Here is a 136,113-nt window from a genome sequence, read left to right on the forward strand (position 1 = left end):
CGAGCAAAGTGAAGTCGATGTGAACTTGAGTGAGCTGCACAGACCTGAACTGGAGCTGTGAGCTCTTTGCAGCAGCATCCAGTCTGCGATAATAATCGCTGGTATTCAGCAGCAGCCCGATGCACAAAAGGCCGATCGACCCCCCGGGAGGCCTCGGCCATGAAAGAGCCAAAGAAAGAAGAAAAAAAAAGACAGTCCCACTCTCTCTCCCTTTCAGAAAAACTCAACATGGATTTAATGCTTCAACATGGAGCCTGCAATTACTGAAGCAATCCATCAGGCAGGCAGAGAGACAGGAGTGAGTGCAGTTATGATTCAGAGCTTTCAACACAAGGAGCTGCAGAGAAGAAAGAAAAACTCAACATCCAGTATAAATATAACATTAATTATTTCTACCCCTCAAGATTCACATTCTCTATGCTTCATGAACTGTAACTCACCAACACAGGCGATAGAAAGTTGATATTGTCAATGAAATGAGTTAAATCTTGGTATGCAAATACAAATAGCCAAGTTAATAAGTTATCTACTAGTGACCCCTCGTGTTACCTTCTCATGTTGAGGTAGCACTTGTCAGTACTTCTATATATGAACCTGCTATTAAAAAGGTGAAATGCAGATAATACACATTGAACCTTTAACCTTTGATCATAAAATGTTTTAAATAGGACCATTCTTATAGTGTTTTAATATAGGAGAGTTTCGTAGCATTTGCTCTTTATTAGCGGTTTTATAAAAAAAAATCCAGATTTTCTGACTGTATAAGTAACATTTCGTTGTGTGCTTTTATTCAGAATGTCTGTCTTAGGAGGGCTTTAATGTGTGTTATTAATAAAAGATAAATAACTAGATCTTGTGATGGGATCACACCAGCCACGACACCAGACTGGGCCAGGGGCGTAATGTGGGCGATCAATGGCCCCTTCCTCACTTTGTAACCCCCGTTACTTTCGGCAACCTTACTCGGACTATCTTCAAACTCAACATTCATTTGGATCTCAACTACACACCTGTGAAGTCTGATGACTGCACCTTACACGGTTCTGATGCTATCGCAGTGACAAAATCTGTCCACAGACAGAAAGAGACGGACTTTTAAACTCCTGTCAAGGAACTCAAAACCTCCTCTGTGTTACAGTAACTGACATCAGCATCACATTTTGACACGCAATAGCAGAATTGTGTTTTTAAAAATTGCTGATCGAGGACTTGATGTCTTTTCATTCTCCTGTCACTGTCACTGTAAGTCAGCCTGGATCACAGCGTTGGCGAAGTGACTAAAATGCAAATGTAATTACCTCAGTCGTCTGCAGATTTTTCCCCATCAGCTCCAGTTTGTGGGAGGAGAAGCAGGAGCAGCCGCAGTGCAGCAGACAAACTGAAGTCAGAACTTTTGTTTGTGTTTCAATGATTACAGTTGGAAATCATTAAAACATGCAGCTGTTTTCATTTAACCAGCTCTTCGTTCCCTTCTGATTTTAGCGGTTTACACATATTAGCTACAAAGGAGAGATGAGGATGACAAAAGGAAGTCTAAAGAAGTCTCCGTCACTTATTTCTGATTTCTTTCCTCCTGTTTTTAAATGTTTTACACTGTAGGCACCAACAAAAGAGATAAATGTCATCCATAATCACGGGTTTTACAATAAATCATAATGCCTACAATCCAGATGTGTTGATCACAATAGGTTATTTTGTGGCTTACAAATGGTTAACAAAGGAAAAACTGTTTAATCGTAAATATAGAGAGATAACATCCAAACATGTGAATCATACTCTTTGTATCTCTGGAACATGTGTTCTCAGGTGGAACCGTGAAGTCTGTCCATAACACATCTTTTCAGAGTCTTTAAAGACTGTGGACCCTTACTGGGTCCAGAAACGTATCAAAATCAATGCAGCAGAACCACAAACATCATCTTTGTAATTCCACACATTCTTCTTTCTTGTTAAAAACTGGTGCCAACAATACCCACAATGCAACTGCTGATAGTTGGGTGGCAGATTGTGGTGTGAAATTCTAGTAGAAAGTGAGCTGCGGGGTACAGAGGTCTGGTAAACTCAACTTCAGATACATTTTACTTTTCAAACTTGTAGTCTTCAGACACACCTGACGCTGATTCATCAGACGTCACACTGCTCCCTCACTAAAGGCTTTATAGTTCATTTAAAACATGTAGAACTCCCCAACTCTTGGAAACTGTCACTTTTTTTGTGATAAAAGCACCAACTTCTCTCGATCAAAGTGCCAGAGCAGCCCTGGACTACTTCTAGCGAGTCATGGACTGTGATTATCAAAACTAGAACAATACACTGAACTTTTGTCAAGCTTGAAACTAGAAACCAGAACTCGCCTCCATCCATTCGGAGTGTAATGGTTTCCACTGTAACAGCACCGGCTGTGGTGCCAGTAGTGATGAAAAGGCCAATGCATCAGACTGGACCAGGGACACAGTGACATTTCCTGCAGCCAGCAAACCCTGCTCTCTGTGTCTGTTCATGCTCTACGTCTTAATTACTGAAGAGCAGACACACGTCTGAAAGACGGCACAGAGGAGAGTCTAAGACACAACACGACGGCTTCATGTTGTGAACACTGTGTTCAAGGAAGGTTTATTTTTACTGTCTCTAACACTCCCTGATTAACATGTACAGCTTCTGTTTGATGTGTACAAGAGGTGGAATGTAACCAGGTACAAGTACTCAAGTATTGTACTAAAGTACAAATCTGAGGTACCTGTACTTGTACTTAAGTATTTTCTTTTCATGACACTTTTTACTTTTACGTCACTACATTTATCCGACAGCTTTAGTTACATTAAGAATATAAGAAGATTTTATAAAATATAAAACTATATTTTGTTATAAATTAAACTTTGTTTAGACAGTTTGTACAAGTACAGCTGAAACGATCAGTCCATCAATCAATTACTTAATTGATCATTATGTAAACACATTTCATGGTTCCAGATTTGCTCCTACTTCTTTTAATAATGATTATAATTATAATATATTAGTCAAAATTTTGGTTTTATCAATATTCTCACTACTTTTACAAACCGAACAATCAATTGATTAATTGAGAAAATAATCAGCAGATGAATCTATAATGAAAATAATGATTTGTTAAGAATTAAAAATGAGCTCAACCTAAACCCAACAGTAAGATCTAACATTAATGTATGAGTAAAATAATCTAATGATATAATATATTATATTATAACAGTGATTATACTTACATGCTTTTACTGAAGGAACATTTTCAATGCAGTGTGGTATTAGTACTTTTTCTGAAGTAGAAGATCCGAATACTTCCTTCACCATTGTTGTGTACTCATACAGAAATGTAAAAGTAAGAATGTGTGATTATAGGAGACGTTCATCTTCGGTACGTTTGTAGTGTTTAGTGATTTCATGGTGTCGATGACGTGAAACACAAAAGATACTGAAAACACTGATCTGCAGATAAAAACCTTTTCCTGTAGAGAGTGTTTGATACTAAAAATATGTCTTTACAGTCATCACAGTTTGAATTCCTCTTTATAACAGGAACTTGTGCAGAAATGTTTTAAATGATGTCAAAACGGTTGCAGGGACATGGAGGCGACTCACCATGCAGCACACGCCACTGTAGTAACGGCTGTGAGCCTGCAGTCAGCCGTGAGCTGTGATCATTTGGCACAATCACAAATCTAACACTCCTGTCAGAGAGCATGGCCCGGCTGAGGCTGCATCCAGCTTTTCAATTAGTGTGACACACACACACACACACACACACACACACACACACACAGAGAGACACAGTACCACAGGCAGCAGCAGACTGGCCTTCTGAATAAACTGTCCAAACACGCCTGCTGCTCTGATGACTCATAGGCTGTTTAGTGTCGATGAATACACCAGGTGTTTGTGTGTGTGTGTGTGTGTGTGTGTTGGGATGAATGAGCGACCTCGCTGATTCATCTTCCTCCTTCACTTGCTTTAATTTGCTCTCATCAACAGAGAAAATTCCTTCTGCTGCTTCTCCTTAATCGTCAGCTCAACGTGTGAAGGCAAACATTCCACGTCCAGAAATGCTGCAGATATCAAAACACAACCAACGACCCCGTCTCCTAAAAATGATGTTCACTTACAACTGATTTGCAACAGTGAGCACGCTGTGGAAGAATCGTAATGAAAGTCCTCTTTACAAATAGATGTTTTTTTGTATGAAGGGTTTGTTTTGTATATGGAGAATTAAAAAAACGCTGTATAACGCTGACAAATCACAGTTTGACTCCAGACAAAATGTTTGTGTAAAGTGGGTTTACTACCTGAACGACAAAGGTAATCTGATGCAAAACCAAAACTAGCAACTAAAAGAGGATAAAAGGCTCCATAGAGCTGCAGAGATGGAGATTATTCTTCTTTATGTGTTCAACAGATAGACTGTATTAAAGATGGACGACATGAAAGCTACCCAAAAGTGATCTTTTGGCACCTTTTTAGCCAAACAGCTATTGTGGTGCTAACGTAGCAGCTAGGTGGCTAACAAGCTGTGGCCATGCTTGGTTCAGGCAGTTGGTCAAAATCAAAAAACCTCAACATGGCCACTCCTGTATCCAGTATATTTTGATTTGAAAGTGGGAGGAAGTTGAGACGCTTCGTTCATCTTCTATATAATATAATCTGTTCAACATTATGAGAGACACCTGTCACAGTCCGTCCTGACCGTGAAAACAGACTCTCCATTAAATAATTGGCAGATAATCCCAGATTAAAGGTTTTGGGTGTTTGTGAACAAATGTTCAATTGGCTCATTCAGATCCACAAACTGTGTTCTGGCCTTTAAAGGGGTTCTCCGGGACGTTTGGATACGTGGTTCCTCTTTGTAATGTTTTCTTCTCCGTGTGAAGTTTTGTGAAGTTTGCGATCATATCTTTACAGAAAACTATAATATCTATAATCATATCACTGTGGGGAGATATTGCACAGACTTGCACCAAATGTGTAATTACATTTTGTCTTCTGAACTTTACTTTGTTCTTTTCCTCCTGCTCGGTTTGTTCATTTAAGACGAGAACGACAGCGTTCATCACCTGAAACTGCATCTGGTTCCTCTAACAGGTTCACAGCTGTGAAGCTCGTTAGGAGTTCATCTCAGGTCTCATTGTTTTATTAGATTCAGAAACATCATGAAATGAATCAGCAGTTATCATTTCACATGTTGTTATACACGGACTGGGGTGTGTCATAAGTAGAAATAAGAAATATCTGTGTTGTGTTTACTGTGTTGCCTTCAAGTCACGTGGGGCCTCTCAGAACTACGAGTGGAAAATGCACGGATGAAGAAACAAAGAGGGACAAATAAAAGATTCAGATTTAAGATGTGTCTTCACTTGTAGCTCATATGTTTCTATTTTTATGACTTAATGTGAAAGTTGCGTAAATAATTGGGTAATTATTTGTTTTTTTCTGAAGTAGCAGTGTGTATTTCTATGTAGGCTATTAAAACCAATTCATATCATATATAAACATGAACTTTTCCAAGTGAAATGTTGGGAAATAATCAATTTCACATGTACAATACATCACATGTGTTAAATTAATCTAACTATAATAATGTACCAAGTTTTTTTTACATTTCACATGTGAATGATTTTACATGTGACATTTTTGAAAGCGTTTTGAACTGAGTTAGCCTAATAATAAGAGTAGATTTTAGTTTTACTTTACTTTTACCTCGTAAGCATTCTGATATGTGTAGAGAGTGAGTCTGCAGTGCGACTCCATTTCAATCAATTCTCCAAAGTGAACAACTAAATATGCAACTAAACGTGCCTCTAAAAAATACCCATTTGAGCATTTTGTAATTTGTCAGTGACTTAAAAAAAATCACAAATCCCTGCAACAAAAAATATAAATTGTTTTTTGATTTGACACCATTATAATTAAGTTTTGCTAGGGTTGAGGCAATTAAGATTAGGTTAAGCTTGCTGCAACTCACAAAAGTAATCAATTGTACAAGCACAAGACGTGCTTTTTTTCAGAAAAATGCAAATGTAAGTAGTTTTGTGTGTTTGAACAAACGTTTAACGCTGTAAAGTCTCTGGTGTAGAGTGGCTGGCTGATACTCTGCAGAGGACTCACTAATGTAAGCGTCTTACATGTTGTACGACAGACGAGGCTCGTGGAGAACAAGGCAACCATCATCTGCTCCTGAGCTCTTTCTGCATCGCTAATAGATGAACTGAAACAAGCACTGCCAGCTGGTCTGAATGGAAACATCTTAAATATCAATATTTCCTTCGTTACATAAATCCACTTACTTCTACCAGTCATCTCAATACCTTAAAAAACCCACAAGTTAAACCTCAAACCTTAAAAAGCTGTTTTCTGGCACAGTAAAGACCAGTTTCTGTTTAGATTTTAGCTTCTGTCAAACAGAACTGTGTGGGAGGAATAAACCCCCGCCAGGATTTCTAAGAAACATCTCCACACAAAAGAGCAAAACGTCCTGATGAGTAAGAGAAGTTGAAGAGTCGCCGTGAGACAAAATCAGTTTTATCAGAGTAGGAAGGTGAAACAGTCATGACTGAAGATTTCATTCAGCAGAGTTTGTCCCTCCAGTCAAGTCCACCATGTTGCTGTATAAAACATTTAGGCATTTTCTGACAACCAACTATAACATTATTTAGATGAGCTTCACATGAAAATGTAATACGAAGAGGGATTTTTGTACTAAAATTACAAAGTTTGGAAGATACTCGCTTCATTTTTTCAAACACACTCTGTTGAAGGGTCATGTAAAATACAAAAAAATACAAACAACTGTAGTCATGTGGTGCAAAGAGGAAAAATAAGTTTCCGGGGGACCCTTAAACCCGATGAATGTGCTGGTAAATACTAGTTTCTCAAATGATACCGCAATCAAAATGTTAAAACTAGACCAGAATCAAATTTATTGCCAAGTTGTATTTGGTGTATAACGATGACAATAATAGTTTAGAAAAGAGAAAAACAAACGCGGCAAAAGTCAATAATCATAAATATAAAACAGAAATTATAATTAAAAAAAATGTCAAACATAGCTGAAGTGAAAAGCGCTGCACAGCGTTTTAATACGAGGATGAAGGTGTATTCAGTATTGACCTAATGAACGACTGTTGGCTCATTTTACAACATCAATGACAAGCGGTTGTTGATTTCATCAGTTTCAGAGTCCCCTGAAAGATGTTATTGTTTGAATGGACTTGTTTTCTGTGATTGCACTGCAGCTCAATGCACCACATTCAGACATCTGAACAACTAGAAGCCAAATTCTATGATATTGGAACTTGACATATTCCTGCTCCTCAGAGGATGAACAGATACAGATACAAGAGTCCAAAAACGGCCGAAAACGTAGTAGATCCTTGATGAATAGTAGTAAATAGTAGCAGCAAAATTAAACTACACAAAAATAAAACATTAGATTACAAACTCTCTCCCAGCTCGTGCAGCACAATTACGTTTTGGGTATCCAGTCATCACTACTTCCCAAACACGAGCATCTTTGTTAAACCTTACCGTCTAAATCACTTACGGTATTACCTCTCACGCTTGCGCATGCGCGGTGTAAGTCCGCCCATGTTTATATATAGGCCTACATGTATATATCCCGTGTTATAAACTGACTTTCACAGATCCAGGTGTGGCAGCAGCAGTCTTACCTGATGATGTCATCGTTGTGTCCCAGGTAAAACCTCTGGCTGTGCTCTCTGGTGTTGTAAACCACGCCCACCCCGGCCACGAAGTACACCAGCTCCTTCCCGGCGGTGTAGTACAGGTTATTCCGGCACTGGTGGCCCCGGTACCCGTAGACCCAGTCCAGTCTGAGCCGGCATCCCGGGGCGCTCCGGTCCGACATCCTCGCTCATCTGACGGGACACCGCTGCTGCTGCTGCTGCTGGTGGTGGTGGTGGTTCACTCCGACTTCTTCCTCCGGTTTAAGATCCTTCAGACCAAATCATGTGCACACATTATCAATAAATCTGAGATCGGATCTTAATTAAACAGATCGAGGAACAAGGAGGCTGAATAGCTGATATAAAGTTCCTCCATGCAGGTCAATTGTCCATCTGATGCTTAATAATCAATTTACAATCACACATTAATGTTATTAATGTAACTCTGTATTAGGCTATACAATCTTCTGTATGGTGAAATAAAACAACTTTTACAGTTGTGGCTCCTCACACAATATTCGTAAATAGTAAGTTCACACTTGTCATATACAGAAACATAGTTCTTGTGTGTATCTGGTGGTATTTTAGAGTTAATTCAGTACTCACGGGTCATTTTCCACCTCTGATCAGATCTCTGTGTCCATAATTCTGCATCCGGCAGCAGGTGAATGAAATAGCTCAGAAAAACAGGCAGCTCAGAGCTCTTTACTCTCAATCAGCCATCATCATCTTCTTCATCATCTTCATCCTCAGGTGTGCTGAATGAATAGTCCTGTAGAGAGTTTCTGATGCACTTAATAGTATTTTTTTTATTTCCTGTGGTTTGAGTGCAATTGCCATTAATATTTCCAAAGGGACTAACAGTGTTGTTATTGCACTATAAATTATAGACCGTGACGTTATAACGACCCCATCGTGATTTATGGTATTTAATAACTACAGTTGAGTAATGAGGCGAACTTTGTTGTGATTAATACTGTAGTTTTTACTCTCATGTCGGCTTAAGGAACGCAGTCTGAGCAGAGGATTTTCTTTTACTTTTCAAGAAGGAAATAAAAGAAGAGAAGAGACGGAAATAGAGAACATATCTTAACGGGTTTGGGAAGTTCTGTCCGAGAAAAGAAAAGAAAAAGACAAAAAAAACAGCACAACTGATGGAGGATTCTGCTCCTGGAAAATATAATCCCTCCTCACACTAATCCTCGACCTCAGTACCAGCCATGGTTACTACAGCACGGGTTTGTTTTTTTATTATTACTCCTGTATCCCCCGGTTGTTCACATCATCCCTCCGCGGATTTACGCGCAGCGCGCAAAGGTGGAGGAGGTTTCGCTGGAGGAGAAAACGTGCGGAGGCTCACAAACCCATTCACAAATCTGTGCGCGAGTTAAAAAAAATCCACCAGAGTCAGGAGGAGGACAGGGCGTGTAGCCTGATAATCTCAGAAAATTAAAAGAAACGGATTATTTCCACTGTGAAATGATCGGGCCGTTCCGGAGAGAGACGAAGAGAAGAGAGGATGAAATAAGGGGTTGAATCACCGCAAGTGAGACAACTTCAGCGGGCAGAGGAGGGGAGAAGCCCCGGGTTCACACCGCAGCATCCCGGCCGGATGACGGGAGAGGAAAGTCCTGATTCCCTGCAGGAGCAGAGCATCCTCCCGCTGCAAACTGAGTCCCTCCACCCACAGACAGACAGAGAGACAGACAGAGAGACAGACAGACAGCCAGGTGAACAGACAGACAGACTCAGCTGATCAGTGAACCGGACTCCAGACGCCTGATGGAGACCCTACCAGACCGCCGAGTCTCATCTCAGTAATGTTTTCTCGCTCGTTTTTCGGACTGACGAGCAGAAGCATCAGGTTAACACAGAGCAGGATATTACAGCGCATTTCCGGTCTCTAAACATACAAAATAAAAGGTATTTGAATCAGGGGCATTTAGTGCTGCACAAGAAAATAGACTATATGCACATTTTAAGTGTCGTTGTACACTTATCCACTAAATAATATGACAGATAAAAATAAAAAAGAATGCAGGACTTTTTGATTTTACATTGTTGTCCGTTGGTACTTTTACTTTGGTAAATGTTTTGAGTACTTCCGCCACTGAGAGCGTGTGTTAGTTTCTCAACACACTGCAACATTGTTAAATTCGTTTGGAGCTCATTATTATTATTGTAACACGTAGCCTACTAGCCTGCTGTAAAAAAATCAAGATTTTATTTTGAAGGTTAAATCTCTACACTTCCGGTCTTATTGTGGGGGAATTGTCACGCGCTTGTCGCAGCTCGGACTCGGGAGGTAACCATGACGCACGGGGAGAAAACACCCGGCTCCGCTGGAGAAGACGCACGGCCGCAAAGGATGCTGGTACTTTGCGTTTGTTCAGCTCATCGTCCTTTCTTATCAGTGAGGATTAAAAAACTACAAATACCAGCAGCAGTGATGGAGGCGCTGTCTGTGGTGCTGAACGGGGGAGAAACCGTAGGAGAGAAAGTTAATTTTAGTCATATAAAACATTTAACTACAAGTAAATGTTTTATTACATTAAAAACGCAAACAGCAACATGACAATATACAGAAAACAATATAATAATAATAAATAAAATACAATACAAATTTAAGAAAAGAATCAAAAGAGCAAACAAACCAAAGGAAAAATAACAAAACTATTATTCAATAAAGCAGAAAACAATTAAAGCAATAAAAAATAGCTTTTTTTTATGTTACATGTTGTTATAGTTATAAATGTAGCTGGGCCTCAAAAACATTTGTAACGGGCTTCTACTCTGACTGAAGTGGAAAATAATTACAAGAAAATCAGATGAGTTTCATTACAATAGACCACCTGGGATCGACTGTGTGGGCTGAGTCAGGCTCATTTGTTTTTATGTTTACCTCAGATGTAATAATTGTACCCAACAGAGCAACCAACCTGTAAGACTCACTGAGGGGATTCAATAACAGCCACTCTGAGCAACGCAATAAGATCAGCTCCATATAGCAAAACGTTAACATAAAATGATTAGTGTGTCGTTTAGATTTGAACTCTTCTCATCAAACCAGCGTAGATGTGTTCTCTGTCTAGAGACGGGTGGAAGCATTTCAATAAGCTGAAAACAAGCAATTATGTTGATGATATATTGATGATGCATTAATAAGAAGAACAGTCTAAATGAGAAGAGATAAAAGCATCTCCAAATCTGTGAAAAGTGAAAGTTTGTTTGTCTTAGCTTCTCAGTTAGACAAAAGCCAGACAGAACTATTCTAATAAGTTGATTTTTTAAATCAAAGACTGGAATGAAACGTTCTTTATTTGAAATGTTACATGACTCAGTTGTGAATGGACAGGAATGCTGTGAGATGGTGCGTCTGGGACCAGTAGTACATTTGGATTGGTTGAGTAGTTTCTGTGCCAGAAGCTAAAAACATCTGGGGGATAATATTGTGATGTACTAGAGAAGAGTCGTGTGACATTTCTATGGATTTGTATGAACGGCAGAGTGTAAATAAAGTTTGACTCACACTTTGTCGATTTTTGTGGAGCTCAAATGATTTACTGAACCTCATCTGAGATCCTCTGGTCCTGTTGCACCATCTTGAGGCCAAAGCATCAAAACACACTGAACTGTAACCAGATCTGAGTTATTTAATTAAGGTGAGGTGCGGCCCCACTGTGGGTAGTTATGGGTTTACTGTGGGCCCTTGCGGGTTAGCCCTGCAGGGCCCCCTGGGTGGATTATCTGTCGGCAGCCCACATGGATGTATGAAGATGAAAATCCCCGGATCTGCTGCATTATGGGGCCCACAGAGCATGCACAGTACCGGTTCCTTTGGCCCCGGTCCAACATCGTTCTCATTAACGGAGGAAGGAAAATAACTCCTCAGCTATTTGTGCATTTTGTAACTTTTAGGAACTCGTGGTTTAAATAAGGACTATTCATGTGTTCATACTGGGAGGTTAATTTTACCTTGAAACTAAATATCCTCAGGGAAGTCTTTTTGGGCCCCATGGAATCAGGGGACGGACCTGGAAATTGTGATTCCAGTTAGTTTGGCCACAATGTAAATTCCTCTTCATGGGGACGTGGCAGCACACAGTTGTACTAAGCATCAGTCAAAATACATTATATCGTCATAAAAAGTTTTAAAAGTCAGAATATGTCAAACAAATGGCACGAGATAGTGAGTCAAAAATGTCATGAAAGTAAAAAAAAGTGATAGTATTGTCTTAAAAAAAATAGAATAGTACATATTGAAACCAGCATGGTATGTCAGAAAAAGTCCTAATACAGTAGTTATAAAAGGTGCGCCAATACAATTGGCCGGTCACACTCACGTCCTTTTAGAAGTAACATCATCAGCATCATATGATTGTGTGTCAGCTTTCAGGATGTTAGTGTCCACTGATACACGGATACTTTTTACTTGTTTTTAGCACTTATCATATTGCTGGTTTCTTGTGCCTTTGTAATAAATGTAAAAACTAATTAAAGGAGTTGTGTGAACAAGAACATAATGAAACATTTCAACTTGTTATAAAGTGTTCTGTGGCTCCTGGTTGGGAGGAGGTGAGATGCTGCCCTCATTTGGTTTGAACATGTGGCCAGACATTATATATTACATACGACACCTTTAATGTTCATATCACAATACAAGTATATTGAAGGGTTTAACCTTTTAAACTCACATTAACACACTGGCTCTTACTAAATTATATTTTGTCAGTGATAATCTCTTCATCCGTCTTATATTCAGCACTGTCCTCAGTGTCTATGCAGTCTTTCCATTCCTATATTTGTACTATTTGACATTGAATATAGTAGATAGATATAATAAATATACAAGTCTTAGTTATGAGGTAGTGATTGTTTTTCATCAGCTTAACTGAGAAGTATTACAAATGTAAATAAAAAATATCTAACAAAAGGATTTTTGGGACATTGTTCTACTGGCAAACAATACAAATCCTACAAATGTTAAGAGATCTATTTACTTTTAATAAGTATATAATCTAGGCTGCCTACTTCGTGTGCTTCATACATAATGCAGTCTCTCTCTAACATTTCTTTCATTCATCTATTTGTTCTGTTCTCTTCTCCTGGTGGAAATGGGCTGAAGCTAACAGGAGCTAACTGGAGTTAGCCGAGTCGACGGACAGATGAGGAGGCGGGTCTTTCTTCGTCTAGAAGCTTTATTGATAATTGTTTACATCTCACAATGCATTCCACAAACACGGCTCCCGGCTGGAAGCTTTTTATCGTCACAATTGAAGTATGAAGTTTATCATTCACAATTATACTTGCATAACAAAGAAATGCTCGAAGGTTTCCCAAAGTCACATCAAGTTGCAACTTCATTAAGATATTTGTTCCACAGACAGAATGGTTATTTTTTTTCACTTTTTTTAAATCCCATTTCATTTTTTTTTCACTTTTTAAATATTTTAACTGATGTGGATGAATGTAAACGTGTTTCTTCCAGAGATTTTCATTACTAGACAGCTGCAAATGACACGGAAATAACGACTTGTATGTAATTCATGTGTTGTATTCGTCTGGCAAAGGTTTTCTAGCTAGAGTTACTCAGAAGCGATGACGTTTTTTAAAATGGTAGTACCCCCCCAAACCCCGCCCCCCCCAAAAAAGACGTTCACAAATTCGTCACATCGAGGCAAAACCACGCAGCAGGTCACCGAGGAAACGAGCTCCAAGCTTCAGGGACACTCTGGTGTTTCAGTTCAACGGCTAAATCACAAAATACGTCTAACTCAGTAATCATAGCAAAAACAACACAGATACAAATGAGGTGCTGCTCGCTCTCTCAAACGGCAGACGGAGGGAAACGGAAACATCTCCTCGCTTTGAAAAGTGATGGAAGTAAAACACCCAAACCCACAATGCACTGGGCGAGGAGAGGGAAAGTTAACTCAAGATTAAAATGTGTTTCTGTAAGTTTCAGCAAACTCACAGAAACAGTTAAAACTCGACATAAAAGGTGAATCAACGAGCCGCCCTCGGTGACATGAACCTCAAACCTGCTTCAACTTCTCCAGAAAACACACAAACAAAAACAATAAAAAGGAATTCTGAACTGGAAAAAAAGTGTTTTTATTATTTTGACAAATAAAGTTAGAAGGGCTGCATCCACGCCAGACCCGTCCTTCAGCCTTTTCTTCATATCTCCCCCCCTCCCCCACCTACACACCCCCCTCCTCCCCTCCAACCAGCTTCCCTCTCAGGACTTCCTGAATCCAAACTGCGACTTATCGTTAACTTCACTCTGCTTTGCGTTTCATCCCGGGGACCTTCGCCTGAACCCTGGAGGACGAAAGGAAGTTAAAGACAGAAATCAATGAAAACGAACGAGTGAAATCTTTACAATTAATTTTGCGGTTCCATTTTTAAAATGACAATATAAAGACAGATTAATAAAATTGCATTATTACTCATATGTAATAATTAGTTCTTGATCAGTAGTAAAGTGGTGCTGAAATAATAGAGTTGAGCCTCTTGTAATTTGTAGTTTTGAATATTTCATAATTTTGACAAACTGACATTATGTTCTCGTACTTCCATACGACAGATCAAACTGTCCACATTCTCTGTTGGTTCATTAGAGCCGCTCTCTGGTAGGCTCGCTGATCTCAGGAGGAGGATTAAGGAAAGGAAAGAAGGAAACACTACTTACTTTCCAACGATGTCTTTGACCTGGTTGTTGACCAGAGCCAGGTAGTGGTCGATCTGAGCCTGAAAACACACAGACAAGAGTTAAAGTACGTGTTTCACCAATGTTACAGCAGCAAACGTTTAAATGACACGATGTAATACGTTGAGGAGAAATGTCTCTTTGGTGGAACTGACAACAGACACTGATGTTTTTGTAAGAGGTTGTTATGTTTTATTATCTTATGATCTGTATTTTATGTAAAATCCTAATTTGTAAAGTAACTAAAGCTGTCTAAAAAACGCATAAGTGTAAAGTAGATCATTATTGACTCAATCGCCAGTTTTTGTAACCATACACATGTAAAGCAGGCGCATATTTATATAACTGTAAAATAAAGTTTAGTGTAAATGAATCTGGGTCCACCTGGTCCCTTTAGACTGGTTCTGATCCACATTGAATCATTGGTGAAGACTCACCTGGTGTTTCTCATAGACGATCGGGCAGCTGAACAGTCCGATCAGAGCTGAAGAAGAAGAAGAAGAAGTTATGTGACAGCTGCTTCTCGTTAGTCTGATTTAAAACTCCAACAGACACTGAATCTCTCAGTGAAACTAAAGACGGATGTGATGTGAATCAGTGTAATACTTCATTTCACCACCAGAAGGAGCCAAAGTGAGAATAGTTTTAACGTGTGAATCATTAAAGCGATAAAGCGATATGTCGACATGCGACTTGTTCCTCACCCAGAATAAGAATAGTGAGCCCGTTGAACAAGGAGCCCACGTAGGTCAGGATCCACATCAACCCAGCAAACTGCAGAGAGGAAACAAAACACTGATTATTATTAAAAGATCACAAACTTCTGTACTTCATTTAAGTACCTCAAAATGTGTACTTGAGTATTTTTAACTTCATGCTACTCAATACTTTTACTCCTCTACACCTCAGAGGAAAATATTTTACTTTGTACAACATTTTGCAGCTTAAGTTGATTCACAAATTCTGATACAAAATATAATAAACTAATACATTATTATGTATTATTATAGATAAAACTACTGTTACTATAATCCAGGTATAGAATATATATTATTCTAAAATAACTCAGCACGAGTACTTTTACTTTTTGGTACTATAAATATGTTTAGATGCCAATACTTTTGTACTTTTACTTAAGTAGGAGCTCTAATGCAGGACTTTAACTTGTATTTCTACTGTGTATTAATGTGTGTAGTGTTTTTATTGAAGTAATAGATGTGATTACTTCTTCTACCCCAGCTCACTCTTACAACAATCGTTTAATGAAAGAGAGGGAAATAAAGAGCTCCGAGTCAATACCAGTTAGAGAGTCTCCTCTCAGGAATTAACTCAGTTCATTCTTCTCATTAATTATTCATATAAACACTCAGAGCAAAGATAAGAATTGTTGAGTGAATCAATCTGTCTGAGACGAGTCGTCTGTTTCTCTTTTTAAAGAATCAAAAATATTTGACACTGAACAGAAATATCTCAGCGGCCATGTTGTTTTCCGTAATGAACTGTTTAAAAATAAGACGATAAGTTTTTCTGTTGTCTGTCTGTGTCTGTGGGTTAAAACAGGACCAGGACGCAGAAACACGTCTGGTCTTTGTTTTGTAAACCCTGAAGCCGAGTTCGTAGAAATGCTTCCAGTGCTGTAATGTAACGTGACAGATTCTCTGCTTGTGTTAATGATGAACGTGGAGCATCGAGAGCCAACATGGCCGCCAGCGTAAAGACCCAACACGGTTTAGATTTGTGACATTTCAATGACCTGCTGGTGTAAACTGGTAACAGGACATTAATCAGAGGCAGAAGAATAACCGCAATATCCCAGAATGCATCCAGACACACGTTAGCGATCTGTTCCTGAGGCTCAAACTTCCTCCTGATGGGATTAAAAGAATCAGACTTTTTTTTACCCTTTAAGGGAAGTTCCTCTGCACAGCGCTGCTCTCAGATCTGTATTTGGACTGCAGGGTAGAGGGTGCAGCGAGGCGACGACAGGCCTCTGACAGCTGCAGAGCTCTGAAAGCTCATCTGTTACCAACACTGGTCTACAGACTCAATCTACTGTAGGTGCTACCGATTAACATGGCTGAGCCTTCATAAAACTCTCTGAGTGGCAGGACAGAAGGTTTATGTCATGTAGAGAAGGGCAAATGAAGCTCACCATTTAAGGTAAAGCTGTTTATTTACAGGTACGTCTCCCTTGTTAGTGGTTCTCTACATTTCTAAACAAAGGACTCATTCTTCTAAACGATATTTCCTCATTTAGTGTCTCGATAGCGGTGGTCACTCCTAAATCTCATGTAGGTATTAAACACATAAACATCTTAGTTCAGTGATTACTGAGTACTAGTGCAGCGCCTGTTGCTGCTCGCAGCTTTCTCGAGAACACCTCATGAGCAACCTCACACTTGACACGGCGCTTCATGGGGTCCAGAGCAAAACACTTGTTACGTGTGAAGTCGATCAGAAGAAGTGTCGTCAAAGACACGCGGACAGACGCTCCCTGTGAAGCTGAACCTCACCTTGATGGAGTCGACCAGGTCCTCGACCAGAAACAGGTGCCTCAGTTCACAGATGGTCTTGTTGAGTTTGGCCAGAGCCAAGTCGCTGTACTTGTGGACCACGTCCTCGGACAGCGCCACATCCTGGTCCAGGTACTGCCTGAGAGGGGCAGCAGGAGAGCAGGTTAAAGACAGAGCAGAGACGGCGATGATGATGAGACTTTAAACCCTCAGTGAGAGGAAGGAGAGCTGCATAAAAACTGTGGAATGTAGAGAAATCATCTTGAAATGTGACCTCCTACGATTATGCTAATCTGAGCTAATGTGCTCTAATGTCAAACGCAGTAAGAAGGTTTTGACGAGGAGCCAGGGGGGAGGATGAAGGACGTAGAACCAGCCGGCTCATTAAAGAGTCCACTCTGTGGACAGTGATCCTGTGAAGTATTGTACGGTGGTAGTCTGTGTGCTTTTATGTAATGTAGTGGTAAATATAAAATAAAAGGACATGTGGTCCAGACACACGTGACCTCCGCAGACAGACCAGAGCGCCTGCAGCACCGACTGATAATCAGGATGAATCAGGTCAATGATCTCTGTGAAGAGCAGAGTTTGATTCCCAATGAAATCAGAGTTTAATGCTTCAGTTTACAGCCTATGCGTCTCTTTGTTCTGTATTTCTACATTATCTTGATACTTATTTAATTAGGTATGTTAAGTGTCTGACTATCTTAAAAAGCAGCATTAAAATGTGTATGTGTATTACTATTATTCTGCATTATTATGACTTTAGAGCTGGCTTCTTGCTGTCGCTAACAATATTAGCTGCTCTGCTGTCAGCAATGTTGAAAAAAAAAAAACATGCATTTGGGCTGAAATTTCACGCTGGTGGTGTAGTGCAGTGACTTAAACCAAGATCGTAGAATATTAACCGAACATAGTATGAAACCCTCTTCAATCTAACCACCGAGTGTCTCACACACTCTCTCTCTGGTACTCACTTGAATGGGTGCCCATCATCTGACTTCTGGATGGCCTGCAGGATGCCTTTGTATATCCTGAAGCAGATGGTGACGGAGAGCAGAGCGAGGCCGATGTAGGAGCTGACGCTCACGATGCTGCACAGCGTCAGGGAGAGGAGGAGCAGCAGGGCGGCGCCGAACACCACACCGGTGGTCTTCACATCACGCCAGTAGAGGAGATCCACCACTGCAGGGGGAGGAAGAGGAGGAGGAGGAGGAGGAAGAGGGATGGTTAGTGACAAACATCCAGAGAGAAGTGACAGTTTATGTCCTCAAAGGAGGTCTGGAGGTTGTGCTGCATGTACGCTTCATTTAATATTGATCTGCAACAAAAAGGAGTCAAAGCACCACATTATTTATTTTCGTATCATGAATTGACTTCTATTGTGCTGTGATTATGGGTTTAAAATATGCTCTTCATTGTTCATCATTTATAAGAATAAATGGACGTCTGATCGTTGACATGCCCAATAACTAACAGATACACAGTGGTTTTCAGTGTAAATCACTACATTTCACACCTGTGTCTAATACGCACAATGAGATCAGAAACCATGAAGTTGTCGTATGAAGTGACAGAGAAAGAATGTTTGCGATCAATTTGTTTTGGGTCCACAACAAACACAAGACTTACAAAATGAATTTGCATCAAGTTTAAGTTCCAAACATTGTTTCTTCCACTCAACAGTTAAAACTAGAATCACGTTCTCTTGGTGGGTGGATGTGATGGAGCAGCTCTTAGGTTGATGTCAGAGGTCACACCGTCATCCCTCCCTGTAGCTTCTGACTCGCACACTTCCTCACTTCTGTGCCTTCTGGACTTTTACACTGTTCACCCTAATGACTACTTCCCTCTGACGCAACACCAGCTCCGCCGGACACATCGGAGCACATCCGCTTTGACTTGCATGAGCATGGTTTTATTGTAATAAAATTGGTTATGAAAGATTTCTGTGGATAAACATTGAAACTCTACAAACACGCTTCCCTTCTTTTTGCCAGGTTTTTGATGAAGAACAAAATGGCTGCTAACAAAAGAGAGCTATGAATAACAATAGATCTATGGACAAAAATAAAACATGAAATGTGATCATAACATTTGAAAGAACTACAAGTTCTGAGACTTTTTCCTGCAGGACGACATAATTCAAGTTTGGCAGCATGAAGACCATTTAAAAAGGTGCTCTTGTTTTAGCAGTGGTGGAAAGTAGCCACGTACATTTACTCAAGTACTCTACTTTAGTACAATTTTGAGGTACTTGTAGCCTACTTTAGTTGAGTATTTCTATTGTATGTTACTTCTAACATACTTCTGTATTTTCAGGAGTTTATCAACTTGAATTATTAACAAAATAAGGGTCATAAATACAAACCGCGGTAGCAGTTTTTAAACATGAGGGTCTTTCTGATGGATGGGTGCTGCAGGGAGCTCCTTCACTCTCTACGGACCCCAAAGACGGGGTGGTGGTGGTGGTGGGGGGGATCGAACTGTCCTGGGAGACAGCTGGGCTCATGACTCGGGTCCTGCACTGAGCACGCTTATATTTCACCAGGGAATTCCAGGCAGGTCAGTGGACAAGTTTAGCAGTGAAGGAGTCCTGGGTTTCCTGCAGGCTCCGACACATGCTGTACTTTGTGACTCTGAATGACAAGAGCGGGTCGAACGGCACGCTGGAATCTGCCAGTGCAATGTTTCTGCCTTGCCTATTGGAAAATACAGCTGAAGAGTATTTAAATGTGAGGTTTCACTTTGAAAATCAAGTACACGATTCACATCATGAAACACAACGGTGCTGTGACTTTAGGGACCCGGGGCCACGTACATCCAGAGATAAAGAGGGATTGCCGATAAGCAAAGCGGCATTAAAATGCAAACTGAGGCTGCAGGTGAGCTGATGTTCAGAGAGACAGAAGCAGGTGCTCAGCACCACAGACCGACTCACCGGACACAATGAGTTTGGCAGCCGACCAAAATATTCAGAAGCCAACAAAACGGGCTTAACAGGCTGAGTGGACAAAAACAAGTGACCGCTCCGCCTGCAGGACATGACAAACACTCGTTCATCTTACATCAGCCGGATATTAAACATGTTTATTCTACCTATTCTTATTTGGACTGCTGGTCGCATAAGGAAAGTTTTGACGGCTATTTATCCCATTTCCTAACATTTTAAAGGTTCTATTGATAACATTAAGCCTCTAGATGTTGCATTCTCTCACTCGTTCCACTGTATTCACTTCACAACAAGTAGTTGCCAGTTCCGTTAAGGGCGCATGTAGAAGTATGCGTCTTTACTTTCAGTATAAAAGTACAGTTTAACAGGATTAGAGGAGAAAAGAAAACAAATGAGTACAAATATTGTATGTTAGCTCACCCTTTGGTCTTTCTGCACAGTTACCTAATAAATGAGATAAACCAAGAATGGCTCATTACTTGACAGGTTCGAAACAAACACCACAGGTAGAACATTTATCAACACAGAGAAAAAAAAACACGTCCGACGTTTCTTTTTGGTGCGAGAGCTGAAATGATCATTTGATTTGTCAGTCCAGCAAAATGACATTTTGAGTTTCTTTGTCACATGTGACAGCAAATTCAATCTCTTTGGTTTTTGGGGATTTTTCTGACAAAACAAGACATTTGAAGAGGTCACCTTAGCGTCTGGTGAATTTACGAAGGGCATCGTTATAACAATTTTTCAGTTAAAAGGTCAGCAGATTAAAACCATAATGAAAATGACCGTTAGTTGCTCCCCTACTTGATACAATTCTTTGATAAATCATCAATTTTTTTGTTTATGAATTACAATAACTTGCAGTAAAACCTACTTTAATGAAACATTCACATCTGCTCCATATTTTAGTATAACCAGCTCCTCTACTTGGCAAACATTCTGCATTTTCTACAGTTACTTAAAAAGTGGACGTTTTTTTAAATGTATCTCAGTGCTGCTGCTGTTTTAGAAAGACACCAACTTCAGAACTGAAGCGCTTTCAACTGAGAGACAGAGACAGACAGACAGCGAGAGAGAGAGAGAGAGACAGAGAGAGCCAGACACTTTATTATTCCCGCAAGGTGACATTTTTCTATCTCTATCTAGATCAGAGGGATTTCCAATAAAGACGACGCCTCTGGCCTCCTGACACCGCAAAACGTGGTGTCAGTCGTCTCACTCACGGTTATTTAGACACTATAATCACTAGAAACAGAGGCTGTATTTTCGGGAAGCTTCTTGCTTATTATGCAAAGCGGGGTGTACGTGTGGGCGTTGACAGCTAGCACGTTAGCTGGCAGCTAGCTCTCCCCCTAATTATCTAACTGGTCAGGGTGCTAACTGTTAGCTACGCAGCAGCAGCACGGTGGCCGGTAGGTTTTGACAAGAGAGACGTTTGTCTGGATGTGAAGACAAGGACAGAGTAGCGAGCACGAGGAGGTGGGTGAGGAGCACGAGGAGGGGGAGGTTCCGCGGTCCAAATGTGGCCACCTGGCTACATATGGTAGCAGTAGCGTGCTAGCGCCGCCGGAGCCAGGCTAAAAATAGTCCGGTATGACCTCCGCAGACGGCCCGATATCCGCCTCTCTCTCTCCGGGCTGATCCAGACACGGTGCTCATGCAAATTCTAAACCACCGACATAACCGTACGCAAACGCGGCATGTAAAAGAGGAGCGAGAGCGGGTCGGTAAACAAAAGATTATGTCAGACTAACCCTGTTTGGCGTCCATCTTGAACCTCAGTTAAGCGTGCAGCGGCTCCGCCTGAGCTAGAGGGGTGAGAGCGAGGCGAGAGACCGAGAGGAAGAGGAGGAAGAGGAGGGAGGCAGACATGCGCAGCTCGGCCTCTTTGGATGGACGGCTGATTACTACACAATTAGGGGTTTTAAATATATAACGTTTAGCTCCATGACAAATCCTGAATATGAAAGAACAAGAGGTCAAAACTATCACGTGCAACATATCTTAATTTAACTGAAGAGGCTATTTTTTGTATTTTAGTCAATGCACAGCAGGTCATCTGAACATTGACTTATATTCCTAACAATATATTAATAATTGAGTTTAAAACGCAAAACTTCTGCCTGTTTAACGCAAAACGACAAACTAAACTTAGTCTGAAAACACGAACGGTTCGAGGAGATTATTAAGAAAACAGACCTGTAAAATACAGCTTTAGTAATAACATACAAAGCCACTTTTAAATTTGATTTCTGAGAAGGAAAACACATCAAATACCTTCCAGGACTTGAAGTTATTTGATTAAAAACAAAAGAAAAGAAACAAAAGAAAAACCTCACATTAACTGTTCAGACACGGATAAACATAATCAGGAAACACGAATGAATTCACCTTTCATATAGTGACACAGCATCATGGTCAAAGTTGAACCGAGTTAAAGGCCGTTATCATGAAGAAATCGATTATGACAGCAGCGGAGGGAGGAGGTGGTGTGTTGCAAAACGCGGCTGTAAAAGGACAACCAGCCCCAGAAAGGCCAAGCAGAGTAGATCAAAGTTAAGAATTATAATCCAACACACTGGAGGGAAAGAAAGGGAGACTGTGCATCAGTTAAAAACCCATGTAAGGAACGGCCAGCTGTCCAGTAACACCAGGTGGTAGAGCCACTGAAGACTTGAATCTTTGGACTCAAAACAATCATCCTGGGCTTTTATGGGGCTTTGAAGAAATCATTCAATACTTAACATATATTGTAGATAATTAACATTATATTGCACACAACTGTGCTCGGTCCAAAGTCCTGTATTTTGGTGTCAAAGCTGCGTTTTGACAGTTAAAGCGGCTGAAGGCTGCAGGAGCTGAGGGAAGACGTTCAATACATTCACAAACCTGTGGAACTGGAACGAGTCTCACCTGCAGCTTTAAATATGTGAGCAGGAAGCCGTCTGCATGCGACCAGTTACTCAAACAAACTGTTATGAAGTCGTTTGTTTCCCTCAATGAAGCATCACCTTCAGATTAAAATCAACAGACATAGATACATCTGTTTTGATACATTGTTTTTTACTTTGTCTCTTGTTTGCACTATGCTGCTGTAATCCTGTACATTTCCCCACTGTGGGACTAATAAAAGGATTATTTTATCACATCTGCATCGCTGTGTTGCAGATTACAGATGGAGGATCACACTGATGGATGTGATATAATCTAGATTTATTGCTTTAAATATTCAGTTTACGATCATATAATTAGTAAGATCAGGTAGAGCAGATCATCCACACAATGTAGAAGCTGGAAACATGAACTATTTTACAATTTTGCTTAAAAATAATTGCTGATTAACTTTCTTAATCCACCAATCAATTCACTGACTAATGGTTTCAGCTCTAGTCACTGACAATGTCAAAACAACACATTGGATTTGTACTTAATGGGCTAAAACATGTCTTTTTTTTCTTCTCCAGGCAAAGAAAGTGACTAAAAACTGCTATAATCTTAAAGGATTGTTGAGTTCTGAAAGTCGAGATGACTCATCGGTTTGGTCTTTTCCTTCCCTCATGAACACATCACAACGACTTCAGGAGGAAGGTGATGAGTCATTGTTGGTAATAAATAATGTTCCTTTTTCCTGACGACAGACACAGTTGAACTTGCGACATAAAGCTTGATTATTTCACTGCTATTGCAACGACAAGTTTATTAACACACACACTTCCTCACACACTAAAAAGTGCTTCTTCACTGTATTACTTGTGGTGTCACACAAACCCTCCTGAGAGAAACACACCAGCTTCTTTCAGCCGAGCAGCGGACACTTCGTGCTCTTCGCTCATTACCGGCTCAATGAGCTGACACACACACACACACACACACACACACACACACACACACACACACACACACACACACACACACACACACACACACACACACACACACACACACACACACTGGCTTCAGTGTTGGGATGAGAAGCGACAGCAGCACTACGATGCAACGACTGCAGGACACATGAAGATCAGCAGACAGCAGGACTCTGCATGTGATAACAATGGTGTCTATATGCCGAGGGATCCCTTTCCATTTTATTATGAACTATATGTGTTATTCAAATAAATAGGTAAATAAGATTTTACTGCCATCTATTTAATTTAGGAGCAGGAGAAGATAAGTCCTGATGCAAAGCATCACACTTGAGAAAAGACTACAGGATCAACTCCATCAAAGGATGCCTGAAGTATATTAATATTTATTTTACTATTTTATCATTTAAAACTCTTCAGACTCGTCTGGACTTGCACAGACTAGTGTGCATGTGTGAGACTGTGTATGCAGAAGTGTTTTAAATACTTAGGTTTTAGTGACGATGCACGAGAGTAGTGAGCGTACGACTGGATACATGAGACTTTTCTCAAGTTGTGTGAAAGTTGGTAAGAAGGTGTTTTGATAAAGTTTTGCTGGTTTTAAACGTTGTCTTCATTAACTTTTATTCATCAAGACTTTCCTCCTGTCACATCGGAGGCGTGCGAGATTTCCTCAAGAAACCGAGCTAACACGGAGTACAGATATACAAATGATTGTTTTGTGGGTGAAGTATTACTTTAAAGCAGCAAATCTAAGTCTCCAAATTAAATGGAGCATTGAAGTCATCATCATGAATCCAACTCTGAGCCGTGGCAACAAGAGGTGAGAACAGGCCAACACGGTGCTCAACAATCATACGTTCTATAACCGCAAATGAGCATTTGTTCATTATTATTTAATAACTAATTTATTGTAATAATGGACAAATAAGGCAAGAAAGTTCTCATTTTCTTGTGAGAAATGGTCACACAATAACCCACAGGCCAAAGTGTTAGCTGTTTAGATTGCTTGTTTCACACAAAAATATTCATTCTACATCATTCATGACGAGGAAAAGCCACAAAATCCTGACGGCTGACAATGACAGAAATCCATAGTTCCTGCACAAAATACTGCGAGTGTACGTCACTGATTATCCACGTTCATACTGCAGGAACACAGCATGATGCCTGAGCTGTAAAACACTGAACATTTAAGTTATTCTATCACACAAAGCTCAGGCCGGACTCTCCTCCAGCTCATTAGCATATTCAAGGCCCACTAGTGGATCATTAAACTGCCACTCTAACGTCACTCTGGTCACAAATCCCTCCTCCTCTCTTCCTCCTCTCTACTGTCCACCTTTGGTCACACTGGCTGACCGTGCAAAGGTCTCTTCTGTAGCTGCTGCAGTCATGTTATCTGTGAGGACTCAGAGCCTCCGGCTAGATAAGCAAGAAAACAGCAGAGGAGTCACCATCAGATACAAATCACACTGACAAGAAAAAGTAGTCCCACAGGGGAATGAAGCAAGACATTAGTAAAGAAATCTGGTTTCTAAAGCTCATTCTGCAATGTTTGAATCGATGAACCCAACAGTGGGGGTGGAAGAGCTCCAGATAAATCTGCTGCAACGTCCGACTCCGATTCACCAATCGATTCGCCTCCGTCTTAGTACCAATGTCAAATATCTATTTCCCTCAGTCAGCAAGAAAGAAGAGCCGAAGCAATACAATAAAAAGCTATCTGGGACAGCGTTTCGTCCTCCTAAAGTTCCCTGCAGCAGTGAACACCTCCCACCACGCTGAGGGTGGAGGTGTTCACTGTCCAACAACACAAAGACAGAAAGGTGGAGGTGTATATATACCCTGTTTTCTCCAGTGCTTGGCTGCAGGCTCGCAGTCCACAGAGTTGTTCTCCATGCCGTCCGATCAGCAAACACACATTCCAGACAGAGTTGCCGAGCAAGAGGCACTAAATGTGTGTGTGTTAGGCTGTAGGAGGAGGAAGAGGAGAAGGAGGAGGAGGAGGAGGAGGGAGGGAGGAGGGAGCAAGGCTTCCTTTGGGGAAATGACTGCAGCGAGCGAATGAACTCCCTCCTGTCAGCTGACTGTCTGCTGCCAGCGCTCTGACGCAGCAACTATAAACGTCTCTGCCTCACCCTCCTCACCCTCCTCCTGCTCTGATCAGCCTCTTTGGCATGCTCTCTCTTCCCTCCTCCTCACCACAATCTGATCTTCCCATTCCCCCTCTTTTTCTCCTTCCAATAACCCCCGCACCCCCATCTTCTTCATCCCTCATCATTCTGCTGACGAAGCAGTACGACAGACTAGCTATCGCACTGATTCAGTTGTATTCACTGAACCAGGCAGCATCAAGAGAAACCTACACATGTTTTAGATTATAAGAAGTGAAAAACAAAAGCTAAATATTTTCCACAGAGGTATGAAAGTACTGCAATCACTACCAAACCACACGATGGCTGACAATCTGTAGGGCTGAGTGTCAATAGTCTCAACTGGCATTAAACATCTGGTTAGAATACTAATGTTAATGCTGCTGCAATTAATTATTATTGATTAAGTTAAATCTGTTTAGAGACATTTTTGTTTCAATAAAAAGGAAAATCCTTGGAGTTAGTTTTGTCCTCATCTCCCATGAGGCAATAAAGCAATAAAAGTGCAATAATAGTCAATAATGACTGCAGGTTTGAGGACAGGGAGATATAAAAATGCACAGCTTTGTGTGTTACCAGCGTATATCTGATTTATATCTGGTTATGGGACAGAAGCAGGGAGTTAGACTGAATCATCCATGTTGTAGTCACTGACTTCTTCCAGTAGAGGGAGCTGGTCTCATTTTATAAACCCCTCTACCTCTTTCTCTTACAGCCTAATTCAAAAGGCCCTTACTCATCAAAACACAGACCTATAGGTGTGTGTGTGTGTGTGAGGCTTCAGTTAAAGGAGCAAAGACCTGATAAATTAAAACATTTAAACAGACTGCTGGTCCCTTTATTAAAAGCTAAATTGATTGATGTAACAATAAGTTTAAGAGGTCAAAGCTCAGCTCTATTGTATTATAATAAATGTGCTGATTAATGATAACTTGATGGATTTGTTCATGTTAAATGTAATTTTCTATATTTGAGGACAGAGTGTCCTCCCCGACATGTGCCGGCTCTCTTATCACTCTGGTCTGCTATCAACAACGTGAGACCTCCAGCTCATGAGAGGAGACGTTTTAGTGTTGAAAGCGACGGTTACATAAAAAGAGAAGCACACAGTGACCTTTCACCGGGATCACTTTGCTCTGCTTCACTGACGACACACCCCAGAGTCACCCCCCCCCCCCCCCCCCCCCCCCCCATAGAACGGTAGACTTCAGTCACACAGATTATTGATGAATTTCGTTATGTTTTTCTAACATTTCCATGGTTGCTGGTTTCACCCACTTGAGTCACCACAGACAGTCTTCACACTAATATTTATTTGATTAGTTTGAGGGAACTTCTAAATATGTATTTTCAATCATATAGACTTAATCTACTATATGAAACATTAATTATGTTAATATCTAATTATTGATCATTCTAAGATACTTTTGCCTGGTAGTTTTCTGGTAAATGCAAATATTAGGTGCTGGTCGTTGCAATGACATTTAAACAAAATAAAACTTATTTTCAATTACTGTAAAAGTACTGTTTTGCTGTTAATATATTAACAGTAAAAACTACATCATTTACCAATTTCCATAGAAGCAACAACGCCCCTTTTACCACCAACAATTAGGCTCAACAGAGACAACTACTCGATTGACAGAACTAACTGTTTTGATAATCGCTTTATCATTTAAAGCACAAACGTCAATAAACATTTGCTGCTATTACTCTTTGGTTTCGGCCTGTTGGTCAAACAAAACATAACATTGAGGTCACCTCAGCCTCTGGAACATTGGGATGAAACTTATTTTCTTTTAGAATAATTAATAAGAAAGCTGATTGCTAATTTCAGCCCTAATAACACAAACAACTCATTAAAGTAAGATAAAAACAGAATAGTATCCGTGGGATGCCCAAACCACGTCGATAGAGAGAACTCAACAAATGAAGCGAGCTGCTGCGTGAAGGGACATTTCTGTTCAGATGGCAGCGCTGCACCTCCAGTTGTGTAATGAAGAACATGTGCGGAGTGGTTTCTGGGTCGGAGAACCCTTTGTGGGCCTGCCAGTGTCGCAATGCAGGGAGGGGGAGGAGGCGGCAGCGGCTTTAATTAACAGGAGATCCCTCCAAAACACAGTTAAAGCGTCGCCAGCTCGTCCCACTGCTCCAGTTACACAGTCTGTAACACTGTGGCTGGCATTAATATGAGTGTGTGTGTATTAACTGATCAATATCAGTTTAAATACAACTGAGTCATCCATTAAAATGAAGAGTAAGCGGTTTGTTGTGTTCAGAGAGACAGCAGAACCCCGGGGAACATTCATCTCTTTCTAAAAGCCCTGAAGAAGACAGCTCTGCATACGGCCTCTGAAACATCGTTACATCACAGATTTATTCTCGGTTACCTCAGAGTACATTAAAAGGTCAGCTACTGCGGTTTACCATGATGGACGGTTTTAAACCTGCCATGGATAGTAGAGGGAGCACCACTAAAGTTATCAAATGCATGAATTATGTTGTTCTGAGAGCTCACTGACGTCTTCAAATGTCTGTTTTATCGGATTAACGGTCCAAAACTGAAAGATATTCAGTTTACTGCGATATCTGTCACGTTTGATTGAGCAACGTTTTGACTGTACTTTGTACTTCAAGAAGATAAACTAATTTGCTCTCCTTTAGACTGAACTCACAGATGAATCAAGAGAACCATTTGTGCTTCCTACCATTGTTTTTATGTATTTTTGTCATAGATGAATGCTACCTGGGATCTAATGGACTGGTCTATAGCGTCTACTTGATCTTCCAGAAACCATCATTTATTATATCGAAAGAAAAAAACATCTGTCAAATAACCTGCTGATGTGTAAATATTTAAAGTGCTTACTCAATAGAAGGTTCAACACACTCTTAAAATCATTACAGCTTCAGGTATTTGGCACAGAGGTTGATATTCAGTATTTAGCCTCCGGTGCATAAAATGTGATGCAATCATGATTTACAGGGTGTGGAGAGAGATTGTAAAGCACATGAATGTGAGCCAGTGACAGGGCGTGGTTGGTTGCGCTGGGTGCATGAGTGTGTATGTAGTTGTGTGGGTGGGTGTGGGGGTCTATAAAAGGTGGTGTTGTGTTTCAGATTGGCATCTCGAGTTAATTCCAGAGCAGAGAGAAGCTAAAACCAGACAAACTTAAATCAATTCGACAGCAAAGATGGAAGAAATTAGGAAAAACTTTACGAGTGTTTGTAGGTGATAAACGTCTGTTTCACAAGACTTCTTATTTCTGCTCATCATGCATAAAACATCTTAAAATATTTTGTACTAAAAACAATAAAAATGGGCTCCTGTTTCCAACAGAACAGAAATGAAAATGAATATCACATTTTACTTACCATATCTTAAAATGCAAAAAATAAAATGATGAAGTTATGTTAAATCTAATGAGACAGAAATGCACAAAATGCAGCAAAAGCAAAAAGAACCACAATGAGAACACGCAACCACACAAATTAAACAATGCAAAGGGGTTAATTATCAAAGAAAATGCAGAAGGGATGATGCAAGAAAAGAAAAAGGTGACACTAACGAGGAAGTGAAGGGATCTGAAGTGAATACTGGCAGCTGGTGGTAGGGCTGGGAGAAAATAACTGAGGAGAACAAAAGAGTGAAGATGAGAATTATGCCGATGGAACATGGAAGTGCCAGTGATAACTGGGTTGGATGTGGTGGTGGGGGGGGGATGGTTTCCATGCCGGGACTGGTTTATTTTACCTGCACTTATGTTCACGTTTGGCATCTTAAACACTTTGCCAGCCTCCGCGCTCTTCGTAGCGACCGCCTCGTCTGGTTTGCGGACGGGGGAGTGGACGAGCGGAGCTTGGGATGGGGGCTGCTGGACGTCGAGCTTCTCCAGCTCGGCCTTGCTCTTCTGGGCGGAGGCCTGGGTGAGGATGAGGTAGGAGCTCTGACTCGGAGCCTCCTCTTCCACCTTGGGAGGTGTGGCTACTACTTTGGTCACAGGTGGAGCTGAAAATGGAGGCACGTCTTTCTGCCCAAAGCTCAGGTCATCATCCATGGGGATCTCTGGGGGCTTGGAGGAGGCAAACTTGGAAGTATCCAGAGCCTCGAGAAACTCGTCGATAACGCCCCTGGGTGGGCGCTCGATGAACTCAAACTCCTCAGAGGAGATTTCATGCTCGGAGACCTCCTCGGCCATCTCTGGCTCCTCCATCTCCATCTTCTGGTCCATCTTCTCGGTTTCCACCTGGAAGCTGGCAGGGTTCTTGGCCATAGCTTCCAGGACTGGAGACAGGGAGTCCGCTGTTGGCGACTCTGAATCTGAATCCTCAGCGGCGGTCTTTTTGCTCTGGAAGTCAAAAGGCTCAAACTGATCCTTCACTTTCGGAGAATCGTGGCTTGAAAACCAATCTTTCTGCTCAATCTTGACTGGTTTCTCTTCCTTGACCGTAGTGGGGGTGGTTTCCTCCGCCTCTTTGACAAGATCGAATGCATCAAAGCTCGTGTCGTCTTCGACTTTTACTTTGTCAGTCGTTCTCACTTCCAACTGCTCAGTCATCTCCTTCAGCAGGGACACTTTAGCGTCAAAGGCAAACGGGTTGTTAGCAGACAGATTGATCGGAGGGTTGGGAGACTCCATCATTCTCCGTTCAAGGATGGGACTCTGCTCCGGACTGCCCTCTGAGGAGCCGGAGTCCATTTTGTCGGGGTTGAGCGGGGAAGACTTCAGGATGTCTGGAAGCGACGGTGGCAGAGGAGAATCCTCTTCCTCCTCTTCCTCATCATCATCATCGTCGTCGTCTTTCAGACCAGATGAGTACTGGTTCACTGACTGCATGAGCGAGTCGGCAGCCATCTTGCCCGTCTCAAATGTTTTCCCCTCGTCTAAGAAAGATGGTGGGGCATCCTGGGATTCTCCAGTCTGGCCATACTGAACCAGATCCGGAGTGGGACTCTCTGACATTTTTGAGGCCCTGTTGTCGGACTTGGAGTCTCCAAAATGGGAGTAACCGCTGTCCGCCAGTGGGGAAAAGCCCTCAAATGGGTTGTTATTCTTCTTCACCTCATACATCAGGTCATCGTCTTCATCAGAGTTGTTGTCGTGGTCTGGCTCGTACTTGGAAGAGCTAAAGGGAGCCGTGTCCTTGGAGAAGGTATCCATGGAGTCCTTGGAGTTGTCTTGAGATGCTAGGAATGGTGAATCCCAGTGCTCTGTTGGGTTAGAGGAGGCAAGGTGAGACTCAGGGACCTTCATCTGGGGGTTCACGGGGGAGGGGCCAGTGGAGGACCTGTCTGAGCTAATCAGCTTCTCCTCAGGTGAAAAGGAGACTCCGCTGTCTTCACACGGATTATGAGGCCCTGGGTCTTTCCCTAAACTCAGGTAAGGACCAGCTATCGGATCTTCCTTAATCTTACTACGGCCCGGTCCGGAGCCACCTTCTTCACCCACCCAAGCCATGTCCTTGGAATGAGTAGTGGGGGGTCCAGTGGAGAAGGAGGAGCCAAAGGATGCGGCAAATCCCGAAGTCGGGGGCTGGTTGGGACTCTCGGTCAGAGAGAGCTCCTCCAGCGAGTCGGGGGAGTGAAGAGGGGAGAGAGGAGAGATGGGAGCAGGGGAATCACCCTTCTGCCCAAGTGCTTGAGTAGAGAGGGAGGAGGGAGAATGCAATACAGCACATATCAAAGACATACTCCATTCCTTACAGTGCCCACCACACCTGGGTAGAACTGGTACCACAAACATTTTGAGGAATGCGAGACCAGACAAGTGCTGCTAAGAGGTTGGCTGTGGCTGGTAGTAGAGAGTGGAAACCATGATTAGCACTCATATAGGGTAGTTTTTAGTAGAGATGTGGCACACCGTCACAGTAAGACACTGTGGGAAACTCAGAAGTAGAAATATCTAATAGACGGTTATGATGGACATTTTCGCCCTGATATTTTTATTTCCAATTCTCCTACTTGACTTGACTAATGCTGCCCCATCTTCAGTTCCCAACAACCAAGTTTGAGTAAAATGTAAAAGGCCAAACCTACAAAATAAGACCCTATAAAAACACAGAACTGTCTTTTGAGTGTTGGAAAAGCTAAATCAAGCGAACCTCAGGTAGGGAAGGAAACCAATTTGTCTTTAAACGACAGCCATGTTTTTTTGGACTACAATATAAAGGTTTCCAATGTTGTGTAGAAGACTACCTTCCACAGTCAGGAGTTGGCAACATTTGTCTGGTGGTCTGTATTTACCACCCTGGTTTGATGCATGGTGGTAAAACATGTTTGTCCCCAGGTCTGGTGCCAATAAACCATGCTCAGTCCATCTTACAAACAAACTATTAAGTGATGGTAGATAATGATTCCTCTCAAAGAACTCTCACAAAATATTGTTAAATATAATGAATCAATATTGTTTGTCAATCACTGAGGAGAATCATTATTCTGACTATACTACTTGTGTTAAGTTCATGTCAAGCTACTCTACAACAGTCACGTGTGAGTCACAATGCAACACAAGCAAAGTCAAACATCCAATTTAGTGTTTTTAAGATATTAACCCACAAGCATCCGATGCAAATGCTAGAATACGTGACAAAAACCTACAGCTTCTTACATGCAAAGGGTTGTTTTTGCCACTTCATTGAATAAGGGAGGGAAAGTGAACTGAAGAAGTGGTGAAAGAAAATAATAAAAAAGGAGGAACCGGTGGGGAAACAAGAAAGCAGAGAGAACTTGCCTGTAGGGAATTGCATCAGAGGATGAGGCTGAGCTTTAGAAGGAGAAGGTACATCTGTGGAGGAAACAAGAGAAAGCAGCAGGAAGTGAGTTTAGTCAGCCCAGAAGAGAAAAGACCAGAAGGACAGATAGCGTCTTCATTATCAAGGAATGCAGTTAGTGAGGTTTAAAGTCTAATGTGGAAACCAGGTACAATATAACGGTAGGCCTACAATGCCAGTAAGTCTCAGCTGGGACGTCTTAATTAGAGCTTCTGAGTGTAGTTAAAGAGGGAGACGTGGGTCCCTGCAGGATATTCTTCACCCCATTTTACTTTTAAACAGCGTGACATTCATTGAATGTTGAATGTGATGCTGTATGTTTACATAGCTTACTCAACCGGTTCTCTCAGGTGTGTGAATGTTTGTGAAAGGTTTCATTTGGTAGTGAGGGGGGAGGACAGAGCATTGGCGTCACAGCAAGACTAAACAGACATGACAGCTTGCTTTGGAGAAAGATAAAGAGGGCTGAAAGCACACAAAAGAGGACAGCTGTCACTAGGAGACACAAGCACAGAAAGAATTCCCCTCTGATCAGGTGGAAGTGATTACGATAACTGGTTTGTAATCCGCAGATTTCACAGAAGTGAGCAACAAGAGGGCAACGCCGGCAATTCAGCTGCAAAGGAAACAAGCTAGGGAACAGAATTGTAAAAAATCAAATCAAAATAACATGAAATACTTTAAAAGCTTTAAAAGTGACGTGACTAACAGCACATTTTGACACGTCAACAACAGGACTTCAGTAATATGAGCAGTGATGTTGCCACAGTGAGAAAACTTCATTCTGAGCTCTGTCAGTTTTACTAAACAACAAATAGTTAAAAACAAATTAAGCTGAATCACATGAAGGAGGAATGTTTCTGGTTGTTTCACCAATTTAACAAAACTATGTAGCAGGACAGTAAAAAAAATCCAAAAGGTCCAAAGTGTGTGGAAATAAAGACGATAAAGTCTATCGTCAACTATGTGTACAGTTTTCCACGTCACCGAGAGAAAGCAAGAAGTTAACACTGTTGAAAAGGGTTTTAGATTCAGCGCCATTAACCCTTTCTGAGAATGCCATTGAATCTGTGTCCAGTTCAAGTTTACATCCATAACTCTGCTTAAAATCCCAGAGAAAAGATGCTCCTTATGCAGAACTTGCCTGAGAATCATCGCATTTTTAAGTTTTCTTTAGTCTCAAAGTTAGTTAATAGCCAATTGGCGCTCAGATCCAGAAGTAGAAACACACTTTTGTTTAGTCAGGTTTTCCACCCAGAAGGTTAACGGTTTACTTTTGTATTTACAACATTATAATCCCTGTAACATCCAAGGCCTCCTATCAGTCAACCACAAAAGAAGTGTATAACTTTCCCTGAAGTCATTAGAAGTATACATAAGTAAGTGACAAGAACCGAGGAAGTGCTCTTAAGCAAGGCACTAAATCGCCAAAGAAGATGGGAGAGGGCTTCATTTGCATTGAGAAGCTCCCACTGTGAAAATAAAGCAGGGTGGGAGACTCATATACTGTATGTATATTCACCATATCATGAGTGTGGACTAAAATCAAACTTTGACAATCAAAGTAAAAGATCTGCATAAATTATAAGCAGTGATGCATCGTGAGTTGATTATCAAATGTATTGGATTCACGTACATCAGAAGCTTCAGAGAATTTGTTTGAAATACAATTTATGCTGATCTCATGATCTGATAATCATTTGGCCAAATTGATTGTTCATATCGGGCCTCTTTGTTTGGTTACCTCTGCTGTCAAGGTTTAAGTTCCAGCCATGAAGAGGATCTGTAGGATTGAACCAGACAGGTTTAATATTAAAAAAGGTTGGAAGCTTATCAAACATCTCCCGTTAACAGTGAACAGACTAAGATTTAGACTACAAATAACTGGGCACCGTCTTAGCAAATGTTACCAGATTAGAGTCAGCATCACATGCCATCCTAAACATAGCTGGGAACAATGCACTTCTTTTGGCTGGAGGCAGTTACAACCTGCTGCCAGCGGCTACAGCCGTTCACGTTTTGGTCAGTTTTGGTGACCAACTAAAGGCCTAACTTCTTAGGTACAACCTAAAAACTGTGTGTTGGCCACACGTTACAATGGTTGCCTAATAAAACATATATTATCTAACGGACAGTTTATCTGCCTTGCTCTCCACACTGAGGTATGTGTCGCCTCCTCGAGCTATAAGTATCTCGATGAATGCTCCTCCAGCTCCACACTGATATATACGACTTCAGACCGACAGCTCACCTGCTGCTATCTTGTAAAATAAAGAACTCAATGTACAATTCTCTGCTTCCTGCTGGTTTAAAACACACAGAGTATGTAACATGACCGTTTTAAATGTTTACAAAGGCAGTCAACCAATGCAGGTGATTTTGGACTGGTTTGTTTAATGTTCTGAATATCTGCAGAGACAATGAAATCAATTGTCTCTGCAGCAGTCTCTCCATAACCTACAGAGCCAACAGTTATACAAGCCTTTTAACTTCTACTGAACTGCTGACATGACCTTAATATAAATCAGTTTTCAACCACTATTCAATCTCTGGCTTTTCCTTCAAGACAGAGCCAGGCTAGCGGTTTCCCCCCGCTTCCAGTCTTTATGCTAAGCTAGGCTAACTGCATGCTAAGACGAGCTCCGTACTGCAAGGACACAGCATATACCATCATCTTTATTTATCTAATTATAGACGCATCAGTTTCGGCTTACAGTATATGTCGATCAATAAGTAAGAAATGTCACAGATATGTTTGAGGTCTCATTACATCATCACTTTTAACACCCTGTAAACCGGCCCACTCACATACACTACGCTTTAATCATCAGATTTTGTAATTTTTTTAAATTGTACCAGGCAAAGACAACATGTGAACAGCATTTAACGACATAATACACCAATTAAGTGTGTATGAGAATGTATAGAAGTACTGACAGCTTAAAGCTAACTTGCTAGTTTCATTTAGCTAAAGATCTTGTAAAACTGCTTGTTCGGGCACAGTTGAGAATACCTTCCTTTTTTACGGGTTTATAGTAAACTTTATTTTTACTATATTTCATTATCATTTTTCTTAAGAGTAAAAAAAATGTACCATAGTCTCAAAAATATAGAGAATATTTGCAGTTTTTCAAAGCCATAAAATCAGCTTTAATGTGATGAATCAGCACAACGTGGGTAAGTATCATCAGCTGTGGAAATCTCTGTTTATCACAGCGATAAGAGGCACAATTTAAAACAGACAAACATGTGGTTCTCATATTATTCTGGAGTTTGACTCACTTCTAGACTCAGAGCCAGCTGCTGTGCTGGCAGAGTAGAAACTACAGATAGAAGCCACCTGATGTGGCTGATTTTGGGTGGAGGGGGCCTGACTCTGGGGCCTTCACCAGGATACAGAGGAAAACAACAACACTGGACGCCGCACATTGAGCTTTAAGCCTCCGTGACTTGTGTGTCCGACGCCTCCCCTCTCCATTTAATCCACCTGACCACTTCACAAGCTCTTCACAAATACACACTGACGGATGTAGGTGACCCAAAAATAAGATGTAGGCCGACGGAGATCGTTGATTAACCGTCCTGTGAGTCACTCTGTCTGACAAGGCCGAGGGGGGTGGCGACAAAAAAACTCTTTTAGGGCGACGGGTGTCACAGCGGGACTCATCGAATAAGAGTCAGAGTCATGTTCAGGGAAGAGAAGACGGATTAAATATCTATTAGATATCTGATATCTGGCTGCTGAGTCCTGTTTCTCTAAAAGACAATGATATGGTGCTGGTTTTTGAGTTTGAGCCATATTTCACTCAATTAAATAATTATTTGATAAAGTATGACAGACATATGTGATATAAAAGAATCATTCCTGGGGCTGAGTATCATTTAGAAATGTCCAATATTAGAGACAAAATTGTCATTTTCAATATCTGCCAATCATTTTCTCCATTAATTGATTATTGGTTTTTAAATGTTAAAAAGCGGTGAACAAATGGCCATTAAAGTCAGCATAAGATGACAGCTAACCACAAAAAAATAATCAATTTATTGTAAAGTAAGACCAACAAAAGCAGCAACGGTTTGTTTTTTAAATGAAATATGATCTATTACTTAATTACAAAATAGTTCCTAATTATACATTTGTTTGATCGACATATTGATTCATATCAACAGAGTTGTATGCTCCATTGTTAACGATACCTAACCGAGAACTATTTCAACAAAACCACAACGTTCTCAAATGTTAAATCTTGTTGAAACACAAGCAGATGTGCAACAACAACAAAAAAACATCTAAGACTGGCAACATTTTTTGTTTATGAACTATCTGATCCAATCTGACATCTTCAAGTTTTACTCAGAAATTTCAGTTTGGTACCAAAAAGGAATCAGGGTTCAGTGCGAGAGCTTCCACTTAAAGCTAATCATTCATCTTTAAAAGTTATAAAATAGTGAACAATGTCAGGTAGCGTCTCCTAAAGCCTGTTATGTTGCCTTGCCGAAACAATCTTTTGTCACATGAGAGAGAAAAGCAGCAAATCTTCACAGGTGAGAAGCTGGAGCAAAAAAAACAAACGTACTTATGAATAATCAATTTGAATACGAATACTAGAAAGTGCCCCCGTTTCTCTCCCCAAAGTTCCTGTCTGCCTCTAAATTATAAACCATTGAATAAAGGCAACAATGCTGATTGTTGTTATTGTTATTTTAAGAAGTGAGTTCATGACACAGTAAACGGCCGCTCGTTGGCAAAAACATGATGAATGCAGCTTCTGCATCTCATGTCGACACTTTGGTCACATTTAACATTTCGGCATTAGATAATTACATAGAGAGATGACGAAGGAAAATATTTCAAGAATGTAAAACCAGCCTTACAAGCCTTCACACGTCAAAATGACCAAAAAGAAAAGAAAGAACGAGAGTGATAAAAGCTGTTAGACCATCTAAAGAGATGAAAAAGAGGAAACTAATTTAGAAATTAACAGAAAACTCTGGGAACATGATAATAACGTTTTTATCTTTTGTTCAGACTTGTGACTGCAATGCTTTAATTTGAGCTCCTGGCTTATTCACCTAAACGGGCCTGCCAAGCAGCCCCACCCTGTCTCTCTGCTGCCTGGAGGAGGCAAGATGGGCCTGTTAACCTGCTATCTGACACATCCCAATAAACAACAACAACAACAAAAGCATCAGCTCACAATACACACTTCCTGAAATTAAGTCCAAACATTAACAAAAACGCCACTTGAAGATCATTCAGACCTGTGGTAGCAGCATAGAAGGAGACACAGGAAGGCCTCACGGGCTGAATTGTTTTTCTGGATTCAGGGTGTTGGTTTGGGAGGAGATGGGAGGAGGAGATGGTGAATGGCTGATAAAATGACGGCGACAGCGCGACATGCATAACACAGATTGAAGGCTTTTGGGGGTTTTAGTCTGGAAGTAATATGGAAAAAGGAAAAGAGCCCGACAGGGAGTGGACGCAGAGCGGATTCCTTTGTTGTGACTAATCTCTGGGTTACAAGCGTCGGTACACCGTGCTCTAGCTAACGGCCCCGTGATTCCATTATCGGACAGGTCCTCACCCCCCCCCTAAACGTGGCCGTTTTTTTTTTTTTTTCCTACTTCATTCATCCACCACGATATATAAAAAAAAGTCCATCTCACGTTTGTGTCATAGCTATTTTTTATTTATTCTAATCGCCTCGTTTTTCTAGATGTATGAACTATACATTTTCTGGCTTTTAGCCTTACTAATGTTACCGTTAGCAACAGCGGACACGCAACGGTTAGAGTCACATAACAGATGCTGTACAGTCCGGCACAATAATGACACGTATAACGGTGGAAAACATTACGTATATTCATGTGAAATGTTCAATAAAACACGATTGATGTTTGTGCAAAAAGGAGCGAGCTGTCAACATATCGTTGAAGGCTTAAAAAATGGTGCAATAAGTGCACATTATGCTTCATGTGTGGAAACAGGTGGGCCGCATCTCTACAACACAACCTGAGCTAACCTGTTAGCTTATTCAACGGGTAAATATATATAATAGGTAATATCTGTGCAACAAGACCGGACATGTTCTAAAGTATATAAAGATATATAAGACATATACACACACACACACATGTGGTTAAAAGTGTGTTTGTCCCGGTGTAATAAGACCTCTTTACTATCTGACAGCAGGTTTATAGCTTCATGATGACTAACCGCTAACCGGCTAACCTCACTTTTAACGGGAAATAACCGTTAACAAATCCGGGCAAACGTTTCAATATGATACAGTTAACTTTAACTGGGAATACATTTGGTTAAAAGGGATAACATGTGGCGCCACACCCCACTTATGTATCTCCATTTGGGCGCCTGGGCGAGCTAACAATGCTAACGTTAGCCTATAGAACTGTTAAAAGATAGAAAATACAGGTTTAACTACACTTCACTCATAACATACCGTTGATACAAATATGTATTTATCTATTTAAATTGCTTTAAATCGCTCCAGTATTCAGTTATTTCAGTTTCGACACTCACAAGATGCTGGAGCTGGTGGTTCCTCTGTCACCGCAGGTTGCTCTGCTGCTTCTTCTGCGGAGGCTGGAGCTGCTTTCCTGGGTTCAGCCGCTGGGAGGACGTCGATCTCCGGAGAAGGTTCTGGCTCAGGGACCGCCTGTGGCTCCTGTGGCTCCTGTGGCTCCGGCTCCTGTGGCTCCGGCTCGATCTGGAAGGACTCGGGTTCTACTCTCGGGGCGACAACTTCTTCTGGCTCCTCGGCAATTAAAGAAGGGATGTCATCGGGAACGAAGGAAGAGAAGCTGGTAGAGTCCGGGATGGCAGTCTCCTCTTCCTCTGGCACCGGTTCCGCCTCCGTTACGCGCACAGACTCCGGTAACGTCAACAACTCTTCCTCTTCTTCTGTGTACTCGTCTGGCGCACTATCTTCAGCTAAGTGGCGGTCCAAGGCGTCCTGAGCCCCGCCGACCAAGTCCACAATATCATCCACGCTGAAGAGGTCCTGTTTGGGCTGGTCCGGCTCGGCCTGGTAGTGGTGCCCCTCTCCACCGAACAGAGGAGTGGTGGAAGAAACGTGTTCGTTGTCTGCCATTTTTGTTTTTATGTTTTTCCCCCGAACTGTCTTCTGAGGTGGGAAAAAAGTTTCCAATCGGTTAGTTTTTTTTGGGCTCGGTTTCCTCGTGTTACTTAAACTTCCACTGAAACCTCACCGGTGACTCTCTCCGGTACGTCTGCTCGTGACACCGGATAGAGTTGGACAAGTGCGCCACACGACAGTTGAGTCGGACCCGAGTTCCCAGATGAACGGTGAAGTTGAGAAGGAGTGGAAGAGGAACTCCGCTGACCAATTACCTGCGGGTCAACCCCCGAGTGACGTGACCTGTGGCCAATCAGAGCACGTCTAAGGAGAGGCGGACCACGCCCAGCAGAGTGGAGGTGTAACGGGACACCTCTGAAATGTAGGACCAGAAAGTTCAGTCTGTTCTCTGACATAACTTATTACATAACTTTAACTTACTTTTTTTTCTTTTTACTCCAACTCCTCTGGCTCCTGTACAGCCAACACGTGTCATACAGTAGCCTGGAAGAAGTACTCAGAAGTTTTTTTTTTGCAATACCATAATGTACAAAATAATTCCAGTAAAAGTACAAGTCATACTTCAAAAGTATAACCAGCAATGAAAGTATCATAAGTTACACATACAGGCTCGTTCTGACATGTATTTGATTATTACCTTTTAACTGCATTTATGTATAGTGGGGCGAGTAAAAGAAGCAAAATACTCTGTTACAAATAAAAGTACTGATGTATTAGCATTAACTACCAATCAAATATGACAGTTAATGTTGTCAAATCAATGTAGTACAATACTTTCCTCTGAGATGTAGGAGAGTGGAAGTATAAAGTATCGTAAAATGGAAGGACTCAAGTAAAGTACAAGTACCTAAAAATAGTACTCTTTTTTTCTTCACCCTCCATGTGCAGCCAACACATGTCACACAAAGACAAGCAGTACTGCAAGAGGTATTCTGAAGTTTTACTTTAGCAATATATACTTAAAGTATTTAGTTACCTCTAAGGACCATGATCTCTGTATTAAATAGTGTTATAATTCATTCATTCAGTAGTTGCACAATAAGTAAAGACTGACATCCAGCCATGGCAGAATGGCTAAAGCTAGAAGCAGCCTCTCACTTCATTTTTTAAATGCATTTTGTTCTGCAAATTATCTCCCTCTGCATGTCTTTAAATATTATTTGCTGCTTCCTGTTCCTCTTTGCTGCAAATGGAGATCAATAAAGTTTCTTTAAAGATCATTAAAGGAGAAAATTAGTATTTTTTAGTGGGGGAAGCTTGAATCTGTAGAGGAGCAAGGGGGACATGCTCAGTTTCAGTTTGAGAGATATAGAGTTACACCACATACTGATGACAGGCCGTGGTTTATATATAACATGTGAACGTGTATGTCTGTAAGTATATACATGACTCCTTCAGACTCTGGTGCTATTCAACATGCTTCTTCAATTCTGAATGCATCGACTAACAAGTGTTGTGTGTGTATCAAAGCCTGATTTATCTTCTTCCTCAGTGCCATAGAGCTCCATTGTTGCTCAGAAACTATCAATGAGCCTCGCTGTGGCACTTTGTGACATGTTCCTTCATTACCATTACCATGAACACACACACACACACACACACACACACACACACACACACACACACACGCACACACTGTGGTCTATTTTGACTCAACCCCTCACACCAATAGTATTGAGAGACAAACTATCACGTTATTGGTTTGGCAAGAAGAAACGTGGAGTCACTCTGATTGGTTTTAGATTTCAACGGATCTTCTGCTTTATCTATTGGGAATTTGTCACTTACTGGGAAATATTGTGCAGCTTTCAGTCACCTTTTGTGGTCTTCATCAGCCGATAAAAGGTCCATCTGCTGACGAGGACTTTCTTGTCAAAGGTGTTAACTGTATTTAGCATTTTGCAGTCAACTGAAGCTGTCTTTATGTGTCACGTTTGGTAAGCTATTTAGCCTCATGCACTTCTCTGCAGGAATAAATGATTTGGTCGCATCGCTGGAACAAACTTTGCTACGTTTGTGGAAACAAAGAACTTCAAAGTGTAATTGTTTAGGTTTGAGTAACAAAAGGGGAAACTGTTTGGAGAGTCACAGGTTTAACCGACTCAACCATAGAAACTTAAAGGTGATGCAGGAAGGGGATTTTATGAGTCGAGTCTCATAAAGAGAAATATAAATGACAGAATCTGAAAACTTAGAAATATTGAAACTAGTTTAGAGAGTCTGAAAGTTTAGACAGTTTGAGGTTTCATGACAAAGGGAAACTGAAAAAAAAATCCTCCATGTGTCAGTATGAATATTAAACATTATTTAAGTTGATACACAGAGACATTACAAAAAGTTTTAGTTTTAGTTGAGTACTAAATTGTATTTAAAGACACAGGAAATGAAAGCTAAGATGTTGACACATTTTTCTCTTTCTATTTTGGGGGTGGGGGGCTTCCCATGTCTCTAGCATCTCACTCAACACATAGTATTCATGTTGCAGGGCGTGATTAAGAAACTGGGAGCATGTTAACCAGGTCTGAAGCTCTCATTGCGTCACGTTCAGATAAAAAGCTTTAAAAAGACACAGCAGACAAACAGTCTGAGACTAGCTGGTGATCATTAAGCAAAGAGTCAAACATTTCTCTCAGGAGTCGGCGGAGACCAAAGACAGAGCTGAAACCGTGTGGATATTGGACTTACAGGTGTCAGCAGGACACAAACACAAAGACTCATCGTGAATGATCATGTAATCATCTGTAACTGAGGTGGAAATAAGTAGGATCGGCGGGTCGATCCCCGGCTTTGTTAGTTTCCGCTACATCCTTGTGCAAGACACTTAACCCCAAATTCCTGGAGGCTGTTCCGGCGGTGAATGATGACATGAAGTGTTGAAGCGCTTTGAGTGGTCGGAAGATTAGAAAAGAGCTTTACAAGTACAAGTCATTTACTGAGGGTGTCACAGGAGTGGACACGAGGCAATAGGACTGAAGACCCAAAATAACCAAACACTGAGGCAGAAAGGGTCAAAGAAATCCAGAGGAGCAAAAACACTGGTGGCAGGTATCAGGCATAGAATCATGTACAGATGGCTGTAAGTGGACAACAAACTGCTGCTGTTTTACTTGATTTGTGACCCTAAAAGGATGTATTTACTGGAGTGATGTTGCCTCCGTGTTGCAGCAGACGGTTTGTTTTGCAGTGTGTTGTGTTGGAAACAGCAGTCAGCTGACTGGAGGACCCTGCAGTGTATAGTCACTGTCAGCACAACAGTGAGTCACCGCACATGATGCGAGCTCCTCTGTCTGTCTCACACCTTCTATCAAACACTCTGGATGCGCTCTGATCGGCTGAGGTCATCTCTGCAGTCGCTCCTTCCTCAGAGAACGTCTGCTACTTTTGTGAAGGCGTCTTTTTCTCTGTGTTTCAGCCCTCCGTCCAGACTAACAGAATCTCCAGAGTACGTTCAGCTTAAGACAGCGGCTTGATACACTGAACGAGAAGAACTAAATGGGTGAATTGTGGTGTGTTTGTGTGTGTGTTGACCCAGTTGTTGCAGGCCGCTGACACACAGAGTTATCTTTAGTCCTCCAGCAGGGAGGCTAGGGATGATGGCAGCTGCTCGGTGGCCTAGCAACAGGTTTGGACTGTTTACAGCGTGTTTCAAGTTAACAGACACCTGCAAGACCAGAGTGTGGGTGACATAAATACATGTTAACGTTGTGCAGCATGCAGATTTATACATGTGCTGTTTATATGTTGTTGGTGTTGTATAGACCCAGTGATGGAATGCACTTAAGAACACATTTTAGTTACTTGTACTTTACTTGAGTACTTTCATTAAACTTCTAATGATATAATACTGGCTATTACTTGTTAAAGTATATTTACAGTGTGGTAATTGTACTTTTCCTGCAGTAAAGGATCTAAACACTTCCTCCACCACTGCAACATGTGAAACAACAAAGACAGAAAGTATCCCGTTGTGAAGACAGATAATCAGAAAGCATCCGTTCATTATTATCTTTAATAAACGGTCAGTCAGTTTGTCCTCCCACATCCTGTTTATCACAACAACATGTTATTAAAATCTGAATCGTTCCATCTGAATGATGATTACATTTACTTGCAGCACATTTTCAACAAACAAGCTTCAGCCTTTGCTTCCAAACATATTAATCATTTTGTCATTTTACTAGTTACAAATCTGTTTCCCAACTTTGATTGTTTGTATTTTGTGTTGTCCTTCTTTTTCTTTCTGTACTTTCTGCTTTCTTGTTTTTAGGATGAATTGTATTAACAGTGAGACATGTCTTACTCTCCTCTTTAGGATTGAGATAGCTTATTTATTTATGTGTTCTTCTTTCAAAAGGTAACAAACAAGAAACACGGAACTCTTTACAATCTTTTTCAGCCGTACAGTAAATACCTTAAATCAGCCTGTAATATACCATATTTAGGTTTTTAAATGAATAAACTTGCCTCAGGTTTAGGAACCTAAACAGAAGAGGTGAGGACGGGGAAAGTTCCTCACTTTCAAGGTCTGACACTCAAATGTCCTCACAGAAAAGTACATGAACACACTCACCTCAGCTCCACTCACTGGGGGACAGATGAGGGGGGATTACACAGCATTTTTCACTTTTTTCTACTGATGCCAGAGTATTTATAACACACACACACAAACACACAACCTCCTGACTGGGAGTATTACATCAGGAATGGGCATCTGTTGTGTGTGTTGGTTCCAGTTGATATTTCCATGGATTAAAGGTGTTGTTGCTGTTGGTTTGGTGGAAAGTACTCTGCAGAGCCGGCTGATGGGAAATATTTCTGAGGTGTGGTGAGGCAAGATGATGATGATGATGATGATGATGATGATGGTGTGTGTGTGTGTGTGTTATGATTGTTAATTATTAATTAATCCATATGAGTGTGAGGGTAACGTCCAGGTTTATTTATATGGCAATTTTAGGCACATTGGTTATTCTAAAGATGACATCTTACGGAAGTTTGCATAGTTAAGAGAGTTTAGTGAATCCTGGTGGTGGAAGAAGTACTCAGTAAAAGTACAAATACCACACTGTAAAAATACTACACTACAAGTACAAGTCCTGCATTCAAGACCTTAAGCAAAAGTAGGTAAGTATTATCAGCTAAATGTACTTAAAGTAAAAGTACTCATTGTGCAGTAAAACGTTCCCTGTCAGTGTTTTACTAACATAAATGATGTTTCTGCTGCATTAATGTCTACGTTGCATTTTCCACAACAGTGCCTCATATTTTATAAGATCATCATATGTTTGTAGCACATGTCTCTAAAAAGTAAACTTTTCATAAACTCAGGAAAACAGCCCTGTTTTCAGCTTTGTGACGATGCATTTTCCATCTGACCCAAGAGGCTTTTTAAACAGTTTATTTACCTAAAGAAGTAGCATCATTTTCTCAACACATGAACGAACACTTCATCCTTCAGTTTATCACAAACACACAACATCAACACACCTGGAATTACATGGTTTTCACTGGACAGGAAGGGGATGAAAAACTGTCATCGGAACAGAAACTACAGCTGTCAGATAAATGTAGTAGAGTAAAAAGTACAGTATTTACCTCTGAAATGTATACGTACAAGTAAAAATTAGCTTAAAATGGAAAACCCAACTTAAGTACAAGTACCTTGAATTTGTACTTCAGCAGTGCTTGAGTAAATGAACGCTGGTGAATCCGTCTTAAAACTAAATGCTAAATGTGATGGGAGTGAAACACAAAGAGAGAATTTGATCATAAACCACAATATGTAACGACAACCCTTTGTTCACAGAAAGACAACTGTGGATTCTGTCATCCATCATTTATATCACAATAAAAAATATGGAATAGAAATCGACAATACATAGTGTGTGATACAGACCTAAAATGATGACGGATCTATCTATCTATATGTCTGTATATGTCTGTATGAACGTATCCTACCTTGGGAGAAAAGAAAAGGTGTGGTTTGAAAATCAAAGAAGCTGTGTCATGCTGGGCCAGCATCACACACACACACACACACAGCAGGAGATCAATATGCTGTAAATGGAGCCAAGCGGTTGTGAGTCAGCACTGAATCTTTGCATCTCTTTCTCTCTTCCTTCTGCTCTTCAAATATAAATGTGTGAGAAAATATATTTCTCCTCTTTGAAAACCTAAAGCAGGCTGTTTGAAAAAATACAAACAGTAAAACATAAGTCTAACTGCTGTTTTACTTGTCTATAGTGAGCATTTAAAACATCCAAAGGCTTTGTTATAAATAACACTAAATAATCACATTTAGTACTAAAATAAAGTAAACCAGTGGTGGAAGAAGTGATAATTTACTGAAGTAAAAGTAGCAGCACCACCGTGTAGAAATTCCAGGTCGCAAATAAAAGTCATGCATTTAACATTCTACCTAAATAAAAGTAAACTCAATTTTACACTTACTCAATTGCAATTAGAAGTACCTCAAAATTGCACTGAAGTACAGTACTTGAGTCAATGTACTTGGACCGCTATACACAAACAAAATGCTGTTTATTAGTCTTCCACACAGATCTTTGCCTGGTGAGGATCATGACTTTTTACCTGTTGGGTTAGCTTTAGCTCAGTCTGTTAGCATATTCAAGACTCTCATTTTAAAACAACGAGCTGGAAACATAAAGTCTTTCTGGTAAACTCCGACACTCTGGCTTTCTTTTGAGACCTCCAACTGCTTCATCTTCATGTTATTGGTGCCGACATGGACGACCACTAGGGTTGCAAAGGATCGTATTTTGTATTTTGGAAGGGGGGTCATGGGGAATGATTTTTGGTTGTTGTTCAGTGAAAGTCCAATACAATGTTAAATGTGTTGGCTCAGGAGGATGCAGGACTATATAGCGAGGGTTGAAAACCGGTTTGGAGAGGTGACTGCTGACCGGCCTGCCAGTCTTCCCACGCTGCTGATCTGAGATAAACTCTGCACCCCCCCCCCCCCCCCCCCCCCCCCCCGACGACGGCTGTTTTATCTGTCGTGAGCTCCTCTGTGTTTACAGCTACACACAAGCTTAATTTCCTGCATTTCACAGGCGAGCGGAGAGAGAGAGAGAGCACATGAAGAGCTGGACAGAGAGGATGCTGGGTTAACAGTCAGCCTCAGTTTATAGACTGGTGGGAGTGTGTTTGCTCAGTGTGTGTGTGTGTGTGTGTGTGTGTGTCATTCACAGATTGAGGCCTGCAGACGACACAGAGCCTCTTCTGTTTGACCTGCTCAGAGTGTGTGTGTTGTCAGGTTAGTTGGACTTGTGAGGACTTGTGGCCTGCTACTATTCTTATGAGGACATATTGGTTCAGATTACAGGTAAACCGACTAACAGACTATTTATTATTTTAATGTAGTATTTTTACTCATGGAAAAGATCTGAAGACTTCTTCACTGCTCACAGATATGAGAAGCAGCTTCAGCTGTGACACAGTTTTGTAGGATATATCTGATGTCTGCTCTCTGATCTGTTTGGTGAGGAAACCCTCCATCTACCTGCTCGTTATCTGCCTCGTTAAACACACTGCAAACAGTCTGTGATTTAAAGCCACACCGTTTGACTGACTCCAGCTGTAAACACCTTTAATAAAAAGCATGTTTTCAACCAGAGGCGAGGGCGTAGGTTTGGTTTGAGAAGTCATAAAAGTGTTTTTAGTTTCCTTTATACACCTGAAGTATTTGTTGTATTTCAAGCTCTGAGCTAATACTAGTTCTGAATCGTGTTCCATTCAATACAAACATAAATACAATAGTACAATATTTACCTCTGAGATGTAGTGGAGAACAAGTAGCAAATAGCATAACATGGAAATACTTGAGTAAAGTACAAGTATCTGGAATTTGTACTTAAGTACAGGAGTTTATTAAATGTGCTTAATTACATTCAATCACTGCAGAGGACATAAAACTTAAACTACACTTCTTCCTCTGAATTTCTGCCCTCATGTCTTGTAAAACATAATAAATCTTTCATTAACTTATCAAATGATCATTTCCAGGAAAGAAGTATAAATCTAGTATTCAAGCTTATGTCTCTGAGCAGTCGGTGATAACTGAAAGTCAGATGCACATATCAACACCTTTATCAACTCAGACCTTCTTTTATCTGGACTCTGGACAATAAGAGAACAATTTGTTCAGAGAAAATCAACCTGAAGCAACGTAAGCGAGTGGGTTTAAGTTACGCCCTCGACCATGAGGGGGCGCTCTGACAGCTGCACCACGTCATGACGGATTACACTGTGAAGTAGAAACAGGAGTGGCAAGTTAAAAGTGTGTTTTAGTCATCTGACACCAACTTTTTGCTCCTCGGTGAGAGAGACTGAGGAGGTCTCCAGATTTCTGAGCTCCTCTCTGACCTTTCACCTCTCACCCTCTTCCAAAGCCATCAGCTCTCTCTACAGGCGTATGGAGCCTAAATAACATATAACAATACATTATGATGTATTATTATATGTTACTTTAAGCTACCCAGCAATCAGTTAGTCCATGCCTTTAATATATATTATTCTGAAATGGACAAATCTGTATAATGAGTACTTTTACGTTTGTATTATTTACTTGAGTAACATTTTGAATGCAGGTCTTTTACTTGTCCTAGAGTATTTCTACACTGTGGTATTACTGTGGTATTAAGTACTTCCTCCACCTCTACTTCCAGGTCACTTGTACTACTAGTTTTTAATCGTTTGTAGTATTTCATTCATAGAAGGTTTCTTTCATCAAACTCTGGGAAAAGCCTGAAGTTTCCTGAATTTATGAGGTAAATTAGGATCTACAAGAGGGTAAAATTTGAACAGTTTAGTGCTTCTTTGCTTTAAAAGTGCTCTTTAAATAAACGATTATCTATATATATATATTATTATAAAATGATTATCTTTGTTTGAAGGCCACTTTAATCTCAGTTTGTGCATTTGTTCGCCACCTGCAGGCTGTCAGCCGCCACTACTTCAGATTTTTACCTGAGTCATCTCACTGAAACAAAGAAAAGATCAAAGGTCTCCTAGATAACTGAAGGATCACATGTCTGTGATCAGGATAATCCCAATGGCCATTGGCTGACTATTTCAGCCAGCATTTTCCACCCCTCCCCCTATCTGCGCCATCTATTTGGCTGCATTCCTGAGTTTTGCGCCGCCCCAGATTATTGTGATTGTTTAAAGAACTACAAACAAGCCCCAGCATTATCCCCCCCCCCCCCCCCTACACCAGAATGACAATGTGTGGAGCCAGACCTTTCGTTAGCGCTGACACGGCGCTGTGGAATCAGTTCTGGCTATGCGAGACTAATCTGGCTACAACACAAACACACAATGATTTTAAAAGTCTTTCAATTTCACCACATAAACATTACAATTCATTAAAGGGTCCTTAGATTGGATATTTAAGTGTAAGAGATTCAGATATTACAAATGAAGGAGTGAAACTTAAAGAGCTATTTGAGCTTTTACACAACAGCTACCAGAACGTCAGTGTTTTAAACAAGTTTTGAAGGTTTTCTGCCACAAACATAAGAAGATGAAACATGTTATTAACAGCTGATGTCTTTTTGCTTTGTGGGATTTAGCTTTCTGTGATTATTCTACCTTTCAGGTTCAGTATTCACAGGAAGACGTGCTCCATGAGCCGGGCTCCCTCCAGGTCCGGGGTTATGATTCGGGTCCCGCTCTGGTCCAGCAGAACAGACAGGACGGCCCGGCTCAGGTCAGCCCGGTTCAGCTCAGAGCACAGAGACGCCACGACAGACCAAACGTCCACTGAAGAGCTGCTGTCCTGCAGGATCGCCTCCTCCAAAACCCCTGAGAGGACCGAGACACACAGCGAGACTGAGACACACGCAGCTCACTTCAGGTCCGGAGTTAGTCTGCTTCTTTGTTTTGTTTTTTCATGAATGATCAGATTGAGGATCCATGTTTCCTGCCACGTGGTGGCTTGATGTGGAAAACTACAAAACCGACATCTCCGTCACTACATTTTAAAATCAGTATAACGATGATTAGACCTGAAATCTAGCTAAATGACTCATGTTTTCATGCATGTTCTGATGCATCATACGTCATGATACAACATGATAATTAATAATTGTTGCAAGAGGATGTTTGTTAAAGCACAGAACATATAAGTGAGATGTGGCACATTTATTTTGGGATCTTACTTAACTGGTGGTTAAGGCGCTATAAATACCCACAACCGTGCAATGTCATGACAGCTGTTCTGTTGGAGAACCTCGCCAATGTCTTCTTTGTTGTTCAGGTCTAATGAGTGGTGAACAAGGCACAAGTATCGACATGCAAACGGTTGTTTAAATGCGTTTCTGCTTCCATCCATGCTCTCTGTGGGAGTGGCAATGAAGCTTGTGGTGGTGCTTCCAGTTCCACCATGATTTAAATTCATGAAACAGAATCAGGAGCACGTGCATCTTTATAAATCGGGCTAAAAGAAAGGTTGTGTGTAGATTCATGACTAAAATCTGGCTCCCAAGTGTTTCTGTGTGTTTGATAATTTCATGGCAAAATCAGCACCAAAATTGCACTGCAGCAGCATTTGTTGGGAGTCAGGAAATGAGCAAACAGGCACAAACACACTGAGGAAGAACTGCATAAGAACTGCGTTTGTGTCACTGCTGGCTTTGTGCCTGCTGACAGTCAGTGTTTACCTCGTCCTTTGCTGACAATGCTGTCCAGGAGCTGCAGAGCGAGCTGCTGCTGCTGAGGGTCAGCCAGCAGAGTGGAACAGGCCACGCCCAAAGACAAGATGGCCGCCCGGCCCTGCTGAGGCGCCGTCAACAGCTGGAGGAGGGAGAGGCTGGGCGAGCGATACAGAACCCACATACAGTCCTCTGAGAGGGAGAGAGAGAGAGAGAGAAAGAGAGAGAGAGAGAGAGAGAGAGAGAGAGAGAGAGATTCATACACAGATTATTGTATGAGTTATGAAAGAAAACACACATTTGTCTTTCTATATTTGTGAGGACCCTGTTTGACGATGAAAATTTCAAAAATCAGATGTTGATGTTGTCCTTCTTTCATCCAATAATAACTATTTTAATGGAGATAAAAACAGTATAATTCAGACAGCAAATGTATTATTCAAACCGAACAGTCCTTTAAAATAGTGACGACTGGACAAAATGTCCTCACAATGCAGGAATGTCGTCACCACGATGGTAAAACAGGTAAAACAATACACACACACACACACATACACACACACACAGACCAGCGGTGAGGTCCCGGCAGTGGTTCATGAACTCGGTGGCGCTGTGGATGAGGCCTCTCCTGCAGAGGCTCAGGGCGGTCTTCCTGTCCAGCCTGCAGGCCTCGTAGACGGTGGTGGCCAACGCCAGACACAAGTCAGCCACGCCAGGGTTCTTCTGAGCATGCTCAGTCAGGATGTCGCCCATATCCTCAGAGAAGGTCAGTCTGGATAAAGGAGGATAAAGACTGTTAAGCGCCGAGCAGCAGCAGCAGCTGACCATAAAAACAAACACTTGTTGTGTTTACTTGTTGTTGTTGACAGCGTGGGTGATGAGCTGCGTGGCGCCCTGCTGCAGGGAACAGCTGACGAGCTGCAGGGAGAGAGCAGCTGATAGCTCCTCACCGGCCGGGACGGTCACCACTAAGGCCTGGAGGAAGAGGAAGAGAGGGGGGAGAGAGCCCGGCGGGCCCTTCACACCTGGGAGAGAGACAGGTGTACAAGAAGACATGTTTCAATAACAAACAAGAACCAACAAACAGAAACAAACGTTGTTTCCCACCTTTAAACATCTCCATGATGTCGAGGTTCCTCAGGACTCCTCGAGGAGATCTAGCAGCGAGGAGAGCCGCCTCCTCATACTGAGCCGAATCAAAGAGCTCAATGAACCTGTTGAAGAGAGAAAGGTGATTCAGAGAGTCAGAGAGTGAAGAGACTTCAGATAAACTGACCAAGAGTTGTTTGTGAACGCAGCACCTGTTCAGGTAATCCGCCAGCAGTTTAGACTCGTCCGCTCCGGTCGGCTCTTCGTGCTCGAACAATTCAGCGTCGATGCTGCGGCCTTCATCCTCCGTCACTGCAGGATGAAGGGGAAGATTAACAATGTTTCAATATAAAATCAACTTAATGTAACGCCTTCACTTCACTTTACGATTGAGTTGGCTAAGAGGTGACACATTGAATACCCCCGATGATAACATTTAGATTGTTACACGCTGAAATATCAAGGCAGGTTTTGATAATTATGAAAATAACTTTTGTCTAAATGTGATTGTTTAAGACATACAATTAAACTGGGAGTTTGTACTTTATGAAATGATAGCTAAAAACAATATGTAGTGAACTTTTTTACTATTTTAATGCTAGAAGCTAAAAACTAAAATAAATAGTTTGATAAATAAATAACATTGCCATTAAAAATACCAAAGATAATATTACAAATAATTGTATAAAATGACATAAATTGATATTTGTTTTGATTGGCTTCTTTATTTATTCACCTTTGTATTACTATTTATTTTTTAATTGATGAGGAGCTGTGATCACGTGTCATTGGGTCAACTTCTCGCCTGTTGGTTGATCATCATCAGATTGCATAGATCGACTACACATTCCTATCTCCCATAAAACCCATGAAGATGAATCCTAAAGTTGTTTCTGTTTGCAGCAGTGTCTCACCGCTGGTCTGTCTGATGTTCTCCAGTGTGGAACCCAAGAGTTCCTCCAGAGGAACCGGCTGATTCTCGCCCTCCCAGCCGGACAGACTGTCAGACACTAATCTCAGACGCTTGTATCTGCAGACAGACAGAAAAACACAGAACAACGTGATCACAGCTGCTCAACAAGCCTCACTCGGTAGGTCTGAATGTTGTAAACATGGTAGGTTGATGTCTTATAAAGCTAAGTTCGTCTTCGGCTCCGTTTTAAATATGAACCACTTCACAGGGCTCTTACAGGACTTTCAGTTGGTCGTTCTTGGTGCTCAGCTGGTCTCTGTGGTCCTTGGCGGCCTGCAGCTCGGCGTCCAGCTCAGCTTTGACCTCCAGAGAGATGCAGTGACTCTTCCTGTCCAGTAGAGCAGCTCTCTGGGATTCCAGATGCTTCAGGTGTCCGTCCAGAGCCTCCGGGTCCTCCGATTCAGCGACCGTCAAACCTGGGAGACGAGACGGACGTGAGGAGGAAACATGGATGCTTTACCGGAGATGATACTCTGTTTTGGTTTTCCATTAGCAGAAGTTGTGGCTTGTACCAATACATCAATAACAATCTCTGAGTGGTCATTTTGTGTCTGTTTGCAGCTCTTTGTTTATCTTTGTAGTTGTGTATGAGTCTCTTTGTGGTCACTTGAAACAAAAGCTCGGCCCGATTTACTGTAGAAACAATGCAACGCAACTGAATGACAAGTGAACATGGACAATATGTATGACGAGATGATGTCTGTTTTTGTTTTCAGACACTGCATAAATCAATTTATCACAGTAGAACGAGTTGTCTACCACAGACAAACCCCAAAGTTACACTTAATACACTTTCTTCTATCAGGCCTGAGTGTTAGTGTCAGTGGTACCAGGTATCCATGTGCTCTGGTCTTGAGAGCATTTCTGTCTCTTCATCTCCTCTTGAAGTTCTGCAGTTTCCTTCTGAACGACACAGATTCTAGAGAGAGTCAAAGAGACGAATGCAGTCAGTAAATAAAGTTGTGTTTAAAACCTCCCAACGATCCCTCACACAAACTTTCAAACATCGCCATCATATCAGGAACTCACACAAAAAGTTTATCATTTAATTAAATAGATGTATTACTATAGTATCTGAAATGTTGTATTTGTATAATAATAATACAATAATACAAGAAGTAGGTACTTTAATTGAGCATTTTCTTTGCATCACACTTTATTAATTTGTCCTTTAAATTAAACTTCCCAACAGCTTATACAAGTATTAATCCATTAATCAATTAGTTGATCCTCAACCACTGGAAATTACAATTACAGAAAATCTAAATAACCAAAATTGTTTAATTATGTGTGGACCTCATCTCTTGTAGTAATTAGCTAAAATAGGGTTTCAGGGCCTTTAACTAAAGTTTGAACCCTCACACATCCTTCTCAAGATAAAATGTCCTCACAAACATAGCACAATAGCACACACCTGTCCCTCAGGTGTGCGGCTCGTCTCTGGCAGGTCATCAGTGATTTTGGGTGTGACGTTGTGGCCGCCAGAGTTCTCTGAGCCGTCCTGGCCTCGTCCTCCCTCCTCTGCAGCTCCCCGATCACATCATCATACTCCCCCTTTATGGTCAGCAGAAGTCTCTGATAGGCCGTCGCTCGTCCGATCACCTGTAGACAAGACGAGGAGGAAAAATAACAAGAGAGAGCCACAGTCAGAGATACAATCACAATCATCTAGTACCAGCAATAATACTGGTGTGTGGGAAATACCCACAAGTTACATGTACAAGTACTGCATTCAGAACCTTACTTAGGTCAAAGTAAAAAAGTAGCAGCATCAAAATATACTTGAAGTACTAAAAGTAAAAGTATGTAATATGCAGTGGTCCATTTCAGAAGTATTTATCAGTGGTGGTGGAAGTATTTAGATATTTTATTTGAGTAAAAGTAACAATACTAAAGTTTAAAAATACTCCTTTACAGGTACAATTCTATATATTAGCATAATATATTTAAAGATATTTAAGTTGCCAAAAGTAAAAGTAGGCATTATGCAGGCCGATTATTATTATATTATTGGATTCTAATAATATGTCATAATTTATAAAAATGATTTCTATTTAGTTTTAATAATTTTAAACTAAAAAGTGACTAAAGCTTTCAAATACACGTTAGTGGAGTAAATGCATTTTTACCTCTGACATATAAACTAATGGAGAACGTTAATCCAACTGTCTGTCTGTCTGTCTGTCTGTCTGTCTGTCTATCTATCTATCTATCTATCTATCTATCTATCTATCTATCTATCTATCTATCTGTCTGTCTGTACTCAAGAAGTAACAGTAACGTTGTTTGAGTAAATATACATTTTACACAAAGTTTCAATGACGTAATACCTTATTAAACACGTAGCGGTAGATCATGTAGCGGAGTTTGACCTCTTCTGGACACCGTAGGTACCGTATCTCATGTTCGATAAACTCATCCAGAGATCTGAGAAACCTCTCATCGCTCCCATAAACCAAAATGTCCGGTGTTGAACATCTTTCTTCTGTTCTTGAAGATAAACTGCTGGAGTTTCGTGGCTCAGACATTTGTTATTATTTTATACACCTATTTTTTGTAACGCTCTTTCTTTCTTTCATTCTTTTTTAAGCATTTGGTTGTTTCCTTTTTAAATATGCCCCAACATACATTTAGACTAATACCAATTTAAATAACGATAGAGTTATCAAAAAAGACGTAAATCAACCACAACATAACAAAATGTGGACTAGGATTGCTCGTCTACCGCGTTGCTAAGGTTACAGTGAAAGTGTACCTGGGGAATTGTGTTTTTAGTTTTTTTTTCAGCTTAAAATTATGCGCGGTGATATATATGTTTAGACCAACGTTATTACCGATACGTTTGACAAAAAGGTCACAAAAACATAATATCGACAAATTGTTGATAATTTCGATCAGGCATTGCTGACGGGCTACCCACCCCGTGCAAACGCGGGCAGAAAACCCCGTCGCTCGCTTTCGGAAGCCCTCTTCTCATGATCCGCCATTAGGAGTGAGCCTGTGGTAAGATCGTGCTCTGTGTTTAAAACCGAATTATTACCACAAAATAACGATTTTAACGAGCATTTCTTTTGCAGCAGCAACAGCTCATAAGTTATGTGTGTTTTCCTTTGTAGGTGGGTTGAACGCCAGGATGCAGATTTTCGTCAAAACCCTCACGGGGAAGACCATAACCCTCGAGGTGAGCTAGCCGGGCTGTGGTGGGGGGATGTGGCGTTCAATGGCTGCAGTTACCTCGAGTTGTATTGACTTAATTGTCAAATATGCCGATATGTACACCTATAATTAACCCCATTATTACTTAAATCAGCTCCTACGGTGTTTAAACGTATTTAAACACCGCTAGAGTGGATGCTATACTCTGTCGTAGTTTATAATTAAAGCTAAGTGGCTAAGCTAACAGAACACCGTAAACACGTGTGGCTGAAGCAGACTTAAAATGACCATATTTCCACTTTTCAATATGATATATTGATGGAAATCAAGTTTTGGGTCTTATGCCCCAAATATGTCATTATTGACCGGAAGAAGGTGTCATGGCTGACATGTCTTCTCTTTACTTGTTCACAGGTTGAACCTTCAGATACTATCGAAAATGTCAAGGCCAAGATCCAAGACAAAGAGGGTGAGTTACTTAAAACTGTTTTATTTTTGTCATGTGACGTTATTGCTTTGGTGGCAGGTAACTCACTGCTGAGTTATTGTGGGCAAGAAACCAGCGGTGGAATGTAACTCAAGTGTAACTACACATGTGTACTACCACAGGGGACGTTTATGTACATCTAATACTTTTTAGCACATTTTCCTGATGACTTGAATACTTTTAATGAAGTTTATTATCTGAAGTACTTCTTCCACCATTGTTGATAACATTTAATCTTTAGGTTTTGGGCAATAACATCTTTAAAAGTACCTACTAATTGGCTGATTAATTGATAACTATAACATGTGTTACAGATGTTTGATGTTAAAAATAGCTCTGTTCACCATTTAAACAACCTGATCAGCTGTTATGCAGCCTGATAATAGATCATCTTGAGTGAGAATCAACTTCAATTCCGCCTTAATACGTTTCTTAAAATATGGGAGAAGAACACCTGGTTTCCCTTTAATGTCCATTAGTAGCATCAAAGTTACATACATTGTTTTGTTAAATGTCACCACGTTTTGTTCGTTTGTTCCAACTCACTGAAGCTACATGTTGAGCTGAGATACATTTGGCTTCTTTTGAAACGTTGAGAGCTCCACGAGAAATGAAAATACAGATCTGAGTTTGAACAAAGTCTGGCTCCTCAGCTGTAATGTGTTTATAAATGAAATTAACAAATGAATGTCAGAGGAAAGGAAGACATTTTCATCTGATGTCTCTAATTGTAGAATCAAGCAAATTGTATGTATATAATGTTGGTTATTAAGGTGAACAGCAAACGTGCTGTGCTGCATAACCTAAGTTTTAGTTCCTTGGATCAGTTTTTACCAATATGGGTTTAAAATTTGTGTTAAGTTCAGCCAGGCTTTTTGAAATAATTGGATGTAAATCAAATTTTTCTGGCGCTGCAGTGGTTTTAACACACATCTGTCAGAGTCTGACTGTCAATCTGTTTTCTTGTCTGCAGGAATCCCTCCTGATCAGCAGAGGTTGATCTTCGCTGGAAAGCAGCTGGAAGACGGACGCACGCTGTCCGACTACAACATCCAGAAGGTGAGACAAAAGTCCCGATCAGACCTAAAATAGGTGGTTTTATCTCATGAAAAATATCTGTTTTTAAAAGACCAACAAGCTGACTTCTCTTGTCTTCAGGAGTCCACCCTTCACTTGGTGTTGAGGCTGCGTGGTGGTGCTAAGAAGAGGAAGAAGAAGTCTTACACCACCCCCAAGAAGAACAAGCACAAGAGGAAGAAGGTCAAGCTCGCGGTGCTCAAGTACTACAAGGTACTAAATATTACATTATTTAAATCTTGTGTAATGTCATTCAGGTTGAAGTATGTCATCGGTTTTGATCAAGTGAGGAAGAAACATCTGAAATACTGAATCCGATCTTTGGAAAACATTTTACTAAGTTTATTCTTTCTGAACTAAAGTGTTTGTTGTTTTTCTCCTCCAGGTTGACGAGAACGGTAAAATCCACCGGCTGAGGCGCGAGTGTCCCGCTGACGAGTGCGGTGCCGGTGTTTTCATGGCGAGCCACTTCGACCGTCACTACTGCGGAAAGTGCTGCCTCACCTACTGCTTCAACAAGCCCGAGGACAAGTAGACTAACTGACTGGTGTTAACAATAAAATAAAGACGCAAATGTTTTGACACAACGCAGACTGTTTTCTCTGAAGCTTTTCCATCCCATCGTCTTTACGATAAATATATTGACCTATACATTTCTAACCTGGTAGCTAGAATCTATGGATAGTGAAGTGATTATTACTATGATGGGATTCCCAGAAATACTATTAACTTAAGGTATCAATTTAGACAAATTATGTAACTATTTTGTAGAATGTCAAGACTTAGATTAGAAATTTTTCTGGTTCATTTCCAAAGAAGCTGTGCAGCCTGTTTTTCAGAGACTAAACTGAATATTTTGGTGTCTGACTTCAGGAAGTTAGGTTTTTTTTGCCTTAGAAAACATCAAATTTGGTTTAATCTGTAAAGAGATTATACAGAGGACTTAATGTTCAAGATGAAGTTTAAAAATCCTATTCATACATTTCTACACTTAACCTCATTTACCCGTTTGCACTGATGCTGCATCAGGAGACCGAATTTAACCCGCTAAGTTTGGTGGACCTGCTCACCTCAGTTATACAGTTAGTCTGGAGTTTAAACATGACAGTTGAGTCCTGATCATGGCAGTTAGACAATCTTGGGTGCAGGGAAATTAAATTGACATTCCTCAGTTATTGCTGATTATAGGAAAATTACTCCGTAAATTTGTGTCCTTTTGAGTTTAAAATCATGTAAACTGTCCTTTCAGACTTTCCACCTGGTTGTAAGTTGCAGTGTCCGTCCAGCAGGTGGAGCTGTTCAGTGTTCTGGAAAAGAAACCTGCAGAACAAAAGTTAAAACAAAATGTTCCACATTCATCATGTGACAAAAAAAAGCATTAAATGAGAATTATCAATTTGAATCAAAAATTTGTACTTCCATGTAAAAATATTAAATGTGGGTCAAAATACTTTATGGGGACATTTTGATATATAACGTAAGACATCAAGGTTTCATGTCGGGCGCTGAGGTAAATATGGTTTTAACTTTGTTTCAGGTGCGGAAGAAATAACTGACGTCCATTTCTCGTCTTTGTAACTTTTCTGCTCCAGATAAGGAAACTAAGAAATGAGCAATCAAAAATATAATTCATCCATTTTGATTTAGCAAATCACAGCTTTGATTTTCTGTTAGTCTTCACTAATTGACATTTTAAAATCATGTTTAAGTCACATCTTAACTTTGACTTTCTAGTAAATTTCTCTTCCTGCCATCTTTTAAAAAATCAAAACAAAGCTAGGACAAAACGACTTAAAATATACATTTTGGGAAATTGTTCATCAAAATTACACTTTGCAAGTAAAGATTAGTCAAAGTTTGACCATCTGGTTATTTTCAGTTTCTTTACAAATTCAGATTTTCAATCATAAAGATAGTCTGTTAATTATATGTCACAACATTTTTATGTAAACGAGTTTCCATGAGTCAAAAAACAAACCACAGGTGAAAGAGGAGTTTGTGTACTAAAATAAGGTTATTTACTTAAAAATCGTTACATTGGACAGACTGTATACAGAGTTTTTCATTTCCTTGGTAAACTCATAAGGCACCGAACCAGATGCTGTACAAAACAACAACAACATTACAGATTTACATATTAGAGATTATTCCTATACGTTGTCCTGCATATTTATTACAGAGAAAAACACTAAAGTCGCTGCTCTCAACTGTATGAACTGTATGATCGGTTAGCTTCATTCACACACGTACACACACACACACACACACACGTGCACACCGAGCCATCACGTGCACGTCATCCGACCGCTGAGGAGAATAAAGGAACAGTTCAACATTTCAGGTGAATCTGTGTCCAGTACAGCGATAGGCCCAGGGTGTGTTTAGCCTAGCTTAGCACAAATATTGTAAGCATGGGGGAAGCTGCTAGCCTAGCTCAAATGCTAACTGCTACTAAAATGTTTAATTTTACATATTTGTTTCTAAACCCATTAAAAAGACAGATTAAACGCATCAATCTAAAACTATTTAGAGCTTTTTATGGTGCTAACAGTTTCCCCCCGCTTCCAGTCTTTGTGCTAAGCTAGGCTAAACACATTCTGGACTAGTTTCCCAAATATTATTAATGAGAAAGTCCCAAACTGCAACTGAAGTAATGCTTTTAATGCAGCAGAATGAAGAATTATTGAAATAAATCTGAAGAGTGAAACCTGAGTGGGACGAGCCAAAGTTATTTAACAACAATTTTAAGAGAAACCGGTTTTGTTGTATTTTCAAATGTTTTGAAATTTTAACGTCGGAGACTTCAGTTGTAGACTTCATCTTTCTATTACTTAGGAGTAAAGTATGCCTGAAATGTTAAAAACAGCAAATTAAGGGATGTGGGCGTTAATCCAGAGGTTTTAGCGAGTCAGAACGAGCTAAAGACGTATTTACTTTGATATTTTTACATATTTCTGCAGTTCTTGTTCTGGTGGACCACCATGGGACATTATTTCAGAAAAAATATGTCTGGTAGTAAACGGTTAGAGACCGAAATCTTTGATCATGTTTGAATTGTGCCATGAGTTACACACGTTTGTCCATTTAAGGGACCTCTCTATTGTCCCTCTGGTCCTTTAGGCTCCACCCACTGAGGTTCAACTCAACCAATCAGGTTTCTTTGTGACACCGGAGCAGCTCAACCTCTTCATAACTGATCAAACCTTCAGACAGACAGCTGGACAGACAGACGGACAAGACAGACAGACAAGATGAAGACAGACAGACAGACAGACGGACAGACAGGACGGTAGACGTCTCTGTGGCGACTCATCGTCTCCTGGAGTCGGTTGGACGTCAACACCACTGCAGCACAGTGTTTTGTTGTGTTTTAAATCCTCTCTTGAGGAGGCACGGCATCTAATGACATTTATTTACACGTTAAAATTCACATGTTATAATAGTACCTTTTTCTTTATAATTAACTCTACTTTTTAGAGTGTAGATATATTTCAATATGGCAGGAGAACTCAGTCCTGAAGAGAAAGTAACAACAAAAAATTGGCATTTTTTTTAGCGTTTTGAAACAGGCAGAAGTGGAGGAAGGTGACGAGGGTCCTTTAAAAAAAAACAAATCTGTGTTCATTCACAAGGAGCATCGAGAGCTCTCCTTCTCTTCCCTCCGTCAAAATTATCTTTATCGCCTCGTTTGGCTTTCACAGAAAGCGTCAAACCCGGCAGAGAGAGGAGGAGGAGGAGGAGGAAGGACTCCATGTTTGTTTCCAGACAGACTGAAGATGGAGGAAGGAGGAGACGCACAGTTCAGCCCTGAAATGGGTCCATTATCATCTCCCAACTTCTCCTCCTCTTCCTCCTCCTGATGAAGAGGGGCTGCACTGAGCCTGAGCAGGTTGAGTGTGTTCAGGGTTCAGGTGGGACGAAGAGGAGGAGGAGGAAGAGGAGGGGGGCGGTCAGATCTTGATGTCCTGGGACTCCACCATCTTGGAGAGCGTCTTCTTCACTCGGAGGATGGTGAGGCGGGAGGCGGGGTTAGGAGCCCAGCACTCCGACATCAGCTTCAGCATGGCCCGAAGGCACTAAGGAAGGAAGGAAGGACGGAAGGATTGTTTCAATCTCCCCTTTGCTGCTGTAACACTACTACTACTACATAATAATAATAATACTAATAATAATACATAATAATAAAAGGATAATCTTATGTTTCAGCAGTTTCAATTTCAGTAATTTTCTAGAAAAACAAATACAATTCTCTGGATCCACTCTCTCGAAAGTGAGAATTTTCAGTTTTTCTCAGTTTTATATCTCAGTAAACTTAATCTTTGGACTGTTGGAAGTTAAATCATTTTCCCCTGACATTTTACAGACAAAAATATCAAAATGTGATGCTTTTTATCATCATATATGACAGCAAAGTTGAGTTTTGGAGCGTTTGTTGCACAAAACAAACTATTTAATTACATCTCCTTCAGCTGTTGAATGTTTTAACATGATTTTTACAATTATCTTTCTGTTTTATGTCACAATAAATGTGATATTTTGGGTTTTGGACTGTTGAAGTCTCACCTCATCACTGTTCCAGCGGTTGGACACCGTCGGCCGGAGTCCTTTCACGCAAACCACCTCCAGCATGTCTTCATACGACGGGTCAGAAGGAACCATCTCGTAGTACGGCAGCTGGTAGTCCTCCGCAATACCTGAGACAAGAAATACATTTTATTACACACATCTGGATGACGTCTGTTCAGAAAAATTAAAAAATTTAAAGTTTAGAAAGTATATTAGAACAAAGAAATTGTCTATTAACATGCCCAATACTTTGTTGATTAATCATTTAATTGTTTGGTCTATAACATTTCAATTTTAAAATGTATAAAAATGTTTTAGTAATTGTTTGGTAAAGATGGAAGATGCTCTGAACTGTCTGCAGTACCATGTTTTCACCAGCAGGTGGAGCCTCTTCATTTAATAAAGAAACTAACTGTAGTTCTGCTCTGTGCTGATTTCATTAGACAGGAAACAGCCGACATTAACTCAGAAAGATAAAAGCTTTGAATGTTTTCACTGACCAATCACAGCCGAGCATCAAACCAAAGAACATCTGCACTCGCAGAAAATGACAGAAAACGGTTCTGATATTAAATTAGGGATGAAGCCAATGATGATTCCCTCTATTGACCACTGACGAATATTTTCTCACTCGGAACAGAAACTATTAGTTTATGAAAGACGAATTGGCAACTATTCTGATAATTAAAAAATACCAGATATTCTTTGGTTTCAGCTTCTGAATCAAAAAGTCATAATTTTTATTATTTCAAAGATTAAAGATTAAATTAGTAATGAAAATGATCTATAAATGCCTTTTCTCAACTAATCAGTAAAATATTAAGAGTTTGGCAAAATGTCTTCTTTTAACTCGTTTTGTCGGACTTTAAGTCCAAAACCTTCGAATATTCAATGAAAAAAGCAAATCAGAACATCTGAGAAGCTGAAACCAGAAAACGTTTTGTTTTTTTGCTTAAAAATGACTGAAACTATTTAAAGTTACCAGTTCAATTTCTGTTGATCAACTCATTTTAATTAAGATCAGCCTCAAAATAGTTTGAAACCCTATTAATGCGTTTATTTTCCTCGATAACAAAATTAAATACAGACATACACTCATTAGGAAAAAGTGCATGTGTGTGCGCGTGTGTGTGTGTGTGTACCTCCGGTGACGCAGCGTCTGGCCATCTCCCAGATGACAAGACCGTAGCTGTACATGTCGGCCATGATGTAAGCCTGGAAGTGGTTCTTGTTGAGGCTCTCGTCCAGGACCTCGGGGGCCATGTAGCGCCTCGTCCCGACCCGGGTGCTCAGGGGGACGTCCACCTCGTTAGTGTCGCTGAGCAAAGAACAACGAGAGAGCGCCGTCAGTCACATGCCGAGGTCACAGAAGTCCACACAGTGGAGTCAGAAACACGTCTGTCTACCTGTTGAACTTGACGGCGAGGCCGAGGTCGGCGATGCAGCAGGCGCCGTTCTTCTTGATCAGGATGTTCTTGCTCTTCAGGTCTCGGTGGGCGATGGCCGGCTTTCCCTGCGTGCCGTAGATCTCGGTGTGCAGGTGACAGAGGCCGCAGGCGGTGGAGTACGCCAGCCGCAGCAGGGTCTGCGTGTCCAGCGTGGTCAGCTTCAGGTAGTCGTACAGAGAACCGTTGTCGTGGTAGTCGGTGATGAGGAAGAGCTGCGTGAAGGCGCCGGTGCCTTTGATGTCGGCCGCGATGAAGCCTGCAGGACGGAGAGAGAGAGAAAGATGATTGACAGGTCAGACCTCCACCGATAATGAAATATGGAAAGAAAACTGCAAGAAACTGTTTCCATGTTTACTTTCCTCCTGGCACCTTCAGCTAGAGCTTAAAATATATAAAGAAGTGTTAAAAATACTGAGACAACTCGACTGTTTCTCCCTCTACACTCATGAAAACGTACCAATAATTATGATAAAGAAGTCCCAAAACTGTGGAACTGCCTTTAAAAAGGACCTGTTTGTAAAAGTGAAGTATAAATGTGTGAAGTATAAGTGAAGGATGCGATTCGGTACCGAGGATGTTTTCGTGTCTCATCAGGACCGTCTGGTAGATCTCCGTCTCTCTGAACCAGCTGGCTTCCTCTCGGGTGAAGAAGACTTTGACGGCCACCTTCTCTCCCCTCCAGCGGCCGAGCCACACCTCTCCGTACCGCCCCTTACCGATCTGACGCACCATCTGGATCTGCTTGGCGATGGTCCGTTGCACCTGAGAGGCCGAGAGAGGAAGACGAAGAAAGAGAGAGCGAGAGTCTTTGTTAAATGGCATTTTAAAAAAGTACAATATTTGGTTGCATTGTACACGTTTAACTTTAGAGTCTAAATTCTGAGGAAACTTGGATAAACATGTAAATACTATTCTTTTAATTTTGAATGTGCATGTTTATGTAATTAATGTGTTTGTCCTCCAGGTGCAGTGCTGTGCTCCTACCAGCAGGGGGAGCCCGGAGCCGCTGCCGGAGCTCTGCGATTGGTGGATGAGGTCTTTGAGGGACTCTCCAACCGGGATGAAGACCTCCTGCTCCAGATCCTTGTGATACCGCTGACGCTCACTCTGCCACTTGTACCTGACACACAGAGTTAAATCACTAAATACAGAATAACAGGCAGTTTATTACAACCGACAGTCACTTCTACCTGAGAGACCACCTTTATTAAAAGGTTACATGGCCTACAAGTCTTAAAATGATGATATCTTGAGGTATACGAGGTGCTGAGGATGACGTCCTACCTGTAGTAACAGACCACGGTGACGCAGATCAGAGTGCAGCAGCAGACCGTCATCGAGATGAGGAAGGCCAGCCAGTGAGGGCTGCCGTCTGTAAAACAGAAAACACTGGAGGTTAACTCTACGATCGCTCGATGAACACCTGAATCTCTCCGCTGTGGGGGAGTGTGGATGTTACCAGGGGGAGGCTGAGGGGGGAGTGTGGGCTGCAGGTCTCTGTTGCAGAAGTCGGTGTTGCAGCACTCGATCGTCCTCCTGGTCTGAGCGTTGGGAGAGTCCTGTCGATCAAAACGATCACACGAGCAATCAATTAAACCTCGTCTTCTGTCTCACAGCTGACAGGAACACTCACTCTTATAGTGACACAAGTGTGTGTGTGTGTGTGTGTGTGTGTGTGTGTGTGTGTGTGTGTGTGTGTGTGTGTGTGTGTGTGTGTGTGTGTGTGTGTGTGTGTGTGTGTGTGTGTGTGTGTGTGTGTGTGTGTGTGTGTGTGTGTGTGTGTGTGTGTGTGTGTGTGTGTGTGTGTGTGTGTGTGTGTGTGTGTGTGTGTGTGTGTGTGTGTGTGTGTGTGTGTGTGTGTGTGTGTGTGTGTGTGTGTGTGTGTGTGTGTACCTTGCACTGGAAGTGTGATCCTTCATACTTCATGCAGCCGGAGGTGAGGATGGCCTCCCCGTGCTCGTCCTCCTCGATGATGGCGAAACACTGACCGTTGGTCCTGAGGATCAGATCACAGATCAGTCATACGGCTCAATAACAATGACTTTAACCTTCTGTGGCTGATCAGCTGTCAGTCTACCGTCCTTCAAGGCTGGACTGAATGTTTTCGGGGCCCGTGGTCAGATTTCTTCTCTACTCACTGGCAGGTGCTGTTGATGGCGTCCTCGGGACAGTGTCCGGAGCACGAGCAGCTGAGGAAACGGGCGGCGTCCTCGGGAGCAATCGTCGAGTCCTCGCCGGGCCGCCGGGCCTCAGGTTTCACCCCCGTCCCCTGCAGGATGTGGTCCGGGTTCTGACCTGCAGCTGGAAGGAGAAACACGGACAAGAGTTAGTTTTCCAAACAGTTTCAGTGTGATTATCTGCAGCTCAGAGAGTTTTTAACAGAGAATAATTCTTCAGTCAATACAATCTAATCTCATTTAATGGTCTTAATTTAAACTCTGTGTTAAATCCAGGACTCATGAGGGGAGAGCTGAGAGATCAGACTGATCAGAGTGACTCCTGCTGGAGGTGAAACATTCCTCCTCCATCAGTGGGACAACAGGAGGAGGAGGTCCATAAAAGGACCACAGGCTATTTATACAACTGTGACTGAATCCGGTTATAATCTTTACATTTTAGGCATTTTTATTCTCCTTTTATTATACGCATATTAAATCATTGGATGTACACTTGAGGAATCCCAACTAACAGACTAATTACCCTCCATGTTGGACAACGATTATTTTCTGATTCATTGCTTCGTCTGTAAAATGTCAGGATATTGTTAAAAATGCAGATATCGACAAAGTTTCTGTTTAAAAATCACACAATAAGCACATTTAAAAAGGGGCCATTAGCAGCAAACGCTTGGTTAGTTGATTTGTTTTCTGTCAATCGACTGATGAATTCAGCTTTAACAGACGGAGATTTAAAATGTTTATGAAAAGAACAGAGAGGTAAAGAGGTCAGACAGACGTAATCCACCTTAACGGTCTTTTGTTTATCTCCAGTCCTCCTTTAATCTCTTCTCTCTTGTATTTCTTTTGCATCAACCTCACATCTCTCCTCTCTCTTTAAGCTCAAAGTAAAAACAGAGTGAGGTGTGCAGACGTGCATGTTGTCATGTCTGGACATGAACTACCTGCAGAGCTACACTTTGAGCTGCCTGTCTGTCTGCGCGTCTCTCTCTCTCTCTCTCTCCTCTACTGCCACCACAGAAGACATCTACTGTGACTCTGCAGACGTAAGAGTGAGAAAACAGACTAATAAGAAGAAGAAAAAACGGCTGATTTTGACGAGCTTTCTCTTATTACGTGGAGTCGGCATATCAGGGTTTAGGGCAGCATTGGCTAAAATAAAATAAAGTTACGCGTGCCTGAAGCGAGGAGGAAGGAGACATGGTAAAGGGAATGGTGGGTGTGCTGAGGCTGGAAATGGCTGCTCCATACACATGTGTGCTTAATTGTACCGGCAGCCAGAGTGGAGACTGAGGTCTGGCAGAGAGCACGCTGGGTAATCAGACTCTTAAAGTCACAGCGTCGTTTCAGGCCGACTGTTTATTTACCTCCAGCAGCAGCAGCAGCAGCAGACTGATGAAATACTCTGATCTGAACGCCGCCGTCCTCTCGTTTTAAAAAACACCGAACTAGAGGAAGCTGTGAACACGGACGCTCGGTTTCGGGTCGAGGCCGTCGGTGAGGTCCGCAGACACAAAGTCAACGGCTCAGCTCTCACGCAGAGACACTTTACGACTGCGAGTTAGTCAACAATGACTCACCGTCTGCAAATAGGAAGCGTTTTAAAGTTTATAAAACTAAACAAATAGAAACCAAAACAGCTGAGAGAATGAATCAATCGAAGGAAAAAGAATCGGCACCTCTCTTGTTAATCAAGAGATTTAATTCAGTTAAAAGTGTTGCTGCTTTTCTCCGTCACATATTTAAATTAGTATCTTTATGTTTTAGACCAGGGGTCTCAAACTCGCGGCCCGCGGGCCAAATGCGGCCCGCCGGACGCTAGTTTGAGGCCCCCGCCTTGATATGAAAGTTTAATGTTAGTGCGGCCCGCGCGAGTTTGACATGGATGCTGTATGGTATCATGTACCCAGAAATGACAGCTTAAAGCTGTGTGCACACCGGACACAATTGACACGATTTTGTCTCGCCCATACGCGAGCGAGCCCGCCTGTTTTGCTTTTTCTCTCATCATCCATGACTGAGATCACCACCATCACTGCGCTGTACTGCTCTGAAAGTCCGAAGCTCCGCTGTCATTTCTGGGTACATGATACCCTCTGGAGGCGTCACATTCTCCCTAGTTCTCCCTATAAACGTGCATTTTTTTCACACTGACAGGCTCAGATAGTTACAATAAGTGTCCGACAACATACTAGAAAGGAGAAATGAACGTATGTCTACCTTTAGCTTGAGATCGCTGTTTGTTGTTGTTCTGTTGCTGTGTGGACTAAAGGGGTGTTCACAGCAAAAGCGACAAAAATAATCGCAAAATACTCAAAAATACTCCCATGGTCAGTAAACGGCCGCCGGTAAACTGTGGGTTTTTCCCCCAGTTCTATCCTTCAGTGCTGCTGCTCTGAGCCGGCTGCCTGCCAGCTAGCAGTGGTTCAGTCCTCCGGTCCAGTCCCGCGAAAAAAATAAACAACCTCCGGTCTGCATTGACTTTGTATGTAATCTCGTCGGTTTTCCTCCGGTTCTCTCCCTCCGAAACTCCCGGTCAGGTAAACCGCCAGCGAACTCCGGTCCAGTCCCATTCCCCCGGTCAGGGGAAGTTCACAGGGGATTCACCGGCTCTCTCCCTCCAGAGCCGGCTGCGAAACATAAACTCTCCTGGTCGTTAAACGGTTGTCGGTAAACTCTGTCTTCCATAAACTGCAGCGGGCACAGCAGCCTGCAGGACACCGCACAGGACCTGTGTGCAGTAACGTTATGAGACTCTCCACACTGATTGGCTCTCGCAACAAACAGCGATCTCAAGCTAAAGGTAGACATACGTTCATTTCTCCTTTCTAGTATGTTGTCGGACACTTATTGTAACTATCTGATCCTGTCAGTGTGAAAAAAATGCACGTTTATAGGGAGAACTTATAATATAAATATTAAACGGCCACCACAAACACTTTGTGTTTCCATGGTTTCTGACGTTCAACCAATCACTAACTGTGCCGTGCTCGACGTCATATGCAGGCGCAGGACCCTGAGCCAATCTGGTACCAGCGGAAATTACGTTCTTTGTACGTCAGCTAAACACTAAAACTTAAACTTCAACACAACAGCGATACCTAGTGGAATTATATATTACACAGCCCCAAACATGTCTTTCTCAAAGCCTGCAGTGAAGAGAAAGGTTGGTGATGAGCACAGACAATTTCAGGAAAAGTGGGAAATTCAGTATTTCTTTGTGGAGCACAGGGGCACTCCGACGTGTCTTATTTGCACAGAGAAAGTTGCGGTGCATAAGGAATACAATTTGAAACGTCATTACACAACTAGACATGCTGAGGACTATGCAAAATACCAGGGAGATGAGAGAGCCAACCGAGTTGCCAATCTTAAAACATGTCTACTGAAGCAACAAGATTTTTTTAAGAAAGTAACCAAAGAGAATAACGCAGCAGTCGAAGCTAGCTATGTGGTTAGTGAGATGATTGCTAAAGCAGGAAAGCCATTTACAGAAGGTGAATTTGTCAAAAAGTGCCTGTTACAGGCTGCAAGTATTGTCTGTCCAGAAAAGAAAGGTCAGTTCAGCAACATCAGCCTTTCTGCCAACACCGTGGCAGAGCGCATTTGTGACATGTCAAGTGACATTTATGATCAACTGTGTGAGAAAGCAAAATGTTTCAGTGTATACTCAGTCGCTCTTGATGAGACCACAGACATCACTGACACTGCCCAGCTCGCAATATATGTCCGTGGTGTTGATGACAATTTTGAAGTGACAGAGGAGTTGCTCACAGTAATGCCAATGCATGGCCAGACCACCGCTCAGGAGATATTTCACCAGCTGTGTGATGCCATTGAGAATGCCGGTTTTTCATGGAAGAGATTTGTTGGGATAACAACTGATGGAGCGCCATCAATGACAGGGAGGAAAAATGGACTGGTGGCACTTGTTCAAAAAAAACTGGAAGAGGAGGGTGTGGAGGAAGCCATAGCTCTGCACTGCATTATCCATCAGCAGGCCCTTTGCAGCAAATGCCTGAAATTTGACAACGTGATGTCTGTTGTTGTGCAATGCATCAACCACATCAGATCCAGGGGCTTAAAACACAGAAGGTTCCGTGCTTTTTTAGAAGAAATGGAGTCAGAATATGGGGACGTGCTTTACTTCACCGAGGTACGTTGGCTCAGCAGGGGAAACATGTTGAAGAGATTTTTTGAGTTGAGAGCAGAAGTGAAAGTCTTCATGGAGAAGAATGGGGTGGCTGTTCCTGTGTTAAGTGATCCTATATGGCTCATGGACTTAGCTTTTCTTGTTGATGTCACGCATGAGCTTAATGTACTGAACAAGAGGTTACAAGGCCAGGGGCAACTTGTCAGTGCTGCCTATGACAATGTGAGAGCATTCTCCACAAAACTTATGCTATGGAAAGTTCAGCTATCTCAGACAAACCTTTGCCATTTCCCAGCATGCAAGGCACTTGTGGATGCAGGCACACCATTCAGTGGTGAGAAGTATGCTGATGCCATTTTGAAGCTACAGGAGGAATTTGACCACAGATTTGCAGACTTCAAGACGCACAGAGCCACATTTCAAATTTTTGCGGACCCCTTCTCCTTTGATGTGCAAGATGCCCCTCCTGTGCTTCAAATGGAGCTCATTGACCTGCAGTGCAACTCTGAACTCAAAGCCAAGTTCAGGGAGGTGAGTGGAAGAGCAGACAAGCTTGGGCAATTTTTGAGAGAATTGACTCCCAGCTTCCCTGAGCTTTCCAGAATGTTCAAGCGGACCATGTGCCTTTTTGGGAGCACGTACTTGTGTGAAAAGCTCTTCTCCACCTTGAACTTCAATAAGTCCAAGTACAGGACCAGACTTACTGATGAGCATCTTCAAAGTCTACTGAGGGTCTCAATTGCTTCCTCCCTCAAGCCAAATGTGGCTCGGCTATGCAAGAGGAAGCGCTGCCAGACCTCTAGCCAAAAGTAGGCAAGAGAAGCCATGTTCAGAACAGCTCATGTTGAAAGTTTCATTAATGTTCATGTTAAAGGTTAAATAACTGTTAATACTGTTAATTTGAATCTGAAAAAAAATAATTTCTCTACCCACCAACTATATGTGGTTTCTTAAGTTTTTCTTATTTGCTGTTTTATTATTATTTTATTTATTTATTACTGATTGATTGATTTATTTTCTTTATTCTTTATTTGTTTATTTATTTTTTCATCTTATTTTGTGTAGAAAATTAAAAATTAAGATATTTGAGAACAGTGGAATGTTTTATCAGAGCTTTTCTTGTGGAAAACCGGAACCAAAGCACTGAAAAAGTGTAGGGTATAGCAGAAGCAAAAGCATTGAAGACAGTTTTTTTTTCTTTTTTTTTCTGTTTTTAATAAATGCGTTTTTTTTGTTGAAAACCTGATGCGGCCCAGCCTCACCCAGACCCTAGCTCCAGTGGCCCCCAGGTAAATTGAGTTTGAGACCCCTGTTTTAGACTAACCACCTTGGGTTCTGTGTGTCAATTTCATAGTTTTTGAACATTTTATAGACCAAAAAAAATGAATCAGAAAACAAAGCAGCAGATTAATCGATCACGAATCCTACAAAATATAATATACGAACTAAAGAATATAGTAGATACACGGTTGATAACAGAACAAACTGTTTTGGTTTTAAAATGTAACAACTTGAACACGGTAGAGAGGAAATAAAGCAGGTTTAAGGATGACGGTATGAGGTTAGGAATGTGACTTAAAGCAGACTGGGGAGCGTTTGTTTTAGCCGTTTTATGTTCCAGTTGCTGAATTTGCTCGGTTTTGCTCGGTTTGGTCTGCAGACACAAAGTTATCTGTTCTCTGCTCTCCTGCAGAGAAGCTTTACGACGTTGAGCGAGTCAACAATGACTCACTGACTGCAAATATGCAGAGAAATAAAGATGGTTTGATCAAACTCAGTGGACACCCACACTGTAAACAAATGGAAATAAAAGATGGTAAAGAGTAATTAAGATGTTGATAACAAGAAGCAGCACTCTGGGAATATAAATACTTCAGTCTATGAACTGCTCCCTCCTGTCTTTAGTAAAAGAAAAGTATTCAGATCCTTTACTTCAGTAAAAGTACAAATACAACACAGTAAAAGTACTCTGTTACAAGTAAAAGTCCAGTGAATGTGGCCGAGCTGCTGGTAAAGCAGGCCACAGAGCGCTTGTTTTACCACCCGGCCCGTCCCCGCTGCTTGTTTTTAAAAGTGTGGCTGAAGGAGAGGAGTTAAACGGTATCTGAAAGCCAGCGTTATCTCCTCCTCTGTGTTGGAAATGTACCACACTCACTCTGAACTACCCCGAGGTGATAAACTCCACCCGTCTGGTACGGCATGCGTTATAAAACAAACAAATGATCTGCAAACACTGTGACTTCACAGCAGAGTGTTATTGTTTGGGCTGAATGAGAGAGGCAGCTGCAACACTTTAAACTCAGTCTAAACTATCTGTTTTGGTTGTGGATGATATGATCAGATGATGATATTTAATAGTTTTAAGTGTGATGATTTCATCTGTTTTGGGATATCCGGCCTCTGATAAGACTTCACTGGACTCTTGTTTCAGGCCCCAAAATGTGTCAAAACGGTCAAGTACTGAATATTATTTATAATCTGGTGTTTTCTTAAAGAAATGTGTTTGTAAATCTGCTTGTGACAGCTTTGGCTATAAAAGGGCGTTTTGTAGTCACATTTATACTATTATTAAAAGTAAGATATTAAGATATATTTCTTAATTCAAACATTAAGGTTAAAAGGTGTAAATGATTTTACTGCTGCTTGTCCAAACAGAGACAAATAAGAGAAGAGAGGAAAGAGGACAGAAAGGAAATAAGGAAAGAGAGGATAGAGAGGACAGAGAGGACAGATGACAGATGAAAGAGAGGACAGCTCAGCTGTCGACCACACTGAAACCCCGAGAGGATGATCGGTGTCTCCTCCCTCTGCCTCCTCTGACCTTGGACACAGAGGAGGAAGAGGAGGAGGAGGAAGAGCAAGTGTAAAGAGAACGGGGACAAACTGCCTCTGAGGCTGAGAGGGTGAAAACGATACGCTGCAGGATTCAGTTCACAATCAATTCTCGATCCACTAAACAGAAAGAAGGAACTGTTTGTGTTTCTTGTTTAGTTCCTCTGCAGCACACCGCTGACTCGTTTCTCCACCGAAACATAACACGAAACATAACTGGTGTTGATGATGGTCACTGTCAGAAGCTGAGAACAGTGCAACAGCATCTTCTTCATGCATTGATCGGAGCGCGTTGCAGTATTGTTTCTCTATGAGAACAATGAAATAAAAGTAACGTAATGACAAATATCACAGGTTCATTGTTTTTGTAAAAACAGAAGTTGGGTCTGAAGGTGAAGAGAGTAAAGAGGGAAACACGTTCAGTGGTCCGTTTGGTTGTTCTGTAAGCAATGGAGTACAAAGCATTCACGCAATGCTTCAATCTCCATATCGCAAAGCTCATTATTAAGTTATTAAATCACAAATACTGCCTTTTTTTAATCTAAATGGCAAACACGCGTTATTAACATTAGAATTGCTGCTTTAAATGAGCACCAACAGACATTGAAAGACTAATTTCTTGATCTCTAACAAAGCTTAAGTGTGAAGCTCATCCTGCCAAAATGTCAGCAATTTGATGGTTTGATGACATACTTGACATGTGGAGACTTGTTGTAAAATAACTTTTAGAGTGGAAAGTATTTCGGGAGGAACCCGGTGATAACAAATAAACAGACTCGGATTTCTTTCTGTCTGCAGTCTGAAGGAGGACCGGGACGCAGAGGAGAGACGGGTTCTCTCTCGTTACGAGCCGTCATCACTTCTGCAGGTCGACCGCAGAGGACGACACACAGCTGATGATCAGAGGACGTGATCCACTCCTGATACAACACCCTGCACCAGCCACGTCACCTCTCCGTCACCTGAGAGTAGCTGTACAGGTACAGCCACGTATGCAAAGGCATTTCAGGGTATTTCAGCTAATTATTTAAGTTTATTCAACAGAAACTGGGACATCAGGAGTTGAAGCATTCTTACTTATGTCATGCTCTTATTTTGAAGGCCTCTATAAATGATTTTTATTAATTTTTTTAGATTCGTGAAACACAGTTTAAGCGTGAAATCAGCTGCAACTCTCGATGTCAGTGTCAGAAAAGATCCGCTGAGAGGAAATAAAGAGTGTTTCAAAGCAGCGACTGCGTCTCCAGAGGGACTGAAGGATATTTCCGGAGAACAATGGCTGTTTGGATCATCTAGCGCCGCTGACAGCTCGTACAGCGCCATACAGGAAGCAGTTAATGTGCAGAGAGGAAACCAGAGCGGCAACAATCAGCTCAACAGCTTCCTGCAGGACCGGGGGGGGGGGGGGGGGGGGGGGGATTTAAAGCCAGTGCAAAAGACTTTCGAGGGAAGTCTTTTGAGTCTGGAAACGTGAATAAACAAGTGGAGAAATAGTCTGATAAGACGACAGAGGCGGTCTCTCCTTTTCCTCCACAGATTGTCAATCACAGTCAGTAACACTGAGCAGAGCGCCGCCCTGCTCTTATCAGCCGGCTCGCTGTGTTTGTAGGGCAGAAGGTGACCTTTCACATGTTCAGGGCGGCAGTTTTTGTGACGAGGGACACATCCACTCAGTGCTGACGACATCTGAGCAAAAAGCATATTTATATTCCTGTTTTAGCCCCAAAAAATGAGCTTTAAAACATGTTATCCCCCCCTTTGTTTCACATAAGGAAAAAACTAATGGTTGGAAAAAGCTATTTGTTTTTAGGTCTTGGATGGTACATGGACACCTTTCTTTGCTTGCTATTTTAATCAAAAAGACTTCCTCTTACCAAACACCATTTTAGAAAACACTAAATCAACTAGTTAGTTGCACAAGCTTCCCACATGATCATCTAGTTACTTCAGAAAGGTAAATGAGTGAAAATGTTCCCGTCAGGATCTGTTTTAGCTTTAGAGCATTCTCTATTGTTTCTAAAAGTCTCTCGATTATCAGCCAATTGAGACTTAATCACAGCTTTAACAAAAGTCCTCTGATACAGAGCTGTGTGCACAGGGAGGGGGGGGGGGGGGGCATAATGACTTAATGTTAATGTGCTGCTTATCTCACTGAAAACAAACCGAAGGGTTAATGAGTAACTCTACTCGTGAAACTCTACAAAACAAGGATCAATCAGAGGGGGAGACATTTGACGTGAAATGGTTGAGCTCGTATGTTTTGCAGCGTAAAGTTACAGAAGTATCTCTCTCATGTCTGTGGATGATGATTTTTAACATATATTTCAAAGATGGAGTTTAACATAATCCCTATATAAACGATCGAAAGAGCCGAGCAGTGCAGTTGATGTTGAATGTCTTACCGTCAGCTCTGAGGGTCAGCAGCAGAGCGGCGGCCATCACAGCCAAACAGAGCGGTAGACCTGCCATCCTGCAGCAGAGACCGGACTGAGACCGGACTGAGACCGGACCGGAACTGGGCCCAGACCGGGCCGGGCTCTGTGATCAGGAGCTTTTTCTGGTCCTCTGATACTCAAATAGTCTTGATAAAAGTCTTTAATAATCCACAGCAGGAGTCAAGGGAGGTGGGAGGGGGGGGGGGGGGCCCAGAAGAGGCCTCAGAGAGGATGAGGATCCGCAGGAAAACGAGCAGGAGCGATGCAAAAAGGGGGGAGACGACGGGAGGATGATATCACAATATCAGGTCTTCTTCTGTCTCACTGGCTCTTTGGGTCCAAAACCCTGAAGAAGGAGAAGATACACAATTAGGTTGATTTAAACATCAGCTGATAAAGTCTGAGTACTGAGTACGACTTGGTTTTTAAACTTTTAACAGGTGGTTTGGTTGGGCTCCTGTTCTCTCCCTCTCTACCCCCCCCCCCTCAGTGTGCCGTGACCCGGTGACCCCAGCCGGCCCGGCACTGGCCTCCGACGGTCCAACTAACTACCAAATCATTTGTCCAGGGATGTTCTGCAAATTACAGGCGCTGGCCCTGCGCAGCGCTTATAAAAGGCATGTCGCAATTAGTGGGTGCCGAAAGGGATGGTGTGTGTGTGTGTTTGTGTGTGTGTTTGTGTGTGTGAGTGAGAGAGAGTGAATTAGTGGAGATGCGTGGCCAGTGTCCGTCACTTTTCATTTGCCCGGGGGGACAAAGAGGCCCGACCTGCGACCCACTTTTCACACATCTCTGGCTGAGGAGATCGACACACACACACACACACACACACACACACACACACACACACACACACACACACACACACACACACACACACACACACACACACACACACACACACACACACACACACAAATGGGTTAGCGTAGTGGGATGTGAGACAGGAAAAGTGTGTGTGTGGAATGAGAGGCAAGATAGGGAAACGAGTGGATGTATGTGTGGGCTTGTGTGGCCATCTTTGTGAGGACCACTTTCAGCTTTAAACCATCGTAGTGAGGACATTTCTGCATTGTGAGGACAGTCTGAATCAAGGCATAACATGGTGTCTCCAGCCACCTCTTTTCACCAGCAAACAGTCTGATAACATGACATTGCTCTACAGTAAAAAGCTATATTTAATAAAGACATCAAACTCTCAGGACCCACGTTTTTATGTAATAAAAGAGGGTTTTATGATCCTGGAAGGCAAAACACTTCTTTTTGCAGATCTGGAGAGTGATACATTTATTTGGACTTTCCAGTTCCATCTCCCTGTGGCACTTTTAATCTTTCAGTCATGTTGGGAGCGACTCCAACCAGACCTTATGACATTTTCAAACCCACGAGTACAGATAAGTAATGTGCATGAGAGAAAAAGAGGATTTTTGGTGTGTGTGTGTGTGTGTGCGCGCAGGGCAGTAACTGAAGGAGTGTGTATTGTGATACTGTATGCAACAGTGAATGAGTTTTTATGTGTGTCGGCGTCACTGTGTCGATAACAGGAAAGTGGAAGAATCTGCACCTCGCTGCCACAACAAAACCTTTAGTTTATGTGTGGCTCTTTGCTCCATTTAGAGAGCAGACAACAACAAGAGCGGCAGTACCAGCAGGAGGAAGAGGATGGTGAGATAACACACACACACACACACACACACACACACACACACACACACACACACACACACACACACACACACACACACACACACACACAAAGACATACATTCAGATATCCAGAGAGAGGGAGGGCAAGACAAGGCAGGTTCGGGAAGACAGGAAGCTGCCTCCACGCCATGCAACCCCCTCCTCTGTTCTCCACACCCACCCTTTCCCAAATCAGCCAACACACACACTTCCCTTTGAAAACACAAGGTAGAGTGATTGCATACACTGCACACAGTACACAGTCACACACACACACACATATGGAGGCTGAGATACAACAAATGATTACATCTGTCAAAATGAAATGTACATTTACGAGAGGAAATACAGGAGTCTACAAACTCTAAACCCTCAAGGTGTCAGGAAACTTTCACTCATCTTCCTCTTCCTCCTCCTCCTGCTCGTGTTCAAACTTGTCTCTAATCCTTCGTCTGTTTCTCGGTCAAACAACAAACTCCTTCCCTCAGCAGCAGAAGCTGACAGAGAGCGATGCAGAGATTTACTAAATAAATGCCGATGCCAGTGTCCCGTTTCTGCCGACTCATGTTCTCCAGAAATCGATTATTAAATGCACGACGTTAAGATGTTGACGTGCTGATTTACTGCTATCATGATGAGTGCTGAGGTTACCTTATTATATTTCTATATTTCTCAAGTACTGTATTTATATATAAAGGTTTGAGTCAAATTAAGGTCCTTGTGGATGTACAAATAACTGAAGGAGCTCCATACTAATACAATGTTTGCTATAAACCTGGTCTGTCCCGTCCCCGGTCTGTCCCGTCTCCCTCCTCCTCCTCCAACAGGAGGTTAATGTAGCGTAGCTGCTCTGGCTACCTGGACGTGACATCAGAGTCTTGGAGGATGGGAATGAAAGGAGTCATTGTTAGCGGTCCCACCTGTACAGAATAAAACACCCGTATAGGGAACCACTGAGCCGTAGCCTGTCCCCCCCCCCCCCCCCTCGGGGGAAGGAATTTGAGGTCACACTGCTCTGGGGATGCTGGGAAATCTGCAGGGACAGAAACCCAAGCAGAGGGTTAAGAGTCGTAGAAGAAAGAGAGCTCTTTAAAAGCTTCTGGGTATAATAACTTTTCATTTGGCTGGAGACGTAGCTGGCAATAAAAACTATTATGTAAAGTGATATTACACTGCCATGAGCGGTGGCTACTGCAGCAGACTGTATGAATACACAGTTATACTGTGAGTACTTCTATTACTACTAGGGTCAGTACAATGATTAGTCAATTGACAGAATTTAGTATGTTGATAATTGATTAATCAGTCATTTAACAAGCAAAAAGCTGGTTCCAGTTTCTCAAACTTGAGTATTTGATACTTTTCTTTGCTGTATATAATTTTTAATTCAATATATTTCGGTTCGAGGACAAAATAAGACATATAACATGATGCCTTAGTAATGGTTGCTTTGACACAATACTAACTTTTGGAAAGTCTGTGCGTTTATCGGGACAAAGGTTTTACGATATCAAAATGTTGGACAGCGTGTTTTGTAAAGCGCTGCAGCTCTGAAGCAGTTCCAGCTCCTCACGTTCACACGTGATTTATTAACTTGACCTCATGGAGCCGTTAAAATACTGGAAAATGACACGAGACCTTTGGTAGAGCGGTATTAATAATCCATCTCTCGTACCGCCCACCCCCCCCCCCCCCCCCCACACCACCTCCTTGTCCCTCCTGGACTGAGGCGCGAGGGCCCAGACATCAATAATCAAGCCGTAATGCGTCTCCACTTCCTGCTCCGGGAGAATGGCGGCAGACTAAATAAACGACACCAGAGGCCTGATTGGAGGACCGGCGGAGACCGACAGCTCCTGAGCTCTACAAATAAATGCAGTAATGAGGGAGATCGGGATCGCTGAGGTGGAGATTATTGACGGGACAGCTGGGATGGAGCAGAGCGGGGTGACGGGACGGACTGAGACGTGTTTGTTTTTATGCATTAGTTTCATCCTTAGCTTCTTATCAGACCAATTAATATGATTTCTATCTATTTATTTATTAATTAGTCTATAAAATGTTAGAAAATAGTGAAAGGTTGATGTCAAAGTCACATTTCTAAATGAAATAGTTTTAATAAAAGGAGCATTACGCAGCTACGTCTTTGTTTTTACACATTAGTAAGGCTAACAAATAGAATAACTTTATAATGTTGGTCTGTTCGTATAGCAGGATGTTTTTTTTCTACGTCATTAAGTTTCTCCTCGTCTGCTGTGACAACAAAACAACGGAAGATCAACTCAATGGAGAAGAAGTACGGTGGCCTGGATGTGCAAAACTAGACATCAAGTTTTTATTCTTCCCTTTTACTGACATATTTTGTGTTTATTACCTTACATTCCAGTATCTTATTTACCCTTTTTCTCTCTTTTTGTTGACTCTTTCCCCTCTTCCTTTCTGTCTCTTGCATCCTCCCTTCCTCTTTCACTTCTTTCCTTCCCTCATCTTCCCTCTTTCTTCCCCCATTCTCCATTTCCATTTGTTGCTTTCCCTTTCCCGTTTCCCTCCCCCTCTTCTCTTCCTGCTGCTGCTTCTCATTTCTCCTCTCCTCTCTCTCCCTTTCCTCTCCCTCTCTCCCTCCATCTTGGCCCCGTTCCCCGTCCCCTCCGGGGCCCCCTCCTTGCAGGCGGGCCTCTGGGTGCTGCAGCAGCAGCCTCCCTGTTGCCCGACATGCCTTTCGGGGCCTGGGAGACTGCAGGCCAGACTTTCTGGCTCCACCGCCATTGTTTGCTTGGCTGCTCTGCGCCTCATCCCCGGCGATGGATTAGCATAAGAATACCCAGAGCCACCCAGAGCCTCTTCCTCCCTGCATCTTCATCTTCATCATCATCATCATCACCATCCTTTAGTAAATCCCACAAATTAACCTAGGATACTCTTCCACCACCACGGAGTTTATTAATGACACGGTGTTTGCTTCTCGGGCTTTTGGGCAGTGTCTTGCTTCATCTATTAGATTACAGGTAACTTTAAATCGACCTACAGTATATAATGCAGATTATCTTCATTTTAAAGCTAAATGTATAGACAAAGGATACTAAACATGATTAGGTAATAAACGGTCACTAAACAGAACATTAATCTATAATCTGTCAATACAACAGCAGAGTATATTTAACATATATTCACAGTGGTTGCATATTTAATTCAATGTAGGCTTTGCCAAGAGGTTGTTTTAAACCTGAGCGACAGATTTCCTTCTAACAGAGTGTTTAACTTTAATTCAAACTATATATTTGAAGTGAAGTTGTGGCTTTGTATATGATTTTGAAGTGGACGTTTACTAGATACGCCGCCGTTAGCCTCCTAAAACAGCGAGTAGCACCACACAGGTTTTGGCTTTTAGTCTTCGTCTCAGAGGGAATTGAACCCGTCAGTGTTTTGGTCTCGTTCGTCTCAGAAACACAGATGAATTCGAGGAGGGAGAGTGCGCCGCTCAGAGAGTGGGCAGCAGTGAAGCCTAACTTCATTATCTGCTGAGCAGCTTCAGCTAGAAACTGGAAACATTTGCTTCATCACATTCCTCCCTCTTCATTTATCATGTTACAGCAACACAAATTACCCAGCATCCTCGGGGGCAATACAGGTTTATGGTCCATTTGAAGGAGAGCTGGGCGATATATCGATTTTATCAATTGATTTGAATGCACGGCTTTAGGACGACATTTGTAAAATGAAAAGGGATCTTTGCTTTAACTCTGGCATTAAGGGTAATGAACTGCTGCCGCTTCCATTAAGGGTCCAGCAGTTCATAGTAAACATGCTCGATCTCTTCAGACTCAGATATCATATCGAGATGGGAGCGTGTGCCAATGAGGGCAGTCACCAATTATTCTAAGATTGAATATATATTTAAAAAGGTAAAAAGACAAAGATAACTTATATTTGAATAAGAAAATATTAGATTGTGGGGGGGAAAAGCAGCAGCATCTGTCTGCCTCACGTCAATTAAAAATTAAATTAAACGTTAGGTCAAACTGAACAATTGTACAACAACCGTAAAGATTGCAGCAAACAGGAAGCAGGAAGCATTAAACCACGAACCAATCAAACGTAACCACTCAAGTGAGCTGTACTTGTTATCTTCCAGCATTTTTTATAAATAGAAAACACGAGTTTAATATTGTCATATTTACTGGAAATTACAAACAATATAGAAAACAACAAATAGGAAACTTTCAGGCAATCTCTCTCCAGTCAGCTGGCACCTTATTTAGGTTTTTGTAGTGAAATCAGGAGGTATCGGATAGATCCTATAGTGAGCGTCAGGAATAGGGCTGGGGCGATTCGGCGACACAATTGAGAGAGACAGACATTGAGCTTGGCCACACAGTCATTAAGTAATAAACCATCACAACACGGTTCCCTAAAGGTGATTTTAATCACTCTAATCGCCATAGAAAACAGGTCAATCCATCACCGGCACAGCGTCGCCTTTGTCCCGCCACAGAAGAGTCATAAAGCAAACATACTCGACATCATAAAAACCAACGTTATGTTCATAAATCACACTGATGAGTGCGCGGACACCAGAGGACGGGGAGGTTCCCAACACAACACAGTCTCCCCCAGTTAAACCAGTTAGCTCACATGAGACACAACCGAGCTCCTAATAGCATCGGTAGAATAGTTTCAAGGGAGGTAAACAGAAAAAAGATGTATTTTTTAAACAAAAACGCACACATGTCAACACACGTCAATCCCCCGAAAATGCCAAATTTCCCCTCTAGTGCATCATTGTCTCTTTTGCATCACTTTCAATCAAATATTATACAAACAAAAAAGATATTCCAAACTTTTATTCAACCACAGACCTTAATTTAAGGCATCCAACCAAAAATACAATCAAAGAACCAATCGGCACAAAGTGTAACTCATTAGCGTGTTTTTGGACTCATTACCGTGCATCACTTTAACAACACGACTACGTCAACGAGCGATTAAGCAACACAGGTAATGTAAAACACACCTCAACAGCACACACACTGAAGGAAGTCACAGCGCTGATAGCGTCCTCACTGTGGACCGAGTGTGACCTCTCTCTCAGAGACAGGAAGTTTACTGTTAAGCCCCGCCCTCCTCACCCTCATGTGCCTGTCAATCATTTTTTTTTCTGTCTGAGGTCAGCAGCATTCGGAGCCAATCAGGCTCCGATGTTGAGAACTTCTTTTCTGGTGTGCCACACTGGTTTGATCCCAGTATGAAGGAAACTGGACAGATGACTGGAACTCAGACAGCTTTCCCCAGAGACACAAAAAAAACTAACATAAAACTAAAATATAACTGTAATTGTAGCAGACAGAATATTGGCTGTGTGTGTGTGTGTGTGTGTGTGTGTGTGTGTGTGTGTGTGTGTGTGTGTGTGTGTGTGAGAGTAAGTTTTGTTTAAAGAAGCAGCTAAAAAATTAAATTCAAAACGAGGACAGAATAATATGTATACCGAAATAGAAAGTTAGGGGTGAACACAAATGGCAAAGTCTACAAAGACACACAAAAACAGGAATCAAATAAAGTACAAAGCAGAAATACATCAAGTGAAAGATAAACAGGATCAGAAATCAGTTTACTTTCTGGGGTTCAACCTCCAAATGTCCATGAAAAGCAGTCGAGGAGTTGGACAGAAATGGAGTGACGAGTTCAGAAAGAATGAAGTCTAATGTGAGACCAGAAGAAGAAGGCTGTGTGTGTGTGTGTGTGTGTGTGTGTGTGTGTGTGTGTGTGTGTGTGTGTGTGTGTGTGTGTGTGTGTGTGTGTGTGTGTGTGTGTGTGTGTGTGTGTGTGTGTGTGTGTGTGTAGATCACAAACTCAGTATCGTCTTATAGATCCCTAAAATCACAATTGTTTAAATTATGTTATCTTTTCAGGATTTACTCTTATTATTTGTTCTTTTTCACAAGGCACTTTGTGACTTTGTTTTGAAAGGCGTTAAATGAAGTTACTTACAGTGTAAACTGTTTATAATGAAAACGTAGCATTGGATCAAACAGCTTGACACAGACTCAAATGCTCTTTAAATCATTTGTATTGTGTAGTTTGTTTTACACATCACTCCCTCGATAATTGGCGTAATCTTTGTGTTTTCCGGCTACTTGAGGCTGTTGCTGCGTGCACATTGAAAATCAAAGCAAGTTAAATGTCTGATGATTCTGGCTTTAGTCAGAAGACACATTCAGGACGCATTCACCTCAGATACTGCTCATTTCAAAATCTTAAAACGTAAGCGTGAAGCTGTGACTGTAAGCTCACCACAGTGACTCAGTCTGAGGAGTGTCTCAAGGAATTTATGAGCCCGACTGCAGATTTTCTGATAACCAGCAGAATCAAAATACTGCAGGCCACTGGGGAGGCAGTCAAGATACACGAACCTCACACACAGTATCACAATATACACTCGGTGGACACTTGATTGAGGGAACCTGTACAATACAACAGCTCTGCCACAACCATGGACTGTGTACAATAAGTCGTTTTGAAGCCTCTGGCTTTTTTGCAACCAGTGAACGGAAGAACGCATATTTGGGCTGCGGAGGAGTGACGTAGAGACCTGTCAATCACAAGGCCTCCGCTTCATGGTCTATTTTACTCTCATTGAACATGTCGTGAAGAAGACTTGAAACTAGCAAGTTAGCCCATAAGCTCATTCGTTCACGATGTTTACTGAGGTAATAAATCAAGTGAGAAGTCGGGTTAAGTAAGTTTAAGACACTTCAGCGTTGGCTTAACTTTACTCTCTATAATAAATATGTAAATGTAATTATATTTGTATATTCAGGTGTTTTAAATGTTTTGTCCTCTCTCTTCACATACCTGAATATAATAGAGTCCAGTACAACATCACTACCTATGAGCTCAATGCTAAAACATTTCATTTATATTATTTAAAGCTCCTTTATGACGGCTTCAACTAAACATCTAAAGAAAGTATAAGCATCATAAAAGTAGCATTTGCTAGTATATTGATATTGTGATATATAATTACATTGCCAAGCAATTTTTGTTGCAGGATTTACTTTGAAATACAATCTGACTTTTTGTATTTTCTGTGGATTCAGCCTAAAATCATCCGTACCTAAAACCCGAACGACGTCTAACCTTCGTCACTATGCCAAGACCAAGTGTAAGCCGAGCCGGGCCGACCCGAGCCAGGCTGCAGTGTGTGGGTGAAACGTGCAGGGCGGTGTGTGTGTGTGTGTGTGTGTGTGTGTGTGTGCTGAGGGACATATGGGAGTGATTTTGTGCTGCAGACTGGCCGGCTCTGTTTGAAGGTCTGACAGCGAGCTGAGATTCAGACGCTTGAGTCACCTCGTCCTGAAACAAAAAGGCAGCAATGCTGCCTTGTTTTAAACACACAGTCCTTCTAGAAAAGTCCTGATGAAAACAAACAACTTCCCAAGAAACTTTAAAAATGATTTAACAATATCCTTCCCAGGGCTCAACAGTAACGTTAGCCTGCTTGCCCGAATGAAGTAAACTGTGTGTCAGTCCGTAGCACGGTCCTGATTATCACAGAGCTAACAGCTACTGTAACGCCAACGGAGGATGAACTTTATGGTGCGTTTGATGTCCTAAACAGTAAGAATGAGTATTGGTGCGAAGGTATATTATAACTTATCATGATGTGTTCAAAGGAAATCTGAGTTTTTATGAGAAACTTGAATAAATACAGTTGTAGATGTTTTTGCAACAATATAAAATAGATATGTTTAACTGCCAAACACTAGCACTAAGCAGCTTATAATGCACAATTAAAACTACTAATGCACTAATTCAGGAGTGACAGCTCTGCTCCAACACAACAAACGCACACTCGTTTCCATTGTCGTCACATGACACAATAACAAACTAAACGTATCAAGCAAAAGGTACGAATTCTTGGAATGTCTGTCAACGTAGTTTCAAAAGGCCAAACGACAACAAACGGGGACAGAAGAAGAATATTTCGTGAGATAAAAACACATGAATTTACATCTATCTTTTGGACTGAAGACAACAACAGCGCTTGCCGCGAGCAAGTGTGAGAGAGAAGGTTGGAGGTGGACCGTCACTACTGCACGCAATGTTTCTGGAAGCATTTTTTTTTTTTTTTCTGGCAGGTCACGAGGAAGTGCAGCACTTTTCTGAAAAGTTTCAACGAGAAACGCCCGGAGGAGCATTCGCACAAAAAGAAAATCCGAGCGCTCTGAAACAAAGACCCAGGCGCTCAGAAAAACAATCTATGGACACTCCAGGAGCAACACACACCAAACACACACACACACACACACACACACACACACACACACACACTTTCCCCACATGAAGGCATGACTTCACCTTTCACACACACATGTGGATACCAACACACACACACACACACACACACACACACTTTCAAGGCATTACTACACCTATATCATAGACACACACACACGTACATGCCCTTCGGGCTCAGTGTAATCACCGCTCTTCCTGCTCTCTTGGTTATTAATCAAACCAGATGACAGCTCAGATGACTCAATCAGAGCCTGTAATTAAAAGCCAGGAAGCCTCCTGATTGGCCAGCAATGCCTTCGGCACAAAGGTCAAGGGGTTAATCTCCTGAAAGAGGGGGGAGGAGACTGGCTAATCAAGTTTAAAAAAAAAGGAGTGCGTATGGATGTGTGTGTTGGAGACAGAGTAAAGCCACCCAGTGATGTTTTTCATGTAACCACAATAAACATCCTGCAGACGTTACACACCGACTGAAGGGGACTGAGCTGGAACAGCTGTGTGTGTGTGTGTGTGTGCGTGTTTCCATACCTGACTGGTGGCTCCATGGTACAACAGTATGTGTGTCAGCGCACAGCTCCATGGGAAATGTAGTCTTGAAGCCGAGGAAACCGGCCGGATTTAGTCCGACATCACAATCACCGACCTGTCAGAGAGACAAACGAGAGTTATGAAACTAAAACGTTTGTATATTTCAGCGATTATCAAACACTTTGTCGTGACTTTACAGGACGAGCTGCTTCTCCAAGTTTTGTTAATGACTCTAAATGACACCTTGGTTCCTCCCAATGACACCGTGGATCCAATTACTAAAGGAAGCTTCTCTAAAACCTCCAAGGACTGATGAAAACTCATGCATCCTTCCTAGGACCCCATCAAGGACACATACACTTCACTAACAACCCCTCCAAGAATCAATGGAACCTCCTCAGACCCTCCTCGAGACCTCCTGGACATGAATGTGCTCGATCACTAGATCCCTGTTGATGTCAGTGTGTCAGCGGCATGTTGCTGTTTGTAAAGAGATAAGTGGAGCAGTGTGGCTGACAGTCGGAGCGTCCTCCTCCTCCTCCTCTTCTTCGTCCCCTCAAACACAGAAGCCTCTTTATTTGACAGCACAGAGCTCCTCAAAGGAGGCTTTATTTAGTCAAGGAGGCAGACGTCAGGAGAGTGAGTTAATATTCACACCCGGAGATTTGAGAGGAGAGTCAAACACGAAGCAGAGATACTGCAGAGAGAACAGGAAGCTGACAAACTCACAAAATAAAACTCCTGACGTAAGAACACACGAGGGGGAAGAACATCTGAAACCCAGCCATGACCTTTCACCACAGAAACACATTTAAAGTCAAAAATAGCACCACTTAAAAATGTTACTAACATGTGTGTAATACCAGGAAAACTACCAGGACGTAGGCAGATGTAAACCACCATCACTGCAGTGGCCCCCTTACTCATAAAGCCTGAGCAGAACACAAATACAAGCAAAGAGTTTCACTTTTCAACTTCTTTTCGCACACAAGGTATGTCGAGAAGAACCTGTAATACCGGTTACATGTTGAAAATGTAATTAAAATGACAATGAACTATGGATATAAATAAAAATAAATAACAATGCTAGCTTAAGCTAACACCACCCTGCTGCCGCCTGAGCTAACACACTCAGCTGGAAAATATACTTGAGAACAGTGTGGAAAACTGTGTTGATGAGTTGACCACTAGCTTCAGTCAGTCAGTGTGTGTGTGTGTGTGTGTGTGTGTGTGTGTGTAGCTCCACCTCAGGAGAGGGAAAAACGGCAGCGGTGGGGATTCAGCCGCTGAGTTATTATAGAACAGACGAGGAGAAAATAGATGTCCGAAGACGGGGGCTGACAGCGGTCACGAGGTTGGCGAAAAAACAGCTGCTGCCTTCTCTGTCCAGCACACACACACACACACACACACACACACACACACACACACACACACACTAACTTACTTTATGGATGGGAAGGCGGTGCCAAGAAAAAGACAGACGGAGGGAAAAACAGATCTCCCACACACAAAGGTGGACTGAAGCTCTGCATCAGAATATTTCTACGTGAACAACGATGCATTCTAACAGCCGAGTGGAAACAACTTTAAGATGTTTAAATTATTTTTGGTTGAAATATTAAATGATTCAAACAGTGACGAGCAGCACGGAGAACATGTATGCAGCAGATCATGTTTGTTTACAACATCTGTGTTGACATTTGAAAATCGCAAAAGGCCGTATGGCCACACGTGCATGATTCTGACTTTGTATCAACGCGTAATCTATTCAGCATTTATTCTGACTTATTTTTTATTCTACCGTCCTCCGTGTTCTCTACTGTGTTCCGTGTTCTTTACTGCGTTTATTTATCATCCTCTACTTTCTCTGAAGAACCGCAGTAGAGAACTGCAGTAGAGAACCGCAGTAGAGCACACAGTAAGGAACCGCAGTAGAGAACCGCAGTCGAGAACCAGTCAGACGATGATGTGTGTTCATCCTCAGTAGTAGCTGCAGTACGAGGCTCTGGACTGTTTGCACTCTTGAAACACAACCAGCAGCTATTTAAAGGCAACACAACAGAGACACGCTGACCTCATCTGTACATTCCTTCTGCTTTGTCAGACTCACTTTTATGTTCTCAAATTTACATTTAATCCTCTACACAAAGATAACACTCTGATGGCTTTAAAACATCACTAACTCAACATCAGTCAATTATGCAAATAACCAGCTGAAAACAGTCGTGACATACATTGCAGCACAAGAGGAACCAGATTGTTGTTTTCTTAATTTAAAGCACTTCATAGTTGTGTGTGTGTGAGCAGTAAAGCAACTACTGTGCTCGACTTTTGAGCTAATTTCTCAACTAGAAATGATAAAATAAGTTCTCCAGACTTTCACAAACCTGCACATGCAGCGCGATATAATTCTATTGATTGACATTTAGTTTCCAGAGTTCCCCGTCTGTTCTGAAGCATAAACTGCTCAGAGGCAGCCGATGGGGAAATTGTAATTCCTAAACGTTGGAGCGACGTGTCAGACGAAGGTGTGAAAAGCTGTGAAACCAGTCCTCCTCTGGTCAGGAATGCCGGCTGTGATGCTGCATAAACACACAAATACAAAGAGGGACAGCAGAGCTCCAGAGAACAAACACAGACTCATGTTATGCAGTGAAGTTTATCTGCAGTGGAAAACGTTTTTTCTGCTGTTAAGGAAGAGCCATCTGTCTCCATAGATCTATCTGCTCAAGCTTGTTGTCAGTGAAACAATTACTTAACTTACTTAATGTATGCAGGTGCATTTATAAAACAGTCATCTCCAGCTGAACGACATAATTTTGGCCATTTATAATAAACGGTCTAAATTCAATGATTGTTTCACCTCATCTGCAGTAAAAGACAACAATGACATCTGAAGGCCAAAAACATCTGTTTGTTTCCTCCTTGGTGTTTTTCGTCCAATAAGAACATCTCGTTTCCAGGAAACATCAGAGGACGATCTCCATCCTGTCAATCGTTTAATTGAGCTTCGCTAACAGGACGGCCCACCTACATTTTCCTCATAAACAGACCATACAGACTCTTCAGTGTGTGTGTGTGTGTGTGTGTGTGTGTGTGTGTGTGTGTGTGTGTGTGTGTGTGTGTGTGTGTGTGTGTGTGTGTGTGTGTGTGTGTGTGTGTGTGTGTGTGTAGGCTGGCAGGAAGTGGAAGCGAAGCGTTCAGATTCTGATCGCAGCAGTTAAAGCCATCGGCTTTCGCAAAACCAACAAGTGAAGACGAGAGCAGAGGGACGAGTGTGGAGGAGAGGAGGAGAGGCTAATGCCATCAAAGTCAACCGGCAGCGTGAGCTAATTGAAATTAAAGACCAGAAACGAGGAGGCGGAGGCGGGGGGGGGGGACTGATCTTTCCTCATGGCTGCAGCTTGCAGGGCAGCCATGGATAAAAAAAAAACAGTTAAGCCTGAAAAACATCCTCCTGCAGTTCATCAGCCTGATGATGTTTGGTAGCAAATAGATCCTGGGTGTGTACGGAGCGTAGATTCAGAGAAACAATTCAGAAAACACACTTTACTTATAAAACACACCATCTTCTGACTATCAGTTTTGCTTTCTTTCATACAATGACACAAAATGCAGTATCAGTAATACAGAATAGTGACTAAGGACGTCACAAGAAACGATACTTCGGTATCAAGTCGATGCCAAAATTATGAAAATGTGACCTAAAGAACACAGTAAACTCACCATCAACGAGCACATTATTTCTCCCTGATAAAGCTACATGTGAACAACAGCAGCAGTAGGAGGAAAGCTAGTTAACGTTAGCTGTTAGCAGCCAGTGGGCAACACAGTCCTGCAGAGCTAACAGCTAACGTTAACGGAAGTTGCATTAAGTTTTATTTATAATGCATTCAAGCTCCGAGTAAAAATGAGTATTAGGTGAAGATAAGTTACATTATCATGATGTGTTCAAACGTAATCTTGTAGAATAAATACAGTTGTTTGTAGGTGGTGTTTCTGCAGCAATATAAAAGACATTAGAGAGGGAATTATGACTTGATTAACTACCTAACATTAGCTCAAGTACTGTTTTGCCGAATTGGGTATCAAGAATTGTGGAATTTCATTGGTATAGATCACCAAATTTCTGGTATTGTGACATTTATATATCCGACTATTTTTAAGAAGAAAGAAAATACTCAAAGACTGAATCCCCATGCCTGAATAAAAAGTGAAATGGTGATATTGTTCTCTTAAACAGCTGAACGGAAAATATACGACTGCTTAATGGTTTCATGCTGTTTTGTCGTTGTTTAAGAACAACATGTTTGTTTTGTCACACAGACATGTAACCACAAAAGAACTTAACCTCAAATACTCAAGAACCAACAAGTAAAAAAGCCGTAAGCCGATCTGAAAGTGTCTCTGCTGAACTCCTATAAGCTTTATATTATATATTATATTTCACCGTGCGAGTATATTCAGATAACAAACCCAACATCCAGCCTCATCCCAGCTCTCACAAGCGCCCTGAGAATGATCCAATTCATCAGCCGACAGTATCTGCTTTTGTGAATAAAGAAAATCAATGTTAAGTCGGTAAGACGGTCTAATCCACACGGGGGAGGAGACCGCTCGGTTAGTGGCGAGCCGACGGGGGTTGAGGGGTCAGCATTGAGGTCGGGGGTCACCGTCACTTCAGAGGGATCACTGCACCTACCAGGCCGGAGGATTACCGACAAAAGGAAACGCAAATCCCCGTAAGAATGAAGAAGGAACGCAACCAAGACGTCTTAACGGCATCCATGTTATGCTCTAGGTCCATTTTAACATTCATAAAACACAGTTAAAGAACCACAGACTGGTTTAGGTTGTTTTTATTTAAGCTATATCTTAGTTTTGAGCTTGTACCACATTTGTAAATGTCTTATCCAAAAAGATTAGTTTGGTTTGTCTATGGTGAACAATGAAAGCTGGTTAGCTAAAGACAAACGTTAAAGTCACGCTTAAAAGGAGATCTGTCAAAAAGTGGCAACAAAAAAAGGAAAGTAAATGGGACAGCAACTAACGATCATATTATCGATCGATTAATCACATTCTTGAACTGTCCATTTCAATTTCCCCAGACGTCATGGTATTTTAGATATTTTGTTTGTCCAACCAACAGTCCAAAACCCCAAAAAGATATTCACTTCAGTTATAGATAACAGAGAAAACGAATTAATCTTCACATTGAAGAAACTGAAACAACTCCCACAGGTTTGCCACCTCAATGTGTGTCCAGATGTTGGGGGCGTTTCACTGCACATGTGTTAAACGTAAAGAAAACTAAAGTGTACATCAGTGAGACCAAACGAGAGACGTGAGCTAAAACACGGCTAAAGTTATTTACTACAGTAAACAACAACGATAAAGCCATAGTTTGTGTTGTGACGGTAAAGCATGGTTCCCTGTGGTTCGGTTAACCCTTCGGGTTTTTGAACTCTTGAGGAATGCCGTCCCGTTCGCTGCCGTCACATGACCACACAAAAATCACACATCACCACAAGTAATCTCTATTTCACAGGGAGTGAAGCCACCGCCGTCCAGCAGAACGAGGGGAATGTTTTCCGTCCTACACGTCGAACCACTGAGGGGAGGTGGGTCTGAATTATTCACTGGGATGGGCTGGGTGTATTTAAAGCAGAGATCGATACCATTAAGAGCTGGAGATTGTGAACGCGGAGGCTGCGTCGACCTTCAGCTGAAGCCCGGACAGAGAAGGAAGCATCACTGCAAAAATTAAACTATCTATTTTGGCACGAGTGACTCTTTGTGTGCTAATTGTAAAGCGGTCCGTGTTTCTTACGGTGCAGTACAACAGCAGAGGACTATCGATCTGGTAGAAACTTCAGATGAGCTGAAATACTTTAATTCAACAAGTACACCTCGAGTGGTGAAGCAGTAGAAATAGTAGTTTTCTCTGTTTAAATCATGGTAAAGTGAACATCCTTTAGTTCTGGACGGTTGTTAGACTTCACTAGACATTCTGAAAAGCTGAATCAATTAATCACTAAAGTCAAAAATAAAAGGATAACTAGCTGCAGCACTACATCAAGACAGAAGTAGATAAAGTATAAAGTTAAAAACCTCCAAACAAACATCATTAAATACAGATTACTACCGTATCTGCTAAAGCCACAAGTGTCTCACAGCTACCACTACGAGAGCCGCCCCTCAGGTTTTACAACCAGAAACACATTTTACTGATTTCTGAGACTCAGGTTTGATCTTCAAGCTTTTGGTCGTCTCAAGAAAACCAAAGTCTCCCTGAAGCTGTTTCACCTTTGCCACACATCCAGGAGAATGAAAACACACGGCGCAGGATATAAAATATCTCTGCAGGGATGGAGGAGGGGGGGAGGGAGGTGATGGTGGTGAAGAATCGTCCCTCTGTGTGCTCAGCTTTACTGCCTTTATTTATCTGCTATGCTGCAGCAAAGAGGCTGGACGTATGGAGGAGGAGGAGGAGTGCATGTTTTCCTCCCTGGCTCAGCCACTCTGTCTCCAGGCTGCTGGGGGGAGGAGGAGGAGGAGGTGGAGGGAGGCGAGGCAGACCGAGCAGAGCGCTGGAGATGTGAAACCTGATCTCCTTTCCTACCTCCTCCCTCCCTCCCTCCTCCACCACTGCCACCTCGCCAGAGAGCCTCCGAGACTCCCTGAGTAATCTGATCCTCAGTCTCTGGGACTGGAAACACACTCCGAGACAGAGAGAGAGGTGGAGGAGGGTAGGAAAAGGAGAAATGGAGGAAAAAAAATAGAAACAGAGCCGAGGGAAAGAGCGAGATCCCCGAGCTCAGAAAGACTCCCAGGAGACAGAAAGCTGAGAGGAAGTAGACCGAGAAGAGGAATGAAGAAAGGGGAAGAAACAGAGATGGAAACGGAGTAGAAAGGACAGACTAGAGACGTGTGATCAACATCAAGATACCGTCACCATAACTGCAGCGTTAAAACAGACATTTTCCACATTCAAATAATCATATTTATCATTACTCATAGATTGGATGATGTGAGCGGTTACTTTCTTTAAGGTGAATCTAGTTCAGCTTCTAACGAGGAGCCAATAAAAGAATTGATGTGAAAAGAGGGGAAACAGATGTAGGAAACAAAGAGAGGGGAACAAAACGAGATGAGGGAAAGTGAAGGAGAAATACATGCTGATGGCTTTCAGTGGATTCTTTTTCATTCTGTACAAGAAACTAATTTAATGTGATTTAATAAGAATATCAATTGAGTCACAAATGATGTGAAACACAAATGTGAAAGTTGATTTAGACAGTAATAAGCTGTCCACTGAAAGTCTGGTGATAACAGAAAATGGTGATTATTTTGGATCAGTGGCCACGTGAGTTTATTTAACAACACACAGTTTGTAGTCTTGATTGTTAAAATTGAATCTGTGCTGTGCGAGTATCGGTCTTGTAGCAGCAACGGCATCTAGTTTCTCCTGCCGCGGTTATGAACACGAGATCTCTATCTGTGCAAGATAGATGCTCAGCATTAGCGCCATTAAACAGCAGAACAAACTACAGGACTACACACAGCTGCAACGAGCACGGCTAAAAGTGAAAGTAACATGGCTGCCGGCCAAAAAGGGGAGTGACTTTGAAGGTGTGGATATGAAAGGTTTGGTCTACAACAAACCACAAGGTACACCCTACTGTATGAGCCACAATGTCAACGCTCCAAGCTACAGGCTACAGGCTACAAGCTAGAAGCTACAATGTCTTGTGCTACCACAAGGTACACGCTGCAAGATGAAAGGAACATGCTAAAGGATGCTACAAGCTACAAGCTACACGGTTTTCTAGCTGGCGACTGTGTTTCCATGCATTTGATTAGCCAGTAAATTCACTGACACTGGACTGTGCAGTGGAAAAATCTAATCTGTTATCAATTGTATTTTGTTCTGAGCCGTCTGTGGCAGCATGTCTGGTCTGAGGCGTGCGTCGTTTCTCTGGCTGATGTTTTGATTTTTCCTAAAAGCAGCCCGGCCAGACTCCAGCAGCATTAACTGGTCTTTTCCTGGAGACTGGTCTGGTCCCAGTACAGAGGTGGTGGTGGTGGTGTCATCCTATGAGAATAGATCTGCAGCTACAAACACCAAACACACACACACACACACACACACAGCGTAGACTGGGCGACACCACGGACTAATCACTGAATGATAAACAATCAGTGGGCGAAGGAGAGATATTGTGGCGTCTGTGTCCTCACTGATAGATGGACAGAAAGGAAAAGCGTGGTGAGACATATTTTAACCGTTGTCCGTCCCGTCACTGCTGCTGCTGCTTCATCCTGGTCTAACTTCATCAGTGGCATTCATTGCCATGCAACATACAACTAAATAACAATGTTGTGCTGGAGCTGAAGAGATTGGTCAATTAATAGATTAGTAACTTTTCAAGAAACATTTCTAAACATCCCGTAGTACCGGCCCGCTTCTCCAGATGTTCCGCTTTTCTTCGTCTTATGCGACAGTAAACTGCGTATCTCCGACTCTAAACAGCAAAGACATGAAGGAGAAGACAAGAGGTGACTAAAACTCTGCCGAACAAATACGCGTCCTCAGATTGTATTTAGTCTTTGGCTTCAACGATACGTCGCTCTATCTCCCTCTCTTTTGTTGTGGCTTTAGCTCACCCACCGTCAGTCACTCTGTTATTTCGGTAACACAGATCCTGGGCTTGGCTGAGGAATGTACAGCTGTCTGGCATATGGATAATACTAGATTTTAATTTCCAGCAACGCCCCCCCCCCCCTCTCCAATATGGAGGAGGCAATGGACTGCAAAGGGATAGAAGAGCAGAGTGTGTTTCTTTTTAAATGGTAGAGCTGAAGGCACAAGACTCAAACCATTTTCAGTGCTTTTTAAGCTCATGATTGATATTCAATGACATAAAAAAGATCTTACTAGAGTGATGGGGGTCAAAAATGCATCCAAACATGTATCTGAGGATAATTTAAGGTCTGTGTTAATCAACAGTTACAAGTCTGTTTGCGTTACTCCATCAACAGGTAAACACAAAGAGGGAATTCTGTGCTGAAGCTTCGCGTTAACGTCAGATAGACTTTGGAATATATTTTTGCGTAGAATGAAGTGTGGAAGTTGTTCCCCGTCTCTTTAAATAGCCAGTATGGAGAGGAACAATGATTACAACAAAGCAAAGCCTGCTTCAACATTCACACGAACGCCTGAATGTTGTTTTTTTTAGACGGACTTTATCAACTGCTAAACTTGACCGACATTTAGGCGGATGCGACAGCTGACTTACCATCTAACCTGCAGAACCACGATATCAAGAACACAAGTTCATTTACCAGACAAGAGTCTGTTTGACGTTAAAATGTTTGCGCATCACCACACCGATAAACGACTGGCGTCAGTTACAATCTTGTTCTAATTTAGTGTAACGTAAATTGCTCGTTTAGTCTAAAAGCAAAGATGAAATCTGTTTACGTGGATGAATAAATACACCTTCCCCGATACATAAACAAGACATTCATGAGACCAACATATTCAGAATCTAAGATATTATGTTCTCATTTAATACACAACGACAGCAACGGATGCTAAATTAACAGAGCAGCTCTGTTTGATGTCTCCTCTGATCTAAACAATGACGTCAAGATAAAAGCAAAAACAGGAACATCAAATAAAAAAAAATGATTTTTATGAACTTTGGTCATTTTATAGAGGAAGACGACTTGATGCAATAGATATTTTTAAAGTACTTATTTCCCCTTTTTTCAGACAAATATATCTCCACAGAAGTGAACTCTGAATAAAAGGTTTAAGTTAAAACTAAACACACCGACTGAACCCATGGAATGGCTTTAATCCAACTAAACTTAATGGTTTTGAGGTTTTAGCCAATACAAAGCTTGAGATGTTGTTATTATTAAACTTGTTTGGGGAATAAAACATGCTAAAAGAGTTTTAAATACTGCTGGACTAAATGTGAAACCTGTATGTTCCAAGTTTAAGAGCTAAATGGAATCACACGAGGAACCGTACAGCCTAAAAACAAACAGAATTTTAAATTATGACATTATAAACGCAAATATTGTACCAAGGAGGTGACAGCAGACGTGACACTTCAAGAGAGACTTATGATCACTAGAGCTGATCGATTGAGCCACATATTGATTATTTGATTAACCCTTTCAGCACCAGCGTGAGCAGCCAGAGACAACAAGCGACCCACATTATCCAACAGTTAAAGTAAAACCGTGTTTACTATTAGCAGATAAGAATACCAGCTCACTGTTGGGACTGAAGCTGTGAACAGAAATCAATCCTCGTCGCCTTTAACGTCAATAAAACTGCAATTTGGTTTCCAATACAGAAGTAAATGGAAAAACTGGTTTATATTTAAAAAAAGAAGCATCAATCATGAGAGCTGAACATTGGTTCATTGTGTTAGTAATGCTGGTGAAGTTTATGTAAAACAGACATATGTTTTGGATGATTATGATCTATAGAAAAACTAAATTCTTCAGTTTTCTAAAACACTAATATGGTCAGAAATAGTTACCGGTGAAGGCTCCAAATAACATCTATTGTCATCCATTGATACAATGATATTGTTCACTAGTCATTGTGATGTGTTTATTATCATTTTCAGGGACTTGTATACATGATCAGTGATAATAACTCCTCTTAAAAAGGCTTGAAGACTGTGTGGGATCTTCTGCTGCTGTACAAAGTGAATATAGTTGTTTTTTGCAACAAAACAAATCACTTGGGACAGGCACTGTTTACTGTTTTATAGACGATACAGTACGATACACAGATTAACTGATAATGAATGTAACCTTAAATGTGTATGACAAGAAACTAATACCGATTATTGGTCTTTTTTTGTGAATGGTACTTTTCACAGAGTGCAACAAGTGTGTTTTACAAAAACTATAAAACGTAAACTTTAAGTCTCTAAAATGGATCTAAGCCAAAGGAACAAAGCCCACATGGCCGAAGATCTGATTATGTTTATTTCTGCTTCTCTGTTCAATTTAATCAAGCTTGTTTATCTCTTGAACAGAGCCACGGAGGCATAAGCAACACACAGGCTGGTACAACCAAACCTAAGATAATAACATCAAATGTTGATTTAAATGGTTTGTTTAAATGTGATAAAAACCTGAAAACATGCAACATTGTAAGTTACTTCCCAAACAAAGTTAGCAGACAATGCTAACAACATAACTAACTAACATTTAACGAAATAAAAACTTACTAAAAACCAGCATGCACTCCTCTTTCACCAAAATAACGTGCACGCTAACTTGGTAGCACACGTTCGGGCTTTACTATAATTACAGACGAGGGATGTAAACTATGCAGCAAAGTGAGCTAACAGAGGAATGTGGCAACAAATCAGCAACTTCTATACGAAACTACTGCAAACGTCTCCGTGATCAACAATATTAAGTTAATTATGTGTTTGTTGTTTTAAACTGTGATTACAAACTTCGTGCTGCAAGAAGAAGTGAATCAAACTTTTTATTTTTCCACGACAGCAGCCAGAAAGGGTCCGTCTATCGCCTGGCGCACAACACACACACACACACACACACACACAACACAAAAAAATCTGTTCGCCGAACTACCTGTTGTTTATAGTAACGTTTTCCACGACCTTAATACACAGTAAAGAGCATAATATATTCATGCATGTATATATTTTAAATATCCACAATGTAAAGTATTACAGTGAGTTTGTTTAAACTCGAAAAATACGTAAACACGGAGTGTGTTCGCTCCAGGGTTTAGACGGAGCCCAGAAGTAGGGCTCCGATCGGGAATGAAGTTTTTGGATTCTTCCTTACCTTTTCTCCTTCTTTCTTTAATGTATCTCTGCGTGTGCTGAACTCATTTCGACGCTATTTCTTCGTAGCTGTTCAAGTAAAAGTCCCACCATAATAAAAAGATTAAAAAAACGCAATTAAACACGTTTTTTCTCCAATATTTTCGCCGTCGTACAGTCCTCAAGCTCCCCGATCCAGTCGGTCTGTGGTCGGGGCTGCTTGATGATGGAGGACAGCAAATACCAGCCGAACAAAGATCGCCTATGATCCGGAAAGATGGATCACTCTGTTGTGGTTAAAAAACAAAAAGGCAGAATTTCCGGTTGGCAAAGAGGTGGGTGTTGACTGACCACGCATATGCCAAAGATGTCCACCTTTCAGGTGTCTTTAAGTGAGTGTGTAGTTTTCATTTTCTGATGGACACACAAGCTAGTTTTTTATTTTTATTTATGTATTGGTTTATTTGATAAGGGACAGTGCACATTAATACAAACATTGCTGTAAATGCGCCAGAGTTAGAGGCTATATTTCATCTGTAGTCCTAAGGCAGATGTTACAAAGTCAACCTAAAAACAGAATATAAGATTACATTTACAAAGCTATGCAGTATTGACCCTTTCCAATGCGTGCACAAACAATGAAAGAAGTGAGAATATTAATATAAGTAGTATCATCAATCAGGAGAATCTTATACTGCATTGTTAAGTACTAACAAGACAAATTAAACACACACAAAGCAAATAAATTGAGGGATAGCTAACATGGACTAAAGACAAGATTATGCTGCAATGTCACAAGATTATGGTGCATACAAAACATAAAAGCATGTAGAGTATGTGAAATATATAAATCAGTCAGACACAGCTCATCCCAGTATTTTCTTTAGACTCAATACTTATAAATCTTGACCAGAATTGAATTGCAATTATTGCAGAAACATTTTTAGCAATACACAGCAATTTGCCCCTTCATGTTGGAAAATAAACCATACAGAAAATGAATAAGTAGACAGACAAAAATGGAGCTTTATTTCTAGTTTCCGTTAAAAATTCTCAAGGGGGTTGACAAATAAATCTGAGTCCATATCTCAGGGTTGACTACTGAGCAGACTCTATCCACAGATGAAGATGAGATTTTGTTCTCTGGAAAAAACTTGTAGCCCTAAATTTATTTAACATTATTTTGTCAAACACTTAGCTTTCAAAGGTAAATTATAAACCTCCAAGCTAAAATAATATATATGTAAAACGACAATCTACGATGTTGTTTACAAATCACCAGTGAAGAACCTTTATGAAACCCAGTATTTCAGTTGAGCTTTTATTCTTCTGAACATAAGTAAATATCAACAAGTATATTACTCATTACTTTTGGTGTCCCGATATAGTGGCAGAGTGAGAACTCCAGTGTGTTTTTCTTCCTCTGTGCTTCCAATCACTGCTGGTCTCTGACTGTGACTTTTATTTTGAAGTCAAATATAAGAGCGACCTAGGCGCCCTCTGGTGTTGATTAGGGGAATATCATGTTCACGAACTTTTCCACAGATTTTGAACCTTCGTTCATATCCACAAATATGAAACTATAAGGTTGGAACCTACGCCACTTTATAAATGGCATTCCTGGAAATATTTCACACAAAGGATTCATTATGACCTTTTTTTTCAGAGTTCAGACTACACTCCTCTTTGAGGCACTGCTGGGATTTGAACCCAGGATCTCCTGTTTACGAGACAGGCACTTTGACCAACTAAGCCACAGCGCCTCTGGAAAGGTCTTTTTCTCCAATTTTAAACAGTCGTTAATTATCTCAAATATGAGAGCAAAAAATTGAAGTCAACACTACCCGGGAGAGGCACTGCTGGGATTTGAACCCAGGATCTCCTGTTTACTAGACAGGCACTTTGACCAACTAAGCCACAGCGCCTCTGGCAAGGTCTTTTTCACCAATTTTAAATAATCTTTAATTTTCTCAAATATGAGAGCAAAAAGTTCAATTCAACACTACCCGTGAGAGGCCCTGCTGGGATTTGAACCCAGGATCTCCTGTTTACGAGACGGGCACTTTGACCAACTAAGCCACAGCGCCTCTATCCAGGACTTTTTCACAAAATGTAAATGGTCAATCATATTCTCAAATATGACAGCAAAAAGTTGAAGTTGAAACGACCAGGGAGGTGAGGCACTGCTGGGATTTGAACCCAGGATCTCCTGTTTACAAGACAGGCACTTTGACCAACTAAGCCACAGCGCCTCTGGCAAGGTCTTTTTCACCAATTTTAAATAATCTTTAATTTTCCCAAATATGAGAGCAAAAAGTTCAATTCAACACTACCCGTGAGAGGCCCTGCTGGGATTTGAACCCAGGATCTCCTGTTTACTAGACAGGCACTTTGACCAACTAAGCCACAGCGCCTCTGGCAAGGTCTTTTTCACCAATTTTAAATAATCTTTAATTTTCTCAAATATGAGAGCAAAAAGTTCAATTCAACACTACCCGTGAGAGGCCCTGCTGGGATTTGAACCCAGGATCTCCTGTTTACGAGACAGGCACTTTGACCAACTAAGCCACAGCGCCACTACGAAGGACTTTTTCACAAAATGTAAATGTCGTTCATTTTCTCAAATATGACAGCAAAAAGTTGAAGTTGAAACAATCCATGAGAGGCACTGCTGGGATTTGAACCCAGGATCTCCTGTTTACTAGACAGACACTTTGACCAACTAAGCCACAGCACCTCTGGGAAGATGTTTTTCACCAATTTTAAACAGTCGTTATTTTTCTCAAATATGAGAGCAAAAAGTTGAAGACGAAAAGACCAAGGAGGGGAGGCGCTGCTGGGATTTGAACCCAGGATCTCCTGTTTACTAGACAGGCACTTTGACCAACTGAGCCACAGCGCCTCTGGAAAGGTCTATTTCACCAATGTTAAACAGTCGTTAATTTTCTCAAATATGCGAGCAAAAAGTTCAATTCAACACTACCCGTGAGAGGCACTGCTGGGATTTGAACCCAGGATCTCCTGTTTACAAGACAGGCACTTTGACCAACTAAGCCACAGCGCCTCTATGAAGGACTTTTTCACAAAATGTAAACGGTCAATCATATTCTCAAATATGAGAGCAAAAAGTTGAAGTCAACACTACCCGTGAGAGGCTCCGCTGACATTTGAACCCAGGATCTTCTGTTTACTAGACAGGCACTTTGACCAACTAAGCCACAGCGGCTGACTTTTCCACAGATTTTGAACCTTCGTTCATATCCACAAATATGAAACTATAAGGTTGGAACCTACGCCACTTTATAAATGGCATTCCTGGAAATATTTCACACAAAGGATTCATTATGACCTTTTTTTTCAGAGCTCAGACTACACTCCTCTTTGAGGCACTGCTGGGATTTGAACCCAGGATCTCCTGTTTACGAGACAGGCACTTTGACCAACTAAGCCACAGCGCCACTACGAAGGACTTTTTCACAAAATGTAAATGTCGTTCATTTTCTCAAATATGACAGCAAAAAGTTGAAGTTGAAACGATCCGTGAGAGGCACTGCTGGGATTTGAACCCAGGATCTCCTGTTTACTAGACAGGCACTTTGACCAACTAAGCCACAGCACCTCTGGAAAGATGTTTTTCACCAATTTTAAACAGTCGTTAATTATCTCAAATATGAGAGCAAAAAATTGAAGTCAACACTACCCGGGAGAGGCACTGCTGGGATTTGAACCCAGGATCTCCTGTTTACTAGACAGGCACTTTGACCAACTAAGCCACAGCGCCTCTGGCAAGGTCTTTTTCACCAATTTTAAATAATCTTTAATTTTCTCAAATATGAGAGCAAAAAGTTCAATTCAACACTACCCGTGAGAGGCCCTGCTGGGATTTGAACCCAGGATCTCCTGTTTACGAGACAGGCACTTTGACCAACTAAGCCACAGCACCACTACGAAGGACTTTTTCACAAAATGTAAATGTCGTTCATTTTCTCAAATATGACAGCAAAAAGTTGAAGTTGAAACAATCCATGAGAGGCACTGCTGGGATTTGAACCCAGGATCTCCTGTTTACTAGACAGGCACTTTGACCATCTAAGCCACAGCACCTCTGGGAAGATGTTTTTCACCAATTTTAAACAGTCGTTATTTTTCTCAAATATGAGAGCAAAAAGTTGAAGTCGAAAAGACCAGGGAGGGGAGGCGCTGCTGGGATTTGAACCCAGGATCTCCTGTTTACTAGACAGGCACTTTGACCAAATAAGCCACAGCACCTCTGGAAAGGTCTATTTCACCAATGTTAAACAGTCGTTAATTTTCTCAAATATGAGAGCAAAAAGTTCAATTCAACACTACCCGTGAGAGGCACTGCTGGGATTTGAACCCAGGATCTCCTGTTTACTAGACAGGCACTTTGACCAACTAAGCCACAGCGCCACTGGCAAGGTCTTTTTCTCCAATTTTAAATAATCTTTAATTTTCTCAAATATGAGAGCAAAAAGTTCAATTCAACACTACCCGTGAGAGGCACTGCTGGGATTTGAACCCAGGATCTCCTGTTTACAAGACAGGCACTTTGACCAACTAAGCCACAGAGCCTCTATGAAGGACTTTTTCACAAAATGTAAACGGTCAATCATATTCTCAAATATGAGAGCAAAAAGTTGAAGTCAACGCTACCCGTGAGAGGCTCCGCTGACATTTGAACCCAGGATCTTCTGTTTACTAGACAGGCACTTTGACCAACTAAGCCACAGCGGCTGACTTTTCCACAGATTTTGAACCTTCGTTCATATCCACAAATATGAAACTATAAGGTTGGAACCTACGCCACTTTATAAATGGCATTCCTGGAAATATTTCACACAAAGGATTCATTATGACCTTTTTTTTCAGAGCTCAGACTACACTCCTCTTTGAGGCCCTGCTGGGATTTGAACCCAGGATCTCCTGTTTACGAGACAGGCACTTTGACCAACTAAGCCACAGCGCCACTACGAAGGACTTTTTCACAAAATGTAAATGTCGTTCATTTTCTCAAATATGACAGCAAAAAGTTGAAGTTGAAACGATCCGTGAGAGGCACTGCTGGGATTTGAACACAGGATCTCCTGTTTACTAGACAGGCACTTTGACCAACTAAGCCACAGCACCTCTGGAAAGATGTTTTTCACCAATTTTAAACAGTCGTTAATTATCTCAAATATGAGAGCAAAAAATTGAAGTCAACACTACCCAGGAGAGGCACTGCTGGGATTTGAACCCAGGATCTCCTGTTTACTAGACAGGCACTTTGACCAACTAAGCCACAGCGCCTCTGGCAAGGTCTTTTTCACCAATTTTAAATAATCTTTAATTTTCTCAAATATGAGAGCAAAAAGTTCAATTCAACACTACCCGTGAGAGGCCCTGCTGGGATTTGAACCCAGGATCTCCTGTTTACGAGACAGGCACTTTGACCATCTAAGCCACAGCACCTCTGGGAAGATGTTTTTCACCAATTTTAAACAGTCGTTATTTTTCTCAAATATGAGAGCAAAAAGTTGAAGTCGAAAAGACCAGGGAGGGGAGGCGCTGCTGGGATTTGAACCCAGGATCTCCTGTTTACTAGACAGGCACTTTGACCAAATAAGCCACAGCACCTCTGGAAAGGTCTATTTCACCAATGTTAAACAGTCGTTAATTTTCTCAAATATGAGAGCAAAAAGTTCAATTCAACACTACCCGTGAGAGGCACTGCTGGGATTTGAACCCAGGATCTCCTGTTTACTAGACAGGCACTTTGACCAACTAAGCCACAGCGCCTCTGGCAAGGTCTTTTTCACCAATTTTAAATAATCTTTAATTTTCTCAAATATGAGAGCAAAAAGTTCAATTCAACACTACCCGTGAGAGGCACTGCTGGGATTTGAACCCAGGATCTCCTGTTTACGAGACAGGCACTTTGACCAACTAAGCCACAGCGCCACTACGAAGGACTTTTTCACAAAATGTAAATGTCGTTCATTTTCTCAAATATGACAGCAAAAAGTTGAAGTTGAAACAATCCATGAGAGGCACTGCTGGGATTTGAACCCAGGATCTCCTGTTTACTAGACAGACACTTTGACCAACTAAGCCACAGCACCTCTGGGAAGATGTTTTTCACCAATTTTAAACAGTCGTTATTTTTCTCAAATATGAGAGCAAAAAGTTGAAGACGAAAAGACCAAGGAGGGGAGGCGCTGCTGGGATTTGAACCCAGGATCTCCTGTTTACTAGACAGGCACTTTGACCAACTGAGCCACAGCGCCTCTGGAAAGGTCTATTTCACCAATGTTAAACAGTCGTTAATTTTCTCAAATATGCGAGCAAAAAGTTCAATTCAACACTACCCGTGAGAGGCACTGCTGGGATTTGAACCCAGGATCTCCTGTTTACAAGACAGGCACTTTGACCAACTAAGCCACAGCGCCTCTATGAAGGACTTTTTCACAAAATGTAAACGGTCAATCATATTCTCAAATATGAGAGCAAAAAGTTGAAGTCAACGCTACCCGTGAGAGGCTCCGCTGACATTTGAACCCAGGATCTTCTGTTTACTAGACAGGCACTTTGACCAACTAAGCCACAGCGGCTGACTTTTCCACAGATTTTGAACCTTCGTTCATATCCACAAATATGAAACTATAAGGTTGGAACCTACGCCACTTTATAAATGGCATTCCTGGAAATATTTCACACAAAGGATTCATTATGACCTTTTTTTTCAGAGCTCAGACTACACTCCTCTTTGAGGCCCTGCTGGGATTTGAACCCAGGATCTCCTGTTTACGAGACAGGCACTTTGACCAACTAAGCCACAGCGCCACTACGAAGGACTTTTTCACAAAATGTAAATGTCGTTCATTTTCTCAAATATGACAGCAAAAAGTTGAAGTTGAAACGATCCGTGAGAGGCACTGCTGGGATTTGAACACAGGATCTCCTGTTTACTAGACAGGCACTTTGACCAACTAAGCCACAGCACCTCTGGAAAGATGTTTTTCACCAATTTTAAACAGTCGTTAATTATCTCAAATATGAGAGCAAAAAATTGAAGTCAACACTACCCAGGAGAGGCACTGCTGGGATTTGAACCCAGGATCTCCTGTTTACTAGACAGGCACTTTGACCAACTAAGCCACAGCGCCTCTGGCAAGGTCTTTTTCACCAATTTTAAATAATCTTTAATTTTCTCAAATATGAGAGCAAAAAGTTCAATTCAACACTACCCGTGAGAGGCCCTGCTGGGATTTGAACCCAGGATCTCCTGTTTACGAGACAGGCACTTTGACCAACTAAGCCACAGCACCACTACGAAGGACTTTTTCACAAAATGTAAATGTCGTTCATTTTCTCAAATATGACAGCAAAAAGTTGAAGTTGAAACAATCCATGAGAGGCACTGCTGGGATTTGAACCCAGGATCTCCTGTTTACTAGACAGGCACTTTGACCATCTAAGCCACAGCACCTCTGGGAAGATGTTTTTCACCAATTTTAAACAGTCGTTATTTTTCTCAAATATGAGAGCAAAAAGTTGAAGTCGAAAAGACCAGGGAGGGGAGGCGCTGCTGGGATTTGAACCCAGGATCTCCTGTTTACTAGACAGGCACTTTGACCAAATAAGCCACAGCACCTCTGGAAAGGTCTATTTCACCAATGTTAAACAGTCGTTAATTTTCTCAAATATGAGAGCAAAAAGTTCAATTCAACACTACCCGTGAGAGGCACTGCTGGGATTTGAACCCAGGATCTCCTGTTTACTAGACAGGCACTTTGACCAACTAAGCCACAGCGCCACTGGCAAGGTCTTTTTCTCCAATTTTAAATAATCTTTAATTTTCTCAAATATGAGAGCAAAAAGTTCAATTCAACACTACCCGTGAGAGGCACTGCTGGGATTTGAACCCAGGATCTCCTGTTTACAAGACAGGCACTTTGACCAACTAAGCCACAGCGCCTCTATGAAGGACTTTTTCACAAAATGTAAACGGTCAATCATATTCTCAAATATGAGAGCAAAAAGTTGAAGTCAACGCTACCCGTGAGAGGCTCCGCTGACATTTGAACCCAGGATCTTCTGTTTACTAGACAGGCACTTTGACCAACTAAGCCACAGCGGCTGACTTTTCCACAGATTTTGAACCTTCGTTCATATCCACAAATATGAAACTATAAGGTTGGAACCTACGCCACTTTATAAATGGCATTCCTGGAAATATTTCACACAAAGGATTCATTATGACCTTTTTTTTCAGAGCTCAGACTACACTCCTCTTTGAGGCACTGCTGGGATTTGAACCCAGGATCTCCTGTTTACGAGACAGGCACTTTGACCAACTAAGCCACAGCGCCTCTGGCAAGGTCTTTTTCACCAATTTTAAATAATCTTTAATTTTCTCAAATATGAGAGCAAAAAGTTCAATTCAACACTACCCGTGAGAGGCCCTGCTGGGATTTGAACCCAGGATCTCCTGTTTACGAGACAGGCACTTTGACCAACTAAGCCACAGCGCCACTATGAAGGACTTTTTCACAAAATGTAAATGTCGTTCATTTTCTCAAATATGACAGCAAAAAGTTGAAGTTGAAACAATCCATGAGAGGCACTGCTGGGATTTGAACCCAGGATCTCCTGTTTACTAGACAGACACTTTGACCAACTAAGCCACAGCACCTCTGGGAAGATGTTTTTCACCAATTTTAAACAGTCGTTATTTTTCTCAAATATGAGAGCAAAAAGTTGAAGTCGAAAAGACCAGGGAGGGGAGGCGCTGCTGGGATTTGAACCCAGGATCTCCTGTTTACTAGACAGGCACTTTGACCAACTAAGCCACAGCGCCTCTGGAAAGGTCTATTTCACCAATGTTAAACAGTCGTTAATTTTCTCAAATATGCGAGCAAAAAGTTCAATTCAACACTACCCGTGAGAGGCACTGCTGGGATTTGAACCCAGGATCTCCTGTTTACAAGACAGGCACTTTGACCAACTAAGCCACAGCGCCTCTATGAAGGACTTTTTCACAAAATGTAAACGGTCAATCATATTCTCAAATATGAGAGCAAAAAGTTGAAGTCAACGCTACCCGTGAGAGGCTCCGCTGACATTTGAACCCAGGATCTTCTGTTTACTAGACAGGCACTTTGACCAACTAAGCCACAGCGGCTGACTTTTCCACAGATTTTGAACCTTCGTTCATATCCACAAATATGAAACTATAAGGTTGGAACCTACGCCACTTTATAAATGGCATTCCTGGAAATATTTCACACAAAGGATTCATTATGACCTTTTTTTTCAGAGCTCAGACTACACTCCTCTTTGAGGCCCTGCTGGGATTTGAACCCAGGATCTCCTGTTTACGAGACAGGCACTTTGACCAACTAAGCCACAGCGCCACTACGAAGGACTTTTTCACAAAATGTAAATGTCGTTCATTTTCTCAAATATGACAGCAAAAAGTTGAAGTTGAAACGATCCGTGAGAGGCACTGCTGGGATTTGAACACAGGATCTCCTGTTTACTAGACAGGCACTTTGACCAACTAAGCCACAGCACCTCCGGAAAGATGTTTTTCACCAATTTTAAATAATCTTTAATTTTCTCAAATGTGAGAGCAAAAAGTTCAATTCAACACTACCCGTGAGAGGCCCTGCTGGGATTTGAACCCAGGATCTCCTGTTTACGAGACAGGCACTTTGACCATCTAAGCCACAGCACCTCTGGGAAGATGTTTTTCACCAATTTTAAACAGTCGTTATTTTTCTCAAATATGAGAGCAAAAAGTTGAAGTCGAAAAGACCAGGGAGGGGAGGCGCTGCTGGGATTTGAACCCAGGATCTCCTGTTTACTAGACAGGCACTTTGACCAAATAAGCCACAGCACCTCTGGAAAGGTCTATTTCACCAATGTTAAACAGTCGTTAATTTTCTCAAATATGAGAGCAAAAAGTTCAATTCAACACTACCCGTGAGAGGCACTGCTGGGATTTGAACCCAGGATCTCCTGTTTACAAGACAGGCACTTTGACCAACTAAGCCACAGCGCCTCTATGAAGGACTTTTTCACAAAATGTAAACGGTCAATCATATTCTCAAATATGAGAGCAAAAAGTTGAAGTCAACGCTACCCGTGAGAGGCTCCGCTGACATTTGAACCCAGGATCTTCTGTTTACTAGACAGGCACTTTGACCAACTAAGCCACAGCGGCTGACTTTTCCACAGATTTTGAACCTTCGTTCATATCCACAAATATGAAACTATAAGGTTGGAACCTACGCCACTTTATAAATGGCATTCCTGGAAATATTTCACACAAAGGATTCATTATGACCTTTTTTTTCAGAGCTCAGACTACACTCCTCTTTGAGGCCCTGCTGGGATTTGAACCCAGGATCTCCTGTTTACGAGACAGGCACTTTGACCAACTAAGCCACAGCGCCACTACGAAGGACTTTTTCACAAAATGTAAATGTCGTTCATTTTCTCAAATATGACAGCAAAAAGTTGAAGTTGAAACGATCCGTGAGAGGCACTGCTGGGATTTGAACACAGGATCTCCTGTTTACTAGACAGGCACTTTGACCAACTAAGCCACAGCACCTCCGGAAAGATGTTTTTCACCAATTTTAAATAATCTTTAATTTTCTCAAATGTGAGAGCAAAAAGTTCAATTCAACACTACCCGTGAGAGGCCCTGCTGGGATTTGAACCCAGGATCTCCTGTTTACGAGACAGGCACTTTGACCATCTAAGCCACAGCACCTCTGGGAAGATGTTTTTCACCAATTTTAAACAGTCGTTATTTTTCTCAAATATGAGAGCAAAAAGTTGAAGTCGAAAAGACCAGGGAGGGGAGGCGCTGCTGGGATTTGAACCCAGGATCTCCTGTTTACTAGACAGGCACTTTGACCAAATAAGCCACAGCACCTCTGGAAAGGTCTATTTCACCAATGTTAAACAGTCGTTAATTTTCTCAAATATGAGAGCAAAAAGTTCAATTCAACACTACCCGTGAGAGGCACTGCTGGGATTTGAACCCAGGATCTCCTGTTTACTAGACAGGCACTTTGACCAACTAAGCCACAGCGCCTCTGGCAAGGTCTTTTTCACCAATTTTAAATAATCTTTAATTTTCTCAAATATGAGAGCAAAAAGTTCAATTCAACACTACCCGTGAGAGGCACTGCTGGGATTTGAACCCAGGATCTCCTGTTTACAAGACAGGCACTTTGACCAACTAAGCCACAGCGCCTCTATGAAGGACTTTTTCACAAAATGTAAACGGTCAATCATATTCTCAAATATGAGAGCAAAAAGTTGAAGTCAACGCTACCCGTGAGAGGCTCCGCTGACATTTGAACCCAGGATCTTCTGTTTACTAGACAGGCACTTTGACCAACTAAGCCACAGCGGCTGACTTTTCCACAGATTTTGAACCTTCGTTCATATCCACAAATATGAAACTATAAGGTTGGAACCTACGCCACTTTATAAATGGCATTCCTGGAAATATTTCACACAAAGGATTCATTATGACCTTTTTTTTCAGAGCTCAGACTACACTCCTCTTTGAGGCACTGCTGGGATTTGAACCCAGGATCTCCTGTTTACGAGACAGGCACTTTGACCAACTAAGCCACAGCGCCTCTGGCAAGGTCTTTTTCACCAATTTTAAATAATCTTTAATTTTCTCAAATATGAGAGCAAAAAGTTCAATTAAACACTACCCGTGAGAGGCCCTGCTGGGATTTGAACCCAGGATCTCCTGTTTACGAGACAGGCACTTTGACCAACTAAGCCACAGCGCCACTACGAAGGACTTTTTCACAAAATGTAAATGTCGTTCATTTTCTCAAATATGACAGCAAAAAGTTGAAGTTGAAACAATCCATGAGAGGCACTGCTGGGATTTGAACCCAGGATCTCCTGTTTACTAGACAGACACTTTGACCAACTAAGCCACAGCACCTCTTGGAAGATGTTTTTCACCAATTTTAAACAGTCGTTATTTTTCTCAAATATGAGAGCAAAAAGTTGAAGTCGAAAAGACCAGGGAGGGGAGGCGCTGCTGGGATTTGAACCCAGGATCTCCTGTTTACTAGACAGGCACTTTGACCAACTAAGCCACAGCGCCTCTGGAAAGGTCTATTTCACCAATGTTAAACAGTCGTTAATTTTCTCAAATATGCGAGCAAAAAGTTCAATTCAACACTACCCGTGAGAGGCACTGCTGGGATTTGAACCCAGGATCTCCTGTTTACAAGACAGGCACTTTGACCAACTAAGCCACAGCGCCTCTATGAAGGACTTTTTCACAAAATGTAAACGGTCAATCATATTCTCAAATATGAGAGCAAAAAGTTGAAGTCAACGCTACCCGTGAGAGGCTCCGCTGACATTTGAACCCAGGATCTTCTGTTTACTAGACAGGCACTTTGACCAACTAAGCCACAGCGGCTGACTTTTCCACAGATTTTGAACCTTCGTTCATATCCACAAATATGAAACTATAAGGTTGGAACCTACGCCACTTTATAAATGGCATTCCTGGAAATATTTCACACAAAGGATTCATTATGACCTTTTTTTTCAGAGCTCAGACTACACTCCTCTTTGAGGCCCTGCTGGGATTTGAACCCAGGATCTCCTGTTTACGAGACAGGCACTTTGACCAACTAAGCCACAGCGCCACTACGAAGGACTTTTTCACAAAATGTAAATGTCGTTCATTTTCTCAAATATGACAGCAAAAAGTTGAAGTTGAAACGATCCGTGAGAGGCACTGCTGGGATTTGAACACAGGATCTCCTGTTTACTAGACAGGCACTTTGACCAACTAAGCCACAGCACCTCTGGAAAGATGTTTTTCACCAATTTTAAACAGTCGTTAATTATCTCAAATATGAGAGCAAAAAATTGAAGTCAACACTACCCAGGAGAGGCACTGCTGGGATTTGAACCCAGGATCTCCTGTTTACTAGACAGGCACTTTGACCAACTAAGCCACAGCGCCTCTGGCAAGGTCTTTTTCACCAATTTTAAATAATCTTTAATTTTCTCAAATATGAGAGCAAAAAGTTCAATTCAACACTACCCGTGAGAGGCCCTGCTGGGATTTGAACCCAGGATCTCCTGTTTACGAGACAGGCACTTTGACCATCTAAGCCACAGCACCTCTGGGAAGATGTTTTTCACCAATTTTAAACAGTCGTTATTTTTCTCAAATATGAGAGCAAAAAGTTGAAGTCGAAAAGACCAGGGAGGGGAGGCGCTGCTGGGATTTGAACCCAGGATCTCCTGTTTACTAGACAGGCACTTTGACCAAATAAGCCACAGCACCTCTGGAAAGGTCTATTTCACCAATGTTAAACAGTCGTTAATTTTCTCAAATATGAGAGCAAAAAGTTCAATTCAACACTACCCGTGAGAGGCACTGCTGGGATTTGAACCCAGGATCTCCTGTTTACTAGACAGGCACTTTGACCAACTAAGCCACAGCGCCTCTGGCAAGGTCTTTTTCACCAATTTTAAATAATCTTTAATTTTCTCAAATATGAGAGCAAAAAGTTCAATTCAACACTACCCGTGAGAGGCACTGCTGGGATTTGAACCCAGGATCTCCTGTTTACAAGACAGGCACTTTGACCAACTAAGCCACAGCGCCTCTATGAAGGACTTTTTCACAAAATGTAAACGGTCAATCATATTCTCAAATATGAGAGCAAAAAGTTGAAGTCAACGCTACCCGTGAGAGGCTCCGCTGACATTTGAACCCAGGATCTTCTGTTTACTAGACAGGCACTTTGACCAACTAAGCCACAGCGGCTGACTTTTCCACAGATTTTGAACCTTCGTTCATATCCACAAATATGAAACTATAAGGTTGGAACCTACGCCACTTTATAAATGGCATTCCTGGAAATATTTCACACAAAGGATTCATTATGACCTTTTTTTTCAGAGCTCAGACTACACTCCTCTTTGAGGCACTGCTGGGATTTGAACCCAGGATCTCCTGTTTACGAGACAGGCACTTTGACCAACTAAGCCACAGCGCCTCTGGCAAGGTCTTTTTCACCAATTTTAAATAATCTTTAATTTTCTCAAATATGAGAGCAAAAAGTTCAATTCAACACTACCCGTGAGAGGCCCTGCTGGGATTTGAACCCAGGATCTCCTGTTTACGAGACAGGCACTTTGACCAACTAAGCCACAGCGCCACTACGAAGGACTTTTTCACAAAATGTAAATGTCGTTCATTTTCTCAAATATGACAGCAAAAAGTTGAAGTTGAAACAATCCATGAGAGGCACTGCTGGGATTTGAACCCAGGATCTCCTGTTTACTAGACAGACACTTTGACCAACTAAGCCACAGCACCTCTGGGAAGATGTTTTTCACCAATTTTAAACAGTCGTTATTTTTCTCAAATATGAGAGCAAAAAGTTGAAGTCGAAAAGACCAGGGAGGGGAGGCGCTGCTGGGATTTGAACCCAGGATCTCCTGTTTACTAGACAGGCACTTTGACCAACTAAGCCACAGCGCCTCTGGAAAGGTCTATTTCACCAATGTTAAACAGTCGTTAATTTTCTCAAATATGCGAGCAAAAAGTTCAATTCAACACTACCCGTGAGAGGCACTGCTGGGATTTGAACCCAGGATCTCCTGTTTACAAGACAGGCACTTTGACCAACTAAGCCACAGCGCCTCTATGAAGGACTTTTTCACAAAATGTAAACGGTCAATCATATTCTCAAATATGAGAGCAAAAAGTTGAAGTCAACGCTACCCGTGAGAGGCTCCGCTGACATTTGAACCCAGGATCTTCTGTTTACTAGACAGGCACTTTGACCAACTAAGCCACAGCGGCTGACTTTTCCACAGATTTTGAACCTTCGTTCATATCCACAAATATGAAACTATAAGGTTGGAACCTACGCCACTTTATAAATGGCATTCCTGGAAATATTTCACACAAAGGATTCATTATGACCTTTTTTTTCAGAGCTCAGACTACACTCCTCTTTGAGGCCCTGCTGGGATTTGAACCCAGGATCTCCTGTTTACGAGACAGGCACTTTGACCAACTAAGCCACAGCGCCACTACAAAGGACTTTTTCACCAATTTTAAACAGTCGTTAATTATCTCAAATATGCGAGCAAAAAATTGAACTCACCACTACCCGGGAGAGGCACTGCTGGGATTTGAACCCAGGATCTCCTGTTTACGAGACAGGCACTTTGACCAACTAAGCCACAGCGCCTCTGGCAAGGTCTTTTTCACCAATTTTAAATAATCTTTAATTTTCCCAAATATGAGAGCAAAAAGTTCAATTCAACACTACCCGTGAGAGGCCCTGCTGGGATTTGAACCCAGGATCTCCTGTTTACTAGACAGGCACTTTGACCAACTAAGCCACAGCGCCTCTGGCAAGGTCTTTTTCACCAATTTGAAATAATCTTTAATTTTCTCAAATATGAGAGCAAAAAGTTCAATTCAACACTACCCGTGAGAGGCCCTGCTGGGATTTGAACCCAGGATCTCCTGTTTACGAGACAGGCACTTTGACCAACTAAGCCACAGCACCTCTGGGAAGATGTTTTTCACCAATTTTAAACAGTCGTTATTTTTCTCAAATATGACAGCAAAAAGTTGAAGTCGAAAAGACCAGGGAGGGGAGGCGCTGCTGGGATTTGAACCCAGGATCTCCTGTTTACTAGACAGGCACTTTGACCAACTAAGCCACAGAGCCTCTATGAAGGACTTTTTCACAAAATGTAAACGGTCAATCATATTCTCAAATATGAGAGCAAAAAATTGAAGTCAGGACTAACTGGGAGAGGCACTGCTGGGATTTGAACCCAGGATCTCCTGTTTACTAGACAGGCACTTTGACCAACTAAGCCACAGCGCCTCTGGCAAGGTCTTTTTCACCAATTTTAAATAATCTTTAATTTTCTCAAATATGAGAGCAAAAAGTTCAATTCAACACTACCCGTGAGAGGCACTGCTGGGATTTGAACCCAGGATCTCCTGTTTACAAGACAGGCACTTTGACCAACTAAGCCACAGCGCCTCTATGAAGGACTTTTTCACAAAATGTAAACGGTCAATCATATTCTCAAATATGAGAGCAAAAAGTTGAAGTCAACGCTACCCGTGAGAGGCTCCGCTGACATTTGAACCCAGGATCTTCTGTTTACTAGACAGGCACTTTGACCAATTAAGCCACAGCGGCTGACTTTTCCACAGATTTTGAACCTTCGTTCATATCCATAAATATGAAACTATAAGGTTGGAACCTACGCCACTTTATAAATGGCATTCCTGGAAATATTTCACACTAACGATTCATTATGACCTTTTTTTTCAGAGCTCAGACTACACTCCTCTTTGAGGCCCTGCTGGGATTTGAACCCAGGATCTCCTGTTTACTAGACAGGCACTTTGACCAACTAAGCCACAGCACCTCTGGAAAGATGTTTTTCACCAATTTTAAACAGTCGTTAATTATCTCAAATATGAGAGCAAAAAATTGAAGTCAACACTACCCGGGAGAGGCACTGCTGGGATTTGAACCCAGGATCTCCTGTTTACTAGACAGGCACTTTGACCAACTAAGCCACAGCACCTCTGGGAAGATGTTTTTCACCAATTTTAAACAGTCGTTTTTTTTCCCAAATATGACAGCAAAAAGTTGAAGTCGAAAAGACCAGGGAGGGGAGGCGCTGCTGGGATTTGAACCCAGGATCTCCTGTTTACTAGACAGGCACTTTGACCAACTAAGCCACAGCGCCTCTGGAAAGGTCTATTTCACCAATGTTAAACAGTCGTTAATTTTCTCAAATATGAGAGCAAAAAGTTCAATTCAACACTACCCATGAGAGGCCCTGCTGGGATTTGAACCCAGGATCTCCTGTTTACTAGACAGGCACTTTGACCAACTAAGCCACAGCGCCTCTGGCAAGGTCTTTTTCACCAATTTTAAATAATCTTTAATTTTCTCAAATATGAGAGCAAAAAGTTCAATTCAACACTACCCGTGAGAGGCCCTGCTGGGATTTGAACCCAGGATCTCCTGTTTACGAGACAGGCACTTTGACCAACTAAGCCACAGCGCCACTACGAAGGACTTTTTCACAAAATGTAAATGTCGTTCATTTTCTCAAATATGACAGCAAAAAGTTGAAGTTGAAACAATCCATGAGAGGCACTGCTGGGATTTGAACCCAGGATCTCCTGTTTACTAGACAGACACTTTGACCAACTAAGCCACAGCACCTCTTGGAAGATGTCTTTCACCAATTTTAAACAGTCGTTATTTTTCTCAAATATGAGAGCAAAAAGTTGAAGTCGAAAAGACCAGGGAGGGGAGGCGCTGCTGGGATTTGAACCCAGGATCTCCTGTTTACTAGACAGGCACTTTGACCAACTAAGCCACAGCGCCTCTGGAAAGGTCTATTTCACCAATGTTAAACAGTCGTTAATTTTCTCAAATATGCGAGCAAAAAGTTCAATTCAACACTACCCGTGAGAGGCACTGCTGGGATTTGAACCCAGGATCTCCTGTTTACAAGACAGGCACTTTGACCAACTAAGCCACAGCGCCTCTATGAAGGACTTTTTCACAAAATGTAAACGGTCAATCATATTCTCAAATATGAGAGCAAAAAGTTGAAGTCAACGCTACCCGTGAGAGGCTCCGCTGACATTTGAACCCAGGATCTTCTGTTTACTAGACAGGCACTTTGACCAACTAAGCCACAGCGGCTGACTTTTCCACAGATTTTGAACCTTCGTTCATATCCACAAATATGAAACTATAAGGTTGGAACCTACGCCACTTTATAAATGGCATTCCTGGAAATATTTCACACAAAGGATTCATTATGACCTTTTTTTTCAGAGCTCAGACTACACTCCTCTTTGAGGCCCTGCTGGGATTTGAACCCAGGATCTCCTGTTTACGAGACAGGCACTTTGACCAACTAAGCCACAGCGCCACTACGAAGGACTTTTTCACAAAATGTAAATGTCGTTCATTTTCTCAAATATGACAGCAAAAAGTTGAAGTTGAAACGATCCGTGAGAGGCACTGCTGGGATTTGAACACAGGATCTCCTGTTTACTAGACAGGCACTTTGACCAACTAAGCCACAGCACCTCTGGAAAGATGTTTTTCACCAATTTTAAACAGTCGTTAATTATCTCAAATATGAGAGCAAAAAATTGAAGTCAACACTACCCAGGAGAGGCACTGCTGGGATTTGAACCCAGGATCTCCTGTTTACTAGACAGGCACTTTGACCAACTAAGCCACAGCGCCTCTGGCAAGGTCTTTTTCACCAATTTTAAATAATCTTTAATTTTCTCAAATATGAGAGCAAAAAGTTCAATTCAACACTACCCGTGAGAGGCCCTGCTGGGATTTGAACCCAGGATCTCCTGTTTACGAGACAGGCACTTTGACCATCTAAGCCACAGCACCTCTGGGAAGATGTTTTTCACCAATTTTAAACAGTCGTTATTTTTCTCAAATATGAGAGCAAAAAGTTGAAGTCGAAAAGACCAGGGAGGGGAGGCGCTGCTGGGATTTGAACCCAGGATCTCCTGTTTACTAGACAGGCACTTTGACCAAATAAGCCACAGCACCTCTGGAAAGGTCTATTTCACCAATGTTAAACAGTCGTTAATTTTCTCAAATATGAGAGCAAAAAGTTCAATTCAACACTACCCGTGAGAGGCACTGCTGGGATTTGAACCCAGGATCTCCTGTTTACTAGACAGGCACTTTGACCAACTAAGCCACAGCGCCTCTGGCAAGGTCTTTTTCACCAATTTTAAATAATCTTTAATTTTCTCAAATATGAGAGCAAAAAGTTCAATTCAACACTACCCGTGAGAGGCACTGCTGGGATTTGAACCCAGGATCTCCTGTTTACAAGACAGGCACTTTGACCAACTAAGCCACAGCGCCTCTATGAAGGACTTTTTCACAAAATGTAAACGGTCAATCATATTCTCAAATATGAGAGCAAAAAGTTGAAGTCAACGCTACCCGTGAGAGGCTCCGCTGACATTTGAACCCAGGATCTTCTGTTTACTAGACAGGCACTTTGACCAACTAAGCCACAGCGGCTGACTTTTCCACAGATTTTGAACCTTCGTTCATATCCACAAATATGAAACTATAAGGTTGGAACCTACGCCACTTTATAAATGGCATTCCTGGAAATATTTCACACAAAGGATTCATTATGACCTTTTTTTTCAGAGCTCAGACTACACTCCTCTTTGAGGCACTGCTGGGATTTGAACCCAGGATCTCCTGTTTACGAGACAGGCACTTTGACCAACTAAGCCACAGCGCCTCTGGCAAGGTCTTTTTCACCAATTTTAAATAATCTTTAATTTTCTCAAATATGAGAGCAAAAAGTTCAATTCAACACTACCCGTGAGAGGCCCTGCTGGGATTTGAACCCAGGATCTCCTGTTTACGAGACAGGCACTTTGACCAACTAAGCCACAGCGCCACTACGAAGGACTTTTTCACAAAATGTAAATGTCGTTCATTTTCTCAAATATGACAGCAAAAAGTTGAAGTTGAAACAATCCATGAGAGGCACTGCTGGGATTTGAACCCAGGATCTCCTGTTTACTAGACAGACACTTTGACCAACTAAGCCACAGCACCTCTGGGAAGATGTTTTTCACCAATTTTAAACAGTCGTTATTTTTCTCAAATATGAGAGCAAAAAGTTGAAGTCGAAAAGACCAGGGAGGGGAGGCGCTGCTGGGATTTGAACCCAGGATCTCCTGTTTACTAGACAGGCACTTTGACCAACTAAGCCACAGCGCCTCTGGAAAGGTCTATTTCACCAATGTTAAACAGTCGTTAATTTTCTCAAATATGCGAGCAAAAAGTTCAATTCAACACTACCCGTGAGAGGCACTGCTGGGATTTGAACCCAGGATCTCCTGTTTACAAGACAGGCACTTTGACCAACTAAGCCACAGCGCCTCTATGAAGGACTTTTTCACAAAATGTAAACGGTCAATCATATTCTCAAATATGAGAGCAAAAAGTTGAAGTCAACGCTACCCGTGAGAGGCTCCGCTGACATTTGAACCCAGGATCTTCTGTTTACTAGACAGGCACTTTGACCAACTAAGCCACAGCGGCTGACTTTTCCACAGATTTTGAACCTTCGTTCATATCCACAAATATGAAACTATAAGGTTGGAACCTACGCCACTTTATAAATGGCATTCCTGGAAATATTTCACACAAAGGATTCATTATGACCTTTTTTTTCAGAGCTCAGACTACACTCCTCTTTGAGGCCCTGCTGGGATTTGAACCCAGGATCTCCTGTTTACGAGACAGGCACTTTGACCAACTAAGCCACAGCGCCACTACAAAGGACTTTTTCACCAATTTTAAACAGTCGTTAATTATCTCAAATATGCGAGCAAAAAATTGAACTCACCACTACCCGGGAGAGGCACTGCTGGGATTTGAACCCAGGATCTCCTGTTTACGAGACAGGCACTTTGACCAACTAAGCCACAGCACCTCTGGCAAGGTCTTTTTCACCAATTTTAAATAATCTTTAATTTTCCCAAATATGAGAGCAAAAAGTTCAATTCAACACTACCCGTGAGAGGCCCTGCTGGGATTTGAACCCAGGATCTCCTGTTTACTAGACAGGCACTTTGACCAACTAAGCCACAGCGCCTCTGGCAAGGTCTTTTTCACCAATTTGAAATAATCTTTAATTTTCTCAAATATGAGAGCAAAAAGTTCAATTCAACACTACCCGTGAGAGGCCCTGCTGGGATTTGAACCCAGGATCTCCTGTTTACGAGACAGGCACTTTGACCAACTAAGCCACAGCACCTCTGGGAAGATGTTTTTCACCAATTTTAAACAGTCGTTATTTTTCTCAAATATGACAGCAAAAAGTTGAAGTCGAAAAGACCAGGGAGGGGAGGCGCTGCTGGGATTTGAACCCAGGATCTCCTGTTTACTAGACAGGCACTTTGACCAACTAAGCCACAGCGCCTCTATGAAGGACTTTTTCACAAAATGTAAACGGTCAATCATATTCTCAAATATGAGAGCAAAAAATTGAAGTCAGGACTAACTGGGAGAGGCACTGCTGGGATTTGAACCCAGGATCTCCTGTTTACTAGACAGGCACTTTGACCAACTAAGCCACAGCGCCTCTGGCAAGGTCTTTTTCACCAATTTTAAATAATCTTTAATTTTCTCAAATATGAGAGCAAAAAGTTCAATTCAACACTACCCGTGAGAGGCACTGCTGGGATTTGAACCCAGGATCTCCTGTTTACAAGACAGGCACTTTGACCAACTAAGCCACAGCGCCTCTATGAAGGACTTTTTCACAAAATGTAAACGGTCAATCATATTCTCAAATATGAGAGCAAAAAGTTGAAGTCAACGCTACCCGTGAGAGGCTCCGCTGACATTTGAACCCAGGATCTTCTGTTTACTAGACAGGCACTTTGACCAATTAAGCCACAGCGGCTGACTTTTCCACAGATTTTGAACCTTCGTTCATATCCATAAATATGAAACTATAAGGTTGGAACCTACGCCACTTTATAAATGGCATTCCTGGAAATATTTCACACTAACGATTTATTATGACCTTTTTTTTCAGAGCTCAGACTACACTCCTCTTTGAGGCCCTGCTGGGATTTGAACCCAGGATCTCCTGTTTACGAGACAGGCACTTTGACCAACTAAGCCACAGCACCTCTGGGAAGATGTTTTTCACCAATTTTAAACAGTCGTTAATTATCTCAAATATGAGAGCAAAAAATTGAAGTCAACACTACCCGGGAGAGGCACTGCTGGGATTTGAACCCAGGATCTCCTGTTTACTAGACAGGCACTTTGACCAACTAAGCCACAGCACCTCTGGGAAGATGTTTTTCACCAATTTTAAACAGTCGTTTTTTTTCCCAAATATGACAGCAAAAAGTTGAAGTCGAAAAGACCAGGGAGGGGAGGCGCTGCTGGGATTTGAACCCAGGATCTCCTGTTTACTAGACAGGCACTTTGACCAACTAAGCCACAGCGCCTCTGGAAAGGTCTATTTCACCAATGTTAAACAGTCGTTAATTTTCTCAAATATGAGAGCAAAAAGTTCAATTCAACACTACCCATGAGAGGCCCTGCTGGGATTTGAACCCAGGATCTCCTGTTTACTAGACAGGCACTTTGACCAACTAAGCCACAGCGCCTCTGGCAAGGTCTTTTTCACCAATTTTAAATAATCTTTAATTTTCTCAAATATGAGAGCAAAAAGTTCAATTCAACACTACCCGTGAGAGGCCCTGCTGGGATTTGAACCCAGGATCTCCTGTTTACGAGACAGGCACTTTGACCATCTAAGCCACAGCACCTCTGGGAAGATGTTTTTCACCAATTTTAAACAGTCGTTATTTTTCTCAAATATGAGAGCAAAAAGTTGAAGTCGAAAAGACCAGGGAGGGGAGGCGCTGCTGGGATTTGAACCCAGGATCTCCTGTTTACAAGACAGGCACTTTGACCAACTAAGCCACAGCGCCTCTATGAAGGACTTTTTCACAAAATGTAAACGGTCAATCATATTCTCAAATATGAGAGCAAAAAGTTGAAGTCAACGCTACCCGTGAGAGGCTCCGCTGACATTTGAACCCAGGATCTTCTGTTTACTAGACAGGCACTTTGACCAACTAAGCCACAGCGGCTGACTTTTCCACAGATTTTGAACCTTCGTTCATATCCACAAATATGAAACTATAAGGTTGGAACCTACGCCACTTTATAAATGGCATTCCTGGAAATATTTCACACAAAGGATTCATTATGACCTTTTTTTTCAGAGCTCAGACTACACTCCTCTTTGAGGCACTGCTGGGATTTGAACCCAGGATCTCCTGTTTACGAGACAGGCACTTTGACCAACTACGCCACAGCGCCTCTGGAAAGGTCTTTTTCACCAATTTTAAACAGTCGTTAATTATCTCAAATATGAGAGCAAAAAATTGAACTCACCACTACCCGGGAGAGGCACTGCTGGGATTTGAACCCAGGATCTCCTGTTTACTAGACAGGCACTTTGACCAACTAAGCCACAGCGCCTCTGGCAAGGTCTTTTTCACCAATTTTAAATAATCTTTAATTTTCCCAAATATGAGAGCAAAAAGTTCAATTCAACACTACCCGTGAGAGGCCCTGCTGGGATTTGAACCCAGGATCTCCTGTTTACTAGACAGGCACTTTGACCAACTAAGCCACAGCGCCTCTGGCAAGGTCTTTTTCACCAATTTTAAATAATCTTTAATTTTCTCAAATATGAGAGCAAAAAGTTCAATTCAACACTACCCGTGAGAGGCCCTGCTGGGATTTGAACCCAGGATCTCCTGTTTACGAGACAGGCACTTTGACCAACTAAGCCACAGCACCTCTGGGAAGATGTTTTTCACCAATTTTAAACAGTCGTTATTTTTCTCAAATATGACAGCAAAAAGTTGAAGTCGAAAAGACCAGGGAGGGGAGGCGCTGCTGGGATTTGAACCCAGGATCTCCTGTTTACTAGACAGGCACTTTGACCAACTAAGCCACAGAGCCTCTATGAAGGACTTTTTCACAAAATGTAAACGGTCAATCATATTCTCAAATATGAGAGCAAAAAATTGAAGTCAGGACTAACTGGGAGAGGCACTGCTGGGATTTGAACCCAGGATCTCCTGTTTACTAGACAGGCACTTTGACCAACTAAGCCACAGCGCCTCTGGCAAGGTCTTTTTCACCAATTTTAAATAATCTTTAATTTTCTCAAATATGAGAGCAAAAAGTTCAATTCAACACTACCCGTGAGAGGCACTGCTGGGATTTGAACCCAGGATCTCCTGTTTACAAGACAGGCACTTTGACCAACTAAGCCACAGCGCCTCTATGAAGGACTTTTTCACAAAATGTAAACGGTCAATCATATTCTCAAATATGAGAGCAAAAAGTTGAAGTCAACGCTACCCGTGAGAGGCTCCGCTGACATTTGAACCCAGGATCTTCTGTTTACTAGACAGGCACTTTGACCAATTAAGCCACAGCGGCTGACTTTTCCACAGATTTTGAACCTTCGTTCATATCCATAAATATGAAACTATAAGGTTGGAACCTACGCCACTTTATAAATGGCATTCCTGGAAATATTTCACACTAAGGATTCATTATGACCTTTTTTTTCAGAGCTCAGACTACACTCCTCTTTGAGGCCCTGCTGGGATTTGAACCCAGGATCTCCTGTTTACTAGACAGGCACTTTGACCAACTAAGCCACAGCACCTCTTGAAAGATGTTTTTCACCAATTTTAAACAGTCGTTAATTATCTCAAATATGAGAGCAAAAAATTGAAGTCAACACTACCCGGGAGAGGCACTGCTGGGATTTGAACCCAGGATCTCCTGTTTACTAGACAGGCACTTTGACCAACTAAGCCACAGCACCTCTGGGAAGATGTTTTTCACCAATTTTAAACAGTCGTTATTTTTCTCAAATATGACAGCAAAAAGTTGAAGTCGAAAAGACCAGGGAGGGGAGGCGCTGCTGGGATTTGAACCCAGGATCTCCTGTTTACTAGACAGGCACTTTGACCAACTAAGCCACAGCGCCTCTGGAAAGGTCTATTTCACCAATGTTAAACAGTCGTTAATTTTCTCAAATATGAGAGCAAAAAGTTCAATTCAACACTACCTGTGAGAGGCACTGCTGGGATTTGAACCCAGGATCTCCTGTTTACAAGACAGGCACTTTGACCAACTAAGCCACAGAGCCTCTATGAAGGACTTTTTCACAAAATGCAAACGGTCAATCATATTCTCAAATATGAGAGCAAAAAATTGAAGTCAGGACTAACTGGGAGAGGCACTGCTGGGATTTGAACCCAGGATCTCCTGTTTACTAGACAGGCACTTTGACCAACTAAGCCACAGCGCCTCTGGCAAGGTCTTTTTCACCAATTTTAAATAATCTTTAATTTTCTCAAATATGAGAGCAAAAAGTTCAATTCAACACTACCCGTGAGAGGCACTGCTGGGATTTGAACCCAGGATCTCCTGTTTACAAGACAGGCACTTTGACCAACTAAGCCACAGCGCCTCTATGAAGGACTTTTTCACAAAATGTAAACGGTCAATCATATTCTCAAATATGAGAGCAAAAAGTTGAAGTCAACGCTACCCGTGAGAGGCTCCGCTGACATTTGAACCCAGGATCTTCTGTTTACTAGACAGGCACTTTGACCAACTAAGCCACAGCGGCTGACTTTTCCACAGATTTTGAACCTTCGTTCATATCCACAAATATGAAACTATAAGGTTGGAACCTACGCCACTTTATAAATGGCATTCCTGGAAATATTTCACACAAAGGATTCATTATGACCTTTTTTTTTAGAGCTCAGACTACACTCCTCTTTGAGGCACTGCTGGGATTTGAACCCAGGATCTCCTGTTTACTAGACAGGCACTTTGACCAACTAAGCCACAGCACCTCTGGAAAGATGTTTTTCACCAATTTTAAACAGTCGTTAATTATCTCAAATATGAGAGCAAAAAATTGAAGTCAACACTACCCGGGAGAGGCACTGCTGGGATTTGAACCCAGGATCTCCTGTTTACTAGACAGGCACTTTGACCAACTAAGCCACAGCGCCTCTGGCAAGGTCTTTTTCACCAATTTTAAATAATCTTTAATTTTCCCAAATATGAGAGCAAAAAGTTCAATTCAACACTACCCGTGAGAGGCCCTGCTGGGATTTGAACCCAGGATCTCCTGTTTACTAGACAGGCACTTTGACCAACTAAGCCACAGCGCCTCTGGCAAGGTCTTTTTCACCAATTTTAAATAATCTTTAATTTTCTCAAATATGAGAGCAAAAAGTTCAATTCAACACTACCCGTGAGAGGCCCTGCTGGGATTTGAACCCAGGATCTCCTGTTTACGAGACAGGCACTTTGACCAACTAAGCCACAGCACCTCTGGGAAGATGTTTTTCACCAATTTTAAACAGTCGTTATTTTTCTCAAATATGACAGCAAAAAGTTGAAGTCGAAAAGACCAGGGAGGGGAGGCGCTGCTGGGATTTGAACCCAGGATCTCCTGTTTACTAGACAGGCACTTTGACCAACTAAGCCACAGAGCCTCTATGAAGGACTTTTTCACAAAATGTAAACGGTCAATCATATTCTCAAATATGAGAGCAAAAAATTGAAGTCAGGACTAACTGGGAGAGGCACTGCTGGGATTTGAACCCAGGATCTCCTGTTTACTAGACAGGCACTTTGACCAACTAAGCCACAGCGCCTCTGGCAAGGTCTTTTTCACCAATTTTAAATAATCTTTAATTTTCTCAAATATGAGAGCAAAAAGTTCAATTCAACACTACCCGTGAGAGGCACTGCTGGGATTTGAACCCAGGATCTCCTGTTTACAAGACAGGCACTTTGACCAACTAAGCCACAGCGCCTCTATGAAGGACTTTTTCACAAAATGTAAACGGTCAATCATATTCTCAAATATGAGAGCAAAAAGTTGAAGTCAACGCTACCCGTGAGAGGCTCCGCTGACATTTGAACCCAGGATCTTCTGTTTACTAGACAGGCACTTTGACCAATTAAGCCACAGCGGCTGACTTTTCCACAGATTTTGAACCTTCGTTCATATCCATAAATATGAAACTATAAGGTTGGAACCTACGCCACTTTATAAATGGCATTCCTGGAAATATTTCACACTAAGGATTCATTATGACCTTTTTTTTCAGAGCTCAGACTACACTCCTCTTTGAGGCCCTGCTGGGATTTGAACCCAGGATCTCCTGTTTACTAGACAGGCACTTTGACCAACTAAGCCACAGCACCTCTTGAAAGATGTTTTTCACCAATTTTAAACAGTCGTTAATTATCTCAAATATGAGAGCAAAAAATTGAAGTCAACACTACCCGGGAGAGGCACTGCTGGGATTTGAACCCAGGATCTCCTGTTTACTAGACAGGCACTTTGACCAACTAAGCCACAGCACCTCTGGGAAGATGTTTTTCACCAATTTTAAACAGTCGTTATTTTTCTCAAATATGACAGCAAAAAGTTGAAGTCGAAAAGACCAGGGAGGGGAGGCGCTGCTGGGATTTGAACCCAGGATCTCCTGTTTACTAGACAGGCACTTTGACCAACTAAGCCACAGCGCCTCTGGAAAGGTCTATTTCACCAATGTTAAACAGTCGTTAATTTTCTCAAATATGAGAGCAAAAAGTTCAATTCAACACTACCTGTGAGAGGCACTGCTGGGATTTGAACCCAGGATCTCCTGTTTACAAGACAGGCACTTTGACCAACTAAGCCACAGAGCCTCTATGAAGGACTTTTTCACAAAATGTAAACGGTCAATCATATTCTCAAATATGAGAGCAAAAAATTGAAGTCAGGACTAACTGGGAGAGGCACTGCTGGGATTTGAACCCAGGATCTCCTGTTTACTAGACAGGCACTTTGACCAACTAAGCCACAGCGCCTCTGGCAAGGTCTTTTTCACCAATTTTAAATAATCTTTAATTTTCTCAAATATGAGAGCAAAAAGTTCAATTCAACACTACCCGTGAGAGGCACTGCTGGGATTTGAACCCAGGATCTCCTGTTTACAAGACAGGCACTTTGACCAACTAAGCCACAGCGCCTCTATGAATGACTTTTTCACAAAATGTAAACGGTCAATCATATTCTCAAATATGAGAGCAAAAAGTTGAAGTCAACGCTACCCGTGAGAGGCTCCGCTGACATTTGAACCCAGGATCTTCTGTTTACTAGACAGGCACTTTGACCAACTAAGCCACAGCGGCTGACTTTTCCACAGATTTTGAACCTTCGTTCATATCCACAAATATGAAACTATAAGGTTGGAACCTACGCCACTTTATAAATGGCATTCCTGGAAATATTTCACACAAAGGATTCATTATGACCTTTTTTTTTAGAGCTCAGACTACACTCCTCTTTGAGGCACTGCTGGGATTTGAACCCAGGATCTCCTGTTTACTAGACAGGCACTTTGACCAACTAAGCCACAGCGCCTCTGGAAAGGTCTATTTCACCAATGTTAAACAGTCGTTAATTTTCTCAAATATGAGAGCAAAAATTTCAATTCAACACTACCTGTGAGAGGCACTGCTGGGATTTGAACCCAGGATCTCCTGTTTACAAGACAGGCACTTTGACCAACTAAGCCACAGAGCCTCTATGTAGGACTTTTTCACAAAATGTAAACGGTCAATCATATTCTCAAATATGAGAGCAAAAAATTGAAGTCAGGACTAACTGGGAGAGGCACTGCTGGGATTTGAACCCAGGATCTCCTGTTTACTAGACAGGCACTTTGACCAACTAAGCCACAGCGCCTCTGGCAAGGTCTTTTTCACCAATTTTAAATAATCTTTAATTTTCTCAAATATGAGAGCAAAAAGTTCAATTCAACACTACCCGTGAGAGGCACTGCTGGGATTTGAACCCAGGATCTCCTGTTTACGAGACAGGCACTTTGACCAACTAAGCCACAGCGCCTCTGGAAAAGTCTTTTTCACCAATTTTAAACAGTCGTTAATTATCTCAAATATGAGAGCAAAAAATTGAAGTCAACACTACCCGGGAGAGGCACTGCTGGGATTTGAACCCAGGATCTCCTGTTTACTAGACAGGCACTTTGACCAACTAAGCCAAAGCGCCTCTGGCAAGGTCTTTTTCACCAATTGTAAATAATCTTTCATTTTCTCAAATATGAGAGCAAAAAGTTCAATTCAACACTACCCGTGAGAGGCCCTGCTGGGATTTGAACCCAGGATCTCCTGTTTACTAGACAGGCACTTTGACCAACTAAGCCACAGCGCCTCTGGCAAGGTCTTTTTCACCAATTTTAAATAATCTTTAATTTTCTCAAATATGAGAGCAAAAAGTTCAATTCAGCACTACCCGTGAGAGGCACTGCTGGGATTTGAACCCAGGATCTCCTGTTTACGAGACAGGCACTTTGACCAACTAAGCCACAGCGCCACTACGAAGGACTTTTTCACAAAATGTAAATGTCGTTCATTTTCTCAAATAAGACAGCAAAAAGTTAAAGTTGAAATGATCCATGAGAGGCACTGCTGGGATTTGAACCCAGGATCTCCTGTTTACTAGACAGGCACTTTGACCAACTAAGCCACAGCGCCTCTGGAAAGGTCTATTTCACCAATGTTAAACAGTCGTTAATTTTCTCAAATATGAGAGCAAAAAGTTCAATTCAACACTACCCGTGAGAGGCACTGCTGGGATTTGAACCCAGGATCTCCTGTTTACAAGACAGGCACTTTGACCAACTAAGCCACAGAGCCTCTATGAAGGACTTTTTCACAAAATGTAAACGGTCAATCATATTCTCAAATATGAGAGCAAAAAATTGAAGTCAGGACTAACTGGGAGAGGCACTGCTGGGATTTGAACCCAGGATCTCCTGTTTACTAGACAGGCACTTTGACCAACTAAGCCACAGCGCCTCTGGCAAGGTCTTTTTCACCAATTTTAAATAATCTTTAATTTTCTCAAATATGAGAGCAAAAAGTTCAATTCAACACTACCCGTGAGAGGCACTGCTGGGATTTGAACCCAGGATCTCCTGTTTACAAGACAGGCACTTTGACCAACTAAGCCACAGCGCCTCTATGAAGGACTATTTCACAAAATGTAAACGGTCAATCATATTCTCAAATATGAGAGCAAAAAGTTGAAGTCAACACTACCCGTGAGAGGCTCCGCTGACATTTGAACCCAGGATCTTCTGTTTACTAGACAGGCACTTTGACCAACTAAGCCACAGCGGCTGACTTTTCCACAGATTTTGAACCTTCGTTCATATCCACAAATATGAAACTATAAGGTTGGAACCTACGCCACTTTATAAATGGCATTCCTGGAAATATTTCACACAAAGGATTCATTATGACCTTTTTTTTCAGAGCTCAGACTACACTCCTCTTTGAGGCACTGCTGGGATTTGAACCCAGGATCTCCTGTTTACTAGACAGGCACTTTGACCAACTAAGCCACAGCACCTCTGGAAAGATGTTTTTCACCAATTTTAAACAGTCGTTAATTATCTCAAATATGAGAGCAAAAAATTGAAGTCAACACTACCCGTGAGAGGCACTGCTGGGATTTGAACCCAGGATCTCCTGTTTACAAGACAGGCACTTTGACCAACTAAGCCACAGCACCTCTGGGAAGATGTTTTTCACCAATTTTAAACAGTCGTTATTTTTCTCAAATATGAGAGCAAAAAGTTGAAGTCGAAAAGACCAGGGAGGGGAGGCACTGCTGGGATTTGAACCCAGGATCTCCTGTTTACTAGACAGGCACTTTGACCAACTAAGCCACAGCGCCTCTGGCAAGGTCTTTTTCACCAATTTTAAATAATCTTTAATTTTCTCAAATATGAGAGCAAAAAGTTCAATTCAACACTACCCGTGAGAGGCCCTGCTGGGATTTGAACCCAGGATCTCCTGTTTACGAGACAGGCACTTTGACCAACTAAGCCACAGCGCCACTACGAAGGACTTTTTCACAAAATGTAAATGTCGTTCATTTTCTCAAATATGACAGCAAAAAGTTGAAGTTGAAACGATCCATGAGAGGCACTGCTGGGATTTGAACCCAGGATCTCCTGTTTACGAAACAGGCACTTTGACCAACTAAGCCACAACGCCTCTGGAAAGGTCTATTTCACCAATGTTAAACAGTCGTTAATTTTCTCAAATATGAGAGCAAAAAGTTCAATTCAACACTACCCGTGAGAGGCACTGCTGGGATTTGAACCCAGGATCGCCTGTTTACAAGACAGGCACTTTGACCAACTAAGCCACAGAGCCTCTATGAAGGACTTTTTCACAAAATGTAAACGGTCAATCATATTCTCAAATATGAGAGCAAAAAATTGAAGTCAGGACTAACTAAGAGAGGCACTGCTGGGATTTGAACCCAGGATCTCCTGTTTACTAGACAGGCACTTTGACCAACTAAGCCACAGCGCCTCTGGCAAGGTCTTTTTCACCAATTTTAAATAATCTTTAATTTTCTCAAATATGAGAGCAAAAAGTCCAATTCAACACTACCCGTGAGAGGCACTGCTGGGATTTGAACCCAGGATCTCCTGTTTACAAGACAGGCACTTTGACCAACTAAGCCACAGCGCCTCTATGAAGGACTTTTTCACAAAATGTAAACGGTCAATCATATTCTCAAATATGAGAGCAAAAAGTTGAAGTCAACGCTACCCGTGAGAGGCTCCGCTGACATTTGAACCCAGGATCTTCTGTTTACTAGACAGGCACTTTGACCAACTAAGCCACAGCGGCTGACTTTTCCACAGATTTTGAACCTTCGTTCATATCCACAAATATGAAACTATAAGGTTGGAACCTACGCCACTTTATAAATGGCATTCCTTGAAATATTTCACACAAAGGATTCATTATGACCTTTTTTTTCAGAGCTCAGACTACACTCCTCTTTGAGGCACTGCTGGGATTTGAACCCAGGATCTCCTGTTTACGAGACAGGCACTTTGACCAACTAAGCCACAGAGCCTCTATGAAGGACTTTTTCACAAAATGTAAACGGTCAATCATATTCTCAAATATGAGAGCAAAAAATTGAAGTCAGGACTAACTGGGAGAGGCACTGCTGGGATTTGAACCCAGGATCTCCTGTTTACTAGACAGGCACTTTGACCAACTAAGCCACAGCGCCTCTGGCAAGGTCTTTTTCACCAATTTTAAATAATCTTTAATTTTCTCAAATATGAGAGCAAAAAGTTCAATTCAACACTACCCGTGAGAGGCACTGCTGGGATTTGAACCCAGGATCTCCTGTTTACAAGACAGGCACTTTGACCAACTAAGCCACAGCGCCTCTATGAAGGACTATTTCACAAAATGTAAACGGTCAATCATATTCTCAAATATGAGAGCAAAAAGTTGAAGTCAACACTACCCGTGAGAGGCTCCGCTGACATTTGAACCCAGGATCTTCTGTTTACTAGACAGGCACTTTGACCAACTAAGCCACAGCGGCTGACTTTTCCACAGATTTTGAACCTTCGTTCATATCCACAAATATGAAACTATAAGGTTGGAACCTACGCCACTTTATAAATGGCATTCCTGGAAATATTTCACACAAAGGATTCATTATGACCTTTTTTTTCAGAGCTCAGACTACACTCCTCTTTGAGGCACTGCTGGGATTTGAACCCAGGATTTCCTGTTTACTAGACAGGCACTTTGACCAACTAAGCCACAGCACCTCTGGAAAGATGTTTTTCACCAATTTTAAACAGTCGTTAATTATCTCAAATATGAGAGCAAAAAATTGAAGTCAACACTACCCGTGAGAGGCACTGCTGGGATTTGAACCCAGGATCTCCTGTTTACAAGACAGGCACTTTGACCAACTAAGCCACAGCGCCTCTGGCAAGGTCTTTTTCACCAATTTTAAATAATCTTTAATTTTCTCAAATATGAGAGCAAAAAGTTCAATTCAACACTACCCGTGAGAGGCCCTGCTGGGATTTGAACCCAGGATCTCCTGTTTACGAGACAGGCACTTTGACCAACTAAGCCACAGCGCCACTACGAAGGACTTTTTCACAAAATGTAAATGTCGTTCATTTTCTCAAATATGACAGCAAAAAGTTGAAGTTGAAACGATCCATGAGAGGCACTGCTGGGATTTGAACCCAGGATCTCCTGTTTACGAAACAGGCACTTTGACCAACTAAGCCACAACGCCTCTGGAAAGGTCTATTTCACCAATGTTAAACAGTCGTTAATTTTCTCAAATATGAGAGCAAAAAGTTCAATTCAACACTACCCGTGAGAGGCACTGCTGGGATTTGAACCCAGGATCGCCTGTTTACAAGACAGGCACTTTGACCAACTAAGCCACAGAGCCTCTATGAAGGACTTTTTCACAAAATGTAAACGGTCAATCATATTCTCAAATATGAGAGCAAAAAATTGAAGTCAGGACTAACTAAGAGAGGCACTGCTGGGATTTGAACCCAGGATCTCCTGTTTACTAGACAGGCACTTTGACCAACTAAGCCACAGCGCCTCTGGCAAGGTCTTTTTCACCAATTTTAAATAATCTTTAATTTTCTCAAATATGAGAGCAAAAAGTCCAATTCAACACTACCCGTGAGAGGCACTGCTGGGATTTGAACCCAGGATCTCCTGTTTACAAGACAGGCACTTTGACCAACTAAGCCACAGCGCCTCTATGAAGGACTTTTTCACAAAATGTAAACGGTCAATCATATTCTCAAATATGAGAGCAAAAAGTTGAAGTCAACGCTACCCGTGAGAGGCTCCGCTGACATTTGAACCCAGGATCTTCTGTTTACTAGACAGGCACTTTGACCAACTAAGCCACAGCGGCTGACTTTTCCACAGATTTTGAACCTTCGTTCATATCCACAAATATGAAACTATAAGGTTGGAACCTACGCCACTTTATAAATGGCATTCCTTGAAATATTTCACACAAAGGATTCATTATGACCTTTTTTTTCAGAGCTCAGACTACACTCCTCTTTGAGGCACTGCTGGGATTTGAACCCAGGATCTCCTGTTTACGAGACAGGCACTTTGACCAACTAAGCCACAGAGCCTCTATGAAGGACTTTTTCACAAAATGTAAACGGTCAATCATATTCTCAAATATGAGAGCAAAAAATTGAAGTCAGGACTAACTGGGAGAGGCACTGCTGGGATTTGAACCCAGGATCTCCTGTTTACTAGACAGGCACTTTGACCAACTAAGCCACAGCGCCTCTGGCAAGGTCTTTTTCACCAATTTTAAATAATCTTTAATTTTCTCAAATATGAGAGCAAAAAGTTCAATTCAACACTACCCGTGAGAGGCACTGCTGGGATTTGAACCCAGGATCTCCTGTTTACAAGACAGGCACTTTGACCAACTAAGCCACAGCGCCTCTATGAAGGACTATTTCACAAAATGTAAACGGTCAATCATATTCTCAAATATGAGAGCAAAAAGTTGAAGTCAACACTACCCGTGAGAGGCTCCGCTGACATTTGAACCCAGGATCTTCTGTTTACTAGACAGGCACTTTGACCAACTAAGCCACAGCGGCTGACTTTTCCACAGATTTTGAACCTTCGTTCATATCCACAAATATGAAACTATAAGGTTGGAACCTACGCCACTTTATAAATGGCATTCCTGGAAATATTTCACACAAAGGATTCATTATGACCTTTTTTTTCAGAGCTCAGACTACACTCCTCTTTGAGGCACTGCTGGGATTTGAACCCAGGATTTCCTGTTTACTAGACAGGCACTTTGACCAACTAAGCCACAGCACCTCTGGAAAGATGTTTTTCACCAATTTTAAACAGTCGTTAATTATCTCAAATATGAGAGCAAAAAATTGAAGTCAACACTACCCGTGAGAGGCACTGCTGGGATTTGAACCCAGGATCTCCTGTTTACAAGACAGGCACTTTGACCAACTAAGCCACAGCGCCTCTATGAAGGACTTTTTCACAAAATGTAAACGGTCAATCATATTCTCAAATATGAGAGCAAAAAGTTGAAGTCAACACTACCCGTGAGAGGCTCCGCTGACATTTGAACCCACGATCTTCTGTTTACTAGACAGGCACTTTGACCAATTAAGCCACAGCGGCTGACTTTTCCACAGATTTTGAACCTTCGTTCATATCCACAAATATGAAACTATAAGGTTGGAACCTACGCCACTTTATAAATGGCATTCCTGGAAATATTTCACAAAAAGGATTCATTATGACCTTTTTTTTCAGAGCTCAGACTACACTCCTCTTTGAGGCACTGCTGGGATTTGAACCCAGGATCTCCTGTTTACTAGACAGGCACTTTGACCAACTAAGCCACAGCACCTCTGGAAAGATGTTTTTCACCAATTTTAAACAGTCGTTAATTATCTCAAATATGAGAGCAAAAAATTGAAGTCAACACTACCCGGGAGAGGCACTGCTGGGATTTGAACCCAGGATCTCCTGTTTACTAGACAGGCACTTTGACCAACTAAGCCACAGCACCTCTGGGAAGATGTTTTTCACCAATTTTAAACAGTCGTTATTTTTCTCAAATATGAGAGCAAAAAGTTGAAGTCGAAAAGACCAGGGAGGGGAGGCACTGCTGGGATTTGAACCCAGGATCTCCTGTTTACTAGACAGGCACTTTGACCAACTAAGCCACAGCGCCTCTGGCAAGGTCTTTTTCACCAATTTTAAATAATCTTTAATTTTCTCAAATATGAGAGCAAAAAGTTCAATTCAACACTACCCGTGAGAGGCCCTGCTGGGATTTGAACCCAGGATCTCCTGTTTACGAGACAGGCACTTTGACCAACTAAGCCACAGCGCCACTACGAAGGACTTTTTCACAAAATGTAAATGTCGTTCATTTTCTCAAATATGACAGCAAAAAGTTGAAGTTGAAACGATCCATGAGAGGCACTGCTGGGATTTGAACCCAGGATCTCCTGTTTACGAAACAGGCACTTTGACCAACTAAGCCACAACGCCTCTGGAAAGGTCTATTTCACCAATGTTAAACAGTCGTTAATTTTCTCAAATATGAGAGCAAAAAGTTCAATTCAACACTACCCGTGAGAGGCACTGCTGGGATTTGAACCCAGGATCTCCTGTTTACAAGACAGGCACTTTGACCAACTAAGCCACAGAGCCTCTATGAAGGACTTTTTCACAAAATGTAAACGGTCAATCATATTCTCAAATATGAGAGCAAAAAATTGAAGTCAGGACTAACTAAGAGAGGCACTGCTGGGATTTGAACCCAGGATCTCCTGTTTACTAGACAGGCACTTTGACCAACTAAGCCACAGCGCCTCTGGCAAGGTCTTTTTCACCAATTTTAAATAATCTTTAATTTTCTCAAATATGAGAGCAAAAAGTCCAATTCAACACTACCCGTGAGAGGCACTGCTGGGATTTGAACCCAGGATCTCCTGTTTACAAGACAGGCACTTTGACCAACTAAGCCACAGCGCCTCTATGAAGGACTTTTTCACAAAATGTAAACGGTCAATCATATTCTCAAATATGAGAGCAAAAAGTTGAAGTCAACGCTACCCGTGAGAGGCTCCGCTGACATTTGAACCCAGGATCTTCTGTTTACTAGACAGGCACTTTGACCAACTAAGCCACAGCGGCTGACTTTTCCACAGATTTTGAACCTTCGTTCATATCCACAAATATGAAACTATAAGGTTGGAACCTACGCCACTTTATAAATGGCATTCCTTGAAATATTTCACACAAAGGATTCATTATGACCTTTTTTTTCAGAGCTCAGACTACACTCCTCTTTGAGGCACTGCTGGGATTTGAACCCAGGATCTCCTGTTTACTAGACAGGCACTTTGACCAACTAAGCCACAGCACCTCTGGAAAGATGTTTTTCACCAATTTTAAACAGTCGTTAATTATCTCAAATATGAGAGCAAAAAATTGAAGTCAACACTACCCGGGAGAGGCACTGCTGGGATTTGAACCCAGGATCTCCTGTTTACTAGACAGGCACTTTGACCAACTAAGCCACAGCGCCTCTGGCAAGGTCTTTTTCACCAATTTTAAATAATCTTTAATTTTCTCAAATATGAGAGCAAAAAGTTCAATTCAACACTACCCGTGAGAGGCCCTGCTGGGATTTGAACCCAGGATCTCCTGTTTACGAGACAGGCACTTTGACCAACTAAGCCACAGCGCCACTACGAAGGACTTTTTCATAAAATGTAAATGTCGTTCATTTTCTCAAATATGACAGCAAAAAGTTGAAGTTGAAACGATCCATGAGAGGCACTGCTGGGATTTGAACCCAGGATCTCCTGTTTACGAGACAGGCACTTTGACCAACTAAGCCACAACGCCTCTGGAAAGGTCTATTTCACCAATGTTAAACAGTCGTTAATTTTCTCAAATATGAGAGCAAAAAGTTCAATTCAACACTACCCGTGAGAGGCACTGCTGGGATTTGAACCCAGGATCTCCTGTTTACAAGACAGGCACTTTGACCAACTAAGCCACAGAGCCTCTATGAAGGACTTTTTCACAAAATGTAAACGGTCAATCATATTCTCAAATATGAGAGCAAAAAATTGAAGTCAGGACTAACTGGGAGAGGAACTGCTGGGATTTGAACCCAGGATCTTCTGTTTACTAGACAGGCACTTTGACCAACTAAGCAACAGCGCCTCTGGCAAGGTCTTTTTCACCAATTTTAAATAATCTTTAATTTTCTCAAATATGAGAGCAAAAAGTCCAATTCAACACTACCCGTGAGAGGCACTGCTGGGATTTGAACCCAGGATCTCCTGTTTACAAGACAGGAACTTTGACCAACTAAGCCACAGCGCCTCTATGAAGGACTTTTTCACAAAATGTAAACGGTCAATCATATTCTCAAATATGAGAGCAAAAAATGTAAGTCAAAATTACCCAAGAGAGGCAGTGCTGGGATTTGAACCTAGGATCTCCTGTTTACAAGACAAGCACTCTGACCAACTAAGCCACAGCGGCTGACTTTTCCACAGACTTTGAACCTTCGTTCATATCCACAAATATGAAACTATAAGGTTGGAACCTACGCCACTTTGTAAATGGCACTGTTGGAAATATTTCACACAAAGGATTCATTATGACCTTTTTTATCCAGGCTCGGACTACACTCCTCTTTGAGGCACTGCTGGGATTTGAACCCAGGATCTTCTGTTTACGAGACAGGCACTTTGACCAACCAAGCCACAGCGCCTCTATGAAGGGCTTTTTCACAAAAGTTAAACAGTCGTTAATTTTCTCAAATATGAGCGCAAAAAGTTGAAGTCGAAAATACCAGGGAGGGGAGGCGCTGCTGGGATTTGAACCCAGGATCTCCTCTGTACAAGACAGGCACTTTAACCAACTAAGCCACAGCGCCACTGTGTTTTGACTGTTCCAGGGACTTTGAACCTTCGTTCATATACACAAATATGAAACTATAAAGTTGAAACCTACACCACTTTGTAAGCTGCACTGCTGGAAATATGTCACACAAAGGATTCTTTATGACCCTTTTTTTTTTAGAGCATGGGGAGCTCTTTTCTTTGAGGCGCTGCTGGGATTTAAACCCAGGTTCTCTTGTTTACAAGACAGGCACTTTGACCAACTAAGCCACAGCGCCTCCATGAAGGACTTTTTCACAAAATTTAAACGGTCATTCATATTCTCAAAAAGTTGGAGTCAAGACTACACGGGAAAGGCACTGCTGGGATTTGAACCCAGGATCTCCTGTTTACTAGACAGGCACTTTGACCAACTAAGCCACAGCTCCTCTGGAAAGGTCTCTTTCACCAATTTTAAACATTCGTTAATTTTCTCAAATATGAGAGCAATAGGAAAGGTACTGCTGGGATTTGAACTGAAGATCTCCTCTCGACTGGAACTTTGACTACAAATGCCACAGCGCTTGTGTGCATGTCTTTAGCACAAATTTCAAACCTTTGTTAATATTCACAAATACAAAACGAAAAAGTTGAAATCTTCACTGTTTTATGACAGGCACTTCTGGGATTTGAACATAGGATCTGTTCTTCTCTAATTATAAACCTTCTTTGTTCCATTTCGACAGCAATGAGACAATATTTTGTCCAAAAATACGTCACTTCAATGCTTCATCCTATAACTCTTTTTCAACAGATAAAGTTTACAAACTACTCTCCTCAC

General features: G+C 41.7%; 5 protein-coding genes across 9 annotated transcripts in view; 1 reads left to right on the forward strand and 4 right to left on the reverse strand.

Annotated features, from left to right (window-relative positions):
* The window catches only part of LOC306703388 (echinoderm microtubule-associated protein-like 6), a gene marked incomplete at both ends in the record, with an annotated part of 54,765 nt that extends 46,877 nt beyond the window's left edge, over positions 1 to 7,888 (reverse strand). For all 4 annotated transcript variants that reach the window (XM_079169351.1, XM_079169349.1, XM_079169350.1 and 1 more), the window contains one exon: positions 7,692 to 7,888. In XM_079169351.1, coding sequence (XP_079025477.1) covers positions 7,692 to 7,888 — 197 coding nt within the window. The remainder of the gene's footprint in view (positions 1 to 7,691) is intronic.
* Positions 7,889 to 13,923: 6,035 nt separating this feature from the next.
* On the reverse strand, positions 13,924 to 40,000 carry LOC306703389 (uncharacterized protein). Its single transcript, XM_079169352.1, has 9 exons — positions 39,216 to 40,000; positions 32,635 to 32,688; positions 29,658 to 31,541; positions 17,909 to 18,116; positions 16,932 to 17,070; positions 15,123 to 15,192; positions 14,856 to 14,902; positions 14,401 to 14,459; positions 13,924 to 14,030 (listed from the first exon to the last, which is right to left on the reverse strand). The coding sequence occupies exons 1-9, from the start codon at positions 39,784 to 39,786 to the stop codon at positions 13,988 to 13,990; spliced, it is 3,075 nt and encodes a 1,024-aa protein (XP_079025478.1). The 5' UTR covers positions 39,787 to 40,000; the 3' UTR covers positions 13,924 to 13,987.
* A 9,420-nt stretch (positions 40,001 to 49,420) lies between these two features.
* LOC306703257 (clathrin heavy chain linker domain-containing protein 1-like) lies at positions 49,421 to 55,055 on the reverse strand (the record flags this gene model as incomplete). Its single annotated transcript, XM_079169159.1, has 11 exons — positions 49,421 to 49,617; positions 50,475 to 50,657; positions 51,035 to 51,237; positions 51,319 to 51,490; positions 51,573 to 51,679; positions 51,767 to 51,866; positions 52,469 to 52,584; positions 52,745 to 52,943; positions 53,358 to 53,446; positions 53,942 to 54,129; positions 54,858 to 55,055. 11 exons carry the CDS (start codon positions 55,053 to 55,055, stop codon positions 49,421 to 49,423), a joined length of 1,752 nt encoding a protein of 583 aa, XP_079025285.1.
* Positions 55,056 to 55,488: 433 nt separating this feature from the next.
* Positions 55,489 to 57,834, forward strand: rps27a (ribosomal protein S27a). Its single transcript, XM_079168696.1, has 6 exons — positions 55,489 to 55,530; positions 55,644 to 55,708; positions 56,098 to 56,152; positions 57,144 to 57,229; positions 57,329 to 57,460; positions 57,633 to 57,834. Exons 2-6 carry the CDS (start codon positions 55,661 to 55,663, stop codon positions 57,780 to 57,782), a joined length of 471 nt encoding a protein of 156 aa, XP_079024822.1. The 5' UTR covers positions 55,489 to 55,530; positions 55,644 to 55,660; the 3' UTR covers positions 57,783 to 57,834.
* Positions 57,835 to 59,248: 1,414 nt separating this feature from the next.
* LOC306703390 (bone morphogenetic protein receptor type-1A-like) lies at positions 59,249 to 97,243 on the reverse strand. Of its 2 annotated transcripts, XM_079169354.1 has the most exons (13): positions 97,224 to 97,243; positions 85,365 to 85,479; positions 74,826 to 75,204; positions 65,400 to 65,562; positions 65,155 to 65,257; positions 64,721 to 64,820; positions 64,546 to 64,633; positions 64,246 to 64,381; positions 63,831 to 64,023; positions 63,220 to 63,517; positions 62,956 to 63,131; positions 61,811 to 61,941; positions 59,249 to 61,323 (listed from the first exon to the last, which is right to left on the reverse strand). In XM_079169354.1, the coding sequence occupies exons 3-13, from the start codon at positions 74,890 to 74,892 to the stop codon at positions 61,198 to 61,200; spliced, it is 1,581 nt and encodes a 526-aa protein (XP_079025480.1). In that variant the 5' UTR covers positions 74,893 to 75,204; positions 85,365 to 85,479; positions 97,224 to 97,243; the 3' UTR covers positions 59,249 to 61,197. The 2 variants fall into 2 exon arrangements, with proteins under 2 accessions (XP_079025480.1, XP_079025479.1); XM_079169353.1 differs by having other exon boundaries at positions 64,546 to 64,820.
* Positions 97,244 to 136,113: the final 38,870 nt, after the last annotated feature.

The sequence above is a fragment of the Pholis gunnellus genome (assembly GCF_910591455.1).
Source record: "Pholis gunnellus genome assembly, chromosome: 11".
NCBI classification, from domain to species: domain Eukaryota; kingdom Metazoa; phylum Chordata; class Actinopteri; order Perciformes; family Pholidae; genus Pholis; species Pholis gunnellus.

What these genes read in the sequence shown, in the direction of transcription:
- LOC306703389 (XM_079169352.1), bottom strand. Translation starts at nt 39,786, where the DNA reads ATGGCAGACAACGAACACGTTTCTTCCACCACTCCTCTGTTCGGTGGA. An exon ending in TCTGATGCAATTCCCTACAG is followed by an intron (nt 31,542 to 32,634) that starts GCAAGTTCTCTC and finishes TCTCTACTCAAG; the next exon opens with CACTTGGGCAGAAGGGTGAT. An exon ending in GCTCACTATTCTTATTCTGG is followed by an intron (nt 14,903 to 15,122) that starts GTGAGGAACAAG and finishes CTTCTTCTTCAG; the next exon opens with CTCTGATCGGACTGTTCAGC.
- rps27a (XM_079168696.1), top strand. Translation starts at nt 55,661, where the DNA reads ATGCAGATTTTCGTCAAAACCCTCACGGGGAAGACCATAACCCTCGAG. An exon ending in GGAAGACCATAACCCTCGAG is followed by an intron (nt 55,709 to 56,097) that starts GTGAGCTAGCCG and finishes ACTTGTTCACAG; the next exon opens with GTTGAACCTTCAGATACTAT. An exon ending in CGGTGCTCAAGTACTACAAG is followed by an intron (nt 57,461 to 57,632) that starts GTACTAAATATT and finishes TTTCTCCTCCAG; the next exon opens with GTTGACGAGAACGGTAAAAT.
- LOC306703390 (XM_079169353.1), bottom strand. Translation starts at nt 74,892, where the DNA reads ATGGCAGGTCTACCGCTCTGTTTGGCTGTGATGGCCGCCGCTCTGCTG. An exon ending in GAGACACGAAAACATCCTCG is followed by an intron (nt 63,518 to 63,830) that starts GTACCGAATCGC and finishes TCCGTCCTGCAG; the next exon opens with GCTTCATCGCGGCCGACATC. An exon ending in CAGACGCTGCGTCACCGGAG is followed by an intron (nt 61,942 to 62,955) that starts GTACACACACAC and finishes TTCTTGTCTCAG; the next exon opens with GTATTGCGGAGGACTACCAG.